General features: G+C 44.7%; 2 protein-coding genes across 4 annotated transcripts; one reads left to right on the forward strand and one right to left on the reverse strand.

The window, feature by feature from the left end:
* Positions 1 to 29,121: 29,121 nt before the first annotated feature.
* WT1 (WT1 transcription factor) lies at positions 29,122 to 79,362 on the reverse strand. Of its 3 annotated transcripts, none has more exons than XM_075927804.2 (9): positions 78,688 to 79,362; positions 72,910 to 73,032; positions 72,272 to 72,374; positions 61,843 to 61,920; positions 51,261 to 51,363; positions 49,947 to 50,097; positions 37,405 to 37,494; positions 35,869 to 35,952; positions 29,122 to 30,287 (listed from the first exon to the last, which is right to left on the reverse strand). In XM_075927804.2, exons 1-9 carry the CDS (start codon positions 79,076 to 79,078, stop codon positions 30,166 to 30,168), a joined length of 1,245 nt encoding a protein of 414 aa, XP_075783919.2. In that variant the 5' UTR covers positions 79,079 to 79,362; the 3' UTR covers positions 29,122 to 30,165. The 3 variants fall into 3 exon arrangements, with proteins under 3 accessions (XP_075783919.2, XP_075783918.2, XP_014431925.3); XM_075927803.2 differs by having other exon boundaries at positions 35,860 to 35,952; positions 78,688 to 79,361; XM_014576439.4 differs by lacking the exon at positions 61,843 to 61,920 and having other exon boundaries at positions 35,860 to 35,952; positions 78,688 to 79,359.
* A 12-nt stretch (positions 79,363 to 79,374) lies between these two features.
* LOC112546777 (uncharacterized) lies at positions 79,375 to 119,098 on the forward strand. The gene is made up of 4 exons (XM_075927807.2): positions 79,375 to 79,835; positions 81,962 to 81,990; positions 109,173 to 109,310; positions 116,844 to 119,098. Exons 1-4 carry the CDS (start codon positions 79,375 to 79,377, stop codon positions 116,873 to 116,875), a joined length of 660 nt encoding a protein of 219 aa, XP_075783922.2. The 3' UTR covers positions 116,876 to 119,098.
* The last annotated feature ends 18,521 nt before the right edge of the window (positions 119,099 to 137,619 follow it).

Below are 137,619 nucleotides of genomic sequence, written 5' to 3' on the forward strand. Positions count from 1 at the left end.
TAAATAGTTATTTTCTGCTTCCATGGATGATAAGTTTTAACAAGTAGGAATAAATGAACCATTTATCTGGATTACACACCAGTAAGCAACTCAAGTCATTTCTAATTCTGTTGCTTTTGGCAAATAGCTAGTGCTTCAGTGTTTACTGTAATAATCTGGTGGGAGCTCTAAGCCTCTTTTGAATCACGTTTACTATGCATAATTCAATAACTACAAACATACTGGAGTGAGTTTTTTGAATTCCATAGAAGGCTTATTAGCTACTTTGCCAACCTAGTCCACTTGCAACAGAGGAGAGTGAAGATCCCACTACAGGGTGTCCCTGCTACAAATTGCCCCAGTATATATCCGTTCCATACTACAGTCATTGATGCTTGTCGGAACTGATGCTAAATCCTCCCATTCCCCATAAATGAAAGTCAGCTGTGGAAAAAAATTCCCCGCTTTGCTTTATTTCACTATAAGTCCAAGTGTTTTGGAATGTTTCTTGGACTAATAGCGAGGACAGACCATACCCCAAACTTCTGCAACAGAAGTATTTAAATGCCACAAAGCTAGCTACACTTATTGAGGAAGGGTCAGATTATGGGATTATAAGCAGAGTTTTCTACACTAGAGAGAGCTTCTATAATACCCTGCCTCTTTACAACCCAGCAGTGATGGTAGAGACTCTTTTTGCTCCTTAAATCTGCAAAGACAGTAGCTGCTGCAAGTGGAAGAGTGACTCTGTAGGGCCATATCTTCACTCCCATCTTCACATGTGGGACTTCTTCCACGTCGTTGTTTTATGGTGAAAAACAGCATTATATGGCCTCTATGTGCAGGGTGCTTTTTTGTACATCCACACACATGCAATGATATGACTATGCTTGTACTTTACCCTTCTAGTATTTTTGTCAGAGGAAACTATTGGGGCATTAAGTTATTTATTTTCTCCTCTACTTTATTGGGTTATTTCCTGTTTTTCTTCCTGTTCCATCACTCTGTCTGATTAGGCAGACTGATTTTCTTCTTGCACTTTCCTCCCTTTCAGTTTGTTCTCCAGGACCTACTCTCCCGCTCTCTTGCTCTCTCTCTCTCTCTCAAATTTTCATGTTTTAAGTTAAAGCTTAAAAAGTAAAGCTGGTTAAAATGTTGCTATTTGGAGATTTTTTTCAGCTTATTTCAATATTTAAAACTTATGCAAAAATTTGGTGTAGTTTTTGCATATTTGTTATTTAGATAGAGTTTCTCCAGCACCTGCACTTCCCACTTCCTTACCTTGCTAGGCCCATTTTATCTCTCTTAGGACCCTATATGGGCTTTATTACCATTATATGTGAGTGCTTCACAATTTTAATCCTCATAACACCAATGTGAGTCAGGGAAGTCTTACTATAGATTGAACCTCTCCAGATTGAACCACTCTCTGGTCCAGCAGTATCTGTGGTCCACCATGATTTTAGTTAGCCGTATGTCCACTTATCATGGGGAGAGCTAAGTTTACCGCATCCCATAAAGTTTGTTTACAGCCACCAGTCCTGGTTCTCAGCGTCCTGTGATGTTATTTAGTTCTAATTTATCTCAAAGGCTACGTCTAGACTTCATGCCTTTTTCAAAAGAGGCTTTTTCAAAAGATACTTTCGAAAAAGCCTCTTTCAAGAAAGAGTGTCTAGATTGCATTACGCAGCTCGAAAAAAAAGGCACCCAGAACTGCTTCTGGCAGGGCATGGGGGCAGCCTTTACTTCCCAGTGCTGCTGCATGACCTTTGCAGAGACACGTGCTTAAAGGGATCCCCCTGGACAGCTGTTGCTCTGCTCCTGCTTCTGGCTTTCCTACCTCCTTAGGCTGTGTCTAGACTGCAGGTTTTTTTTTTAAGTAGCCTTTTTTTGAAAAAAACTTCACCTGCATCTAGAATACAGCCGCGTTCTTTCAAAATTAAATTGAAAGAACGCAGCTTTTCTTTCGATGGTGGTACTCCTCATTTCACGAGGAATAATGCCTTTTTTCAAAAGTGCTCTTTCGAAAAAAGGTGCTATATAATGCAAACTGTGCTTTTTCGAAAGAGAGCATCCAGACTGCCTGGGTGCTCTCTTTCGAAAAAGCAGCTTGCTTTTTCAAAAGTGCTGATTGTAGTCTAGATGCTCTTTTTCAAAAGTATCTTTCGAAAAAGCCTCTTTCGAAAGAGGCTTGCAGTCTAGACGTAGCCCTAGAGGGAAAGCAAAGCTGCTGCAGTGTTTGCTCTGGTTGCCCTGCTTTCTTGGACACCACGACAGTTTATTTTCTGGGGTTTTTTTTTTCCTTTTCACTGTCTTTTTGGCCATGGAGCCTGAGCTGCCCTGGGCAGATGATGGCTCCAAGCTGGCATACTGCAGCTTCGGCTGCATCTTCATGACTCTGTCATGAATCTCTTGCCCCATATGGACCCAGACCAGACCTATGAGATCTTTGTCCAGGATGCAGGAGCTCTGTCCTTGCCCCCCAACTTTTTTGGGAACAGGCAGATTTGGCTGGCTTCCTGACAACAATGCCTGTCTGGGTGGCTGTGCCTTTAAGAGGCTGTGGACAGGAACCATAGAGGTGCTCAGCATTTAAAGGATGGACTGTCCACCAGGGCTTCTTCCTGCAGGCCTTTTTTTTCCGAAAGAATAGGCTTCCCCAAGGCCACTTTTTTCGAAAAAACCCTGTAGTCTAGACACACCCTAAATGTCTTCAATAAGCCCAGTAAGCAGCGGAAGTGTTGGTAATGTGTCTGGATAATATTGACCTCCATGGTTTGGCAAAGGACAGGTCCCAAGGGTGCCAGATTAGAGCGGTTCAGCTTGTATACCAATTTTATATGTAAGCAGCGTCTGAATCAATGCTTCTTTTACAGCCAGCTGGAAAGGGAAAGAAATGCTGGGTTTGTTTATATAAATACAGTTTGCCTCTGCTTAGCTTAAATGTGTTAGGGTATGTCTACACTACAAAGTTAGTTCGAACTAACGGCCGTTAGTTCGAACTAACTTTCATAGGCGATACACTAGCGCTCCGTTAGTTCGAATTTAATTCGAACTAATGGAGCGCTTAGTTCGAACTAGGTAATCCTCATTCCACGAGGATTAAGCCTAGTTCGAATTTACTAGTTCGAATTAAGGGCTGTGAAGACCCTTAATTCGAACTAGTGGGAGGCTAGCCCTCCCCAGCTTGCCCTGGTGGCCACTCTGGCCAACACCAGGCAAACTCTACTGCCCCCCTCCCGGCCCCGGAGCCCTCGGGCTGGCTACACAGTTTGTGCCAGTTGCAAGGCTGCCAGCGCCCGTGCCAGCAGACCCTGCACCTGACACCCCATGAGCCAGCCACCCGATGCCACCCAGCCCTCCCCCTCTTCCCGGGACCAGCCTGGCGGCTCCCAGGAGCCTGCCCGGGGCCGCAAGAGGCGGGTGCCCGCGTGGTCTAGTGCAGAGATCGTGGACCTCATCGAGGTTTGGGGGGAAGCCTCCAATGTCCACGATCTCCGCACTAGCCACAGGAACACGGCTGTCTACGGCCGCATGGCTGCCAGCCTGGTCGCCAGGGGCCACCAGCGCAGCCACGAGCAGGTGCTCTGCAAAATCAACCGGCGGCAGTCCTACTCCCGGGCCTACCTTGTGCAAAAATGGCAGCTCGTTGAGTATGCAAATGAGGCATGGCGATATTCATCGCCGCCCCTCATTTGCGTATGTTCTTGCGCAAGACTGGGCAGTGTAACGTAGCCTCTCAGTTTAAAGAGTTGGCTTGTAAATATAGTTCACTCAGTTGGTTTCGACCTGCTAGATATTCAATGTTTTGCCCATTGTAACCAATTTGGCTGTTGTGAGGTCATAAACTGTGTTAACCCTAAAGGCAGGAATTGTGAAATATGATCACCAATGCTTGCAGTTATTGGGGGAATGCAGAAAAGTCAGAGTGTGTTTAACTCAGTTCAGAGGAGAGAGACTGTCAGTGTAAGGAACCCCGGATGGACACGGGTCCCCTGAGCTCTGTGAAGTTAACTGGGGAGAGCAGGACTCTGAATCATCAGGGTGCAGGCTCCAGCTGTGAGCTATAAGACTGGTTCAATATGTTTCTAATGATAGAACTAGAACAGATTCCATAAGGAGTCTTTTATTATTTTAAATGCACTCCGTGGATGCTGGAATCTCTTGTGGCGGGTCTGTGCTTTGGGCCAAGAGCTGAAATCACAAGGTTTGGCCCAGCGCCAAATCCACCACAAGCCAGCGGAAGATGCAATGAGCAGCCAGCAGCACAGCAACAGCAGAGCACAATGAGTAGCCAGCAAAGAGGCGACAGGGAGATGCAGTGAGTGTCTAGCAGAGCGGCAGCAGTGGGGCAAGATGAAAAGCCAGCAGGGCAGCGGCAGAGAGCAGTGAGCAGGTGGATGACAAATGACGAGCCGAGTGAGTGAGATGCCTCCTTACCTCCCCCACTCAGGATGGGAGGTGAACTTTGTGGATGCTCCTCTGAACTCTAGGTCTGCCCTGACCAAGGGCAGCAACTGTGAGTGGGGTGCAGAGAAGGGTTGAGCATGTGAAGGAGACATTTACATGGCTGGACTTAAGAACCTGAGAGGAAAAGGACACTGCCCAACCTAGTTGGGGTGGGACTGTTACACGTGCTTTTGATTATGAACTTGGTTTGTGGTGTTCTCCCAAATTAACACCATGTTACTTCCCTCCCCTTTTATTAGTGGTTTCTTTTCCACGCTCAGACTCTGTGTGTGCAAATGGGGAAGCATTGCCTCCCAGAGGCACCCAGGAGTGTGTGAATTTCCCAGGTTACTGGGTGGGGGCTTGAACCAGTTCTGTGTTGGATGGATGGAGAGGAACCTCTAGATATTGAACCCAGTCCTGGCTGCTGCTGGTGCTACTTAACAGAAGAGTTACACATAGACAGACAACACACGCAGAGCAACATACCCAAGATCACAATAAATCTTGGATAAAGCAGGGAATTGAACTTTAATCTCCTGTTTACTAGGCTAGCAGCCTAATTACAGGCTGGATCATCCTTACTTTCTCCATTAGTGCCAGTAAGCATAACCTATGTGAATAACATTCATTTTCAGCTCAATTGACACACACTTCTGCTTTGACCTCTAGCTTCCTCTCTTCTCATTATATTAAGGAAATGAACCAATTTTCTCCAACCAAAAGATGAGTTTTCCTACCTGTTCTCAATAAACCTTATTTCTCCAGTTTTAATGAAATACAGCACGTTTCAAGGCAATAGTCAGAGCAGTAGCATCCCTTTCGATTGAGACACATTGAACAATGTCAGCTGTATCTACTCCATCACTTCACGGGGAGAGACCAGGAAACTCAACTCATAAAGGAAAAGCCCCAAAGTGCTTGATCCTGGAGAGTCAGGCTAAGCACACACCATCTAAATCAACACAGCAAAAATCCCTAAATGTGGCATACTCTGACTATTGTTTTGAGTTCCCAAATGGCCTTCAAATGTACTGTTTTGGAACCCAGAAACTATTTTCTGTGATTAGTATCACTCATCAGCTATATTAATAAATGTAGCAAGAAAGTAGATATATTACATTATTGGGGTGTACTGAGTCTTCCTTGCTTTTTACAGAAAAATAATCCAAACATTTATGTTAAAAAAATCAGGTATTGATTGTCCTAACTCTCACAATCAAAACATAGCAAAATGATTTAATTCTAATACAGAAACCTGCAAGTACGTGAAACAGGCTTTCCAAAACATTATTGCTCCAAACCCCCAGATGAGAAAAATTAATATATTTTAAATAAATATTTAGTACTAATTATACTCTGTTCACCAAAACTAGAGAGTAAAACTCCTAACATTGCTTTTTTAAATCAGTTTACAAACATCTACATTTTAACAGTGTTATTCTAAGTAACTAAGCAAAAATGTAATACAGCTTGATAGGAAGAAATAGATTACAAAGACAAAATATGCTGATACTAAAAGCAATGAAAAAATATATTTTTCATGCCAAAAAAGAAAAGATCCTTGAAGTATGACCTGGATGTTTGAACACTTGAAGAACAAGGGTTCAGCATATATTTACTTTTTGGCACACTCTCCCCTCATTCCAATTTACTGCTCATGTGTTTGGACACAGACTTCAACTGTCTCTTGTATCCAAGGATAATGACCTAGCACTCCAGTGATTTAGGAAACCTCAACTTTGTGTAGCCACTCAATCAATGATGGGCTAATCCCTTAATGGCTATTCATGTCTTTCCACTGCCTCTCAAAGAATTCCGCAACACTCCAAATTGGGCTACGTGGAATTACGTGCCTGTCTTCCACCCTTGTTATCTTATCTGGTAGCTAATTCCCACAAATTATCATGCAGTTTCAAGTAAAAATTAAATTGCTGTTGAATCATAAATTTGTCACTCTTCAGACAGCTGCTAAATCAGTAAAATCTTGATCAAGTGGGGATTAGTCACTGGACTGAATAATTAAGACCTCTAAGTGCATTTGGCCTTTTGTCAAAGAAATGTTTATTGATAAAAAAATAGTTTATGTAGAGGTTTAAAGTGTTATTAATTCTTAAGAGGGGCATAATCCTTTATCTGGTATATTGTGACACATAGCACACTATCCCACTACAGTTTAGTTCAGCTCAGCTGACTGTTTTAAACAGAATCTCTTGAACCAATGTTTGCTTATTTATAAATTACCAGAGCATAAAGCGGAGATATCACTTGCTGAAATTGTTTGGTTCAGCTTTTAGTCTGTAAAGGGAAACCTGATTCTAGATGATCATTTAGATATATTTCTTAATGGAGTTATTGTACATATTGGGTGAAAGATTCTTGCACAAAGAAAATGAGTTTTATACAGTGAATATTCTCTCTCCCTATCCCTCATCCCGACCTATTTGAAAAATGTTAGGATGCGAGGTGCTAGTGAAACATTACAGTGATTTTTATATAACAGAAACATCTAAGGAAATAGACCCTTTTCTCCAAGTTAGCAATCTCTGCTCAAAAGCTTTGTTTGCTTAGGCTACGTCTAGACTGCAGGCTTCTTTCAGAAGAAGCTTTTCTGGAAGATATCTTCCGAAAAAACTTCTTCCGAAAGAAAGGCTGTGTCCAGACTCAGGGTTTTTTTCGGAAAAAGTAGCCTTTTTCCGAAAAAACTTCACCTGCTTCTAGACTGCAGCCGCGTTCTTTCGAAATTAAATCGAAAGAACGCGGCTTTTCTTTCTATGGTGGTAAACCTCATTTTACGAGGAAGAATGCCTTTTTTCGAAAGTGCTCTTTCGAAAAAAGGCGTTCTTGAATACAAACAGGGGTTTTCAAAAGAGAGCATCCAGACTGCCTTTCAAAAAAGCGGCTTGCTTTTTCGAAAGTTCTGCTTGCAGTCTAGACGCTCTTTTTCGAAAGAGGCTTTTTCAAAAGTATCTTTTGAAAAAGCCTCTTTCGAAAGAGGCTTGCAGTCTAGACATAGCCAAAGTGTCCACACTGGTCAAGTGGATCTAAAGAGTGACCTGTTTTTTCGAAAGATAGCATCCACACTGATTGGATGCTATCTCCCATAGAAGGCCACCAGGAGCGGCCCGAGGCAGGCTGCAGCAGCTGGCGCCCCAGGTGGAACATGCGATCGGCGCCCCCTCCTGCACAGCCGTCAATGGGTCGTCAATGGGGTGACATCATCATCTGGTGCCCCGTGACATCATCATTGGGTGCTGTTGATGGCTGAGTCAGCCTATAGCCACAGGCCACCCCTGAAGGCCACCTAGAACCACTTCAGGCAGGGCTTTAGGTCACCAGTTACTTCTGAGTGGTGGTGTCGGACCCCCGATCAGCTGTTTCTCTGCTTCTGCTGCATGCTACCTCTTCGAGGGAAAGCAAAGCTCTTGCAGTGCCTGCTGTGGCTGCCCAGCTTTTTTGTTCACCACAGCTTTTGTCTTTGTGCCATGGAGCTGGAGCTGCCCCTGGGCATGCAATGGCCCCACACGGCCATGCTGCAGTTTTTGCAGCACTTTGTGCCAACTGCCTTCCTGGTCCTGCATGAGCTCTACTCCAAGCTCCTTCTTGGGTCCCTCTCCCTTTGTGAGGAAGCAAGACCCTTGCAACTGCAACCCACAGTGAAGAGGTGTTTCTGGAGGCTGGCCACCAGTTCCGACTGGTGGGACCGGCTGATCATGGACCAGTGGAATGACCAGCAGTGACTCCAAAGTTTCCACATGCGGAAGGCCACCTTTTTGGAGCTGTGTGGAGAGGAAGGGGGAGGCCTTCCTCCTGGGATGGAGGACAGAGGCCAGCTGCAAGGGGAGACCCTTTGAGCAGCCGCCATCCGCCAGGCCCATCAGGCCAGGGTGCACATCCGGGAGTCCCTGAGGGAGAGTTTCTCTCAAGGACCCCAGTAACTTGCCCCAGGGCTTCCCCACTAGGGGCCTCTGGCTTTCTCCACTATTCCTTTCCCACCACAACCCCTTTGCCCCTTCCCTAACCTCAGAATAAACACCTCTGTTTGGATTTGAACACAACTAACTCTGTATCCGTCTTTTACAAAAAAAGAGGGGGAAGGGGAAGGGGGCTCATAATCTGGAGGGGGAGAGCAGCTCAAAGTGGCATGGGGGCAGCTGGATGTGCCACCTCGGGTGTGGGGAGGGGAGCTGCAGCAGGGTCAGGGATGGCAGGGGAGGGGGCATGGTCATCACTTGGGGAGGGGGAATGGGCATTGTTTGAGGAGGGAGCAGAGGCATCGCGTGGGAGACAGAGGGAAGGGGAATGGGTACAGTGGGGGGAAGGAGGGTGGTAGGCAGGAGCAGCGACAGCCGGGTGTGCCGTCATGTCTCACATGATTGCACACATGCTATCACACTGCTGCATGAGCTGGTCCCATGTGCGGTTCTGCCACTCTGCATCCTCCTGGAATGTCTGCTCCAGGTTCTGCTGTATGTCGCGCAGGATGCTGAAATGCTGCCACGTCAGGTCTTCATAGACACTGGTGCGCTTTCGGGTCCCCTGGGTTCTGGCGGCTGGCTGTGGTGGGGTGGCTCACCCCTCGGTCCCGACTGAGCCGGCTGTGGAGAATAAAGAGGGAGAGGCGATCAGTCATCCATGTAGACACTGTCCCTGAGGCCGTGCCCTCCTCTGTGAGCAGCGACCAACAGTCCTCACGCCAGAGGAGGGGGATGTGTGGCCTGCACAGCAGGCCCTGCCTCACAGGGGTCCCAATGTGCCCAGAGGACCGTTCTGCCCGCTCCCCCCGCCCTGACCCATGGACAAGCAGGCAAGGGAAGTGTCCAGCCACAGTGGAATCTCTCCATGGGGAGGGGGAGGGAAGCCAGGAGCAGCCTGGCCCTCCCTGGGGCCCGCACACACACCTGTACTTTGCAGCACTGCCTGTGGGAGCAGGTGGTGCCTCACACATGCAGGCATGCCCGTGTGCTGTGTGCAGCACTCCTTGGTGTGTCTGGGGTTGTGCCTACACCCATGTAGCTAGCCTGCTTCCAGTTGTGGCAGGTGGTGGGAGGGTGTCCCTTCCCGCCCGCTCCCCTTCCCCCCCCTCCCCCGCCCCGGGCCAGACGTGTGTGTGGCCTCTCTTGAGCCTGGGAGCAGGATACTGAGCATGCTCAGGGGCTGCCTTCTGAGTCCGTGTGATGCACACTAACTCTGCATGTGGTTTCACGTGCACAGACTGCAGCACAATGTCCAGTCTGAGCAGGCCAAGTGACGTTTGCACTCCTCCCTGGGTTGAGACAAGAGATGCAGGGTCTGGGGTGGGAATGAGGGATTTGTGTGTGGGAAGAGATGAGAGGTACAAGCTCTGGGAGGGAATTTGGGTGCAGGAGAAAGTAGAGAAGGGGATGCTGGCTCAGGGAGTGGGCCCTAGGCTAGAGAGTGTTGGGGTCCGGTGGAGGGTTGGGATGCTGAGGGGGCACAGGAGTTTGGGTTGGGTTGTATGAGGGGCTCAGGGCAATTCCCTCCAGTTCCACAAAGAGTAACAGTAGTTCGAATTAGAGAGCCTAATTCCAACTACCTACTCCGTGCCGCGTGTAGCCGCGGGCACGGAGTCCGCACTAACGGGGATTTAAAAATGGCGGCGCCTGGCAAGATGCAAATGAAGCCCGGGATATTTAAATCCCGGGCTTCATTTGCAACTTCAAATGACTACATTAGCCACCCTAGTTCGAACTAGGGTGGTAGTGTAGACATACCCTCTAAGTGCCACTACATGGGACAGTACAACACATAAGCACAGTGTCTGAATGTACAAAAGAATTTTAGTAAAAAGGGGAGCAGTGAGCTGGCGTTAATTTGGGAAAACACCACAAACAAGAGTCCATAAACAAAACCCAGGGCGGTGTCCTTTTTCTCTCAGGTTCTCAAGCCCAGCCACATAGACGTCCCCTTCACATGCCCAACCTTCTCTGCACCCCTCTCCCAGTCGCTGCCCTTGGTCAGGACACACCCAGAGTTCAGAGATGATCTGCAGAGTTCACCACCATCCTGAGTGGAGGGAGGTAAAGAAGCAGCTTACTCACTCCACTAGTCACTCACCATCCACCTGCTCACTGCTCTCTGCCACCAGCCTGCTGGCCATTTGTCTCATCTCTCTGCCACCAGCCTGCTGGCCGCTCATTATGCCTCTCCATCACTGCTCTGCTGGTCACAGCCTCTCTGCTGCTGCTCAGAGCATCTCTCTGCCTTCAGCCTTTGGCTCTCAGTCACCATCCACTGCTATCCACTCCTTGGCTGTGACTTGTGCCCATCAGTCTCAAATGATTTCAGCTCCCAGGGACTTCAACTCTTAGGAAGCAAGGTAGAAAAAACACAACTCCAACACAATTCATATAGGAAGAGAGGCGCCTACTAGTGTCTCTTTAGTTCTGGTCTTTGAACAGTATGGTGGGGGTGGGAGGAACAGGTCAAACTAGTGCAGGCAGGGGAAGCCATATAGCTACATTGACCATCCGTCCTGGATTTTCCAGGACAGTCCTGATTTTTAATCTCCTGTCCCGGTGTCCCCACTAAACACTGAAATGTCCCAAAAAGCCCCAAGACTTCAAATGCAGAGAGAAGTGGCTGCATGCTGCTGTTTCCCCTCCCCTCCCCTCCCTTGGTTGGGGGAATAGGAGTCAAGGACACTTCCTTGAGGTTTCCCCTGCTGGGAATGCAGCCAATAGGGGAAGTGGGAGGCAGTGCCTGTTGGGAGCATGCAAAAGTGATTTGTGGGAGGGGGAGGGAGATGCAGGGAACCAGCATGGGGCTCAGCTGGGCTGTAGCGCAGGCACCAGGAATTGGTGTAGGGCTCAGCTGGGCACAGGGAACTGATGCAGGGCTCAGCTGGGCTGCGGGGGAGAGAGAGGCACAAGGAACCGGCACACTGCTCAGATGGGCTGTGGGGGAGGCACAGGGAACAGATGCATGGCTCACCTGGGCTGCAGGGGGGGTCACCAAGAACCCCATAGTAGGGGGGGACAGCAGGTGGCCTGAAATGACCTCCCCTGGTCCAGAAAAATCTCTCATCCAGGACCAATCAGGTCCTGAGGGTGCCAGACCAGGGCGGTCCAACCTCTACCCCAAGTCCACTCCTGAACCCTCCCCCTTGGCCAGACACCCTCTCTCTTGCTCCTGCATCCACTGTTACTCCTGCACCCTCCCTTGCTCCTGTTCCCTCCCCGTGGCCAGACACCCTATTCCCAGCCTGCTTCTGCACCTTACCTCCCACCCAGACCTCACAAACTCTCACCCTTCTGCACCCACCTCCCTCCCCAGATCCTGCATCCCATCCATATCCCACTCATTGGCATCCCTGTCCCACACACTGAACCCTTCATTTTTGTCCCCACCCCAGAACCTAAGGGCATCTTTAAAATCCACCAGAAAAGTAAATCTGGTCTATGGGAAGCCCTGAACCTCAGTCCTCCGTGTTGCTTCCCCTCGCCCTGTGGAGCGCCAGAGGAGTGAGGTGTCTCAGTTGGAGGCCACCTAACTGGAGGTTGGGGGTTTTGGAGGATGTTTTTATTTCTCACTTGTGTGGTCCCCAACTGATTTTTGTGTGGAACAGTGGCCTTCAACCAAAAAAAGATTCTGCACCCTTGCCATAAACAAAGAAAACACTGAAACCTTTTGTATTGGATGTAAATTAATATTTTACTTTAATTAAAATGAAGCTTGATAAACTAACATGAGAAAGTTAAAATGCTTAATCTGTTTTAATAATGTAAATGAAACCATTCTCCCCAGCTGCAGCACTAGCAAAATGACTTGGGTATAATTATGTAACTAACAGTGAGTTTCCATTAGCAACTGGTTGTCTGTGGAAAGGTTTACATTGAGCCAGGGGTCCACAGGCCAAAAAGTTTGAGAACCACTGAAACAGAGGCACCCCCAGCCTCTCTCCCCAAGAGATGGCCCCAGACACCCTGCTGCTCTGCAAGCTCCCAAGTGAGATCAGGTCTGTTGCCACAGCGGTGAAATCACTGTGTCACTCTGGTGTGGATGATGGACAGACCCTCTGTGAGTCTTCCTCATGCAAGCAGTTGATGATTTAAACAGCATGTTAAAATGCCACATGAAAACACTTGGCGCGTCCACAGAGAGGCAGGATGTATCGTCTCTCTCCAGAGAGGGTTGTCATGACTTGTGTGTCTGGGTGAACAAGCTCTTTGTGAGCTCTAGGAAGAGCTGAAATGTTTTGACTTCCAGTTGCAAAGGGATTTTTTTTTCTGACTTTGGGCTGCACGTTGCCTAGACCTGAATGGAGTGAGCTGTGACAATGCATTTCTGAGTTATTCTGACATACAAAGCTAAACCTGTGCTAAACATCCCACATCCAGTAAGAGAAAGTGCTGCTGTCAGAAGAAGTCAATTCAAAGCCTCTCCAATTTTCTTCAAAGGTTGTCTCAACCAGGCAGTGGGGCTTTGACTGATTGGTCTCATATTTTTGAAGGGTGACTAAATGTTAATTGGATCTTCTTGGGGAATATCAACACATTGCTTTGGGCCCAATCCTAAATTAAAATGTAAATTGGATTAGGCCCTTTGTAAGCATGTTGGGAAGTGGTCTCATTTGGCAATTAGTATTAGGTGTTATTTACATAATATAGGCATTGCCATCATGGGATTGACATGTACATTTCTCAGTGGCTACGTCTACACTGGCATGATTTTCTGGAAATACTTTTAATGGAAAAGTTTTCCATTAAAAGCATTTTCGGAAAAGCACGTCTAGATTGGCAGGACGCTATTCCGCAAAAGCACTTTTTGCGGAAAAGCGTCCATGGCCAATCTAGACGCGCTCTTCCTCAAAAAAGCCCCGATCGCCATTTTCGCGATCGGGGCTTTTTTGCGGAAAATAAATATCTGCTGTCTACACTGGCCCTTTTGTGCAAAAGTTTTTCGGAAAAAAACTTTTGCCCGAACGGGAGCAGCATAGCATTTCCGCAAAAGCAGTGACAATCTTACATGAGATTGTCAGTGCTTTTCCGGAAATTCAAGTGGCCAGTGTAGACAGCTGGCAAGTTTTTCCAGAAAAGTGGCTGATTTTCCAAAAAAACTGGCCAGTCTAGACACAGCCAGTAGCTTTGCATCTAAAATAGCCCAGCTCCATTGATCTCCATGGGAAAAGGACCTTTCAGTCAGTGGTGGGGAGGGTTAGTGACATGGCCTTCTCCACCCTGTAATTGTCATGGTTAGTTCAATATTGTCATTCTGGCTGGCAGAAACGGAGGACACTTGATAGTTTGGCAGTAACTTCAAACAACGCAGTTGCAGTCCATCTCATTAGGGATGTAAATTCCCATTCATCCGTTAACCAGTTAATGTTGGGTTACACTGGGGCTGCTGCCGGCTCCCAACCTCTTCCAGAGCAGCCCCTGTCCACAGCAGGATGGACCCCCCATGGAGAGAGGTTACTCTGGGCACTGGCGCTATCTCTGCCTGTGAGGATTTCAAGTCTCGCACAGACAGGGTGTGCAGGTGGGGAGCTGCACCAGCCCCCTCTGATTACCAGTTAATTGGAGCTGGTAAGCATCATCTGTTAAGAGGACTAAGGAAGTTGTCCCATGAAATTGTGGGCTAGTTCTGGATGACTCCCAGGCCCTGAGTCAAATGGTGCTGCATCTACACTGCAAAGTAACAAGTCTCAGATCCTGGACCTCATCTTGAATTGAGGTTGGAATGCTAGTGCTGCAGTGTCATGGCACCCTAGGTCTGGGGCCTGGGTCAATGCAATTGCAGGATAGTTGCATGAGGGAGGGTCCTATTGGACCCAAACCCATCCCTATCTTAGAGAATGGTGACAAGAGTTCTTAGAGGGGTCATACATGACACCCTTTACCTCTGATCATGTGTCTATCCAAACCCCGGAAGTACTACGCATAGGGGTGGGGATTCCTGTGGCAGATGGTTGGGGCCTAAGGGGTCAGTGGCAGTGTTCCCTCTAAGCTGTGTGGCAGCACAGCTTCACAGGTGATTAAACAGCCTCACAGTCAGAGGCTCAGGGCTCCATACAAGGAGCTGACTGACTGGATCAGGCTGATTAATCACCTGTGAAGCTGTGCTGCCGTGCAGCTTAGAGGGAACACTGGTCAGGGAGTTAGGCTAATGTGTCCCAATTTTAAGTTCAGAAAATATGGTCACCATAGCTATGGTAGGAAACTTAGGGGGGCTGCAACTAACCCTAGCCCCCCTTAAATGGTGCCCTAGGAATGGGGTGAGGAATTGGCCTCTGTCTGTCCACAGCTGCAGCCCAGTGCTGATGATGGGGCAGGCCCAACCCTCTCTAGTCGCAGCCAGGGAGTGGGGCACAGAACTGACCCCTGTCTAACTGGGATGCTACTGTGGCAGAATGACTCCAGCCCCAATCCCAATCTGCCACAGAAGGGGCTGGCAGGGGCCTCAATCTCAAGGGGGTAGATAAAGTGGAATTGGCCCCTGTCTAGCCATGGCTGCAGCCACAGCCACAGCTCCAATCCTGAGGTAGGCCCTGCAGTCTGGCCTCCATCTGGCCATGGCCCCACTCTTGCTGCAGAGGCCCCGCCCCACCCTTGCTCCTGCTAAGGGGTAGGGCACAGAATCCGCCACAGTCCAGCCACGGTTGCAGTGACCCAGCTCCGGCACCAGCCCTGATGTAGGCCCCACTGTCTGTTCCCCATCTACTATGGGAGGGATTGGTGACAGCTCAGCGTGAGACCTGCTCCTGCACGGCGGAGGTAAGAAGGGAGATGGAATTGGCTGCAATGGCCCTGTCCAAGCCAGGTATGTTAACTCCTCCCTTCCCCGGACATTCTCCTCCCACACCTCAAATCCCCTGGATTTTGTCTCTGTGACAAAGGTTAAACGGACACAAGTCAGATATCAGAAATGGTTATACACAAAAACCTGCAAGAGTACATTTTAACCTACCTAGGCATTCATTAATAGATTTAAAAGTAGCCATTCTTCTACAAAGGAATTTTGGAAACCAACTACAGAGTCTTGTGGATAAGGGAGAAGCGGTGGACGTGGTATACCTAGACTTTAGTAAGGCATTTGATACGGTCTTGCACAATCTTCTTATCAATAAACTAGGAAAATACAACTTAGATGAGGCTACTATAAGGTGGGTGCATAACTGGCTGGATAACCGTTCTCAGGGTATGTCTACACTACAAAGTTAGTTCGAACTAACGGACGTTAGTTCGAACTAACTTTCCTATGCGCTACACTAGCGCTTCGCTAGTTCGAATTTGAATCGAACTAGCGGAGCGCTTAGTTCGAACTAGGTAAACCTCATTTTACGAGGACTAACGCCTAGTTCGAACTAGCTAGTTCGAACTAAGGGCTGTGTAGCCCTTTAGTTCGAACTAGTGGGAGGCTAGCCCTCCCCAGGTTTCCCTGGTGGCCACTCTGGCCAACACCAGGGAAACTCTATGCCCCCCTCCCGGCCCCGGACCCCTTAAAGGGGCACGGGCTGGCTACGGTGCCCGTGCCAGGTGCAAGCCTGCCAGCACCCAGCTAGCAGACCCTGCACCTGGCACGGCACAGAGCCACCCACCCGATGCCCCCCAGCCCACCCCCTCTTGCCGGGACCAGGCTGGCGGCTCCCGGGAGCTTGCCCTGGACCGCAAGAGGCGGGCACCTTCCTGGGCTAGTGCGGACATCGTGGACCTCGTCCACGATCTCCGCACTAGGCACAGGAAAGTGGCCGTCTAGGGCAGGAGAGCTGCCAGCCTGGCCACCCAGGACCAGGTGTGCATGAAAATCAAGGGGGTCCACTGAGACCCCCGACACTGAGCCCTGAGCTTACAATGGCCGTCCTGGGTCAGACCAAAGGTCCATCTAGCCCAGTAGCCTGTCTGCCCACAGCGGCCAACCCTAGGGACCCTGGAGGGGATGGACCGAAGACAATGACCAAGCCATTTGTCTCGTGCCATCCCTCTCCAGCCTTCCACAAACTTTGGGCAGGGACACCACTCCTACCCTCTGGCTAATAGGACTCCATGGACCCAACCTCCATGACTTGATCTCACTTCCCTTTAAACTCTGTTCTAGTTGTAGCCTTCACAGCCTCCTGCAGCAAGGAGTTCCACAGGTTAACTATTTGCTTTGTCAAGAAGAACAACTTTCTCTTACTAGTTTCAAGCCTGCTACCCATTCCTTTCCTTTGGTGTCCTGTAGTCCTTCTTTATGGGAACTCAGGAAGAACTTTTCTGAATGCACCCTCTCCACCCAACCCCTGCTTTTAGAGACCTCTATCCTGTCCCCCCTCCGTCTCCTCTTTTCTAAGCTGAACAGTCCCAGTCTCTGTAGCCTCTCTTCATCTGGGACCTGTTCCCAACCCCTGATCATGTTAGTTGTCTTCCCCTCTCCCAGCCTTTCTCTTCCCCTCTCCCACCTCCTTTTCCCAGTCTCCCCCAGTTTTTTTCAATAAAGACAGAGTCAATGTTGGAAGAAACGTTATCTTTATTTTGTACATCAATAAGAAAGGGGGCTAGGGAAGGGCAAGTGGAAGGAGGTGAGGGAGGAATGGGGTACGAGCCCCCGATGGGGAGGACTGGGCTGGCTCTGCGGGCTTCTGGGGGTGGAAGCTCTCCTGCAGCCCCCCAATTACTCCCTCTCCCCAGATGGCAGCCTGCGGCAAGTGCAGCCGGGCTGATGGCCGAGTGGTGTGATGTGCCCAGTGTGGGCACTCAGGGCACTCCAAGCCAGAACTTCTTTGCAAGCGGGGCACCCCTTAGAACTGTGTGTCCGGGGTGGGGGTCGGGACCCTTTAAGCGCAGCCCTCGGCTAGCCTGAGACAGTATCTCCATGCTCTAAGTCCTCCTTTTATGCCCTGCCGGCACTGCTTCCGGCCATCCTTAAGCCCTGTTCAGAGTCCACTCAATGTGGACTTACTAGTTCGAACTAGCAAAACGCTAGTTCGAACTAGTTTTTAGTTCTAGATGCGTTAGTTCGAACTAGCTTAGTTCGAATTAACTAATTCGAACTAAGTTAGTTCGAACTAGCGCTGTAGTGTAGACGTACCCTCCGAGAGTAGTTATTAACGGTTCACAATCCTGCTGGAAGGGCATAACAAGTGGGGTTCTGCAGGGATCTGTTGTGGGACCGGTTCTGTTCAATATCTTCATCAACAATTTAGATATTGGCATAGAGAATAAGCTTATTAAATTTGCAGAAGATATCAAGCTGGGAGGAGTTGCAACTGCTTTGGAGGACAGGGTCATAATTCCAAATGATCAGGACAAACTGAAGAAATGGTCTGAGGTAAACAGGATGAAGTTTAATAGGACAAATGCAAAGTTCTCCACTTCAGAAGGAACAATCCATTTCACATACACAGAATGGGAAGCAACTGTCTAGGAAGGAGTACTGCAGAAAGGGATTGAGGGGGTCATAGTGGACAACAAAGTAAATAAGAGTCAATAGTGTGACAGTGTTGCAAAAAAAGCAAACATAATTCTGGGATGCATTAACAAGAGTGTTGTGAGCAAGACACGATAACTCATTCTTTCACTCTACTCTGCACTGAGTAGGCCTCAATTGCAGTATTATGTCCAGTTCTGGGCACCACATTTCAAGAATTATGTGGAGAAACTGGAGAAGGTCCAGAGAAGAGCAACAATGATTAAAAGTTTAGAGAACAAGACCTATGAAGGAAGACTGAAAGAGTTGGACTTGTTTGGTTTGGAAAGGAGATGACTGAGAGGGGACATGATAGTGTTTTTCAGGTATCTAAAAGGGTGTCATAAGGAGGAGGGAGAAAAATTGTTCTTCTTGACCTCTGAGGATAGGATAAGAAGCAATAGGCTTAAACTGCAGCAAGGGTGGTATCAGTTTGGATAGACATCTATCAGGGATGATCTAGATGGTGCTTGGTCCTGCTGTGAGGACAGAAGACCGGACATGATGATCTCTCGAGGTCTCTTCCAATTCTAGTATTCTCTGACTCAATACCCAATGACATCAAAAACTAAGTATGGGACACTTACAGTCTACTGAATTAGCCTCATTAGCATCAGCACTATAATTGGCAGGGTTTTTTACCCTCTCCCTTCTTTTTCTGTTATAAATTGGGAGGCTCCCCTATTTTTCTACTCTCATCTGAAGAAGTGGGTTTTGCCCTCAACAGCTCATCATCACCATCAACATCATCAACAGCTCAGGTCAGCTCAGCTTCTCTCTCTCTCTTTTTCTCTCTCTCTCTATATATATATCATTGAGGGTATGTCTAGTTCGAACTAGCGGGGTAGTGTAGACATACCCATATATAGTAGCCCAATGTCTGTGACTCTGTAATGCCGAAATGCTGGCTGTTCCCTCTGGGCAGCGCTGTTGCCTCCCTGGCTGTTCCCTCTGGGTGGCGCTGTTGCCTGAATAACATTCTTCGCCTCTCGCCATGGCGCTCGGCTGACTTCTGCGCCGCATGCTCCCCCACAGCGGCAGGCTGAGTGACACAGAAGTCAGCCGAGTGCCACAGTGGGAGGGGAAGGGGGGCGGGGTGGTGAAATGCAGTGTGACAGCGGCTCCAGGCCCCGCCCCTGGCTGTGAATGTCGCCACCCTGTCCCCCTTTTCCTCCCGCAGTGGGGCTCGGCTGACTTCTGTGCCGCTCAGCCAGGCAGCCACGTGGTAGCAAGTGGCACAAGCGACCGTTTGGGCTCTGTGCTCCCCATGCAGCACAGGGAACGCCGTGCTCAAATGGCCATTTGGCCTCCACGCTCCCCCAAGTGAGAGGCAGGAGGGGGAGGAGAAGAAAAAGAGAGAGACAGAGAGAGAGGCAGGAGGTGGAGGAGAGCTGAGAGGGGGGGGAGGCAGTAGGAGGAGGAGGAGGAGAGAGAGAGACAGAGCAAAAGACCAGAGGCTCAGGAGAGAACACCGACCTGGAGGAGAGACCTGAAAATCCCATCTTATGACGGACTAATTGGCTAGTATACATATAGTTAGTCTGTAAGGCATTACAGGACTACTCATTTTTAAAAAAAAAATTGCATAGCATTTAACCTAAGAAAAGGAAGAGTAGCTCTTTAGCTTGTAAGCACTACCTATACTCAGAGCTGGATTAAGGCAAACTCTCGTCTCTGATGGGCAGCAGCAGAGGAGGAGAGAGAATCTCTTTCCTTGGAAAAGGTAAAAGCATGGATTCCAGGATCATGTGACCATGTTGCCTAACTCCAAAACTCCAGGTTCACATATCATGGGTCCATTTAATTAATCCAGTTGTACTAATAATTTCATTTTAACTTTCTTTTGTAATTGTTTTGGCCTTTTGGGCCCTCCCAGTCTTTCTTTCTTCTGACTACCCTTGTTTCTTTTCTATGAAAAGGTAAAACAATATAGTACAGCACAACTGTTGCCATCCCCTGTCCAAATGGAAGAACTGTGTGGGTGTGGCTATGGGAAGTTACTAATCAGACACACAGGTAGCTCACAATGGATTTCTTCACAAATCAGAATGAAAATGCCCTCATCCAGCCATTGCCTCTTGGTGCTCTCTATTCACATAACAACCAGGAGCATCAATTAAAAATTACTTAAAATGCTACATGAATTGGCCATGATAAATTCCTGCTTACCTTAACTACAACTGATTAATGAAAATTAAATTTTGTGCTAATGAGCCCAAGATATCCTGTGGCCATACAAATACCCAGGATTTTCACTAGAGTGCAAACATTTTCATTCTTACTATTAATGATTTCAGAAAGATTGGAATATTAAGGGCTCTTGTATCAAAAAAGAGGTTGTGAAAAAATGAAGTTATGTTAAAATTATATCTGAAGATATCCTTTTAAAAATCTACTGGGTTACTAATTAATTTTCCTGAATTTAGTGTGAGTAAGAGAAACAATATTTAACAAGGATAAAAATAATCAAGCCTCATCAAGATGGGTTTTCCAGAAAAAAAAGCCAGGAATGCAGCTAGCCATTTCCAGCAAATAGCCTAGTTAAACATGCCATGAAATTCCAATCAATTAAAAAAAAGTTGCTCGTTTCATGCTCATTCCAATTGGGAAAAAAAAAGACAATCTTAGGGTTTTTGTTGTTGTTGTTGTTGACTGAATTTTTATTCTGTTTAGTAGCAACCAAAGTCCTTAATGAGATTTATTCAAGCATATAGCAAAGGGAGTAGGGTCCTAAATGGAATGACTCATATTCTACAGACACAGTGTGAAACCACTTCCCTTTTCCCAGTAACTCACCCACAAAGTATTTTATTGTTTCTTTCCCTAAAGCTGGTACTGATCCACACCCTTTGGGTCAAATCCTGCAGTTCTCAGGCAAAATTCACATTGATCTTGGCTGCAGGGAAATAGGCCACTTTGCCCACCTCTCAGCAAAGGATTAACAGCATACGGCTGTAGCTAGTAAGGCCTGTAACTAAAACTGTATTATGTTTAAACTACAGTACATTTATTAACACACGATACCCCATCATAAATGGCTAAAATGACAGTTCTCAAAATAAATTTGCATGATTCATTTTGTAATACGTAGTCTTTGCTTTTACTGTTTGTAACTCACAAACTTCAATGAGTTGCAGTAATTCTCCCAATTACCATTAATACAAAGTTCCAGGAAGTAATATGTATTAATGTGTCATTTTCCAACTCCCATTAATTTTAATGTGAGATAGGCACTTAATTACCTTTGAGGATCCGGGCCTGTGTAGTCATTATATAGGTTGTAGGCCTTTATTAAATATAAATGATGCATCTACTGTTAATCATTTTTAAATTTGCAGCCATATCAACTTTGATTCTGAGTATGCCATATTTCAGTTACAATAATCATCACTGACATATTAAATGTTTCAAGCTTTATATTATGATTACAGAGTATTTCATTATTAGTATTAGTGATTTTGAGTTAGCCTAGGTTAATAGTAAAAGAACATAGGTATTGTCTGATGGATGGTTTATGTGTAGTAAGTATTGTGGTATCAGTACAGCTCCTAGTGGACACATGCTCAACACACACAGCCACTGCATCTGCAGATGGTACCTTGTTGGCAGTCTAAGTATGGAGGTTAACAACTGGTCTACTGTATCCTCCCCTAAAAACTGACTTTCCAGAACAAATGTTGAGGCACATAGGCAAAAGACTTCAGTGAAACTTACATTGCTACTACCTATTTCCTGCTAGTGCTATGGATAATTAGGGCTGGTGTCTTTAATGAGCACTAATTTAACTCAAATTTTTCCCATATGTTTAGATTGCAGAGTAAAACATCTTCCAGTAATTTATTCAGCTTTAGAAAACTGGAGATTTCAAAACACATAACTATTAGTCAGCAGTGGCTCAAGTGACAACCAAGAGGTTAACAAAACTCTAATCGTGCTACCATCAAGCATCAGAGAGTAGCAATGTACTGGATATGAATAGGTGATAAAAGCTGATAAGAAAGATGACAAAATTAAGAAATAAAGAATGCAGTTCTAAAGATTTATAGGTCAGCTAAAGCAGAACAAAATAAATGATAACAAACACTGATAAAAAGAAAAGGAACATCAGCGATATAAACACACAGGAAACTTCAATGCTTCTGTATAGTACTATGACACTGGTTTGTTTACATCAGTATTGACCTTTTGCTCCCAGAGAAGTTTATTAACTATCTTGGCCTTCTTTTGTGTTGCTTTACTCACCAAGAGAAAGTTGTACAGGGTTGATTCTGATGAATGGCTTTTTCAGAAAGTCAAGTTATCCTTGACTAAATGCAGATGGCCCAGTAAAAAATGAATACTGCCAGCAGACATTGTCTTTATCAGTTGTAAAAGTTCAACAGGGACTAGACTTCCTCATCTCTGGCCCGAGAAGCATAGCCTTCTGTTTCAGCACCATATCACATATTGTCCTAATGAATTCTTGTAACACACTGCAGCCCAGATAAATATGCTTATATTAATGTTTTTGGCAGTCTGGAGCATGGTACAGAATTGACATAAGTGTTTGGATTCTGCTTAAAGCAGACATCAGGAATGTATACAGCTTAGGAATATTAGACTGTTGTTAGGTTGTTTGTCCTGCTTGACGACCCTCAGTATCATAAAATGTAGTTCATGCTCCCTAAACTGTCTTCATATGGGGGAAGTCTACATCACACTTGTGCTGAACTCCCAGAACTCAATCACAAGAGGGGGAGAAATCAAATCCGTCACTGGGGGTTCCATCCATTCCAAGGACAGCACAAAAGAGTAGAGATATATTTTCAAAAAGGTGCACAGGCATTTAATATGTTCAATTCTATTTCAGTCCACGCAAATCATGATGCTAAGCCACTCTTGGGTGCTTTGAAATGGTCACATGGCCCCACACATCATATTATTCCTCTAAACAGCAGCAACACAAATCTTATCTCCTTCCATCTCAGAATAACTGAAGGATTGTGAGACATATTTAGAAAGTAAACTCTTTTTGTTATACATGCACACAGCATCAGCACAGTGGGGACCCAAATCCTTGCTTTTGGCCTGTAGACAACACCAAATATAAATACATAACCACAACATATTTAAAGTGTGGTCTGTATAACTACCATGTAAATTCCACTTATTAGAAATAAGCACACAAGCTCAGGCTTCTGAAAGACAGTTTGAAATGTGTTGTGCAATATCACATGGCTCTGATTCTTCCATTGTAAGCCCTGTGACTTAGTCAATTATTCCATATGTTAAGTGTTGGTTGAGTTTCCTTAGTATACACATTGTATTCCCAGTAATGTATAATGGTTACTAAAGAGAATAAGTCATCTGGGGAGAGCCATCCAGTAGCTAAAAGTTATACGTAAGTATAAATCTTTTAACCTTTTGCTTTTCTAAAATTAGTTCCTTATTAGGCTGAGTTACCTTTTTGATGGATTACAATCCTCCATTTGTACCCAATACGATATATTTTTAGCATACAGCCAGACCTATCATTTAATTTACAGACTTAAGTGATTTAAAAGAGATTTTTACAGGCAGAAATCCAGTGAATCTTGTGCAATTGTTATAGTACTAGTAATTGGCCAAGAAAATACGCAGCTTTTCCAGAGGGATTTGAAGCAGAGATTTTTAAGGAATAAAATGTAATGTCATGTTTATTTGAATGCTATATCTCAACACTGCATTCATATTGTGCAAACTGAAAATAAAAGTCAATAAGAAATAAAGTTCTATCTATCCCATTTTAGCTTTGGGTACTTCTATGGCTCCATTACAACAGTATCTATGTATTTTGACATATTTAATGTATGACAAAATACTCACAGTGGTTCCTTGAAGGTAGAAAAGTTCTTTTCAATTTTCTAGTCTAGCACATTAGGGGAAGGACAAGCAGATTTGTATTGGATTTATCTGCAAACTGTTACTGTAACACATTCTGTTTAGCCAGTGACACTAGTGACATTGTCTGTCTAGCACTGCTTTCGTGTGTTGTGTGGTATTGTGATTCCTACTGTGCAAAACTTCAGTTAATCAAATGTGAACAACATGTTTCAGATGGATAACAATGATGCTATGGAATGAAAAGATGTGGCAGCTACCAAGAACGAGAAAACTCTCTTTAAAGCTGCTTTTTTATTCAAGTATTTCAGTTCCTTTAAAAAGAAAAAAACACAAGTTCATGCTACAGGTGAAAAAGAAAAATTACCTTACCTCTCTTTGAGAGTCAGTGAAGTCCAGCAGGTGGTTCAGCTGTATGACTTTTCACTAGTCATTTAATCCTTTGTGCTTCATTTTCCTCACTGTAATCAGAGGGAGAATACCTACCTTTGCAAAGCCCTTTGAAAAATGCAGAGTAATAGTATATTTCTGAATATTCACCTTTGTTATTAAACAGTAATAATAGTATACTGCTGATATTTTGTAGCAACAGATGGATATCTATGAAGTGAAAATTTGAACTGCAAATGAAGAGATGAGAGAAGTCTTTGAGGTGGCAAGGGACTGGAAATCAAAAGAAACAAGATTTGAATCCAATTTTGGATGAGACCCTTCCACTGTAAATTTAGGCAAGTCATTTATGCACAGATTTTCCAGTAGGATATTGAGCATTTCTTAAAGTCTGGCCATTAAACTGCAAAAAAATAAAAATAACCTTTCTAATTTACAGTGCTTTGTCTGTCTTGTATATTTAGATTGTAAGCTCTTAAGGACAGGAACAGTCTCTTATTAGGCCTTTTTTTTTTTTTTTTTTTTTACAGTGCTTACCTTGTGAAGCTTATGAATGAGGCCCTGGTAGCAATTTGAGGTGAAACTGTAACAAATAATAAATATGTTCAAAATGAAATAGATGACATGTTAACATAGGTCCTGAGTACTCATGGTTATTTGAGATCCCCAGGCTTTTTTTTTTTTTTTTGGAGGAGGAGGAGGAGGAGGAGGAGGGAGTAAGTTACCATTTCTGTTTTGGGCAAATTCCAACATGGAAAACTACATTTTACCGTACTCAATTTTCTTATCCATATCAACTGAATGTGCGATTCTGGTGCAAAACCACTTCAGAGTGTTGTCACCCTTAACCCCAGAGGTAGATGAAATGATCTCTCCATTAACACCAGGCTCAACCATGCCCCCACTCATGTCATTGTTTCTAATGGGAGCAGGTTCAGACTCTGTTTACAGTGTGGTTTGGGACCCTTTGAGTTGCATGATGTTACGAAGATGATAAACTTACATAAAGATGTATTTCCTTGCACTTTGAAGCATTTAATGGTCTTGTTCATCGAGTTCTTTCTTGTCCTACAGACATTCTTAGTCTTTTAAGAAAAGTTGATAAAATACCTTTTCAGATTTAGCATATATCTGTTCCCCACATCATGCACTAGAAGCTAACAAAGCCTCAGCTGCATGGGTACAAGTTCTTCATCAAGTCTGTGCTTTCATGCTGACTTCTTGCAGTGAGTCTGTCGTAACCATTGCATTAACTAGCCTGCAAGCAGCAATAATGAGCAAGGCTGCTGATAGCATACAGATTCCTGTCTGTCAGACACCGCTTCCCCTCAAACCATTCTGGCATTTTACCTTCAGTCCTCACGTTTGTTAACATGTATGCGAGGCTCCTCAGGGGTCTGGTAGTCTTCTCAGCTACTTTACAGAACTCCTGCAACTCACAGTCACTCTCTGAATTATAGAGCCACTTGGCCCACGGAGCCTGTCCTCTGAGTTTATCTCAACTCTTCCCCCTCTTTTGTCACTATATCCTTCATTCCCCTCGCTCCCCATAAAAGTGTCTAGCTGTCTCTTAAACTCACTTTCCCATTTGCTTCTTTGACCTCACTTGGCAACTTATCCTTATATTTATTATTTGGGGTGGAATACTTCTGGCTGAATTCCTGCTTTTCCACTTCATTGTCTAATTTTTAGATGGTCTCATTGTGGTTGAGATTTTTCTCATGATTAAATAATATAATCATCACTGTTGTGACCAGTCCCATATTATCAAACTCCTTCCTAATTCTCTTTCACATCTTCTGTCTTGAAAAGTTATTTCTTTTATAAAGCTAAGGTCAAGCCAGTGGGTCTTGGCAAATGTATATGGTCATAGGACCAGATTCTCTGCCCCACTAGTGCCATGTTGCTCTGGATAAGCCATGCAATGTTGCCTTAAGACAGCAGGAGCTGACCAGTGGAGAATTCCCACTTTGCATGGACTCAACCCACAAGCTGCTGGTGGAGGCAGCTCCACCACATCCTCAGCCAGCTCCTCTCCACTTCCAACAAAGAGGAAGAAAGCGGCATGCTGGGGCATTACTCCCAATCCTCTACTGGCATCCGCCCTGAAATTTGTCCCTGTGCAGCCCTAATTTGTACCAGGCTCAGGCAGCCCCAAATCATGGAGCTGCAACCAGTTCCTTGGTGCCCCTTCTCCTTCCTGTCCACGTGCAGCTCGATTAACCTGGCAAAAGAGGATCTAATGTGTTTGAACTCGGGATGTTAAAATGTGTTTTATTAAGTAAACATGTAACTGCTGAAAAATTCAGTGGTTACAGGCTGCCCCCGACTTGCGACGTGATCGGTTATTGGGACAGCATTGCAAGTGAGGGGCATCATAACTTGATCCCGCATTTACGATGGGTGTCATGCACCGTCGTAAATGCAGGGCCGAGGATGTAAGTCGGGGGATTTCAGCTCATTCCGCCACTTACAGAAAAGGTCATAAGTGCGGGGGGGTCATAAATCGGGCCGTCGTAAAGCAGGGGCCTCCTGTACATGGGTGGGGTGGAGGAAGCATCTCCCCAGGATCTGGTGTGTATGGGCATCCAGCTTTTAAGCCAGGTCTCTGTGCATACTGAGAGCCTGAATGTAACCATGAAGGTTACCCGTTGAGCCCAGGCTCATCGGTTAACCATATACACGGTTACACTTTCTTATCCTTAGTCTGAACCAACCTAGATACCCTCTTTGACAAACTGCGCAGGACCACTCATATTGGTTCCTATTTGAAAGGCAATATGCTGAATAAAGTTGGCAAGATGGGTTTTAACCAGTGCCTATTCAGGAAGGTAAAAATGCTTTGTTCAAAGTACATACCTATATCTTCCAACCCCAGCTGTCTGTTTAAGGCTGATTGGTAGAGTAATGAAGTCTGTTTTGTTGGCACCCTGAAATAGATAGAGATGATTGTAGGGCCATCTAAAAATCACACACATTATAACTATGTGCATGTTTGGGCCAGGTACAAACTGATTCCTCAATGCTGTGCCATCTCAAATGGATATAACTATGACTATAGGCTACATTATCCAGAATAGTACTCTACGGTGCTAGAAAAATGAAAACTGCTCAATACCTCATCTTGATTTCCCATAGTACATAGCCTGAAGGAATAAGGCACTACCCAAAAGTACAATAGTGTGATTCAATACAGGACATTTTAAGTCACTTCTTGTCATGAAAAGGCACATTTAGCTGTATTCAGCTGTCTTAAAAAACAGTTTGTTTAAATGATCCCCTTGACCTCAGTAGATGCAGTAAAAATTGGAGAGATTATGCTGTTTACCCCTACTATATGTATGCATAATTCAACCAAGTAAATGGAATGGCAGTGAATTGCAAATGCATTTTATGTAAGTAGGCCAAAGTGGGCAAGGTAATATCTTTTAGTGGATCAACTTCTCTTGATGAGAAAGAAGCAAACTTGTCTTTCTCACCAACAGAAGTAGGTCCAGTGTAAGGTCCCTTTTTTTAATTGAAAAAGGGGCTAGAATCAAAACACAAAATGCAAAGATTCAGCTCTTCCTCTCAACCCAGCCTTCATTTTTCATTTCTGCAGTTGTGGATCCTTTTAACTATTATCTGCTTTCCAATTTACGACAGGAGGAAAGCTGTGGACACACTTACTTGCAGGACACTGAACGTCTGCACCATATTGTCCTGTAGTTTTAGCTATAGTTCATATATTTTTATGTTTGACTAATGTGAGCATAACTAGAGGTTAGAGTGTGGGGCGGGGAGATTTAATAGTTTAAACACATCTGGCAGGTTTTGGGTGCCGACTAAAAAACAACTTGTTTTGTAGTCAGATAATGCTACTGGGCAAATCAGAGAACATTCTTTCTAAAGCTGAGTGTTGCCAGAGGACAAGGCGGAGTTGTTTTATTTGTTTAAATACTGCATAGTTTTGCACACACCATTCATTGCAAATACTTGATGTTTGCCACAATTGTTATGGGTTTCTCCCAGAGATGTGGTCTTGTGGCAGCAAAAGATATAAACTGACTGATATAAATGAGTCACAGTACCTCAAAAGTAATTGACAATGATGCAATATCTATGTGAAAAAGAGAACCTGAAGAATTAAGTTTTCTTGATGCTGCTGCTGCTAAAAACTTAACCCATCATAGCTGGAGTACCATGGTATTTGCATGAGAGAGAGAGAAAAAATCCCTTGGAAAAAAAAGATGCATTAACTTTTTTTTTAAGGGAATAGGATAAAAGTATTTTGCAAGGTCAAAATCTGAGCCTGATGGCACCAAATCAGATTGTCATCCTGCATGATTATTATTTTGTAAATAAAAACCAAGTAACCATTATTCTTATCCTCGTTTTCACACTTCATGTTCTGGGAAAGACTGAGTGTTTTTTCAAGCTGCCCAACTGATTTAGTGCACCACATTTGTAATTTAAGTCTTACTTGGTATCTAGCCTATGACCTCCTAAGCTAAAAAGGTATCCGTGCTAACTACTACATTTGGCTTTATAGGAGACCATTTTTCTTTGTTTCAAAGATTTTTTCTTTTTTTGCTAAGCTGTGGTGTTTTCATTCATTGTGTTCGTCTAACCCACTAAAAGATAAACAATTGTAAGAAAAAAAAATTGAAGTAACTGTTTTATAACATGATATGAAACCTGATACGGTTTTCTGTTGCCAGTACAATTCCCCAGTGAGACGGATAAATTGTGGTCAAGACCTGGACAGGTTAACTAGTGGTCATCAATGCTGGTGGTACCTTTCCATACAAAAAATGGTAAGTATTGGACATGTCATGTGAAATCTAATACCAGCCATGAAAGAAGACAGCTGTTGGACTCTCGTATTTTTCTCTTTGAAGGGGCTTTAATTGAAAGCTTGGTGAAAAATGCAGGTTACATTCTTAGTGTTATCAATAATTTGTAACAGCAACAAGATCAGAACAGTGATGCATCTAATATTTATACACTTTCTAATTTTAGTTGTCTAAGAGCAATACATTATTTTATATATATATATATATATATATATACACACACACACACACACACACACACACACACACCATTTCAAGCAATTAATAGGAAATAATAAACCCTCTTCCCCAAACCCTGAAACAATATATTTCCTCACACTAATGTCTCTTTTCACATATACTTGACAAAGAGTCTCTTTAAGTTACTTATCTTAAGAGTAATCTGTTAATGGAGATCCTGGACCAGCCCCGTTTCAGTTCAGTTTTAAGTTTATACAACTTGCTAACCACATAACCAGTGTGGTTTACACTGTAAACAAATCCCAAATGTCTACAATGACTGGAATCTGTTGGGGGTAAAAAGGAGATCTGTACATCTGAGGATGAAATAAACTTAAACCAGTCCAAAAAAAGATTGAAACAGAGATAATACAATTTCTGGGGATCCATGCTGTAACGTTAAAAGCAAGTTAACTTAAATGAAAGATTCTAATTTTTTTGCACAAAATTCATCTAGTGTTAGCTGCTCTAGAAACTTTTTTTTTAAGTTGACTTGTGAAATTCACATCAGAGCTTACATTTTAAAAAATTGCCCTTACGGAGTACAAATACAAAGTTTACCAAAAATGTCTTGAGTATTTTTTTGAGTGTACGATTGTAATAGAATTTGGAAACCTGCACATATGCAGTAAGCACAAAGCTTTACCTTAGCAGAAGTACACACATAGTTTGACTATCAAGGTACAATAAATATGCACCTGTAAATGTTCAAGTAGAAATAATAATTGAAAGATTTTTAGAGCAAAAGAACATCAAAAGTAACTACAGCTCATAGCAATATTTTAATTGTAAGAATCTCCATAATTTCATAACAATGTCACAAAAACCCCACTTAACATTATTGAATGGGAATTTTCTTTAAAGTCCAATGGATGTCAAAACTGAACAAAATCCTACGGTTTAGTTAACCTGTCTCAACTGGGTAGAGTAGACAGATGTAGCATTCCTAAAGAGGTGGTCAAGGATGATTGAAAAGTTTGCAGCAGTTCATAATATCCCATTTTGTTTATTCATTTGTTTGAGTTGTCTAAAGGGCCAACTGAAGTTTAGTCATGTTCCTCTGGTGCATGTTGTGATGGCGGACTAGTTCATCGGATCTGGCAAATTTTTTTTGACAGCTGGGCCATCTACAGCTGAATGGCTTTTCACCTGTTAAAGAAAACACCCAATTATTTAATTGGCATAAAGATGGACTGAAACATTTACCATTTATTTTGGTTTTTTAGAACTCCTTTCAAAAAGGAAACTAACTATGGGTCCTTCTCTATAAAGGCACTGAATGCCCCTCATTCCCGTTCACTTCAGTGCTCAGTACTTTGCAAGCCTAGGCCCTAACTGACAGAATTTCTTACTCAACTCAAGTTTTAAAGAAGCCCTTTTAAGATTAATCTGAAGTTTTGTAACAGCACATTCCTGAAGGAAGTATTTAGGTCTGGCATGCCAATAGTTATTCTTTAAAGCTTAATCCAATGTCCATGGAAGTCAGTCATTTCCAATGATTTCAATAGGCTCTATTAAGACAGCAATGTTCAGTGAAAACCTATGGAGATGGTTAAGAAGAAGTCTATGGAGCTTAGCTGCAGGTTTGGTGAGCTGGTACAAAAAGTTCCTCACTGCTCTCCAAGTCAAGCAGACCTCACATGTCCCACTGAGAAGAAAAAATGGGAAATTATTGGAGGCCCACCATGTTCCATGTTTTCCTAGCACTCCCCTAGCAGATAAATAACCAAAAACCCACACACACACCCCAAACACCTTTTCTGCACTTTTATCAATTCTTCAGCTTACCACAGCATGCAAATGCAGTAGCAGGTCATATTTCTGACAGCGCAGGAATGCTGGAGGAATATCCTCAGCAGCTCCGAGCAGGGCACAGGTTAGAACAGAATCAGAAATTTTATTCTTCTTCTGGAGTTGTATCATTAGTCATATCAACCTGGATTTTTTATTTCTTTGTCTGTCTTTCTAAGTATGTACAGGTCTGTTTCCGGAGCCTGAATTCATCTGTGTTGGCTAGAGGTCAGCATTCTGCAGTTCAATACACTCTGGGGTTGGCATAAACTTCCCTAAATCATCCCTTCCCCCACCCTCTTCTGGGACTCACATTTGTGTGTAGATCATTCTGTTGATCATTTCAAAACTTCCGAATTTAAACAGAAGAGAAGTTTGGATTCTGGAGTAGTTTGTTTGTATAGATTTTTTGCAAAATGTCAAGCAGTGAAATAGATAGATAAATGGGTTTTGAAATCTGATTACTTTGTTTAACAGAAATACTGATCACAGAAAGATGTTGGATGGTTTAGAGCAGAGTTGAACTTATCAGAATTACTAATAAAATCATAGACTTATGTAAATGAGCATCAATCACTCCATCAGTTCTCAGCAGCACTGCCCAAATCATGCTCATTGATGTGAATTCAACATTATGGGCTAGATTGGGGTGGGCAATAATTTTTGATGGGGGCCCCCTCCAAGAATTTGGAAAATGGTCAAGGGCCGCACTCTTCCATGATATTAATGGAGGAGGTGAGGGGTCTGGGATGGAGGCTGGGTGCAGAAGGGAGCTTGGTGTAAGGGAGGGAGTTTGGGTGAAGGAGGCACTTGTGACCTAGGGCACTTGTCTGGGATGCAGGAGGTTGGACTGTGACCTAGATCAGGGAACTGGGGTACAGGGATTTGGGTTGTGCGCTCGGGCAGGAGTGGACTGTGATCTGCGACAGGGGATTGGAGTGCTGGATCTGGGAGGGGATATGGGTACAGGAAGGGGGCAGAGGATTTGGGTATGTGGAGCAGGGGACAGAGGCTTGGGGAAGAGAGGGGCTGGGGTGCCTGAGGCAGGCTTTGACCATGAGATTTACCAGCCAGTAGCCATTCCTGAATCAGCCTCCTTTCTTGCCCTGCCTTCACCCAGGCTGCAGACATGTGCTGCTGTTATTGAAACAGGCAGATCCCATTAGCTAGTTTCTGGCCAGAAACCAGCCAGTCTGATTGTGCTGGGAGGAGCAGCTCCTAAACTTTTCCTCCCTTATGGACTCACAGTTTTTAAAGAAAAACAGCCCCACAGCTGCATTCCTGAGTGGCATGCATGTGGGGCAAGGCAAGTGGAGAGCCTGTCTGGGGCTCTCTGCAGCGTCCGTGGGCTGGATCCGGTGGCTTGGCTAGAATGCAGCTTTGCCAAATCCCTGTAGATTGCAGCTGGGCTAGAATCCCTGTAGATTTGTCTCTGAGCATGTAATTGTGCTGCCTCAGAGACAAATCTGCTTCTCCTCTTGCTACAGTGAGTGCAGATTACTTCCCTTTCCATGCTAGTCAGCTGCACGATCCTGCACACTGGGGAGACAGTCAAAGCTCTGCACACTCCTGCCTATAAGCCTGCTTGGAAAATGAAGTAGCAGCTAGGTGTGGAAAAATAGGCAGCAAGGTGACACTTCCTGATTCCCCTCTGCAGATATTAGAGGCCGTGTCTTCACTGTTGAAACGGTTGTGTTTTTTAGACTCAGGCAGCTAAATCAATTTAGTTACCTTATTATACAGTCCCTGGCGAGACAAGGCACTACCTTGATGTAGATAGGGAATGCCAACTCCAAGTGGGGTACAATAGTACTGACCTCAGCTAGGTCCATGAAGGAAAAAATAAAAACTACCAATGTCTTAGCTGCGTTGATGTAGATCCCCAGGGAGACATTGTGAGTCATCTATCTTGTTATAAACCAGGGGGCTGCTGACCCACAGAGAAATCAGTTGGGGCCGCATACAAGTGAGAAGTGCAAAAAACTCCACCTCACTGATGTGGCCCTGACCAAAAAGCAGAAAGACACTCCCCCCACTCCCCTTGCAAACCAGAACCTAGAGGGGGACCCAGGCTAGATTGTGTGCTCTTGCCCCTCAGGGGTTGGGGGGACTGGACCACAAGCATGGGCTCCCCAATGCTGGGGGGAGCTCCAAGCCTTGAGGGCCAGATCCAGGTAAGCTGGGGGCTGCATCCAGCCCCCAAACCTTAGGTTCCCCACCTCTGTTGTAAACACACATCTTTTTTTGGCAATGAAGATAGGTCCAGCTCACAATGTGGCTATAAGGCGCTAGTCTTTGCTTGAGTTATGTGACTCCTCTCATACAGGGACAAAACAGAACTTGTGGCCTTGTCTTCATTAGGGGAAAAAGCGTTTTCTGAACTAACATTAGGAAAATTTCTAGGAAAACTACAAACTGCCTATTTTCACTATGTTAACAGGCTGAGGTAAAACCTACACTCGCCTTTAACTCAGTCCACCAATTTGTGTGAAAACTACATACTGCCTTGTCTTCATTAGGAATATATCTCACATTAAGACATGTTAACTATGAACACACCTTTTTGCCTAATACAGATGCATCCAATTGCTGGCCCAGCTCCCCCTGTGGGCATAAACCAGGGGTTAATGGCACTAAGATGTTTAATAATATGGAACTCTTGTTTGTTGGCAAGATATGCTGATTTTCACATAAGTCAGTAGATCAAATTGTTTGGCTGAGAATGGTGCTAATGGTACAACAGAAAATTCACAAAATTCTAAAAATGACTGTCCTCAAACATAAGGTTCTAATTAAAATACTATGCAAAGGGTCTTTTAAATTTCATCTTTACGTTTCCTTAAAAGTTCCTTAAATATTTTGGCAAGTATTTACTTCTGCTTTTGTGCATGTGCCTGTTTAGTGTTAGTGAAAGGTACTGTCTTTATACTCAGGAGAGCTTTAACAGTGATGCCAGCTCCCCAACGCCACCTTACATTAGGCCTCAGCCCTGACCTGGAAGAGCCATGAGTAGAGATTAGAGCAAGGGTCGGCAACCTAAGGCATGTGTGCCACTTATGGCATATGAGCTGATATTCAGTGGCACATGGGTGGGAGCTCAGCCCCACCCCGCCTCCCCAACGCAGCCGCTGTAGAGTGCTCCTTCTTCCCTGCAGCAGGATAGGCTGCAGTGGGAGGAGGCAGCGTTGGGGCTGAGGCTCTTCAGTGGCGCCTCAGCCGGGACCGGAGGTGCCACTGCTATGCCCACGCGGTCTGGGGCCAGCCTCGGAGTCTGGAGGAGCCGCTGCCATGGCCACACAGTCCAGGGCCGGCCCCAGACCACAGTGGCAGCAGGGCCTTGGAGTGGCACCAGATTGTGTCAACAGCAGCAGCAGGGCCTCCGGGGCCAGGCCCGGACCATGTGGGCCCCAGCAGCAGGGCCACCCTCTGGGGCTGCCAGGACTGCATGTCTGCGGCCCTTGCTGCAAGAGGGCATGAAGCCTGGTAAGGTCCCCACTCATGCCCCAAACCCCCTCCAATCCCCTCACTCCTCTTTCCTGCCCAAGACCCGGCACTCCCAGGTTGCTCTAACACCTCCCTTGTTCCTGCACCCTCTCTCCTGGTTGCACATTGCACCCTCCCTTGCTCCTGCTCCCTCCACCTGGCCAGTCATCCTACTCCCAGCCTGCTTCTGCACCTTACCTCCCACCCAGACCTCACAACTTGTCCCCCCCTTCTGCACCCACTTCCCTCCCAGATCCTGTACCCCATACCTACGCTACTTGCTGGCAGCTCTGTCTTGCACACTGCACCCCTCATTTTTGTCCCTACCCCAGAGCCTAAGGAGGTCCATAAAATCCACTAACTCCAGAACCCCAGAAAAGAAAATCTGGTTTATGGTAATCCCTGAACCTCAGTTCCCACCCTTCCCTTCACCCCATGAAGCTGGGGGACCAGAGGAGTGAGGTGTCTCAGTTGGGGCCACATCAGTGTCAGTTGGGGGTTTTTGGAGGAGTTTTTTTTACCTCTCACTTGTGCGGTCCCCAACTGATTTTTCTGTGGGTCAGTGACCCCTGACCAAAAAAGGTTTCCCACCCCTGCCATAAATAAAGAAAATATTGAAACCTCTTGTATTGGACGTAACATTTTACTTTATTTAAAATGAAGTTTAATAAACTAACATGAGAAAGTTAAAACACTTCATCTGTTTTATAATTTAAATTAAACTGCAGCTGGTTCAGAAAATAAGGTCACCATACCCAGCCTGCCCTTGCCTCCCCTCTTCCCTTCTTCCCCCCGGCACACAGATCCATGAATAAATTAAATCTCGGTATGCCACTTCTAAAAGGTTGCCGACCCCTACATTAAACAGTAAGATCTGCATCTTAATTTATTTATTAATGAAACTGCTGTAAGTTAAACTATTATTGACTTTTAAAAGTATCTCTGGCACTCAGATCTGTACTTAGAGGCGAATAAGTCAAATCCTGGCACTCCCCCTCTGAAAGTTGCAGACCTCTGGGTTAGAGGATCCTCTAATTCCTTGGCCCTTCTGCTGAGGCTGGCACTAACTGGCCTCTTTGTAGGCAATGATGGTGATGATCGTTTATGCACAGTGGATGCCGGTAGGCTGAGATCACTACAGCCATTTCACAAAAGCTGACAAAATACATTATTCCAAGCTGATATATCCTAAAAGCACAAAGTAACAAGGAGTAACATTTTCAAAAGCACCCAAATAACACAGGTGCCTAAGTCTTAATTTGAAAACTGATTTGGGCATCTAGGAGCCAAGACTCACTGATAATCTCTGGGAGTCAGGCTCCTAAAACACTTCAGCACTTTGGAAAATGTTAGCCAAGTTTCAAAGACACTCTCACAGTAAATCACAGTAAAATTAATTTAGCTTAAATAAATAATGAAATATAAATGTGAAGAAAAGTTTACGCACTTGTTTTACCTGTATGAGTCCTGGTATGAGTCTTCAGATGATCGGATCTGGAGAACTTTCTCTGACAGGTTTTACACTGGAAGGGTTTCACACCTAAACAGATAAAACAAGTCTATTCCCATATTCAAACACCTTGTGGGAAGGGTCAGGGAGATCAGTTATTTCTGAATTTTCAAAATACTGGAATTTTTTTTAATCGTTCCTGTAACTACTCCTCCCCAGCTACCCGCCTACATACTACATATCTCAAAGATCATTAATCAGACCGCTGCATAACTTAGCCTTTCGTAACACTATCTTTCTCCTAAAAACCAGTTAACACTCTCAGGTACAAAGTGTCCCCAGCTGCAGCCAGTGTAAACAAGCAGTAATCACAGGATACAAAATCTGAAAACCATGATCAAGAAAAGCTCTGTGAAGCTTATTCAATGTGTGGTTCCTGTGTTTTGGTGCGCCTGACATTCAACTTTAAGCTTTGTGTATTTGAATTTAATTTGGTAAAACCAGACTGAAATAAGAAAGCCAGCTGACAAGTTTTATAACACAATATATACTGTACATGGATTCTTAAGGATTTGTTCAACCCAGAAGACCTACCATGTGATTATCAAAAATATATATATTAGGAAAGAAAATAAGTGAAGCCTCATAAGTCTCAAAAATGCTCACTTTATGCCCCCAAAAGAACCACTGAGCATGCAAATTAAAGGTCTGCAAGACCCAAAGAAATTTTACATGAAACTCTTAGTTTTCATGTTTTAACCCAGAGATCTCCATAATTTCAGGTTTCATTATGGAAAGTCTCACACACAGCTGAAGTCCATCATAATTCTCCCACTACCTCTCAAGGGCCAAACTGTCTTCCTTAGGAAGAAACTGAACAAACTGACTTTGCATAAGGAACCTTGTAATATTACTCAATCCGGAGTCAGGCCATAGAGCCGCATGTTGTTGCTATTTTCTCCACCCTGTAGCCAAGGTGTACTATGTGTTTCCTGCACAGAGATTTTGGCCAGTATAGCCACATGCCTAAAGGAAGTGGGATTTAAGCACATGCATAAGTTCTTTGCAGGCTTGGGATCTGGATGAATGGCAGTGCTCTGTAAAAAAGTAGGGGGTGTAGTGTACACTCTCTCATTTGCTCTTCCTTTCTGTACAGAAAATGCATGATCGTTCCATTGCCTTTCAAGCCTCTCACATGGGTGAGTGCAGGTTTTTCCATTGCATATCAATGCACCCATGTATGAGTGTGTTAATTATTTTTAAATTATGGTAGTAGATGTTTTTATTTTGTTTAATAATTCCTTGTTCTAAAGATACTTTTTCCCACCCCTTTCATATCACTCCAGAGAGCAGAATGTTTTATTTTGGAGAGTTTTGATACAAGTTTACAGAATCCAAAAGCTCTATTATTGAGGCATACACTTGTGAGACTGAAATGCGAACAGAAAATCCCTGGAGTCCAACTAATGCTGAATCTTCTCAGAAATAGAAACTCGCCCACTAAGAAGAACATTAGAGAGGAGAGAACTATATTCGACAAACCTGTGTGTCGTCTTTGGTGTCGTTTGAGTTGGTCTGAACGAGAGAACCTTCGCTCACAGTCCTTAAAGTCACATTGGTACGGTTTCTCACCTTAAGAGGGCAAAGGTTTCATTAGAAAGGTATTGCTGAATTCAGAAGCACATCAGCTTCATGTTTTATAACTCTCTCCATATGTAAGATGTCCTGTACTAAAAGGCTAGGGCTTCTCACATATTTCAAGACACTTTGGAGTTGATGCACCAGATTCTCAGCTGATTTAAACTGAGATAGCTTACAGGCAAAGGAGCTCTGCTGGTATACTCCAGCTGTGGATCTAGCACAATTCATTTACCTTAATTATATCTGATCTTGAATCAGTTTATGCTAAAATGGGGTAAAGAAATTGATTAAAGTTACAAAAACTGAGCTCAAAGATGCATGAACAGTTACTCCAATATTTGCCATTATTCTAATATTTAACAATAAAAACAGCAATTTGTCTTTTTTCCCCCTGAAAACCATATTTCAACCCCTTCTACAATTTTCACAAGGAAATAATTTACACAGATGAAAGATTTAAAAAGTGGATTTGAAGATTAAAAAAAAAAAGTCAACCCAAACCATTATAACTGGTAATTTTTTTATCTGGGATAACTGTGGGAAAATATTAGCAACATTCAATCCTATAATAAAGCATGTTTCTCTTCCAAAATCCCAATTTCCTCACTTCCCTCAAGGACGATGAAAAGTAGTATTTCATACGCAAACACCTCCCTCACCCAAGTCTATGAAATCTTTGAGAACCTCATATGAAAATTATGAAAACGTTGCCTTTCTTTTTTGTACATGTCTACTCTGAACCCAAGAACTCAGACTGCCTGGGACAGAAGTGATATGCTAGCTTTAAAATTAAAACCACCACCACTGCCTCACATTCATACAGCACCTTTCCTTACACAGAGTTTTACAAAGCATTCATACACACATAATGAAAATGCAGCCATTTCAGGAGAGGAGAGGAAACAAATTGGTATACTGTGTACAGGCTGGACCTCGCTGGCCCGGTACCCTCGGGACCTGACTGGTCCCAAACGAGGGGATTTGCTGGACCAGAGACGGTCCCTCCCCTCGTGGCCGTGCTGCCACCGGGCTATGGCTCCAACCTGCCCCTGCTGCTGCCTCAGACCCCCGGGGCTCTCCATGGCCCCCGTGCTGCACAGGGGCAGAGCTCTGCAGCACCTGGCTCCATGGCTGGGGCTGGAATTCTGCAGATGGGGCATAGGGACAGAGCCAGAGCTTCACGGCCCAGGCCAGAGCACCCTGACTGCTGCTGGGGCTGGTGCTGGAGTTCCCCAGCCACTAGAGTGAGAACAAGGTCAAAGCTCCAAGGACAGGGCCAGATCTCCCTGGCTGCTGGGGGGATCGGAGCTCCCTGGCCAGGGCTGGAGATCCACGGCCAGGCCAGACTAGAGCTCCCCAGCTAATGGGGCCAAGGAGCTTTGCTGGTGCCAGAACTCCCTGCCGTGCCATCCTCCCACCACACACACACTCTCTGGGCTCCCAGCTGAGTCGCTGGTGCCCCTTATGGCTCCTGCCCCTGCCACCAGACCTCCCTCTTCCTGGGCTCTGTGGTCCAGGAACATCCATGGTCCATGCCGGACCATGGATATTGCCAGACCAAGGAGTCCCAGTAAAGGGAGGTACAACCTATAGTAGTACGGTGAGTTAAAATGTTGAACCTCAGAAGGACTAACCTAAGCTTACTGACACAGAATTTGTAAAGCCTGATTCTCATTTACTCTAAGGTCTCTTTACACCACTCTGGCATGCTAGAAGGGCACAAAAAAAATTATACATTATGCCCATTATAAGGCTTTACGGTACCAAAATTGAGCCCTTTAATCATAGGCATGCGCACAGGGTGTGCCGGGTGTGCCCAGGCACACCCTAATGTCTCGGGCCGGCTAGATGGGGATTTTTAATGGGGCACCATAGCCCCTCATTTTCAATTCCCCGCAACCAACTACGAGGCACTGTGGGGCAGACACAGCACATGCGCGGCGTCCTCAAAAGCCACGCAACAGGTGAGAGGGGAGACACCCGGGCATGGTGTGATGTCACGTCTGGGATTTTAAAACCGCGCTGCCCAGCTCCAGAGGCAGCTGGGGCCCGACTACACACGCCAGCCCGAGCCATTTTTGCAGCCCAGGCCCCCACCCCTCCCCAGCAGCACCCCCACAAGGCCCAGCAGCATTGCGTGGCGCCCCTGAGGCGCCCTGGGCTATGCCCTGGCCGGCCTGTAGTTTGGGCCGACTGACTCCAGCCCTGCAAGCTGGAAGGCAAAAGCCGAACATAAGGGAAGGGAAGGGAGGAGAGGGATGGGAAGGAAGGAAAAATAAGGGAGGGGAGGGATGGGGAAGGAAGGAAAAATAAGAGGAAGGAGTGGGAGAGAGAGGGGGCAGGTCAGGAGTAGAAAGGGGAAGGCACCAAGGGACAGGGTAGAGGAGACACAAATGCCAGGGGGCCAAGTGGAGACAATGAGGAAAAGGGCAGGAGGGGAGGTGTCAGTGGGAGGGGGACAGGGTGATGCTGGGAAGGGAGAGGGTAAAGGCATTGGAAGTTAGAGGGGGGAGAGGGAGGTTCTGGGAGAAGGCTTGAAAGAAGGGGTGGGCATGAGGAAGGCAGGGATGGAGCAAGTCATGTGTGAGGGCATAGGGGCATGAGGGGAGTGGGGACAGAGGGTGGTGAGGGGGTGGGCATCAGGGAAAAAGAGGGGAAAGGGGGCACGGACAGTGAGGGAAGGGGGAGGCACCAGGAGGGTGCAGTGGTAAGGGAAGGTGCAGATGTCAGGGGATTCTGGGGGTGAAGCAGAAGGGCAGAGACCTGCAGGGGAGATACCAGCACCAGAGGAGAGAGGCAGGGCAGGTGTGTAGAGGGAGGTGTTAGAAGAGGGGATGAGGAGGGGTAGTTCACATGATCAGAGTGGGGCTACTGGAGGAGTGGGCACAGGGGGGAGAGAAGGGCTGGTGGAGGGGGGCAGGTCTCAAGAAGGCTGAGGGCAGTGAGAAGGGCAGGAGTCAGGACAGCAGAGGAGGGTGAGGGGTTGGGGAGCAGCAGGCACCAGGGGAGCTGATGGAGCAAGGGGAGGAGACATGGCAGCAGAGGGAAAAGGTAGAGGTTTGAGATATGTATTAATAACTTGGGTGCCACAGTGGCACATCCAAACAAGTCCCATGAACTCAGTACTGGTGCACAACACAAAATTCATTCTGTTCATGGGAGGAAACTCTTAGAGGGAATACTTCCCCCAGCCTCTACACCCCCGAGTTAATGTCACACACTTTGGGTTAATGCAATTGCAGGATAGTTGCATGAGGGGGGTTTGGTGGGGGTCAAATTAATCCCTATTGTTAGGAGGATGGTGGGAAAAGTACGGGGCAGGGGGTGTCACATGACATCTTTTACTTCTGGTGATGTGTCCATCTTGCCCTGAGAATGTTACTTCCAGAGGTGTGGCCAATGGGGCTCAGGGGTGTGGCCAATGGGGGTCAAAGTGCATTTTAAAAAAGTTATTTGGGTGCACACCCTAATGAAATGTGCTGCGCACGCCTATGCCTTTAATTTATATGCAGAGCAGAAAGAACACTGGTTTTACACACAGTAAACTGCATGGAACATGTACACCTCACCCTTCCAAACCAGGAAAAAATAAAGATCCAAAATGAAGGAGTTAAAGAAAAAAGCAGTTTGAAGAGGGATGAATGTTTAAAAATGTATGAAATTTGCAAACATCTAAATGTCAAGATTCTGTCTTTGTGACAATTTATAATACTGACTAGAGAAATAGGTTTCTGTTAGCATTCAAATCCAGAATGAGTGCTGCACATTCTGAGGTGCAGAGGCTCAGATATTGTGTTCATGTTGTGTGTGATCTACAAAAAAGTGACCTGAACCCTTTTTTCTATTTTATTGCAACTACAGTATTAGGGAAATTAGAAACTGTCCATTATTTAAGGGGCATAGCAATTTCTAACTTGAAAATACTTCTTAGTAGCTTATGCTTACTCATTTGAAAAATAGCAATGTTACATGGCACCCCTCTCATTTTTGTTTTATGAAAATTATGATTTTGGCTTAAAACAAAAATGTGACATGTTGGGATGAATCATTCAGATCTCAGCAGCACTTCTGCAAACGTTGAGTAACTGTTTAGGTGAATGGAGATTTATAGTGGTGTAGCCAAGATCAAAATTTTCACTAGTCTTAAATAGCTGTATAAAATCATTATAACTTCCTGGGGCAGGTACTCAAAGAAGTTTATGGTCTCTTAAACCCAGGCATAAGCTAGTCTATATCTGTTCACTTGAATTTGTTTATGTAAATTATTACATTTGCTGCAAATGTTTAAAATGATCCCTTACACTTTTACCACAGGAACCTCCACAGAAATGCTGGCTTGTAGGAAACCACTTACTTTCATGAGATTCAGTCATTTGACAGATTTAAGAGACTGGCTGTCAGTGGAACTGAATTCAGTGACAGGATGATTGTCTCTTAAGTGCAATATAAATGCAGAAGATGTTTAATTAGACATTTGAATAGGATACTCTAACAGGCTTGAAGGCACCTACTTTAAAAGCAAAAGGAGCTTTATTTTTGTTTTATAAAATGATCTACTCACCTGAGGACTCTGGTGCCTTTTTCAGACTATAAACAACCTTCTTCTGGAGGCAAACTTGCTCACTTGCATTCAGATTCAGAAGCCCCCGCTCTTGGGCTTCAGTGTGGGCCTAATTACATGCCCACCAAAGTCAACAGACACACACACTGACTTCAGTAAGAATCATAACAAGTGCCCAGAAAACAGGACTGAGCTTTTGACACCAACCGTGCAGCAGATTCTCTAAACTGCTTAGCAAAAAGTTTGTGGTGCCTTCTTTCCCAGGGCTCAATGGAAACATCCCCATATAGCGATACCACCTCCAACTTTGAGGGACACTCAGACAATATATGGGGATCTTTACCTGTAGTATAATAACAAAAACAGAACAGAAAGAAGCTGAAAGGCAAACTGCACCTTCCCTTTGCCCTCAGCTTTCTTTGCTTGGTGTTTCGCTTTCATTTACATTTCACTATTAACAAAAGAATGTAAAGGCTAACCATAATGCAAGATAAACCATTAAACATTTGAGGGGATGGAAGGATGGTTCAATATGGAATCTTTTTTTTTTTATTAAAAACTCAAATTGCACTTTAACTTTAGGTTTAAAATGCTGCGGCAGACATAAAACTAATCTGAGCTGACCTGGTTCTGGGTTGTTGCTGTTTTAACTGGAATCTGAAATATATGTCAGTGTACTTATCCAAAATGGGCCAAGTTACACAAGTTGCACATGGAAGGCAATTTCTCTGAAGCCAATGCAGTTATTCCAGATTTACCCAAATATAAATGAGAGCAAAATTTGATCTTATTTTCCTACAAGTGCATAATATTAGCCATAACATTTTCATTTCAAGTGTACTTTTTGTGGAGGAGTTCTGGAATGGGGAGGTGGGCTAGTGCTAAGACAAACCATTGAGTAGTTTAAATTTTGCTTTCTGCTCAGAGACAGCAAGTTTTACACAGAAATAATCTGAGGTTCGTCTGTACCCTAATTATTCCTGGGGTGGTGCAATATCTGTAGTTAAAAGCCCTTTCTCCTTTCTTAATATAGTAATAGAGGTTGTGCTTCCCTAAACTGGGACTCCCTGGTCCGGCAGATCACAGATGCTCCTGGACCAGAGAGCCCTGGGGCAGAGGAACTGGCTCCATAGCAGGGAGGGGTTTAATTAAATGGGTTTTATACGGATTCTGTTAAATTGGTGCAAATCCCATATGTGGATGCAGTTCATACAATATCAGTGTAAAGGAATTTTACCATTATAAATTGTTTCAGTATATTTGTGGCCATTTTTTTGTTTTGTTTTGCAGGTAAGGCTTAAAGATAGAGATTGTGTATTTTCTTTGCACAAAAAAAACAGATCAGATTGGGGTGGGAGGTGGATTTGTGACTATTGATGATAAAAGAAAAACCTTCTGTGCTGCACATTAACCCATGAGAATGAAATCTTACAAGGTATGCCTTCAAGGGATATTAACAGAGGAAAGGGCACTGGCCTGGGACTAAGATGGGGATTAAATTCCCCACTGAACTACAGATCTCATGTGTGATCCTAGACAAGTCACTTAATCTACTCTCAGTTCCCCATCCGTGCAATAGGGATAATACTTCCAAGATCCCTGAAAGGCAGAGAAGATAAAATCCATTAATGAGTATAAGGTGCCTAGATACTGTGGTGAGGAAGGTCATGTAGGGTACGTGTACACTGCACAGCTATTTCAGGATACTAGAGGTATCCCGAAATAGCTACCCTGTGTCTGAACAAGCCATCCATTACAGTAAAACTCCAATAGTCTGGCATCCAATAGCCCGGCACTCCTGATAGTCCGGCATCAAAATGGCAAGAGCCTAGTGAGTGAGCTTCAGCAAAAAATGAGTCACAAGGTAACAGCAGCAGCAGCTGAACTGAGCAAAAAGGGTAAAAAAGGCTTAAAAACACTAAAATATTACAGTATACTGTATATAGTATGTACAATAAAAAGGGTTAAAAACACTTTATATACAGTATATAATGTATACAATATATATATATATATGAACAGTTTATAGTACCTCCTGATAGTCCGGCATATCAGATAATCCGGCACGACCTAGGTCCCATAGGTTCCGGATTATTGGAAGTCTACTGTATTTTGAAATATTTTTCAAAATAATGGGTGTGCTATTTAACCATCCCAGTAAACCTCATTGCACGAGGGATAAGGGATGACTCGAAATAGCGCGTTATTTCAAAATAACTGTGTAACTGCTGTGTAAATGCACCAAATTTCAAAATAAGCTGTTTTGAAATAGATTCAAAATACAATATGCAATTTGTGCTACACAAATTGCGTATCTTATTTCAAGTTTAGGGTGCTGTGTAGACACACCCATAAATAACTAGATAAAGAAAGGAGACACAGAAGGAAGTTGAAGAAGACACTCCATACAGAACGGGTTTTGGTCGCTGTATATAATCAAGATAGTCACTGTGAACCTGTACTTATCTATTACTATAAAAATTAAGTTGTAGCAAACCCATGGCTATATACTTTCACACACAAACTTGGACTGTCAGTACCAAAAGCTGTATATCCTAACACGTGAATTAAAATGGATTAACTCCATTAATTACAGGCTCTCAGCCTACTAAAGCTAGACAGAATCATCACCACACACACTTCCTCTGTATTAGTACAAAACTCTTAAAAAACAAAATAAACGTTTTGACAATTATTGCTTTCTCTCGTTTTAAACAAATGAAAGGTAGTTTTTAGATACAGATGGTCCAAAAAGTTATTTGCTGTATCAGATGGTCAGTACATTCATAGTTTTATTAGGAATAGGAATATCATCAGACAAAATCTGAAAAGAATGGTGATGTTTCTGCCATAGATCGAGTTCATAATGATATGAATGTTTGGGTGCATAGGTGCATATTGTATTATACACATACAAACAATTTTTATATCTGTATAATCAGTTTTCATAAACCAATCCTTGAAATCTACTCACCACATTATTTGGAATATTGTTTACTATTTATATTATTTTGCATTTCTTTAGGAGCCCATTAGTGGATAAGCAATCTTCAAAGGTACAAAATGTGCATGTATTTTTTTAAAACTTGTTGAAATATTAGTAAAAACTGATTAGAGATTCCAATTTTGTGTTTCAGAGCTCTGCTCGATTTCACAACATAGCAGTTGGTAACATTATCTGGGAAGAAAAAAGGGCATAAGTAGAGGAACTAATGATTCAGTCATCTATAAATATCTAGGAGGTGATAGGAAGAAAAACATCAAGGGCCAAACTTATTTTGTAACAATACTAACAGCTAGTTTCAGTTTACATATGAATATTTCATCCTGTTTCAAATCAAATGTCCATTATTGCAAAACCTACTCTACAGGTTGGACTTCCCTGGTCTGGCACCCTCAAAACTTGATCGGTCCTGAATGAGGGAATTTGACAGACCAGGAGAAGTTTCCTGCCACCGGCCTTCCACCAGCTCAACTTCTGGCCTTGGCTGACCCCCACCCTATCCCAGGCTCCCGGCAGTGTCACTGGACCCCCACTTCCCGGCCATGGGGGCAGTTCCTCTACCCTAGGCCTTTCTAGTCCGGGAACATCTGTGATCTTCCGGACCAGAGATTCATGGTTTAGGGAGGCACAACCTGTATTACTATATTAAGAAAGGTAGAAGGGCTTTTAATTACATGGCTGCATCTAGACTGGCATGATTTTGCAGAAATACTTTTAACGGAAAAGTTTTTCTGTTAAAAGTATTTCTGCAAAAGAGCATCTAGATTGGCACAGATGCTTTTGCGCAAAAAGTGATTTTATCTGTGCCCAGTATAGACACGCTTTTGCACAAAAAAACTCTGATGGCCGTTTTAGCCATCGGGCTTTCTTGAGCAAAAAATTAAGGTGCCTGTCTACACTGGCCCTCTTGCGCAAGTATTCTTGCACAAGAGGGCTTATCCCTGAGCGGGAGCATCAAAGTATTTGTGCAAGAAGCACTGAATTCTTACATTAGAACGTCAGTGCTCTTGTGCAAATTCAAGCAGCCAGTGTAGACAGCTGGCAAGTTTTTGCGCAAAAGCATTTGCTTTTGCACAAAATCTTGCCAGTCTAGATGCGCCCCATATGTGTATTCAGATGTCACATTACCCCAGGAATGTGGCTGTATCAGTTCTTACTTTTGCCAGTATATAATTCAATTGTATACTGGCAAAAGTAAGAACTGATACAGCCAAATGTAACCTCTGGCCCCTGGAAGCTCTTCAGCTTTCCTGTAGATATCCAGAGTACCGTCTACACAAAGGTGTATGTGTTTGTGGAAGAAGAGGAGGAATGCCCCGCTTTTTGTGAGTGCAGAATATCTTGCTAGACAGTCTTCTGCCTTGTCTTTCTAATTTGTCTGACTCCACACAATCCAATTGGCATATTTAGCATGGACTCCTATGTTTACAATGCTCAGGTGTTGCTTAGCTGCTCACATTAAGAAACAGTTTAAAAGGACTGTGGCTTTACTTTATCAGGTGGACCCTAGCTGGCAGCTCCATTACATTCAGACTAGCCTGATGAACGTCCCTTATAGATTTCTCTAAGATAATGCCTTGCACCTAATAAAAGCAAGTGGGGTGTGGAATGAAAGGAGTGGTAAACAAGCTGTCACTCAGTAAGCACTGCCACCAAGAAGAGAGCCCCTTCACAGCAATGATTTAGAAAGGGTAACGCCTCCATAAAAGAAAGACTGGCTCCCAAAGCTTTCCATATAATAGTTGCTCAGTCCTCACACTGGGAAACAGAGAAAAGACTTAAAGATACAAGAGAGAGCAGAAATGGGATCCTTCCACAAAGTTCCCATCTAAATATCAGATATCACTGAGTAAGGAGGTATTCACATCTGAGGGGTGGACCTGCCCTTTTATGATACGAAGAGAAGTTTGCAAAATGCACAAGCATATTTAAGTTTGAATTTAAAATATCTCAAGTTCAGAAATGTATCAGGGTCACATATGAAAGAGAGAAAGATTATTCTAGACAGAGGAAAAACCTCTCCGGATTTGTGAAGCATGGAAGGCAGTGAACTGCTTCATGAGCATAAAAGGGTATCACAAGGAGGAGGGAGACAAATTGTTCTCCTTGGCTCTGAGGATAGGACAAGAAGCAATGGGCTTAAACTGCAGCAAGGGAGGGTTAGGTTGGACATTAAGAAAAATGTCCTAACTGTCAGGGTGGTTAGATACTGGAATAATTTGCCTAGGGAGGTTGTGGAATCTCCATCTCTGGAGGTATTTAAGAGCAGGTTAGACAGACACCTGTCAGGGGTAGTCTAGAGGGTACTAGGTCCTGCAGTGAAGGCAGAGGACCAGACTTGATGACCTCTCAAGGTCCCTTCCAGTTCTAGTGTTCTATGATTCTATGATTCTAGTGTTCTATATATCTCCTCCCCTTGTCACCTCTATGACTGAGAGGAGTATGCGTATTTTGCCCTTCAAAGGCAGTCAGATAACTGCCTCTGGGGAGGATTGCCAGCTACATTTCTAGCATCAACAGCTTCCTGGAGCTTCTTTAACTCTAAAGGTTATAGATCAGGTAATAAATAGTGGGTGGTATAATGCAGGAGATCTCTTGCAGTTAAAGAAAAAAGATTCAGAAGTAACCTGAGGCATCCAGAAATAATATGGAGTAAATCAAGCATCAATATGTAATAAAGAGCTGAATAATAAACAATGTTAAGATTATGTAAAATCAAGATTTTGAGTAAACAAGTTTAGCGGTGAAGAAAATAGAAGTGATGATAAGAACAACTCAAAACCGTTTAGATATTTTCAAGAAAAATAGTGGCATAAGGAGCTATGAAGCTAAATTTTAACTGCAGTCTAAGGTATTGTGAACTTGTCTGAACAACACTGAAGATGTTCAGTTGAATATTCTGTGTGTTGTGCAGTCCTGTGCATTATGAAATTAAAAATACATCACACTGGCTGTCCCTAACATCTTTGCAATTGCTTTGTGCAATTAACATTACCACAGTCTTCAAAGTATCCCAAGAAGGATCTGGACTTCTAACACTCCAGTCATCTGAAGAAGTGGGTTGTGCCCATGAAAGCTCATGATACCATATACATGTGTTGTTAGTCTTTAAGATGCTGCTAGTCTATTTGTTGTTGGTTTTTTTTTTAAGTTTTTCCTGTTACAGACGAACTCGGTGACCCCTCTGAATATTATTTCAGAATGACATCAGTTATTCAGAAATAACACTGCTGTGGAGTCTTTCTGAATGGTTCAGGAGAAGGCTGGACATTGAAGAGCACGTGTTTTGGGGAAAATCAGGACTGGGAGGGGGATTTTGGGGTCATCTTACCAGGTATAATCAAGGATGAGACCACAGTGTGTGGTAGGAGTGTAACAGGCAAACTGCTGGAATTAGAATTGCTGCCTCAGAACTGCTTAATACACAGCCACTTGGTGTATGTGTACGTGCTGGCTGGGAGCATCAAGACAAAAGTGTCTCAAAATGTTCTGACAACGTCACAGGCAATGATACAAAGCCTTAGGGAGTGTCTAGACTACAGGGTTTTTTCAAAAAAAGGAGCCTTTTTTCAAAAAAACTTAGCCTGCGTCTAGACTGCAGCCGCGCTCTTTCGAAAGTAAATTGAAAGAATGCAGCAGTTTTTTCAATCGCGGTAAACCTCATTTTACGAGGAACATCTTTTTTCGAAAGTACTCTTTCAAAAAAATGGTGCTATTGAATGCAAACTGTGCTTTTTCAAAAGAGAGCATCTAGACTCTCTTTCGAAAAAACGGCTTGCTTTTTCGAAAAATCTGCTTGTAGTTTAGATGCTCTCTTTTGAAAGAGGCTTGTAGTCTAGACATAGCCTTACTGGCATGGACTGTACTTCAAGAAGATGTAGCAATTGGAAATGAGATGGATAACCACTCATGTTCCTGCATACCACCATTTGGGGAACCTTTGCCCTGGTACTACAGTAACACTGGTAAGATAGAATATGCAAGTTACATAATTAAACACTGATGTCTGTAACTTTTACCCACTGATTTGCAGAAATAGTCCAGATCACTTTAATCTAAACCACATGCAATATGAAACCAGGATAAAAAGGTGAAAATTAGTATATCTGAATATATATTATACATTTCCTCTGAGTTATAAATCAGTGAATGGATTCAGTTTACACTTTCTTCAGCATGCTGTTGGTCACTACTTCAGACCAAAATTTTGTTGTTTAGATACTCAAATTGACTTCATTTGGAATTGTGTATAAAAGAAATATGGTATCCAGCTCTCACCGTACAGAATACTGGCTTCAGCTCTATATAATACATGCAGTGGAGTCATAGTAAGGACTGAGATTTCTTTGGGCCTTGTCAGCCTCTGTGCACCACAAAACAAAACTGAAGGAGTAGACACTGACACACATGAAGGGACATTTTTCATGTGTCTTGTTAGCCAATCAGATAATAGTTAGAGATACTCCTGGCACTTGCTGACTATTCTATAATAGTAAACTTTGCAATTCCCCTCACAGAGTGTCCTCTGCATGCCTTCATTTGGGTGAAGACATTGCCCTTCTCAGAGAAGAGTTAGTGTTCCAGCCCCCATTTGGGCCCTATGATATCCCACAGTACTGGTGAGAAAGACAAACTGTGTCTGCCCCCAAGGCACCACTCATTTTTCTCCCTTCTGCAAATCCAGAGAGAATCTTCCCTCTAAGAGGTGCTGCCTAGATGCTAGTAGGCCATCCTCTACACACACACACACCATCATCATTATCATTCAAGTCCCTTCTACTAAGGGAGCAGTGGGTTGCATCTTCTGCCTAATTATGACCTTAAAAGCATCTCCTTTTATCTGACATCTTGCTTAGACAGGTCAATGCAGCCACTTACCAGTGTGCTTTCTGCTGTGCATCTGTAAATGGGACAACTTAAAGTATCGTTTGTTACAGCCGGGGTATGCACACATGAAGGGACGTTTTTCATTCGTCTCACTTGCTGATCGGACAATAGTTGGAGCTACTCCTGGCACTCGCCGAACATCCTACAAAGGCAGAAACACCAGTGAACACAGCTAATGCAAGTGCATAGAGACATGAGGCTGCTCCCATTGTAATCAATAGAAACACTCAAACACACTTTATCATGAGTAGGATACTCTAATGTAGGAAAATGATCATTTTTGTATTCTGTTAAAGTATAACAATGTTCCTTCACCTTTTCCATGTACAGCATTACAGTTATATGAAAGTAAGTTATATATCCCAAATTCCCTCTAATATTTATATCTAAGATTAAATGGACCAAGTTCTGAACTAATTTCCAATAACATAAATGTAGAGTAACCCCCATTAGCATCAATGTGCTAATTTCAGAGTTAGACCAGCTAACGGAGATTAGAACCTGACCCAGAGAAACTTTTTTAATTTCTAGCTTGTAAAATTAAGTTAAGTTAAGTTAAGTTAAGATCCAAAATGTCAATGAAATGTCTTACTACAACAGAAAAAAATTATTCTTATATGCTGCTGTGTGTTGACACCTTGTCTATACAATGGCACTGCCAGAGTGCTCCAACCAAGAGGGTAATAATTAAGTGTTAACTGCTCAGTTATGCCAAGGCATTTCAAATGTAACATACAGTATGGGACCCATCAGTATTAATGTTATAACCACTTATAAATGGGTGAGATTCAACCCTCCTGGATTTTATGGCACTTTCAGATATTCAACTGGCAGTTTAGCCATTATGATGTGATCGCTTAGTGTGCTTCTGTCTTCAGGGAATGATGTTCAAATTGTTACAATTTTATGAATGCACACATTCAAATCTTCAGGACACCTCATTGTTGCTCAGTCTACTATAATTACAGTAAAACTTATGGGATTAAAATTACTAAATACTCAAACTTTCAAGTGATATGAGAGGGCTCCATTTTTTGGCTGTTCTAAAGTTAGTGAAAAACGTAGCTCCAAAGATATGTCATAGAAGGAAAAATATATGATTTTTCATACTACAGCTTTTGCAGAAGTGATCTTATCTTTTTCTTCAGTGAAATCAGAAGCAACTTATTTCAGAAGTGTCTTAATGACCCAGGAACCGTATAGTTACCAACAGAATTATAAATACCAATAAAATAATCAGTAAGTACTATAACTGGAAAATTAGTAATTCTGCTTCCTCTATGTAGAATGTCCAGATATACTTACTTGTATTCCTCTAAAGACTCCATGGGTGTGTATTCTATATTGGGCCCCACAGCTATATAACATAGGCCCAGTATGGTTGTCATTCTCATATCCCGTTGCATGGCTGCAGATAAAGAGGGGAACAATGCATAGGGTTAAATATTTTTAGCACATAGCTCCAAGCAAGAGGCTTTGTTTTTAATATGATTATATATTTTTAGGTTTTGATTTGGTAGTCAGGTGATCCATTCTCATATGAAAATTACTGTAAAAAGGATTCCTCTTTCACTACATGGGTCAGATCATGATTATCACATTTCCTGCACAATGCATTGACTCAATAACATTAGTTGCATCTATTATTGCGCAATAAATACCATCCAGGAAAAAAGGAGTATTGTCATGGTTTAAAGTGTGATGCATGACCACAAAGATGTCAAGTTTATGTTCCTGTTTTTTTTTCCTTATGTGCATATGTGCAAGTTATTTATCAGCTAAATGCCGTGCTGGCTATTGCTAATATCTTTGGAATGAGCAAAATGCCTCAAGTTTCACATTAAGTACAGTGGATTTTGTCAGCACCTCATGACTCAGATATTACCAGATAATACTGAGAAAGTGATGACATTTATAAGAATAGCAGTCGTGTACTCATACATACAGATTACAAATCAGTGTTCTAACCATCTAACCCACATATCAGATTACAAGATGCACTGTAGTTTAACTCTTTGTAAAAATCAACATATGCTAACCACAAAGGGGATGATCCTCAGTTGGTGTAAATTATCAAGATTTTCCAGGCAGCAGCAAGGCAACATTTAATATAAATATTTTTTCACAACTCTTTCCCTACGTAAGGTGTAATTCAGTAAAATGTTTTGTTGTGCAGAAAGGTAGAAACACTGATGGATCTTTCCACTTGACCATCTCACAGTTATTAAAATGATGCATGTACACTGCAATTTTTAGTTCTGAATGAATAGTCATTTGTGTTAATAAATTAAGAGCAGCAGGTGTTTAAATTTCAGTATCCTGAACATTCAAAATCTCCAGGAGTGGAGTCCAGAGAGACACAATGAGGAACAGCACAGATAAATAAAAAATTGTAATCCTGAGGCAAGCCTAGAATAATTGTCACCACAATTACAGTCTATTGAAAAGGAAAGAAGGTCCCTTTGAAAGAAAGCAGTCTATATAAAGGTCCAGCCTTTCAAATTATTTACAAGAACAAACAATGGAATTGTGGGACATAAAAATCTAAAAGTATCATGAATTTGACCAAAAGGGGAGAGGTTTTTTTAGTACGTTATACGTGTAAAATGTATTGCATTCTTCTTTAGTAGTTGGTCCATGCAGACATTAGCAATCTACTTCTGCCACCTAACAGAAGGGGTATATTTACACAGCAGGGCTAAACTCAAAATAAACTACGCAATAAACTATAGCTTATTTCAAATGTGGGCATGTCTACACAGCACTCATTTTGAAATAGAGCACTCTTCCTCCGACTTCCCTTACTCCTCATACAATGAGGGTTACAGGAGTCAGAGTTAGAAGCCCATTATTTTGAATTTATTTCAATATAACAGACTTGATGTGTAGACATGCAATACGTTATTTCGGAATATAGCCACTCTCCAAGTTACAAACAAGTTACAGACCAACACTTGGTCCATAACTCAAAGTGTTCGTAACTTGGATTCCATAGTTACATGGAGACCGCGCTTACGCTGTTCGTAAGCGCGGATCGCTGTTCGTAACTTGGATCTGCATTTACAACTGCTTTGGTCATAAGTGTGGATGGTAGCAAGTTGATGTGGTGGTAACTCGGGGAGTTGCTGTAACGTCCGTTATTCTGAAATAACACTGCTATGTAGATATAATCAAGAATTCCTTTGGCTCACATGGACAAATCTAAGGGGTTCAAACACTGCTGATAGCACCCTCTTCTAATTGCACTAAACCCAAAGGAAAGCTTCCAGTACCCATGCAAAACCTCTTTCTTTGACTTTCTTTTTCTGGAGGCTTCTCGCCACAAAATTCCTAATTGGGTATTCCATTAACAGCCTTTTTTAGCCAACTGTTCAGGTTAGTGTTGTGCAACAATTACCTCCCTAGAAACCACAACTAGCTTTCTTGAAAGGAAGCCAGATTTTTACTTTAATTTTTTTTTTCCCAGGGCCAAATCTGCAAAGCTCAGGCATGACATCCTTGGCTGTGCAGGTCAGGTCAAAAGTGACACAGCAAGTGTTTCACTGCTCCACAAATTCTACCACGGGTGTGATTTTTCCTAGCTCTGAAAGGTTAGATTTTTTTCAAGAATACCAGCCCTGCTGGAAGCAAAGGGTTGAAAACTAGACCTCAGAAGAAAGTAGAAGTTTATTGTTTTTTTAAATTTCACAATGAAACAGGCTAAAAGAATAATTATATTCCATCTGTAGCACTGTGTATAAGTGTGGTGGGTAATTTTAGTAGCAGCTAGGGACAGTAAATGAATTCTGCCTTCACAATAAACATGGCATATAGCATTATCCCACAAACAAGATTCTGCTGGTTCTATTTCTACAAGTGTAACAGGCACAACTTACTAATTAGTAAGGATGGATGATCTGACCCTAGATGATTGTAATAATCTAACTTTGGGGGCACTTTCTGGAAGTCTATGGAACTATTGGTACAGTAGTAATAGATGGTCACAAATTGAGCCCATAGCTGCTGCGTTGAATCGAAATCTGACTCTGCATGGATAGGGACTGTCGTACAGCTTGTTGAAACTGATTGATTTCCCACGTCTGTCCTTCTCACTAGCTTCCTTTTGTTACAAGCAAACATAAGGCACACCAAGCTATGTTCTGCACTGTGAAAATTTTAATACACCCATAATATACATAGCATACACACTAGAATGTGGACGATTCCGTGGAAGAACTATTGTCTGGCAGCCCTCTACAGCTTCTCAGGCTTTCCAAAAACTACAGAATCATGACTTCTGGTTTCATTTCAAAAAGGAGATGGCAATTATAGGAAAGTCCAAGCTCCATGAGCAATATAAGTCAATAGTGAGCTCAATCATGCAGTACACTAAAATAATTACAAATACACATCTTTTGGCTGGAGATTTTTTTTTAAGTGAGAAATTCTTTGACTTTAAGCTCTTTGGAGCAGGGACTATATTTACCCGGATGAGCAGGCAATGCCTAGTACATTGTGACCTCTAAAGACAAGTAAAAATATTAATTCAGAATAAATAAATCATGTGTTCTACTTATTTACCAAGGGATCACCTGTCCCTTAATAGACAGACGGTTTAAAACAAATGAAAGGTATTTCTTCACACAATGTTCAGTCAACCTGTGGAACTCTTTGCCAGAGGATGCTGTGACAACCAGGACTTAAATAGGGCTCAAAAAAGAACAAAATAAATTCATGGAGAATAGGTCCATCAGTGCTTATTAGCCAGAATGGGAAGAAATGGTGTCCCAACCCTCGGTTTGTCAGAGGCTGGAAATGGGTGACAGGAGAGGGATCACTTGACAATTGCCAGTTCTGTTCATTCCCCCAGGACACCAGTGGAATTGGTCACTGTTGGAAGACAGGATACTGGGCTAGATGGACTTTTGGTCTGACACAGAATGGCTGGTCTTATGTTATGTTCCTACATTTCTGTAATCTATATTATTTTGCATCTGAGCTAAATGAAAAAATAGGATTAGGATTTAAAATAAAGCAGCTGTGATTGAAGCTAAGATGTTAATTGTAGAGTAGGAAACTGGAATCAAGAATTCTGTGCAAAAAATAAAATAAAAAGGAAAAATTTGTTTCCCCTGTGTAATGTCTAAAGTCATATTTATGACTGATAGGGGAAATGCTGAGAAGAGCCAAGACAGAACAAAGCCAGATGCAGTTAAACGCTGTTGTCAGAACAGTGCTATTTTAGTGATACAGGCAAAACCCTACAGGAGTTCCCGATTGAGTAAAAACAGCAGGATTTGACTCTTAAAAAGAGTCCCAATTCTGTGTCCATTGGTGAATACAGAATTCCCTTGGACTTCAGTTGGAGTTACAAAAATCTATCCAAAGGCAGAATTGGACTATAAACATTTAGAATCCATCAAGTTGGTTACTGAGATGGCCCCATACATATATTGCCTTTAGTTCTAGGCAGTCAGCTGCAGACCTGGAAAAAATGCATAAAATGTAGCTCCATGTTTCTGCAAAACAAAGAATGATACTTGCAACATAAAATGCTAAGCAAGTGCTATTATTGTGGAGCAGTTAGAAACATTTGCCTTTAGCATTAGGCCAGAAAATCCTTAACACCTAGAAAGTAGCTCTTTTACAATGATTAATCTCAGCACTGTACAGATTGTATAGAGATTAATAAATATGAAGGTTTTACAGATGAGAATGTGTGATGAAAAACAGAGCAGCTTTAGAGAGTTGTACCAATACAAGAGGTTCTAAAAAAAAACCTCATAAAAGATTACTTTCTAATCTGAATATTTTAAAAAACCCACAACCTGCAATTTCTCTCTCACACCAACCTTACTTTGTTACGCTAGCACTATCTGATTAATTTACAACTAGCCTCAACTTAAAACCGGAGAGTTGAGCTTGATGTTTTTTATTATTATTACTACATATGACTAAAAAAGGGAAGTTGTAGGGCACATTGAGAAGAGCGAGCAAATATCAGCATGAAACATGAATGCATGTTGACTCAGATTCAGATATGGAAGAACAAAAAAAATCAGAAGGAAACATTATACAAAACAGGCAAATTAAGGTGCAAATTACTAATGTTTCAATGCAAGAACTGGAATATTTTGGATGTAGAAACAGACAAAAATTAGGCAGAACAAAGGGTGTGGTCAGTCCATGTGATAACAGGACAGAAAAGAAATACAGCTAATTTCCTTTGCTAAAATATTTACCACCCGAACATTATGGGAAATGCATGCCATTGCTGAGGCAATAACGAGAAGTCTGAGGAATTACATAGATGATGTTTCTCCCCATTATTGGCAGTAATGTTAGTAAGCAGGAGGGAAGCATAAAGTTGCTGCTTTATCTGTATTCGCCAAGGCAAATGGACATTAGAGAGTTCATTTCACTGATTAGGGCCCAGTGTTCAATCATTATGGAGAAAGAAAATCTGAGCATCGAGTTTAGTACTGAACTAGTATTTGGAGACCTGGCTGAATTTGCAGCTCTGTTTGTGTACTTCCTTGGGCAGTTCACACCTCCTTGAAATCTATAGAAATACTGCCATTAGTTTAATAGGTCTAGGATATCACCCTCTGTGACTCAATTCCTTATCTGTAAACTGGAGATTGCCCTTCCCTTCTTCACAGAAGAGAGGATAAATTCATGATTTGGCACTCTGATAGGAGAGAAAGGGGAACAATACATAATACCATGAGCAACATCATTGTGTGCTCCCATTCATACCACATACCACATGTGAGACCTGCTAGGGACGTTTAAGATTTCCAGAACTTACTAGTGGTGTTTATAAAGCTATGATGAAGGTTCTCTTGTTAATCTATCAGAGAAAGCCTAGACTTTAAGGGTTTTGCATTAGAATGCAATTTTAATAGATCTTTGCAAATGACCTCTCTAGTGTGCTCTCCAGCAAGTCCAAGCAAGTGGCAATACATGCTAATGTGCATGGGAGCCCACTACTTACACAGCTCAAGAATAAAGAAAAAGACACAGAGCCAAACTCTGCCGGTTTACATACGTGACCACAGTGGCACTGTACGCACTCACTTCAGTTTCCAAATAGCAAACAGCAGAGCCATGCTATCTGTTTTGTGACAGGCCTTCTCACTTATAGCCTATTTAGTTAGTCACAACTTCAGGCTCCACAGCAGGGTTTAGGCTCCTACCTAGTATTGACAGGTCTGTGCAATACCAGGTGGGATTGCTGCTCTGTAGTCTTTATTCAGATCATAGCACCTGGTCTTGGGCCCTCTTGAATGGAACTTTGGAGGCTGCCAGGGACCAGAACAGACAGCTGAATAGGCAGCTATTCAATATTTCTTTTTATTCTCATTATGCCGTGTGTGGTTGTATAGGGTGTGCCTAGACTATATGGCTCCGTCGACGGAGCCATGTAGATGAGTTTACTAGACGTAGCAAAATGAAGTGGCAATTTAAATAATCACTGTTTCATTTACATCAAAATGACCGCCGCGCTGTGCCGATCTGCTGATTGTCGGCACTGCGCAGTAGTCTAGACGGGGATCAGCTGACTCCAGAATCCTTTGTCATCAGATCCTTTATGCCTCGTGAAATCAGCTGATTGGCACAGCGCGGCAGCCATTTTGATGTAAATGAAACGGCAATTATTTAAATTGCCGCTTCATTTTGCTATGTCTAGTAAACTCATCTATATGGCTCCGTTGACGGAGCCATGTAGTCTAGACACACCCATACTTATTTGTCTCACATTCTCCAAAACCTGCACTGGATAAAGAAATATGAATTTCTTCACGAGCTTTCCAAAGCTCTCATCTCCAAAGCACTGATTATTAAATAGACCCTAATGAAAATATCTTCACATCACCCCCTGGGAGGTGGTATTATTTTCCCTATTTTGCAGTTGTGAAACAAAAGGGTCAGATATTAAGGCCAAAATTATCAAAAGTCTCCACTAATTTTGAGAGTCCACCTTCAGACGTGTGGAAGGCCTGATTTTTCAGGGTACTTAGCATCTTTACAGCACTTTTTTCAAAGTAGTGCTCGTTGATTTTAATTGCAGTTTTGAGTTCTCAGCACCAATATAAATCAGGCCCCAGCAGTCTTAATTTGGGCACCAGAAAATGAGTCGCACACGATTAGTGAATAGTTAGAAAAGACAGAATCCTGTTTAGAGTGATATTTGATTGAGACCATCCTTTCTCCTCCTGCAACCCTTTGTTACATTCACTCCCAGCCTTCCAATCTTTGTAACAAATTAGGGTGGGAGGAAGGATGTTCTACAACAGTCTCATTCACTATACAATCCAGATCCACGTCCTGTCTATCCTGTGCACTGAACAAGATAGGAGTCCTATGGATAAAATAACATCACATAATCAAAGAAGATATCATAATGCATATGCACAAGCAGGGCCAAGTAAGGTTGTATTATGGGAAGTCCCAAGCAACCTTAACTATAGGCGTCATTGCCAACTTGCCTAGAGTACATGGGAGTGGTTTTATTTAAGTACATTAAATTTAAATTTAATATAAACCCAACAAACAGGCTACTGAATTACATTCTTGTAAAATGATACGGTTTATAGTCCCTAATCACTAACATAATTTTAGATTTCTCAATTTATTGAAAACTTGCAATAATATTTCTCTCTTCTTTCTAACACAGTGCATAAAAGAAAGTTCAGCTGAGTCATGATGAACTGTGTGTGTGGGAGGAGAGGGGAATATCTATATAAGGACTGTCATCTTTGGAAAGAAATGAAGTTTTCTGTTTCAACATAAAGATGCCAATATTCATAAAATACAATTTCAAGATTGAGAAAAGTATCTGAAATAGTAAACGCCTGGGAATCACTTATGAACAGTTCATATATTTTAGAGATGTAAATCTTAGGAAGAGTACCTTATGTTCATGGCAACAGAGTTTGGAGGTACTGTGTTTTGTAACTCTCAGCCAGAGAAGACAGATAACTATTTTGGCTCATATTACCAGTGATGAGGCCATGTCTAGCACTGATTTTCCACAGATTCTACAATCTTGGCCTATACCAAAATTTTCAGCTTCATTTTACCATAGATCAGTCATCTTGATTTCTCCTTTTTTCTTTTCAAGATTTCTAGGTCACAAACTTTATATTACTAACAGTCTGCACTTTTGGACAAGTAAAACCATTTATTTTGTTCAGTACTCCTTTAATATTTCTATTGTGTCCCTTTTTTCCCCCCACTGAGTTCCCTAAAGAATAACCTCTTCCTTGTTTTAATAACTTGGATCTCAGTCAAGGTTGATGTGTTTCTCCTTTTTGCAGGGTATTTTCTTCAGAAGAGACAAAACAGTGTCTAATATTCCAATGAAGGGGTTTTTTTAAGGGTGCAGTTTAAAGAGTAAATTACAAACAGTTAAGAAAAAGTAGGAAATAGCTTCAGGTACAGAGCTGGTTAGCTTGAATTGTATACAGTAGTTGGGCTTCAAGAGGAAGAAAAGGGGTTCCCATTCTCTCCAATAAAGGAGCTTCCTGACAGATTCCAGGTGTAGCGCTTCATACTCATGCTCATTTAACTGGTTTGCTCTGACAAGCATAGTTTACGACACTACTATATAGTGCCTCTAGACTCCAAGTACCATTCACAAATAAGGGTTAGAAGCAGATCAGCAGTATCTCATATTATTCTGAAATACTGGAGCCAGCCTGCAAATAATACTGGATCAAGTTAGTTTCCTATATAGTTTGGGAATCTCCCTTACACACTCAGAAAACGGCATAGAGCATCGTACATTTCAGAGCCAAGCAAACATTGGCTTTGTCTGGACTAGTACCTCAAGGAGATTCTTGAGAACATGTTAACTGGCATGTGACTAAATTCTAGGTTGGACCAGGCAAGTTATAGGTTAGCAGAAGCTAGCTACTTGAGTTGAAACCTAGGCTCTCCCCAAGCCTTCAGCTGGACCAGGTAGCACTTGCTAACATACAACTTGCCTTGTCCACACTGGAGTTTTAGAACGGGTTAGTTATACTGTGCTATAAAACACATTTTAAAAAATAAATGTCTGTACCCAGTCCAGATGAGCCCTTTGATGTGGGCCATTCCATTTCCTCTTAGTACATTCTCTTCCATAGGCCCAAAAATGCTGCCCCATTTTGGAAGATCAAGAGTGGTTAAATTTTACTGATAACCCTCCAAGAGGACTGGGGAGACATCTTTGGAATCTCAATACAGTTAGTGTCCTGACTACAGGAAGGGAGGGACAGAAGTCCTGGCTCTGTAAGCACTACATCCTGCTACACTAACAATGTCTTTGATCTGCAGTGCCTCTGAGGCGGGCTTCCTCTTGCAGAGGAGCAGGAAACTCATATTGGACAAGCAGCAAACAAGCTAGAGTCCATGCTCTGCAGTGGGAGGGTGACAGTGGTATGGAGAAAGGAAGCCAGAGAAGATGGAAAGGGCCAGGAAAGGCAGGGATAGAAGGTGTGAGGTCTGTAGAGGAAAAGATAACAAAAAGGAAGGGGAGAAGAGCTGGCATGAGGAGCAGAGTGAGCTAGAACTGGAGAAAAGGGAGGAAGGGATGGAGGGCAGGAGACACAGGACCTAACAGCACTAATTTAAGCCTGGAGCTCTTGTATTTGTTCAGGTTCTCATACTGTTCTAGGAGTGTGCAGACCCCTTAACACCCTGCAGTTTAGAGCGGGTCAGTCTAAGGCTGATGATGGCTGAAGTGGTGAGAGCAGACCAGGGCCTCATCATCCCAGCATTGATATGATCAGCCCTCCGCTCCCCCCCAGAATGCTGTATCCCAGATTTTTGTGTCTCTTTCCCCCTTCTGCTTTCTTGCTTAGGCCACCCCTGCACTGTGGCTCTCCAACAGCCCCCAGTGGTATTTCACTCACCCCAGTGGCCCGCACTGCCTTTGGCTATGAGGTAGGCCCAGCAGCCCACTGGTGAGCATTCTAAACGCCAACTCCAGGGCTGAATCCAACACAAGATCTGTTGGACAACCTCAAGTTACAAGTGACAGAGAGCACATTTCTGAATTTCATTCAGGGTCAACCTCCTTATTATAGAGTCATGAAGACAGCACCTCACAGCAAGGAGGACTGAACTAATTAGATGGCAGAATCTTCCCCAAAAAATTAAAAACTTTTATTAGCGGAAAATAACAGAACTGACAAGCCCCATCATTCAATTGCAGAGGTTTTTCCATGGTTTCCAATCCTTCATTCACCAGCTTATTTTATTAATGCTTTGGAGTAGAGATCTACCTTGTCTTCATACCCATTCATGAGCTACCTATCACATATTGGTGGTGGATATATATATAGAATAACATGGCTTCTTAGAACCATCTATATTATAATTAGACAGGTTTTCATGTTCATATTATCCCAAATTAAATTCAGGTATTACTAGTCTATTACTAAAAAACATCTTGCTCACACAAATTGAAATTGCTCATTCATATTGCATTTACCTGGCACCTAAATGGGATAAACTACAATGAAGACAGTTTGTTTAGACAGTAAAATGATCAAAAATCTGTAATGTATTTGCTATTCTTCGTGACAGATTGGGTTAAGACAAAAGACAAAAAAAGGACAATTTAACAAAATACTCCTTGCTCTTCCCCCTTTGACTAACCTTGGACTAAAAAGTCTTGAGAAAACTAGACCATAAAATTCTTATTAACTGTGAACTTACTAGTAGAATAAAACTTTTAATAGCTCAAAAGGGTTATTTAAAAAAAAAAAACCCGTTACATGACAAACAAATAAAGACCCATTTTTGACAGGTTAGCATTTTTCATGCCATTATCCTTATTTCATTCATAAAATAAAAAATAAAGTGAAGTTAACTACACTAATGCACAAAAAGATTACAAAATAACAAAACACCTTACCCCTTTAATGTAGATCCCAAGTTCATTTGATTCCATGTCATGCATTCAAGCTGTGAGGTCATTTGGTATAAATTGTCACTGTTATGAAAATATCTAGAATTAGAACTAAAAATGACTTGACTAAATTAAAGTAATACTTAAAAAAGCAATATTTTCATTTTTCTTTTTTAAAAGTGTTTTCGAAATACATATAGCAGTACCAGATGAGTGTATTTTATTTCACTGATTTTATCAGTGTGTATACCATTAATTTCTAAAGAAAAAAATGTTTGCGAGAAAAGGACATGGCGTTCGTTGTGATTTAACTTGTCAATTTCAAATGGCTGAGAAAAGTTACATAAGAAAGTTCTTAAAGAAGAAAATATAACTGCAGTTAAATTAACTGAAATAGTATATACAGATCTGTTGAGCAAAAAGCAGATTTTTTATAAAAAAAGAAAGCGAATTAATTTTAATAAAGATTGTAGAGGATCAGTGGTTAATGGACTGAAACACTTATCATGACCGATGATGAATGTTACTACATAAAGTGACTTGACAAGAAAAAAATGGAGTGGTTGAACCATAAATTAAGCTCCTAACTGAAATCCTAGTCTTTTTTTTTTTTTTTGGTTTTATGTGGGTTTTTTTTAACGCTATAATCTTAGAACAATGAACTCACCAGACACCAAAATTCTCAAAAACAGTTTGTCAGTTGCGTACTTTGTTTTTAAAGGAAACCCGTCAGTGTTGTTGTTGTTTTTGTTGTTTGTTTGTTTGTTTTTTAGATTAGCTGTGACCAAAAGAAATGGAGATTACAGATATACTGACAGAATCATGCTCAACACTTATCACAAATAACTGAACAATAAAAACGAACGGGTATGTGCTTCGAGGAGAGGGAAAACCGCTGCGAAATTGCAATACCAAAAGCAGTTCTGTCCCCAAGGGACGTCTCAGTAAGTTAGCCGCACGAGGGTTGTCTCACTATAGAGACAAGGCTGGTTTCCATCTGCACAGCCTGTTTGGGCTGCACAACCCTCCACGGAGAAAGCCCCGTAGGTTCGTTCTGAATCCGGAGTCTGCAAATTCAGGTTCTCCGATCTGCTGCAGAGAATCTTATTGAACAACGGTTCGAGTCCCTAGCCCTGTCCAGTCCGATTTAGGATCGCTGTAGGTGCCAATCAATGAACTGGCAATTCACAAGCAACGCAAGATTCCTGGCTGAGGGCTGCAGATAGGTTAGTTTAAGCTAAAAGGAGCCGTGGAAAGGAAACGCGTGGACCTCACGAGACTTTGGTAAGTGATTGTCAGTCATGTTGGTGTGAACAGGTTTGCCCAGGCAGGTAGAAGTGAGCTAGAAAAGTCAGCTTTTGCTGGGAAGCTTTTCCATGTAAAACCAAGTTACATTACTTCAATCTGAAAGTATGTGCAGTATCATTTGTCAGTATCGCTGGACACTGTTATTCATTACAATGTCTGAACGGCTATTATGCTACTACAATGTCCTGCATATCAGCTCAGAAATTGTGAGACTCTCCTGCAGTTTCCCCATTTGCAAGAGCCGTTCGTGCTGGTCTGTGCCACTTACGTTTTGCAATTCCACGAATTCTTCCTGTAATGCTGCTGTAATTAATTCCTTCAGGGCCTTGATTTTTATTAGAAGTGCCCGCCCGATGCATTTACAGCAGGAGATTTCCCCTTAACTTTCTTTCCCTTGACAGTTCATTTATAAGAGCCTCCCTCACACACACTTCCCCCCTCCCTGCTTTGCGTTTTCATCAAGCAATGCACTTTGTCATCTTGTCACTCGGCAGCAGCCACCGTGCCCCGCGCGGGCTTTGGTGACAGTGCACCGCCAAAGCGCGTAGGAAAGGGGACCACTGTCAGGGACAAGCTGAGGGTAGCCCTGGGCTCGCCGTGTTAGTGCCGCTCGAAACGTGGCTGGCTCCTGCTCTCCGCTCAGTCGGGGGCGGCCAGCTTTGGGCCCTACAAATGAGCCTTCCCCGGGCAATCCGGGACCATCTCCACTTAGCACCGCCCTGCGTTTCCGTTGGCCAAACCTGCAGCAAGTCCAGAGGCAAATTCAGCTCTCGTGAACCGGGGGGGCCAAAGGCTTTGGGCGTCCACGGGCAGACTGCCCCGGGCTTGCATGGGCCTTGGAGCAAGCCCCTACACCGGCCATCAAGACAGCGCCCCCAGAGGCCCGTGTGCGCCGGGGTAACAGAGCAAGAGGTGGCCCGCGCCGCTCCCAGAGAGGCGGCTTGCGCGGCGGCAGAGGCGTTCGGCACTTGTTCCAGGCTGGCTGGGGAGAGGAGGCGGCGACAGGGAGGAGGCGGGAGGCCAGGGGGCGGCACTCAGCGCCCTGGGAGACCGGAGCTGGAGCGAGGGGTGCAATGAGGGACGGGGGCAGTCCGGCCCTGCGCCCTCAGAACTGGGAAGCAAACACACCAGAGGCCCCCCGGGAACTAGAAGCGCTGCCAGCTCCGCTCCAGACGCCTGGCTCCCGGGCTGCGCCAGAGCCATCGCGCCCCCGGCCCAGGGCTCTCCCCGGGGCTGCACGTGGGTGAGGTGACGCTGAAGCGAGCCAGGGGAAGGGAAGAGCCCGGCCGGGGAGCGGCCCTATCTACCCCGCTGCCCTCGCCAGCGTCGTCTCGCGCTTCCCCAGCGAGCCCACCGAGGCAGGCACCGGCCGCTCTCCCCGCCGGCGCGCCAAGAACCTGCCCGCGCCCAGGGGCGCGCCGTGGGGTTGGCGCCTCTTCGGCAGGCACGCGCCCGCGGGGCGGCTCTTCTGTGAGGGCACCGCGCACGCTCCGTCCGAGTCTCCCTGAGACAGCCTCTTCCCCAGCGGGGGCTGCTTCCATTGCTTCCCCGGACCCCCCCTCGGCCTCCTCCGCCGAGCGCCCTTCCCACCCTCAAGATGCGTCAAAGTCCGCGCCAACTCGGCTCCAAAGCCCTGCCCCGGCTCTAGCCCTGACGCGAGGTGTTAATGCGCCTGCAGAAGAGCAGCCCCGCAGCAGACTGTGGCCCCCGGCCTAACAAACTGCGTTTTAGTCACCAGTACCCTGCTTCATCCTCACACGGAGAGCAGGAGTCGTGAGGCCCACCCTGTCCCTAAGCACTGTGGAAACCAGCTTTGCCACCCAGGGCTCCTGAGCGACCTCAGCTGATGGAAAAGAACCGCCTGGGGGGGGGGGGGGGAGGGTAGGAGAAGGGGGGTTGGCTGTGTAAGTGCAGGCTTGCCCAGGCTGAGGGGTAATAAGGGCTCAGGAAATCCACCAGAGGCCTTACCTGAAGGTGCATCTACACTGCACCATTATTTAGAGAAAACTAGTGTTATTTCAAAATAACAATGTGAGCAGCTACACAGCCATTCCATTATTTTGAAATAATGGACAGCTTATTCCGAAATGTGTAAACCTCATTCTACAAGGAGTAACATCGGTTTCAAAATAAGGCGTGTGTAGATGCTCCACTGCCTGACTAGGAGTAGTTTAAGTTATTCCTCCCCAGTGCCTCTGGGGGCTCTAAATCAAGATAGCACGTCTACATTAGGGAAGCCTGCCTCAGACTAATTTTGAGACTTCCCTGCAGTGTAGACATGCTATTTTGAAAAACTATTTGGCTGTGTCTAGACTGGCATGATTTTGCGCAAAAGCAACCGCTTTTGTGCAAAATCTTGCTGCCGATCTACACTGGCCGCGAGTATTTGCACAAGAACCCTGACTTTGTAATGTACAAAATCAGTGGTTCTTCCACAAATACTCTGACGCTCTCACTCAGGGATAATCCCTCTTGCGCAAGTGGGCCAGTGTAGACAGCCACGTTAATTTCTTGAGCAAGAAAGCTCGATGGCTAAAATGGCCATCGGAGCTTTCTTACACAAGAGAGCGTCAACACTGGCACGGATGCTTTTGTGCGTCTGGGCTGTCCGCTGCCCGCATGTTCCGCCGTTTTGCTCCCCGTCTCCCTGGTCTGCAGACCAGGGAGACGGGGAGCAAAGCAGGTAGGACTATAGATCCAACCAATGGTTCAGAGGTGATAGACATCGAGAGCTCAGTCCTGCACAAATTGAAGCTAGTCACTTGCCTCGGTTACTTCAATGGGACTCCAATAATAGTAATGATACACCCGCCCCTATAGCTGCCACATCCTGGCTGGAAATTTGTATGAGTTTGAGTTCCAAGGGAAACTCCCTCTCCCTCCCCCTTCTATGCTGCAAATAGAGCTCAGAGGTAAAAGTTGCTGCTGCTGGGGAGAGGCGCCAAATGCAAAGGCTCAGCGAGCTGGACTTTAAATACTGAGAACGCCGAGCTCCAAGGCTGATTATCCCAGGCTAGAAGCAAGTGGGAGGCAGAAAAGGGCGTGAACTTCTACAAAGAGTTGACTATGGTATAGCTAACAGAGGAAATCTAACCAGGTATCCCTACAGCAATTTAACTATACTGAAGTTTAAATATATTACTGTCAGGGTTACAGGATGGTCTCAAAGTCAATAGATATGTTTAAACATATTTTTAAATAGGATTCGAATTAGAACTAAATCTGGAGTCTCTGGGGATTTGGTTGCATTGATTCCTATTTGAATTGCTAGTTCCCCCAAATGAAAACACTAAAAATAACTTTTTCATTACAGAAATGTTTTTGAAATGAAATGGAAGGAGACTTTTCCACAACGGGGATTAATATAAGTTGGAGTGAAATAAAAGGAAGTCAACCCGGAGCGAAAGGGGAACTTAAAAGGAAACCAGTAGTAGATCATATAGAGTTTGTTTTGGCCTGTACTGCAGTATTACTGAGTTCTTGACCTCTGCACAGAAAGAGCTATAATCTTCACTGAAACTCCTCCACTCTTAAAGTCTTTGTAAGTGTGACTCACAGTAAATTTTCAACATTAAACATGTTTACTACATTAAACAGTGCGAGGTAGAAAAGTTCACCATTTTAATGGAATCACAAATGCTGGCCTTTTAGTGCACGCTTGCAATCCACATAGTTTTGCCATCAATAACTAGCCATCAACAACAGACTACACAATATTTCTTGGCAGATGTGGTGCTTGTTTTATAAGAGAGAACAAGTAGTTGCCAAAAAGTAGAGATTTCAGAGATACTGTTGCTTCCAGTATAAGAATTATGGGCTCTTGAATATTTATTTCAAGTTATCGCCTCTCTTACTGTCTCTTTTACCAGGGCAAAACAATGAAAAGGTCGTCAGTCTTAGACTTGCTTGCATATTTTCTCCTTACTTGCTTTCTTTATTATGGACAAATTGGTTGCTACCAGCTAGCTAGTCTTGCAAATCTCGTTAAGGGCAGCATATGGTGAATTACTGCAGCGTATGTAGAACTGTGGAAGTTCTAAACAGTATTGTTAACCTGTTAAAGGCATCATTCTGAAATTTACATTAAATTTGTTACAGGATCCAGACACTGATCAGAACTATAAGAAGCTTGAGTGACTGTTGATGACTGTGAAATGATGGTTGATGTCTCTCTGTCGTCAGAGGTCAAAACTATTTAAAACCCCATGGCAGCACATTTTTTTTTTTTTGTTACTAATACAAAATTTACAATTATCTTGTGAAACTCATTGCCACAACTAAGAATACCTTTGTAGTACTCTGAAAGAATTGGGCATTTGTAAGGATAGTGAGAACATGAAGAGTTACATTAGACAGGATACAGAAATAACCAGAAGGAACATAAACCCTTTTCTGAAACCATAAAGCCACCTCTAGACTGATTGAGAATAGAGGGAAGTCTTTCCTTACGAGCAGTTTATTGCATACACATCCTCTACACGGTTCCGTACCCCTTCCAGCTAAGCATTTAGGATTGGCTACTGTTGGAGACAGGATTGTGAACTAGAAGCATCCAGAATGACAGACAAGTCCTGTACCTCTAGTGCCACCAGTTGGCTGTTGCATTTGATTTCTCCTCCAGTACCTCCACTTTTAAATAGAATACTAGTATGTATATTCACACAGTGAAGGGTGTGTTAAGCAACCACTAAGCGGGTTGAGAAGAGAAAGGTTAACAGGGTTGGCCTGTCAACAGAGGAGGAGCATTTCTGGAGTGCTCATCCTTGGCAATCCTCTGTGGCCATCCCTTCAGCCAAAACAATGCCTTGTCTACACCTCAAAATGGCATGTTGTATTAATGCATGTCAACACCTCTGTGAAACAGTAACCGGGGTTCATTCTAGTGGCCACCTTAGGACTATCGAAGACCAAACAAGAATTTAGACAAGGATTGTTGACTTAAGCACCAAGTGGTGTTTAACTCTGTGTTAATACTTGTTCTAACCCAATACAATGTTCCAGTTTAGACATCCTTTATGTCAATTTCACATATACCTAGAGACACTTTGTAGAAGGTCTTTGTGTCTCTGGATTTTGGTACCTTTTTGCCACTCTAGCTCACCTATTGCAAAGCTCTTTCTCTTCTAACTACATCTGCCTGTGAAGATGCACATGAACATCTGAAAATATCCAGAGATTAATCAATTTAGGCATTTCCCCAAAAATGTGTGTGCCTGAAGCTAGGTCCCTAAATCCATGCTGTCAAAATTAAATTCCTTGCCTGATTTTCTGAGGGATTGAAGTCCATGGAAATTGATGGAATTTTAGACTCCTCCCCTGGGACTCAGGCACAAAATTCAGACGTGATACCAGGTCAGTAAGGAAGGGATGAGGACTGGACCATAATACTGACAGCAGGCTAAGCGAGATGCCACAGCACTACTCGTGGGTTTTAAGCTGTCCCAGTTGGTGTAAGATACAAATGGAGAAGGCCAAAAGAAGATGTGAGTTACACCAACATGGACACCCTTAGGTTTTGTCCAGCTTGTTTTGGTTATGCCTGGGGTGGAGTGAGGAGAGAGAAGAAAGGGGGTAGGCTTTCTGAATAGGAATGGAGACAATGGCGATCAAAGTAGGATCTGTGGTGGGCTACCAGCTGCCCTTACTGATGAAGTGAAGAATGAACAGGTACTGAAGGCCCATGAAAGCCTCTCTCAAAGAGCAACCCATAGAATGTCAACTCAGAAAACCCCAGGCCCAGAAATTAATTGAATATGTTTCTTGCATCCCTACCACTCCCTACTATCTCTGTTCTCCCTAGCTCCTCTACCATATTCCACCAAGGAACTAAGCAACTACCATGACAAATACTCTTGTGTCTGAGGGCAAGTTCTTCATACATTCCACTCCATATTTCCTACCCTCTCTGCTGCCTAGAGGAGAACTGGCTCTGCCTCCAAAGAGGGCATCCTCTTTCCTGCTCCTGGCACTCCAAGACAAAGAGATTGCACGGATCTGATACACTCACTGGGGTGAAATGGGGGAGCTCAGAGGATACTTACAACAACATCAACAAGTGAATTTTGGATTTATGATGATCATCACCGGGTCCGTATTGTAATCTTTCAGGCACAGCTCATTCTAGAACATGCATGAAAATCAAAATTGTATCTCAACTTTCAATCTAAGCTTCAAACAACTGGTTTCCAGGTATCATTTACCTTAAGTTACCCTAAGCGGTGAAAGAATAGTCTCTACATATTCCAATTTACAGCAGATAGTTGTTAAAGCCAATAACTATATTCAGATGGATTAGGTCAAACTGTGGTCTCATTAGGAGGTATGCCCATTACAAATTGTTGAGAGAAACCAGAGTACCAATGTGGGTAAACCTTCAGTTAGAGATATACATACATATGCCGCTAGAGCCAAAAGTGTTCAAAGGATTACTCCCTATCCCACTGAAGTCACTACAGTATCACAAACTTTCACTGACTCCAAGGGGAGCCAGATCAAGCCACAAGTCAGGGAGAAACTGACTTCATGCTACAATGTTGAACAGTAATAGTTGAGTTGAGTTTCAGCTACCGATCCAATTCCAAACCTGACCATAAGAGAGTTTTTAAGGTACTGGAGATGCAGTGTTTGTGCCCTATTCTATGCAAAATGGCACAGAAGCTTATGTAAGTAACTAATACACCGATACCGGTGGTAAGGTGGAAGCTAGAGAGACCTTCAGTTGGAGTTAGTTACAGAACAAGCAACAGTACTTTGCTTTCTTATCCAAGTGCTGGACTTGCATAATTGTAAAACTGAGTGCATCCTCCAAGCAGTAAGTAGTATCCCCCTGGATTGTGTTTGCTCACCTCCCATCGTGAGCAGTAATGCTGCAGCTATACTGGGGGGCTGCTTGTATCTGCTCTTCCAAGGATGCAGGTTTCTATGAGTCTGTATTACATTTTAGAACAGCATGGAGTGAGCCTCTGAAGACGAGAACGGCAATGGCTGCAGGGACATGGCACTTGTAAAAGGGACCTATCCTTGCTAAAGAACCAGGGGGTTCTTTGCTATGGGGGTCCTGGCAAGATTCCATTGTATGGAGCTGACCCGTGTTTTGCCCTCTGGACCAGCAACAGTCTGGTCAGGTGTGCATGTAACTTTATCGAGATTCATTCGAAATGGGACAGCGGGCGAGATCATTTCCCTGAGCTGCCTGAAATCCAAGTGTGAAATTCAAGGGCACACGAAACGTGAACGAACTGCAAAGATGACACTGTCAGTGCCTTGAGCTGCCTGCCAATTATGCACAGCCACAAAATTGTTTTTTTCCTTCAAGGGCTCTCTACAGATGATATTGATACATTTTCCTGAGGGAGGAACAAACTCTGTCAGTTTCAGTGGAGGCATTCTCCCCACCAATTATTCTATAGCTAATCTATCTGGATAGGCTTCTTTCCTTCCTTCATTACCTCCTCCTCGCCTTCCCTTGACGTCAAGTCACACTACTTGGAGAAGTGGCTCTTGGAAGTGACAGAATTGTGTTGTTCCATGCCCAGTGTTGATCAAAGATGATATAAACCAACCTATAAGAAGAGTCTGTTGCAACTTCCTTTGCAAAGACAAATTGCTTTGTGTGCTCAGGTTACTTAGCAACTCAGAGTTATGGGACTGGCTCCAAGTTCACAAAAAGTTGAAGAATAAATTCCAGGTAATTTCTTCTCACTCCGAAACACTCTGTAAAATGGAAGGAGACCCAACGGTCCCCAGGCTAAACTAAGAAAATGGGAAATGGCTGTTGAAAAGGGGTTCATTAGTACCCCCATTTTATACTGAAACAGAAAACAAGACTTCTATTCTGAAAGGAAGCAAAGCCGGTATTAACTTTCTGATTCTGCTTTTCAAATATATATTTAACCTATTGTTCATCACATTGAGAGTCACCAGAAGGGGTTTTCTTTACAACTCACAGTTCTCAGAATTACAGATATTTATTTTTACATTTATTATACATTGCTCCCATTCATAAATGACCTGTTGTTCTCACACCCATCCACATAGCCCTTTTAAAGGCAGGCTGGATCACAGCATGAAGGACTGCTCAGAGCTCATGGACATGAAATCATTGAAAGCCTCCCTCTAGCTTACATGGGATTTGGATCCAGCCCCTCCTCAATTCGGAGCAGTTAAAACTAGTCCCTCCTACAGTACGTGACGGGCTACTCTGTGGGCCAGAGGCTCCCAATTGTGGGATCAGGACCTGTAATGGTCAACTCCTATGAAAGGGGAAAGGGAATCGATAATGGTGTATTTAAAAGGATCAAACCCCAGGAAATGCAGCTTTGGGGAAGGAGCATCAACTTTAATTTAGTTCTGACCAGCTTCACACAGTTGGTAACCATCTACCACAGAAGCACATTGATGTAAATCTGGTTTTTTAGCTTTCTTGCAGTGTGGGTGTCAGAAAATTCACTCTGATCCCTCAATCACTCCCATGTGATCAATCCTTCCTCTGGGCCTAATCCTGTTCCCACGTAATCCCATGACAAACTCTATTTTGCTGGATTTTAGTGGGAACAGAATTAGGCCCTCAGTTAAAACTGTCATCGAGCAGTGAACAGAGCCCTTCATTTCAAAGAAGAAATCCCATAGCCTGGTACCTACAGCACATATACCAGCCTAGAAAATTCATTCACAGGTCTCATCTGGAAATTGCTAAACCATTGCTTTCGGAAAGTGTCTCTGTGTCAGACGATACAGTCCCCAAAGTATTGAAGCATATAGCAAGGAGACTTTAGCTCAGAACACTTCATTGTTGTTCCCCCTCTAGACAGACACAATTTGAGTACAGCAGGTAGGGTGGGGCAGACATGTTAAGTACATGCTGGAACCTCCCTAACAAAGGAAAACTTGTACACCTGACAACATGAAGCATATCCTTTACAATCAGTGACCAGACCAATAAAAAATGCATAGAAATGTAAGGTTGGGGTATAAAAAAGGAAAGAAAATCGATTCTCCTCGCACAAGGAGTCATTTGCCAAGGAACAAACACCAAACAAAAAGCCAAAATCACTTGCCAGGGTGCAACAATCAAGGTTAAATGCAATCAAAGAGAAAGCAAACAGCAAACGCTCCTGCGTGGGGGTACCTGTTATAGGGGGTCCTCAGGAGCAGGGCCTGGCTGCCTGTGCAGTTGTCTGTGGGCGTGTGACAGCCGTACACTGGAGGTGGCACCGAGTACTGTTGATCGCCTGTAGACAAACCACCGAGAGTTAACCACCGCCAGGCTCAGCCCTTTGGGAAAAAATATGGAAAGGGAGGGGGCAGCTCTACATGAAAAGTCAGGGAAAGTTCCAATGCGAGATACGTTGGCTGGCTCGCTTCACGTTTAAACAGCTGCCAATGTAGCTGGAATGCAAACACAAGGATGTTGGGCCTGCACAAAGCAACAGAGTCGTTCAAGCAGTTTACGCATGTACTCTGGCCAGATTTTGCCGCCTGTGTAAATCCGGAGCCATTCTGCTGTGAATCACTCTGGATTTACAGTGAGATCTTCACCAGCCATGTCGCATTTCTAATGCCACTAAATATGACGCTCCAAGTATCTCCCATCGACGTGGAGCCCACAGGCTCAGCTGAGCCACATCACTAACCCTGGATTAATAAACGGACCCCTCGCCTCAGGTGCCGAGACTCCAGCAGGATTTGTAACCACTGGGGCCATAGTGCAGAGCGGATCTCTCTGCGCCTTTTTCCATTTCTGCTACCCAGAGTCTCTCACGTTACCTAGCGAGGTTTGCTGACTGATGGGGTCCTCGTGTTTGAAGGAGTGGTTGGCAAACTGGGCTGCGTGGTGCGAGGGAGTGTGGCCATAGCTTGGAGGCCCATCAAACGCCACTGTGCTGTAACCTTCCAAAAAAACAACAGAGTCAGGAGTTAGTTGCCTGGCCTTGAACTTTCTCATGAAGCAGCTTCCTGCGAAGGGCCTCCAGGCAAGCGTCCTGCGCACTGCCAGTGACTCCCGCCAGCCCCGAGAGTCCGGGGGGTGGTTAATAAACTAGCACGCTTTGTATCGATGGCTCCTGTCCCAGTGCCAGTCTCCCCTTGGGGCGGATGGCTACCCTACTCCGGCCCTGCCCCTTCTGCAGGTCACATTGGAAATGGTTTCCATTTGCCCCCATACCAATTCCCTCTCCCACTGCAGCCACACAAGTGCCCTGTCAGAGGGCATGGAGGCCAGGGCCATACATGGACTGGCCGGCAGAGTCCCGTTAAAAGAAAGTGGAGATGGTCAGACCTGGGGATGCCCTGAAAGGGGGGACTAGGCCAAGGAGGGGGCAGTGCCCGGGTGTGCGGGATGCTGAGTGCATCTCCGGTTCAGGGGCAAAGCCAGTGAGTGCCCTAGGAAGACTGGAAAATCGGAAGTTTCATCCATGTTTCAGAGAGGACAGAGTGGGTTCAGTAATAAAAAGGATGTTTTCATTAATCCTTGCTCATATTAAAGAGGAAGATTCCCATCTGCTGCGTATACTCAGCTGCCATTTCCCGTTCTAAAAAGTTACCCTTTCATCTTTTTTTTTTTTAAGACCCGCTTTCCGAAGAGTCTGCAATAAAAAGGTGGAATGTTAAATGAAAAATAAACTCCTACTTTAAAGCGAAAATTGCTGGCCAAAATAATAAACACCCCATATTTGTCACCAAGCAGATTCAGATGGAAAGGGATCACCTCTGCTGACCCGAGGCCGACACCAAATCGTAAATCAGGCGCTTGGACACCCACTTTCATTAATTACTTGGACCCAGCTAAACAACTTCAGCTAAAAAGTAATTACAAAGTAATATTATCTTTGAGACTTCTCGGCTCATCAGCATTTACTCCCGGACTCAAAGATGTCAGCGCAGCTCTTTTGAGAGTAAATATGCACCTTAAATCTTTCTAGGTCCTCGAGCTCCGCTTCTTTATGAAGTTCCCATTTTCATCCAACCCACAGTAGTGTAGCTAATGCTGTAGGGGAACCGTTTCGACCAAACACACAGTTGGACGTTGGCTTTTACGAATCTCTTTTTCCCTATTATCGGGTGAATATTCCATCCCCCCCCCCCCCCCCCGAAGCTTTACTCGGGATTGGAACCCAATTGGGGTAGGCGCTGTACAAACGACCCCAGCCCCGACAGTGCTGTATTCACTCGAGAGTGTCCATGGAGGTCCCGTTGCCTTTATTTAAAAAGGCACGGGGAGACAGAGCAGTGGGAAGCAGAAGGTGGAGATTATAGGAAACACTGTGGCGCTGGAGTAGCACTAGTCCTAGGTCTCCATTTTATAATAAATCATCTGACTGTGGAGTTCCGTCACTGAGAAGAAAGGAGGAAGCTACAAAACAGCAAAGATCTGAATTATTCTACCCTCAACGTCGTTTGAAGCAGCCCTTTGGCCCGGGCTTCCATTAAACACCGAGCCTCATTTCCCCAAACCAACCTATCCTTCGTGGCCCACCCCCATCTGGGAGTTCAGTGTCTTTTCCTTGGCCCCTTTGGTAGCGATGACAGCACGGGTACCCCACGGGCTTCCATGTTACAGCTGTTTCTCGCCCTCTTATCTCCTTCATAGACTGAAGGAGAATATTTTTTTCTCCCCCCTTCACTCTCCTTGTTTCTCGTCAGCTTGCTAAAACACTAACACTTTCTTAGTTACTTTTGGCCTGCCGCAGACATTTGGTGACCTTCGAAACTCTACTCTGCGCAGAATGATGTTTTGGCCACATTTTCCGGTGTTGCCTGACCCAAAGCTTCAGGAATGTGATAAGAGAGCTGAGTTCTGAACCAGCCTCCTGATAGCAAGGTCTCTTTAATTAGGACCTTATCAGAGGCCGGGCTGATTAAAATGTGCTGAAAATAATTGAAAGTTGTACATCTGTCGGAGCATGCGATCGTCTGAAGGAATCCAATTGTTGGAGGACTCCAGCTGGAGGAAAGGACAGGGGAGCCAGAAGAGAAAATGGGCAGAGGTTTCAAAGCCTTATTTCCCCCCCCCCCCCCCCCCCCCCAACGCTTGGCGAAAAAGTGATTGCTGAGCCAAGGTAGCGTCTTTCCCACGGTCTAAAAAAGCCAAGTGCAACCTTGACTGATTCAAAGCAAGAACATTTTATTCAGCCCGAAGATTCTGTTTGCGATCTCACCAAATTCCTTTCGGCCCAAAGGACGCATTGTGTGCTGCAAAAATATTTGTGCGTGGCAGGGAAGAGGTTCCTACCCGTTAGGATTTACCACTGCCCTGCGCGCTATAACGGTACGTGCATCGAAATACGGCACGAACGTTTGGGTCTTGAAATCAAATATTCACTGCCTGGGCGCCCAGCCGGGGGATTCCTCCATTGGTTTAGCAAGCAGAGTCGATGTTCAGGAGGCCTAGTGAAAGCTGGGAAAGTTTAGCCAGGCAAAAGCCACAGAGGAAGCTTAGCCGATGCCACGCGTCCCCCGCAAGACCCAGGTTAATAAAGCCGTTCTGGGAGCTCTTTCAGTATTGGATCAGCCTGACCCTGGTCTTCTCCGTTCAGAGCAAAAGTAAGTGAGGGAAGCGCGACACCTTTGTAATTATCAACATATTAACACAACCGGTTGCGGGAAGCCAGGTCGAAATGCTCGGGGTAGCGCGCCCCTGCATTGGTCAGAAAGTGCTGTTTTTAGCGGATCCACTCACAGAGTGATAGGACCCGACTCACCTCACCTCTCGTTTAGACAACTTTGTCTTACAATAGACATAGCAATTTGCTCCCAGGGAGAACTGTATTCCCCCCCTGGAGATAAGCCACCAAGTTTGCCCTACAGTAATACAGCGCTCCAGCCAAAGCAATAGTGAATATTGTTCTTTGAGAGAATTAAACCAATCTCTCTCAAGCAAACAATTTCTTACGCTGGTTTTCATCAAAATGGTGAAATAAGTTTACTTTGGGTAAAAGAATCTAAGAATCGATTAGCGACACTCAATCTAACCAACTGCATTCGCCACCCATCCAAATGAGCTCACTTTTATTTTAATAATTAAAGTTACTTTAATGTCGTTCGAACTAAAATTTCCTTCCCCCCTGACACCTTTCTCCGTGATGATCTACAAATATTTGCAGTATACAGCTCTAAAATATAACTGAGAATGTGTAGTCTCAGCTCAGAAAGATACACAGGTAGCCTGTATCTGGTCCCGAATTATTAAAACGGAATTATTCTTATTTTGAGCAAAATGTAAGAAAAAAAAACTTTTGCTAGCTATACTGCCCTTGTCTATGTCTTAGAAGTGGCTCGCTTTCCCCAATTCTTTCAGTTTTGTTTGTTTGGTTATTTGTTTCCTGGAATACCCCAGGAACATTGCAGACATAATTTGAAACGTAAGCAAACATAGAATAACTTCTTTGGAGACCGTAGGTTGTGAGAAAAGGGCTTAACATTAAAAATCCAACATTAGCCGAGCCCAAACTACAAAAAAGCCAGAATAAAACAAACAAAAAACCCAGAGCGGGTATTTGGAAAGATGAATGCTCTTCAGTTTGCAAATCACGAAAGGTTAAGTTTCCCATAGCGTTATTGTACATAAGGTGAAGGAGAGTAGCGGTACTCCGGTACCCCCGGCTACTCCACTGCCCAGTATTCTGTGTTTTAAAAGCAATAAAAATAACAAAAACGCCCTTCGGCGCGCGCACACGCTCAGTTCTCAAATAAATCTGCCATCCCCCCCCCCCAGACACAGACAATTCCAATAGTTACTCGAGAGATCGCTTTTCAATAACAAGGCGTTTGAACTGCTTTGGGGATCAAGGACATGAACACAGCTCAGAGACACTTTACGTTTACTGCTCGAGACTCAACGAGCTTCGCATTTGGGTTTCGGGGCTGCTTTTCTAACGCAGTGGCTACAATAATTAGGTAGTAAATGATGAGGTTCAAACACTTCATCTTTCTGCACAGCCTTAACTCTGCCTCCCCAATGCCTATTCCACGCAATTCAAATACGAATGAAAGGCCCGTTTCTTTATCGGGGTGATGGGCCGCCAATCTGCATTACAACGAGGCACCTGAAAAGGTAAGCGGTTCGGCCCTGCCAATATTGCACTCCTTCTGCAGAAGAAACTCTCTTCTTGAAGCTGACAGGTGTGTGTGTGTGTGCACACGCACGCACACTTTGTGGGTGTACACACATACTCCTGAGCGTCTGTGTCCACGCAGCGGCAACAGCTCTAGTTGGTGCAGGGCAGACAGAACACCTTTGCTCAGGAGGGGTTCGTTGAGAAATCATGCAACCGGCCTGAAAGTCTCTTCCGTCTGACTAAAAACCCGATCCGGCCTTATTTAGTGTCTCTTAAAAGCTCTCATTAGCTCACGGGTGTCCCACCTATAATTCTATTTTCCCAGTGTTAGGTTTCCGGTGAGTTTTGAGATGCATTTAAGACAATTAATTAGTAGTTGGTTAGATGAAGTACCTCTAACAGAGGAAACTCTTAATCGAGGAGCCATTGCAAGCCTTCAGCTTCACCAGGACAGAATTGCGCATAGAATAAAAAAGACGCATTTATTTCCTCGAAAGGGGGGAAAGGCAGTACTTTATTACATGTTGCTTGGTATATCCTCCTTCCACGGCCACGTCTGCTGATATTTAAATTACAGCAGATTGAAGGAAAATGATTAGATTATAGCTATCTTTCTAGGCATATGGATTGCTGAATTTCTACTAAAAGATTCTTCTGGTAATTTAATGTTTGTAAATTAAATGGCTATTGAAAATAGGAAATACCACAGGGATTACTTTGTCGGAGATGACATTACAACACCACATTGAGAATATCTAAATTTTATCCCAATGTTTGCTTAGTTCGGAGGTTTATTTTTTAAATATCTGCCAATTATGGGAGATGCCACAGTTCGCTGATTACTGAAGAGGGGAAAGTGGGCGTGTTATTTCACAGTTTCTAAAAGTTAAACAAATAAAAGGGCTTCAGATTAAAAGCACATTCTAACCTAAGCGACTTATGTACGACGCATTAGCAGTTTAGGATACATCCCAACGTCATACCAGAGACATTAGAAATCAATTCTTTCGAGCACCTTGCCCGGCATTGGACTGTCGCACTTGAACACAAAGCTGTGCAAGCGGAAAGTTTCACGGGCTACGAGAGCGAACCACCCACCTGCGCTAAGTGGGAAGCTGAACTGGAACTCGGCTGAAGAGCGAGCAGACCAGCAAGGCCACTTCAGATAGTATTCGAAAGAGAGGCCGAGCGAATGGCTAGCCCGGTTTAAGCCGGGGTGCAATGGAAATTCCTGCAGAGCCCCGGCTGGCAGAACCGGTCCCATCAATGTTGGCCCAAAGGGACACACCAAGCCCCGGCGGAAGCCTGAGGGGAAGGTGTCTGGTAGTGGTGGTCTATTGAATTGCAGGAGGAGGCGGCCCGCGAGGTTCGGGGTTACCTGACCCAGCTGCTGCCCGGCGGGCTGTGTTTACGCGCCTGTGAGGCTGGCAGCCCTACGCGGGAGAGTCCCATTCGCCATCCCCCGCCCGGTGCCCCCGCCCGGTCTTACCCTGGTTGCGGATGGCTTGCTGGCTCTCCAGGCAGTTGGGCAAGTAGGGGCCGTTGGGGAACATGCGAGACTGGCTGGAGGGCGCCTGGCTGGGCGCGGGGGCGCCGAAGGGCCCGTAGCGGCAGGCGCCGGCGGTGCCGGTGAACTGGCCGGAGAAGTGGACGGTGAAGGCGCTCAGGCATTGCTCCTCGTGCGGGTCCGCGCCGTTCCAGCTGGGCTCCTGCTTGATGAAGGAGTGCGGGGCCAGCGAGCCGTAGGACGCGCCCGGGGGGAAGTCCAGGACGGGCGCCCACTGCGCGGCGCTGCTGACGGGCATGCTGCAGTTGCTGTTGCCCGGCAGGGAGGATACGGAGGGGAGCAGGGCGTTGATATCCCGCACGTCGGACCCCATCTGGTCGCAAACTTTCCTCCTGCCGGCCAGCCAGTCCCCCCCGGGGCCGCACTTATTCCAGGCCACCTGCCCCCTGCCCGCCACGCCGGAGCCCGGCTCCGGCTGCAGGAACCAGCCTGCCGAGCTCAGCCCCTTGGGCGAAGCTTGCTCCGGAACACAAGCGCCCGGGTCCAGCCCCGCGGGAGCCGGCAGCAGCGCCAGGGCAAGGCTGTTCTCCAGGGTCGCCGCTTACTCCGACAGCAGCGGGAGAGAGGGCTGGGAAGAGCCGCGGGACTCGCCTCCAGCACCTTACTCGGATGCTGCCCGCTCGCCCTCCACCTCCCCAAGCTCAAATAGCGGGGCTTGCCCGGGAGGAGGAGTCAGGGGCTCTGATGCTCCATTCACACAAGCCCAGCCTGCTGCGCCAAGCCAGAGCCCGGGAGGGGGGGCTGGCGGGGCGCGCTCTCCCCTGCGCTTTCCTTCCACCCCGTGGTGCAAACGCAGCTACATTGAACCCGGACCGCCCTCGGGCTTGGGGAGCGAGAGTCGGCGGCAAGCGGCGGGTGAGCGGGCGCCAGGTGGCCCGTCAGTGCGCGCGTGTGGCTCACCGGGGGCCGGGCTGGGACGAGCCGCAGGCGCGAAGCAAGGACATGTCCAGAAAGGCAGAGGCATGTGTCCTGTCACCGCAAGTCTCTCGTGGCCAAAGGCCCCAGCGGAACGAAACGCCCCTGCGGAGGGGAAGCGGCCACTGCGCGCAAGGCCGGCGGACTTGGCTCCAGTAAGTGCGCTGCCCGGCAGGGGACCACCTAATGGGCCTGCTTTTGGGGGGGCCGCCTAGCGGAGGGGGGGGGGTCGGAGTGAATTGTCCATGCACTGGGGAGATGGCTCCCCGCACGTCGCAGCGGGACACTCTCTCGGGGCTCGGTGGGGAGTTAGCGTGCGCGGATGGCGGTGGGAAACTCTCTCGAAGCCCCAGCTGAAGCGGAGCGGAGCTATGAACGCGAAACGCTCGCAGGGCGGGGTGCGCAGGAAGGGACTGGAACTGGCTGGCCAGGGCTCAGAGGCCTGCGAGAGTCAGTCTCTTTAAACGGATGATCCGAATCCTGCGAAGCAAACCGGCGTTTTCATGAAACAGCCCCCCCGGGAAGGGTCCGGCCAGGCAGCCCGCCTCCGAGCCGTGCCCAATTCCTAACGCGGACCGTCTAATCGTCTTCTGTTTCCCAAGGAGTCACCTGGCGCACCCCTCCCCGCCCTGGACAAGTCCTTCCCCCACACGGGGCTAGCGTAGGGCCGGGGTTCCCAGGATCCCCAGCAAAGCAGGGCTTGCGGGTGGCTTCGAGGCGCGATGCCAGAGCGGCCCTTAGCGAGCCTGCCCCTTCTCCGGGCAGACCCCCAGTTGACATTGTCCCACGACTCGCAGGGCGGTGGCCCACTGTAGCGCACGCTTTAGGGCGCTAACGAGCAGCTGAGGCTAGCACCTGCCCTAGCTAGATGTCCAGTCCCCGCCCCCCTTAGTTCCAGCTCCGCGCTCTGCCTCTAGCTCGCCCGGTCCCGCTTGGCAATGAGATGTGCTGAGTGGAATCCTAACTGCGGGGCTATGAACAATTAGGGCCTGATCCACAGGCCGCTCCAATGATCGGGGAACATTACCATTGACTTGAATGGGCTTTGGATCAAGTCTTTACCGCGGAGGGAGGTCATTAGAAAGCATGGGCTGCAAACACCCGCTGACTCTCCCCCGTGTGAAATTTCTTTCCAATTCCCCTCCTCTCGAGATGGACAAGCGGCAGTTTCTCCCATGGAAATGGATTTTGTTTGCGGCCAACAGACATTTGCAGCAGGGAAAGAGACCGATACAAACCCACCTTCCGTCTCCCAGCAGTCTGTAGCGTTGGTTTTCTCTGCCCTGATCAGCCAATAAAGGGATGGTAGTTTGTTCGGATTTGAAAGCACGGATTCTCTTTCCAAACACGAAATAGGGACTCCTGTAAGGCTGCCTCCTGCTTTCAAAGTAAATCATCTGCTTCATATAAACTGGGTTCTGATAGTCCCTCGAAGGCATATTTTGATATTGCATGTATATTCCACGAGAAGTGAAACCCATCCAAACCACGCCTTCGGTGTACTTTGCATCCCCTCCCTCCGCATAATTCAATCTGCATATAACATAAACATCTCTATGGTACATTTAGAATATTAAACAAAATGCAGCAGTCTCACTCGAACACCCACCCTACACGCTTTTGCTTCGGGAACTTACAAATAAAAAAAAAACCCTCCTTACAATCTCAACGAACTGCAATTAGCATTTATCTGTAAAAACGAATTTGTAGTTTACATAGCAACTTTCTCTTTAATCCTTCACCTCCCCACAGCATCAGAAGTGATCACTAAGAGTTATGAGTTCAGATGGTATGTTTTAAACTAATCCAATGTGATGCAAATAATTGTAGTTAAGGATCAGGGTCTGAATTTGTTTTCTCCCTTAACTACAACATTTAGTCGCGTTAATTATTTAAGTGGTTAAACTACATGATTTTCGAAATAACTTTAAACAAATGTATTCAAAATCAGTAAATTGGTCTTACTACTTCGAAAAGGAAACAGATATTAAAGCAGAGGCAATCAGCGAAATGTTGCTGTTGTAATAATCAAAGATCGCCTTAGGTGTGAAGGTTTATTTTTAAGTGAGGATTAAACTAAAAAGGACGGTTTGGTATTAGCCCCAGAAAATTGCTTATGCAATTAGAACTCTTTCTTTCAAGGGAATCGAGGTGGTTCAAGCTTCGATTGCACTGATTGGTTTGGGGTTTTTTCTTATTTCTGTCCCCTTTTCTATTTCCGAATGTGGTACAAATTAACGAGTACTGAAAAAACTATAACCATGTCTTTTTGTTCCTATAGCTGGAGTAGCGGTTTTGAGCCATTGAAAGGTAAATATTCCTCTGGCTACAGTCCTTACTGCATTGGCTTGTTTTAAGATGTTTATAAGGGCTTTATAATTTAACTAACTTCCAATGCTAGATATTACAAAACATAGGTGGGAATGAACATTTTGAGCTGTTAATATCTAGTATTTTATTTTCTTCGACAATTGTCTGTTTAGGGATCTGAGCACAAGCGCCGTCTTCCGAAAAGGGGATTATCTTGTTCTTTAGTAAGTAGTTTGCGTTGTTGAAGTTTCAGGACGTTTTAGGGAACTGGAAAAGTAATTTCCTCATTAGGCAGGACTGCAGTATTCAGACAGCCGGGAAGACTCAGAAAGCATTTCCAAATCTTCCCTTGTATCAGGTGGATAGGATCAAATGAACAACAAACTTTACATTCAAACAAGGAGCAAATAAATTCCAGCACCTTGCTTCTGTCTTTATACCCAATGCACCCGCTCCAGCTAAGAACAGACACTGAGCGTAGGGAAACAAGTCAACGTGTACCCTCCAAAATAAGTTTAATTAGTTAAACCATGTCTTATTACAGATCAATGGGGAGAGAGGAGCGGAAATGTCCCTTGCTGTGACTGGCACAGGTTACACACAGTCCCTAAGAGAGTGTCACCTGCCCTCAGCTGCAATGCTAAGTAGACACGGGCTGGCTATAGGCTAGGGAAGCATACACCTTCCCGAATCTATCAAGCCATCGCTTTTAAACAGTTTTTGTAAAGAGCCAGATTCAGGGGCATGTATCAGGAAACGCTCCCATAGGGCGAAGGCACAAATATACCAATTTGGAAACTTCTATTTTTGTCTCTACTACCGGGCTAAGCAAGGACGCCAATAAAAGACTGTGTGGGGAAAAAATCAATTTGCTCGCCAACTAGCCTCCCTTGCCAATGATCAAGGGAAAATATCAGCGAGGACATCACAGAGAGCCCCTGGTAACTCGCCATCCCCACCGTTTGCAGCTATTTCCTCACATTCAATAGTGCCCCAGGTTAAAAATACCTCTGCTAGAGCTGCCGGTTATTGTTGCAGTTGTTTTCACACAAGAGCTAAATGTCAAGGGCGGGAGTGTGTCCGATAACTCAGGAAGGGGGTAGCACATGCATCCACATCGGCTGAGCGGAGAGCCCCCTTCTTTCCAGAGTGAAAGCGATTGCAAGGAAACTGTGGTGTGTGTGTGTGTGTGTGTGTGTGTGTGTGTGTTTTGAAGGAAACGAGTCTTTCCCAAGTGCGTTTTCAGATCTCAGGCGCAAAGCTCCCTGTGAGAAGAGGGCCAGGCACCTTCCCTGCTCCAAAAAGAGCCTTGAAATATAGGTTTGTTTACAGCCGCCCCATTTTTAAACATTCGGAGGCCTGAGTCTAACCTCACACCAGTGTGAATCAGGAGTCACTCCTCTGCCGCCGCAGAATTACCCAACTTAGAATAGTTCAGAACCTTGTCCCTGGGCCTCACACAGCAGAGGACAGGCCAGACCGGGTCAGCCCTGCGGTCATGGAGTCCAGTAGCCCGTCTCGCGGACAGTGGCTATGAGCAGCTGCTTCGGCGGAAGGTGTGAAAGCCCCTGGAGCCAGATGAGCGATCATTTCAGTGCCCCATTCCCACCAGGCCTCACGCAGCCCTCCCGTGCTTAGAAATGGGTTCAACCCCGGACGCAGGTTTAATCTCCCTTCCAACTTTTCCATAACGAATTGCGAAAGTGCTTTCAGACTGTGCAGATGTGTTTATTATTCCAGCCCTCGGGAGCAGAGCGCCCCGGCAAAATGGGTTTGGGGATCTAACTATCCACGCTGCTGCAGCGTTTCCTCTCTGTGGGCTTTCCCCCTCTGATTTTTCTTCCTTCCATCCTACCAATTCCTGGATGAGCATTCTTATTACGCTTTACTAAGCACCATAAATGATCCGCTCCTGGCTCGGCGGGTGGGGGAGAATGACTTAAACAGAGATAAATTTCCAGCAATCCCGATCTTTGTTCACGCTGTTCAGTGCAAACAGAGGGATCTGTCTCCTTTCACTCAGGGAGCTGATCAGGGTTTGATTATTTAAGTGCCAAGAGCAGCAGAAACAAAGCTGCGAACCATCTCCCGGAGTGCAGGGCGCAGAGAGCAAAGGGGCTGAGAGAGGCCGAGAATTAATCACAGCGGGCCCGATCCTGCATTCCTCACGAGCAGGAGAGTCGCGCCGAAGTCACGTTGATTTATTTGGAGTTCAAAAGAGGTAGCGGAGGTAGCAAGAAAAGAGCGGCGCTTGCTATTTGCAAGTATAGCGGTGACCGGGATCGGAGGCACGAGGAATGCAGGATCGGGCCCTCGGTCTCAAGGGAGAGGGTCCGACAGTTACTGGGCCAAGAGGAGGATTCAGACAAATGTGGGACGGGGACACAGATTTCAAATTCGGAGCATCTGCGTTTGGAGACGAGCCTTCTCTGGACCATGTTGCGTCCCTGCGAGGAAATAATCTGCTGCGCATTAGGGACCACAGGGCCCCGGCGAGCAGAGAGTTATTTTCCTGGACCAATGTCACTGAGAGCGGCTGGGAATCAGGGTCGTTTCCCTTCCCTGGGAGCCCCTGGACCAGAGCCTACCGCCCCTTTTCACGCAGGGCGCTGCTTAAAACCAATGGCCTGCTCTGGCCCCACAGCGGCTGCATTCCGTTCTAGTTCTGTCCACACAGGCAGTGAGTTCCCCACGTGCTCCCCTTTGCGCGTGCGGGCAGCCGGTTTATTTCAGAGAGCGGGCACCAGTTCTGCCCTGGCAATAGGGTCAGAACTTGGTCCAATCGCCACAAAAGGCACCGCCCTAGGACGCACCCTGAAGCCGAATTGGAGGGTGAAGGAGAGTTGCTCTCTTGGGATCCGAAGAGCGAGGTTTTCAGTCCGGCGCAGAGGAGAGAACAGCTGGCGATTCCTGAGAGGCGAAATCAGAGGCCGCCGGGCCGGTGGTCTGGTGGACGAAACTCCCTGGCCATCGCACTGACACGAAGCTTTAGGTTCACGCTCCGAGCAGCCGCTAGGAAGGGGCGCTGGAGAGCGAGAAGAGGGAAGAGGGCAGGAAACAACTGTGTAAAGGAATGCTGGATGAAACGAAGCGCCAGTACATATGATATGTATATATTATTGTGAGATCAAAAGGAGCGTGCTCTGAGGGACAGGGATTCCCTCTCCCCCCAAACGCCTTATTTAAACTTTGGCATGCTGTCATCAGAGGAGAAGGAAAGTATGGTGAGGCTCTGTTAGCTCATCGGCATTAGGGAATTAGAAGCACTTTCAAGCAGTCCCTACCCCGCTTCCTCTGTAACCTTACAAGCAATGTACAACTGTAAAAACAGACAAGGAACTAGCTATCTGTCAAGAGCCGAGTACTCCTTAGTGAAGGAACTTAACCAAGTAATAAATAGTGCCGGTGACCTCCCTGTGGCCCCAAAGCAGGACCAGAGCGTGTGTTATTAGATCCCAGAGCAGGCAGGCAATTGGGCTGCTGAGCCTTTGCAGTCTCAAGATGCAGGCCGATGACAAATGAAACGGCACCAATCACCCTTCCCGCCGCGTTCAAGGGGCCATGCCGGTGCGCTGCGCTGCACTCCTCTGTCAGCGGTGCGCGCCTAGGGGATCCAACGGTACAGGACTCGTCCCTCACCCATGGCGGGGGCAGAGGACGCGAAGCTACTGCCAGGTACAGCCTGGATACTTCGGAGGAGCGGGATGGAGATTTTCAGCAGCCTGCAGGGGATTTCCTCAAACCTTCTCTGCAAGTTGCTTTGAAAATCCCAAACCCGCGCACTCCCCGCGCTCGGGTCCTATAACGGCGGGTGCTGGGCTTTCGAGGGTCCCTAGTGTAAAATGCGTGACTCGAGCACACAACTAACTCTTTGCTGCGGCTTGTTGGCCAAGGAAACACGCTCTGATTCACTGCGTACGTGGAGCAGCAGGGAACCACTTTGCGCACGGAGGTTGCAGGACCTGCGGCCCCTGCGCTCCGAGGTGCCCGAGAGGGTGTGCGCTCTAGATATTTGTGAACGGGAATTCCTTTCCTCGCCACAGACACGCTCTGGCTTTAAGCCTCGGCCGAAGCCCAGGGCTGCAAACTGCTACGTACCCTCCTTTGCATGGCGAAAATCAATTGGCTGTTGCATCAGCATCTCCCTCAGGTTAGGTGGCTGGATTCTTCTGCATGTGTGTTTGCGCGGCTCCGGGCTGGGTTCGCAGCTGAGAGCCGCGCGCCCTGGTAGGGCACAGCTCTGGAGTGTAGGGAAGGTGGCGTTCACCGCTATCAACAACTGACCAGTTTGCTGCAGCTCTGTTTCTTCCCTCACTGACTACAGTGTCATTGCTGGGCAGCGCTACAGTAAATATGCCTCAGCAAAGTGTTCCCATGTTCCGTGGACGCCCAAACAAGACAGATCTGGGGAGTTTACTCTATTATTTTACCGTAAATCTTTGAAACTCTGGAACTAATTATGCAGAGGATATGTCTCAATTTGTTCTGCATTAATGCCACATTGGGGCTGGAGTCAGGGCCACAGCCAGAGCAGATACTCGAGCACATGAAATTGATGAACTGAGACTTGCGGCTAGTCCCGAACACGCCATCTGGAATTCCAGTCTGAGGTTACAATTAGAACTTCTGACCCCAGATTCAACTTTGTGGAGAAGGGAAAAAAATGACTGACTCTGCACCTGTAGGAAACACAGTGTTCAAGGCTCCTGCGTTTGAAAAAAAAGCGTTTCTCAGTGTTTGATAATACTTCATATTCATACACATACTTTCACACAGTCTGTGTTTATTTCCATGTCTTACATTCCCCCCTCCTTATTTTCTTGTTTACTGGCTTTAATTGTATCACCACTGACAGATGATTTAGCCACTAAATAGGTTCTTAAGTGTTCTTTTACTTTGAAAGTTTGGAAGAGGTAGTCCTGTTAGTCTGTAACTGAAAAAAAAAACCTTAAAAAACAACAAATAGTGCACTGCAGGACTATTCGTTGTTTTCTAAGTTTTTTTTCTGTTTACTTTGGTGAGGCACCTGATAAAAGCTACAGTAATGACCTACCTCTGTGCTTAGATTCTTGGTAGGAAAAACAATTAGTGTCTGTGCCTTTAATAGTGTCATAAATAAGTGGGTGGCTGCCATTTCATTTTCTGTAGTAACTCTTCTCTATTATTTAGTCTCACCTTGCCTCCCTCCTGGATGGAAATGGACTAAAATGAAGTACTAGGTAGTACAGGGGTTCTGTTAAAATTTATTAGCAGTCTGCTAAGACAAAACTGCATGTAAATCATGGAGCTGTATAAGGTCATAAAATATCCTTGTGCAGCAAGCCTTAGCCAAGATTCTGGTGAATAAAAGTTCATATAGAGCTAGGTATCAGTAACATCTTTCAGATATGGAATATATGACATTTTAAAAGTCTCAAATGTACAGGGAAATATACTTAGAGCAGCTAAAACAATTACACTGAAATTGTATTGGTATTTGACATTTTAGTACATGTTTATTTTCTTTTCCTTCAGGTAACATGTTACATTTGAGTCTTACTGATATTTGAAATTAGTAAATAATCTATTACATAGAGAAAGGATCATCTAAAAGTCACTGAATGAATCAGAAATGACTACTCTTAAATATACTAATTGGGAGCCAAGGAATTAATCTGATCTATAGTTTGATATAAAACAGCTTTAAACAGATCCACTTTTAAATATAATAATGGAGATGAAAAAGTAGCAAGTTGCCCCTGTCCCCCCATAAAATTTATGAGAACTCTGAGCCATCTGGCATTTTGTCTGTGAATCCAGATACACATCTGGAATGCAATGGAAGGATTTACACATTCAAAAGAGGTGGGAAAGGTCCAGCTAAAATAAGCACATTATGCCAAGTCACTAAAACAGAGCTCAGAATACTTATGAAAACTTTGATGAGTAAGTGAAGCCTGTTTGTGACTGGCACTGACACAGAAGATAACCCAATGTCTCACTAAGCTTAGTAAAATAAGGAGACAGTGTTGCCTTAGGGGTGAATTTTTCTATACGCATTTCTCCAATGGATTAAGTGCAAGCATGTTTTCCTATTACATATGACTTCTTGTTTATTTCTGAGAATTTATTTTAACAATGTCCTAATTTCTAGTTTAGTCTTGAGCACTCCTTTGTACTATAATTTAGTGCAAAGATACATGACAGGCCAGATTCTCAACTGGTGTGAACCGGTGCAACTCCATTGGAGTTCTGTCAATTTATTCCATCAGAGAATCTGGTCTGCTGCTCTGAAATCTACTTCTAAACCATGGGTACAGAGAAAGTGATGTCAAGTGAGTGGCTGCATCCTTTGGCCTCAGCAATGCACTTAAGCAACTACCTAACTTTAAGCACTAATAGTCCCATTAAAGTCACATGCTTAATACCTTGTTTAACTGGGATCTTGGTTCCATTTGTTGGGGGAGGAGGGGGAGAATCAGTCTATTTGTCCCACTACAAAACATTGACACCAGAACCAGAGAATATGAAAGCTGCATCAGTGGGTTCAATAGTTAAAAGAGGGACCATGAATAGAACAAAGAGTTTTAGTTCTAGTGCCTCTATTTACTCATATACCCAATGGAACTAGTGATAGTTACCTGTTTCACAAGGGTGTTGGGAAAAAAAGTGCTATATGCATGCATACTGTTGTATTTTTGTAGGGGATCAAAACTCTTTACTATGGCATTTCTTATCTGATATGTCTGTGTCTGACAAGCAGCACTATGAACATTTTTTGGAATAGGTAATATATACAAACATTAAGGATTGCACTGTTCCATCATTCTGTTTAAAAATGAGGGATAGAAGTATCTTGTCCTATCTCAAAGGGTATGTCCACACTAGCCCCCTAGTTCGAACTAGGGAGGCTAATGTAGGCATTCTAAGTTGCAAATGAAGCCCGGGATTTAAATATCCCGGGCTTCATTTGCATCTTCTCGGGCACTGCCATTTTTAAATCCTCCTTAGTCCGAACTCCGTGCCCGCGGCTACACACGGCATGGAGTAGGTAGTTCGAATTAGGATCTCTAATTCAACAACCGGTACACTTCATTCCACAAGGAGTAACGGTAGTTCGAATTAGAGATCCTAATTCTAACTACCTACTCCGTGCCGCGTGTAGCCGCGGGCACGGAGTTCGGACTAAGGGGGATTTAAAAATGGCAGCGCCCGGGAAGGTGCAAATGAAGCCCAGGATATTTAAATCCCGGGCTTCATTTGCAACTTCGAATGCCTACATTAGCCTCCCTCGTTCGAACTAGGGGGTAGTGTAGACATACCCAAATATACAGTAATTAAACTTGGTGGGGACAGCAGTGGTTAGTGGCATGGTTTGATATTCTTGCTGATGCAAAAGATCCACAACAAAAATCATGGCCCAGTGCTATGGCCTAAATAAAGGCTGTGGGAGACTTAAAATGTGGAAGAATCACTAGAATCCCACTGCAGGGTGGGAGCTCATGCTGCTAACGCATGCAAGATGTCAAAGCTGTATGTGATTTGTTTGGTCCCTAGTGGATTTGCATCTAGTGGCCAACACATGCATTCTGACAAGGCAAGAGTGTAGAAAGTGCCAGGGCATACTACATGACCAGCCAGAAACAGTCTTCACTGCTTCTTTACAGCCTGGGTAAAGGACTCCATGCCTTCAGGCCCCAGGGACACAATCATTTTATGACAGAAGTCAAGGGAATATATCCTTTTATTCAATCAAGGCTGATCATGTTTAGAATTCAAATGCTCTGTCTGCTGCTTAGACTACTTCATGCAATGTTTCTATGCAAGCAAATGCATATAAATCTTCCCTACACACACAAACACACACACACTCTGCTCTGTATAAACAGAGTAAGTGTTCTTGGTGGATCAAGTATGTGGAAATGAAGCACATGTAGTGAGGGCCAATACCATAATCATTTATGTCTGGTTCTTGAAAAATAAATCGCTGGCAGAAATTAGTAATAAAAAGAGACATGTCCCAGCCCTTTATTCTGTGTCATTCCCCATTCCAAAAAATCCCACCTAAAATTTGCTTCCTTCCTTATCCTCCTCCATTTAATCCAACTCTTCCTTCAAGAGTGCACTGTTGTATATACCATTCAATTAATTTGCTGAGAAGGTGGACAGCTCATTGTAATTCCCCTTAACTCCAGCTCCTCACTCCCACCTGTTCACAAGTCTTTAACTGTCAGTGTTCTGAGCAGGTCTTAACGGTGGGTTCTGAAATAGTGCTCCATGCAGTCTGTCCTACTACCTGTCTATTCTGGTATTTATATGGCCCCACTACAGCAGTATTGCAGCACCCATGTTTTCCTTGTTTACACTTGCAAATGAACTGGGCTCAGTAGCACCCACTTTTTTGTTGTTTAGATACACTTTGAGGCTGAGGAGAATTGAAAATGAAGTTAAGGGGGAGGAGGGAGAGTCTAAGGGCCAAATTTATCTCTAATGTGTAAGCTAGTAGAGTTCAATGACTTGCAGATCAGAAGTAAGACTACCTTGGTGATGCCTTAACTAATCTCTCTTCAAAATATTAAACACTGGTGGAAAAGAAACAGAAAAAGCAAGGGACAAAGAGACCCTGTCAGTTTGTAATTTATGCTTTCTAGAGAAACAATGAAAGGAACAACCAAATAAGTGCAACTCCTTTCTTTAGATTACAACACAATTGATTAATAGTTCTATGAATAGATTTGCAAGTAGCATTATCATGCTAATCAAGATATAAAAAAGTTTATGAGCAATTGCATAGAAAAAACAAGATAAAGCCAATGGAAATCTGATACTGGTCAATAGTGCATTTATTCAAAATGTATTACTGACTTCCAAGACTCCATAAATTCTTTGTAAAAGAAACTTCCATTGTGATCACTGTTCCAGATCTAAGTGATTTATTTTTTCCCCTTTAGTAGAAATTAGATATATCTCAGAAAGTCCAAGTTGTATGTCTATAGATATAGATTTAATCATGCCCTCATGAGATAATAGATATTAAATTCAAATATGAAGATAATGCAAGAAAAGTATCTTTAAGAAATTGATATTTTGATTTATTAATGGATTAACTCACATTTTTAGTAACTTGTTTCCACATTCAGAGGATCCACATTTCCATACTGTTTGCTCTTGGGAACAGAGCAGATGTTGGATTCTGTACAGTTTCAAAAAGATTTCTTAGTAGTTATTTATCTCATTGCCTCACTCTAAGCAGCATAATTCTTTGCCTTCTTTATGCGCAATTATGGGCCATTAATTCTATTTGTTTTGATTATCTGCTGCATATTATTTGTTGTATGTGCTTGCATTACAAACAAGCAGCATATTTTATATAAAAAGTATACTCAGAAAAGATATATTGAAATACCTGGCTGTCAGACCATTTTCTATCTCCAGGAATTTTTCCCCCTAGACCAAACATAGTAATTTGTAAAGACATCCTCTTTTTGACCTTTATACAGTTATTGCCTTCAGTGATTCATAATGCCTACAAACACTTCTTCAGTATTCTTGACACTTACTGCAACATTCTCTATGAGCAATTTCCATACAAATCTGGTAAAGATTAGGGTCCAAAGTTTCAAAGCTGCACGTACAAAAATGCAAGTGAAATTGTGCACCTAATTTGCACATTCAAATAAGCATGCAAATAAAATAATTATACATACATGTACAATTGAGTCTAGCTTGCCAGATGCACATGAAACATCCTGATTTATATGCCTGGTCTGATCCCGAGTCCATTAAAGTCAATGACAGAGCTCCCATTGATTTCAGTAACACAGGAACACGCTCTTGTAATCTGCACATGCACATTTGAAAATGTAAGCCTAGAAGAGCAAGCTTGTATCTGTCAGCAGCAACACAATATTAACGGAGAAGTATCGTCCATTCAGAATATCATCCATTCTAAAAGAGTAATTAATTACATTTCCCAAATCACAGGGCTTCTCTTGGAAGACTGTTTCATAATCTTAACAGATCTCATTGTCTGGAAGCTTTTCCTCATTCTTTTTCTTTGCTGGTCATTTAAGCTATTTTTCATCATACCCTCTTGTAAGAACTTAGATAGTTCATCTTTCATGCTTAGATGTTTCACATATTCACAGGCTGATTTGTTCCTCCACCACAACCATTCCTTTCCCAAGATATATATATTTAGTTCTTTTAATCTTTCCTAATAATAATCCCTCTCTTTCTCCTACGAACTCCATCCACCAACATTTTCTGGTGAGGAAAAGCTCAGAACCAAACTAAATATTCTGGGTATAATGACTTTTGGATATCCCGAAATGAAAGATTTTTCAGTCTGGATTTTATAATCATCTTGCTTAACTAAGCAGGAGTCTAAATGAATGCAAGATTGTTGTATCAGCATAATAAGCTTTGGGTAGGATCACTAGATACTTTTTTAGTGGATTTCTGGATAGTACTTTTGCCAAACAATGTCCTAACAATATTAGTTCCATTGTACTTGTTATAAATTAACACAACAAAATGCATATTATTTATAGTGATTGTTATGCTCAGAATACTTTACAAACATTATCTAACAGCTATAAGACATATTATTCCAATTTTGTAAATAAGGAGTCCTAGGCAAATACAAGTTATTTGCCCAAGTCCCACAAAAGGAAAAATGTTTGAGTTGGGAAGTTTGAGTTCAGGAATTTCAGTCAACCAGTCTTATGCTTAAGTGTGACATAGTGACACTTAAAATGATGATCCAAGCAAAACAGTGTCTAATGAAAATCAGTGGAAACTGCTTTTAATATAGGAATTGTGTGATGCATTTTCGTGAATGAAATAAGAGCATTCTACAAACTAGACCTTATTACACAATTAAATCTCACTTACAAAACTTACAATTTTATAAGCTCAGAAACCTACAGACTTCAAATATACATAACTTAATTAGTTAAATGGCAGATACTGAAAATATTATTTTGGTCCTTCAATACTTGACAGAACCATGTACCTAAAGTTGAGTCCAAATCCAATTGGAAAATATGCTTGCGCAGAAAGCACACCATATATTTTAGTAAGCACAACTATTTTTCTCCAAGACATGCATCCCTCTTGTGAAATTTGACATCGCGGACAGATTCTGAAGATGATGTTTTGGAAAGAGGACAGAACTGAAACAAATCTAGGCAATCATATCTATATCATGTCACTGAGCAAGACAGGTCAGAGACTGGATCTTTCATTTGTAAGAGACAGGATAGGAAATGTCACTGGAATTCCAAAAGAACAGAACTGTTCCAGGAAAAGAAAACACAACAAATGTTCGTGAAATATACTTCAATGCAAAATACAAAACGTTCAGAGGTGAGGTAGGTGCACATACACAGTAAAACAAACTAACCTCAAATACACCTCTACAATCTCTAGCGATAGGGCTGGCCCCAGCAGTTGTGCCTCATGTTGTAGGTCTGAGTCTGATAGGTACAAGAGCATAGTCTATTTGGGATTGATAAACATTCACCACCCTTTGGACATCTGATAAGATGACATGGTACCCTTGTCACTGTGTGAGCCAGAATGGACAGGTTCCCCAAATTCATCTTTCCAAATGGAATGAGAATCATAGTTGGTTTTCAGGTTGAGGAAACGGCATGCACCTCTACTTCAAACCCCCAATTCTGGGTCTCCATACAGCAGCAGTACCACATCATCCATGTTCTGAATCATGTCCATTTAGGAATATTATGTTAAATTTGAATCTTACAGAATTGTCTTTTCTTAAAAGATACACACTCTTTTTCTGCTTTGATTTATCTACTTTTGCCCATAGTTTGCTTTCTTTATAGAAGAGAAAAACATGTTTTGTCGCTTAAAATCACAGATTCTTTTTGGCCCATCCTTCTCTTTTAGAGGAAGTACATGAGACTGCAGCATTTTGTATTTCCCTTTTAATACTCTTATTTCAAGTGGACCTAAAGAATGCAAGTGTTAGGGCCTTATGACCAGTTACAAAACTCCATGTACCATGTAAGCTACACTGGAAGTATGTTCCAAAAGACTCTGCTTGTGTTTATAAGGTCTTTTGAGGTGAGAGTTGCACAGTGGAAAAACAACAGAAATTTAACAAAAGCCACACTAAAAAATGTGGAAACAAAACAAAAAAAAGTAACTCTCCCTCAGGAACCAAAAGGCATTTCATGCATGTCCAGTGAGACATTAAAAATAATTACATGGAAAAGTAATAGCTCCCTTGGTTGTTTTAATGTATTTTTGTCTACAACCAAGAAAACTGCTGTCTTGGCTTTGCTTGAAAGGTCTCTCAAACAAAAGCCCTTCAAATGACCCTCGGATTATTAAACAGCAGTAACAATGAACATGGATCTCAGTTTAAAACATTTGTCCAACCAAAATGACTGATAGTTTGGATCTTGGAAATAGATTGCCTTCAGTAAAACTGGAAAGGTACAGGATTATTTTTCCTCAATAGGAGTCTCTTCCTTGACAACAAAAATGCATAAGAAAAATGTTGATTGTTCTCTTGTCTAAAGGGAATTTAGGTAGAGTTACATTTTTATTTCCTCTCTCACTGTATCTTTGTTTCTGGTTGTAACAGACCTGGGTCCAATTCCAAAGGTTGGATTTGGATCCTAATTTAAACTTCTCCAATATTCACATAGAGGGCAGTTCAGATCAGGAAGGTTGTTTTCAGCTTCATCTCCCATATGATTGCCTCAGAAAGTATATAAAGGTTATTAATAGTATGGAAGAGATTGGAGGTGGACTAAAAAAAGACAAATAAAACCAAAACCAACTAAACACAAAGTTTCGAAACATGAAGCCAAAACCACAAAAGGATGTCTCAAAATAGTGCTTTATTTCAAAATTTGGGGCGGTGTAGCCTATTTCAAAATAAAATCGAAATAAGATACACAATTTGCATAGCACAAATTGCATATTTTAGTTCAATTTTAGAGTGCAGTCTTGACGTACCCTAGGTGTTGAGAGGTTCAGTAATATAGACTCATGTCGATGCTGTAACAGAAGATATATTCACTGTGGGAGGGGGAGGGATAGTTATGCCCAATAAAAAAAACTTTTTGTTTAAAGGACTTTATCGTTGAAATTCTCTTTATAATACTAACTACAGAAACTGATTTTAAAAACACATCGGATGTGTTTTCTTTTTATGAAATTTCAGTCTGTACACTTCCATTGGAGGCTAGAGTGATAGGTGCTAAAAAACACAAATGTGTTCCTGAGCAGTGGACAAAATTTTTAATAGCTGCCCATGGACACATTCTCTGCTGTCAGTCAAATATGCTTCTCTGACTAGCAAAAGCCATATGGTGCCAGCCAACGCGGCCTTGTCTATAGTAGGAATAATGGGACCACTGGTTTCACATCACTGGTAGAAATGATGGAGGCTGCAGTATAAACAGAACACAGGTGTTTTTAAATTACTCCTGAATAGGGTTAGATGATACAGTAGTAAAATTAGCTGTATGTTCTCTCTCTATGGCTGCCACGACTGATAGCCCAAGCAAAGCTGAGCCAGAGGTAAAAAATGCTTACAAGTTTTCCCAGTGTAGAGGTATTCTGTATGTGCCACAAACTCAAAGACCTATGAGATTCTTGGAAATTATTTCTCCAAGACACCTTTTCCATGGTCACTTAGCACAGTCTCTCCTTTGTAATATTTCTGAGAATAAATCTAAAATTATTTCAGATATTTGTAACAGTGAAAATAAAGTCACTACTTGTTTCTTTACTAAAGCCCCTCTGGTTTTGAACCTAAAACACCACTTTGCCACACATAAACAAAGGTGGGGTCTTTGAATGGTACTGAATTAGCATCTTTGCAGGCCAAATAATTTAATTTGTATTCAGAGCTCACTGTTGCAGTGTGGGTAGCAGCGATATAAGCTGCGTTGCCATTTTGCCCAACCTTTGACTTGGAGGCATTGGCCTTAGGGAGAAAAGTGGGTTCATTCTTTATAACATGCCAAGGCTGACCATTAGTGTTAAGTTAAAACATTTATGTGACCTTGGATTACACTACCAACTCAGAGTATGTCTAAACTACAACACTATTTTGAAATAACTAGCGCTATTCCAAAATAACTTAGTCCATACTTACATAGCATGAGTTATTGAAATACTGTCAAAATATATTCAAGATGGAAGACTTCAACTCCTGTAACCCTCATTGTATAATTGTGGCGGGGTAGCCCCGCCACTCCCGGGAGCGGCCGCAGCACGGGGGCGTCCCGAGCTAGGAGGGACGCCATCAGGGCCCAGACGCCAGGGCGCCGGGGAGGACAGGCACCCGCTCGGGACCGCGCCGAGGGTGACGTCAGCGGCGCGCCTCGGGGGCGGGGCGCTAAATGATGACGGGGGGCGAGACGTCATCTTCCTGCGCCCGGCGGGAGATTTAAAGATGGACGCTGAGTCCGCAGGGGGGGGAGTCGGAGGAAGGACGGAGCAGCTCCGGAGGAGACGGAGCAGAGCGGGTACTGGCGGCCCTGGGTGCGGTTCAACCCAGGGGGCCAGGACTAGGGGGAGGACGCTGGCCGGGGGGAGAGAAGCGGCCCAGGGCGGGGCCGCGGAACCCGTGAGCAGGGGCGTTTAGGGTTCACAGACCCCCCCCGTTGTGAGTGAGGACAAGTGTCCTGACTCTAGGGCCTTGGGTCGGGGTCCAGAGCGAGGGCGGGCCCGGACCCCCTTTCCCCCTCCTTTGTCGGCGAGATAGGCCATTGCGTGGCCGGTGCTTTGAGCAGCGGGAAGGATGAGTCACAATTGTGGTTCTATTGGGGACAAGAGGGATGCGCCGGAGGCGAGGTGGTTAGAAAGGGGGGGGCCCCCCCTTTCCGTCCACGGGGCGTCCTACACGTGGTGGAGAATGCGGGTAGAGGAGACCCCGAAATAGGGGTCTAGAGGGAAGGCAGGAATCGTTAATGCAGCCTTGGTTCACAAGGAAGATGGAACCCAATCGGATTATAGAATGGTGGACGGAGACCCAGAAGGTGCAGCAGCAGCAGCAGATGCAGGCCTTGCAGCAGCTCTTGACCCAGATCCAAAGGAGGCAGGACCAGGCGGCGAGGGAGTCACGGGGCGCACCCGCCGGGGTCGTGACCGGGACGCCGGGAACGGGCGATGAGAGTGGGGCACAGCTGCCCATACGCCTGACCAAGCTGGGACCGGACGATGACCCGGAGGCCTTTTTGGTTACCTTTGAGCGGGCGGCCACCGAAGCCAGATGACCCCAGGAACATTGGGCGACCCTCCTCGCACCATATTTGTCAGGACCCGCCCAGCTGGCCTACCGAGGGATGTCGGCACGGGACGCGTTATGTTATTATAAGGTGAAAGAGGCGGTCCTCGACCAGCTAGGGGTCACCCCAGAGACACACCGGCAGAGGTTCCGCGAAGCCCGGTATGACCCACAAGAGCGACCACGGGCCGTGGCGCAGCGGGTGAAGGAAGCAGGCATGCGGTGGCTTGAACCCGAGAACAAGACGGGGACCCTGGTAGCCGACATAGTCATTCTGGAGCAATATATTCGTATCCTCCCCACTGAAGGGCAGCTGTGGGTACGCCGTCACCTACCGGAGACCCTGGACGAGGCCGTGACCCTGATGGAGCACTTCCTAGCCGCAGAATGGGTGGAAGGAAAGCCCTCCGGCGGCCAACAGCGGGAGGCCAGAAAGAGTGAGCCGACCACACCGAAACTCGCCGTGCCCCTACGTAGTGGCGAGGGGCGGAGAGGGCTCTTAGGACCCCTCCCAGAGAGGAGGTTGGCACCCCGGTGGAGCCGGCCCCCAACCGAAGCCAGGGTGGACCGAGCAACCAATACCGGACCAGGGATCTCCCCACAGGAGGAGTCACCCAAGGTGGTTTGCTACCAATGTGGACAGGAGGGACAGTTCAAACGGGATTGCATGATGATGGATTGCACCTTCGGCCAGAGAGGAGGCGGCGGCTCCGCCAGGGGGACAGCAAACACCGCACAGGTAACAAGAAAATTATGGGTCAATGGGAACCCCGTGGAGGCTATATTAGACTCAGGGTGTGGGCAGACCATTGTCAGGAGGGACGTGATATACCCGAGGCAAGCGAAGGGCCCCACCGTAGCTCTATGGTGCGTCCATGGGGACGTCCACCACTACCCCACGACGAGGGTGCGGATCAGGGATGGAGAGCTAGAAGAGGAATGCGTATTGGCGGTGGGCCCCAAGTTGGCATACCCACTTCTGGTGGGGCGGGACTGGCCAGGGTTAAGGAGACTCTTAAGCCAGTGGGGTAAGGTAAAACCCACTGGGAGGGACGGGGATTCCGAACAGGGGACGCTGGTAGCCCAGGGGGAAGAGGAACGGGAAGAGCCGGGCCCCCCACCGAGAGCCGAAGGAACCCCGGCATTCACACGCCTAGAAGTGGAAGAGGCAGTTTTCCTTACACAGCAGCGGGAAGACCCCACCCTGCAGACCGCCTGGACCCAGATTAGGACGACGGAGGGACCCCACAAGGAGGACCATCAAGCCACTCCGGAGGACCCCGGTTCGAGGTAAAGGGGGACCGCCTGTACCAGGTGGCCCAGGGAGACCTTCCTGGGGAGGAATGGTGGCAGCTCCTAGTCCCGCAGCCATACCGCTGGAAGGTCCTGGAACTAGCCCACGAACATCCGTGGTCTGGGCATTTAGGGACGGAAAAGACTCAGCAGAGGGTGTTACAGCGGTTTTACTGGCCAGGGGTGTACCAAGTGATTAAAAACTTCTGCACCTCTTGTCCACAGTGCCAGAAGACGTCCACCAGTCGGGCACCCCCGGCCCCGTTGGTCCCCCTTCCTGTGGTCGGGACCCCATTTGAACGGGTCGCGCTGGACCTGGTAGGGCCCCTGGATAAATCCGGGCGGGGGCATAGCTACATCCTAGTTATTGTGGACTATGCCACGCGCTGGCCCGAGGCGATCCCCTTGAAGAAAGCCACGGCTCTGATAATAGCGGAGGCACTGGTGAAACTATTCTCATGGGTCGGGTTACCCAAAGAATTATTAACAGATCAAGGGACGAACCTAACGTCTAAAGTAATGACGGATCTGTGCAAGGTGTTGCAGATCAGAAAGATTCGGACATCAGTGTACCACCCTCAGACGGACGGATTAGTGGAACGTTTTAATCGCACCCTAAAGGGGATGTTGCGGAAGTTTGCACAGGACGACCCTCGCGAGTGGGACAAGCTACTCCCAGCCTTGATGTTTGTGGTGCGGGAAGTTCCCCAGGCATCCCTAGGATACTCCCCGTTTGAGTTACTATACGGACGGCGGCCCCGAGGCATCCTAAACCTGGTACGAGAAGGGTGGGAAGACACCACCTCTACCGCTCTAGGGACTGCCCAATACGTGAGTAAGCTGAAGAAAACCCTGCACGAGTTGGCGGGGTGGGCGCAGGGGAACCTGGGAAGAGCACAGGACAGGCAGAAGGAGAGTTATGATAGGAAGGCCCAGGTGCGGGAATTCGAGCCAGGTGACCAAGTCCTCCTGTTACTGCCCAGCGGGGACTCTAAACTGCTAGCCCACTGGCAAGGCCCCTTCCGGGTATTAAGGAAGGTGGGGCCCGTAGACTACGAGGTACGGGTGAATAGGAACAGGGGGGAAACGCAAATCTATCATGTGAACCTACTAAAGAAATGGAACCTCCGGGAGGCCCTCTAAGTCGACCCCTGGCCAACAGACATCGAGTTTGGCCCATGGGGGGAGTCCGAGGTCAAGGTAGACGGGATAAAAGTCGGTGAGGAACTCTCCCGCCCACAGCAGGACCAGTTACATCGCCTGCTGGAAGGGTTTAGGGAGGTGTTGACGAGTCGACCCGGGCAGACCATCCTGGTGCAACACGAGATTGAGACGGAACCCGGCAAAGTGGTGCGGGATAACATGCGCCCGCTTCCCCGGAAGCTGTGAGGCACCGTAAAGGAGGAGCTCCAAGCTATGTTGGGGTGGGGAGTGATACAAGAGTCTCATAGTGAATGGCGGAGCCCTATTGTCCTGGTACCCAAGCCCGATGGGTCGACAAGGTTCTGCATAGACTTTAGAAAGGTGAACGCCATCTCCCGCTTCGACGCATATCCCATGCCACGAATAGACGAATTGCTGGGCCACCTCGGAAGAGCCACCTATCTGTCAACCCTCGACCTGACAAAGGGCTACTGGCAAATCCCGTTGTCAGCCGAAGCACAAGCAACGATGGCATTCGCCACTCCCTTTGGGTTGTACCAGTTTAGGAATATGCAGTTCGGACTGCACGGGGCCGCAGCTACATTTCAGAGACTCATGAACCGTATTTTGAGAGACCATCAGGACTATGCGGCCGCATACATTGACGATATCATAATATTCAGCGAATCCTGGGAAAAGCACCTAGAACATCTGACGGAGATACTGGAAGCCCTAAGACAGGCAGGCCTAACGGCCAACCCAAAAAAATGCCAATTTGGGAAAACAGAAATTTCATACTTGGGGTATACGGTGGGGAGAGGGAAACTTAGACCCATGGTAGATAAAGTACAGGCCGTCCGAGAATACCCCACCCCCACCACAAAAAGGAAGGTAAGACAATTCCTCGGCTTGGCAGGGTACTACAGGAGGTTCATAGCTAATTTTGCATCGTTAGCAGCCCCCCTCACAGACCTCACCCGGAAAGGACAACCCGAAAAGGTAAAGTGGACGCCAGCCTGTGAGGCAGCCTTCCAGGAGCTGAAAAAGCGGTTGGTATGCGAGCCGGTGCTGGCGCAGCCAGACTTTGACAAACCTTTTATCTTACAGACCGATGCGTCAGAGGCCGGACTAGGGGCCGTATTGACACAGGAGGAGGGGGGTGATGGGCACCCTGTCTTATATCTGAGCCGCAAACTTTTTCCCCGGGAGAAGGGGTACGCGACGATAGAGAAGGAGGCCCTGGCACTAAAATGGGCAATTGACTCATTACGATATTTTCTTTTAGGGGGGAAATTTACCGTGGTGACGGACCACGCTCCCCTCCAGTGGATGCAGAATATGAAAGAGACAAATCCTCGGATATTGAGATGGTATCTCAGCCTACAACCCTACCAATTTCAGGTGACACATCGGGCAGGAATCGCGAATGGGAATGCGGACTGCTTGTCCCGAATAACCAAGACGGTGAGAGAGACCCAGACTTGAGGGGGAAGGTTTGTGGCGGGGTAGCCCCGCCACTCCCGGGAGCGGCTGCAGCACGGGGGCGTCCCGAGCTAGGAGGGATGCCATCAGGGCCCGGACACCAGGGCGCCGGGGAGGACAGGCACCCACTCGGGACTGCGCCCAGGGTGACGTCAGCGGCGCGCCTCGGGGGCGGGGCGCTGAATGATGACGGGGGGCGAGACGTCATCTTCCTGCGCCCAGCGGGAGATTTAAAGATGGACACTGAGTCCGCGGGAGGGGGGGGGGGGAGTCGGAGGAAGGACGGAGCAGCTCCGGAGGAGATGGAGCAGAGCGGATACTGGCGGCCCTGGGTGCGGTTCAACCCAAGGGGCCAGGACTAGGGGGAGGACGCTGGCCGGGGGGAGAGAAGCGGCCCAGGGCGGGGCCGCAGAACCCGTGAGCAGGGGCGTTTAGGGTTCACAGACCCCCCCCCCCCCGTTGTGAGTGAGGACAAGTGTCCTGACTCTAGGGCCCTGGGTCGGGGTCCAGAGCGAGGGCGGGCCCGGACCCCCTTTCCCCCCCCTTCGTCGGCGAGATAGGCCATTGCGTGGCCGGTGCTTTGAGCAGCGGGAAGGACGAGTCACAATTGTGGTTCTATTGGGGACAAGAGGGACGCGCTGGAGGCGAGGCGGTTAGAAAGGGGGGCCCCCCCTTTCCGTCCACGGGGCGTCCTACAATAATGAATAAGGGAAGTCAGAGGAAGAGTGCTCTATTTCAAACTAAGTGCTGTGTAGACACTCCCAATTTCGAAATAAGCTATTTCGAAATAAGATATGCAATTGACGTTAAGCCCTGCAGTGTAGATACACTTTCGGTTTACAAAAACAGCATAATAGCCATCAGATGATACTACCACCTCAGTTGGATTTGAATCAGCAATACAGTAATAATGAATACTATATCCCCATCCCACCAATGTACACATTTCCTCACTCTGCCATATTTTAACACATTCATAATTCCCTTTAATGAACATGTATTTCTGTTCTTTTTAAAAATTAGAAAATACAACTGTGGGTCCTGATCTTGTAAAGCATATAGTTTACTGTATAAAATGATGTTTTCAATATGAAAGTGACATAAAAAGAAGACAATAAAATAGGTAACATTCTGGATATATTATTATTGATTATTATTCTTAGTAATGTTGCTTTGTTGTCAGTTTTTTGAAGAAAATGTGAAATTGGCTTATAAAAATCGAAGTCTTGTTGTTTTTAAAAACTTTTAAAATCTGGCACGAGAGACCATGGAACTATAGAGTTCCACACAAAACCTTTTATGAGTGTTATGGTTCAATTCATGTTAGCTGCATTGATTTTGCAATCTGCATCACTCTTCTTGTTATACACCGAAGCAAGTAAGTCTGATGTTCATCAACTGCAGAACTTAATTTTTACTCATGTGTTTTCAGTAGTAGAGTAGTAATGACCCCACTGGTCAAAAAAATACCTTACGTTGTGTCCGAAAATACCAACATCATAAAATCACCTTTAGAAGCTGGGTAGATTTCAGTGTTTTTGTTGTAATGATACAAGGGATCAGAAAAAGAAGACGTTCACTGTGAAGCAAACACTGGACATCATCAATGAAGTATCCAGATTTAAGGATCTAGCTTTCCCTTGTGAATGCAATTCCTATTAATTTCAAAGGTTATATGTATGCACACAAAGAGGGCAGAGTTTCATTATTAAATATGTGTATTGCAAAATCTCCCAAGTAAGGATCAGAATTTCATTGTATCAGGCACACTACAAATTCATTGACCAAATGGGAACAATACCTTTTATATATTAAATGCTGTCCTTAGGCTTAGTGGTTTCAGTGGTTCTATTTTTGACATTCCTATATACTACTGTAAGAAAGAAGAGATTCAGGCATTTTGGAGATATTATTACCCATAAAACACCCCCAACACACACACACACAGGCTCATTGAAATGTCTTAATATCCACAACATAAGGGCATATTTTGGTAATTTCTGTATAAGTTTTGATTTTGTAATTATTTAAAGTGGCTTAAAATTTGAATACTGAGCACTAGGTGAAGGTAAGCTATATCTTGACTAATTTCAAGACCTTCTAAAAATACTTTTATCAATGCAACAAGAGGCTGGATTGAATTTGCCTATGGCAACTGTAATGAAATGACAAATTTCGTCACTACCTACCTTGGAAAGATGTAAAATATTTCCATGGGAAGCTGTCCTTAACATGGTTGGTTGACCAATTAAACTATGTTTATTTATGAAAAGTCATACGGCTTCTTCTAAGCAAGCAATAGTAAATGTCTATACATCAGAAGTATGAAGACTGGAGTCTTCCTGACATTTGATATGAAATAGCTAGAGACTTTCCTATGAAAAAAAGACACAAATCAGGAAGATCTGGTTCTACTACTTTCCTTGAAAAACACACTTCTTTTGAAATTGCCTTAGTAGGAAAGCATCCTCAAAGAGAGGCGTACACAGTATTAACATCATAGAATCCCACATAACTGTGATATTTTGATCTTTGTCTGGCTACTTTGTCTCCACCTCCATGAGTCTGCCTACCAGACCTGTGCAGAGCTCTTGCAGAAAAAGTAAATATGGGATGTCTGGAATATGCATGGCATGGCATCAAACTCAGTTCAAGGGGGAGGAAACCCCATAGGACTAGCACAAAAGAAGATTAGTGGCATTGGCTACAATAAGCTTTGCTTGTTAAATCTGCATGGAAATAAAAACCATTAGTTTAAAAAAAAAGATATATAGGTGCTTCAAACTGTCACAAAAGCACTAAGAGCTTTGGGTGTTGTGGCAGACCAAAGGCAGCAGGCTGCAGTAGTTTGATGGAGGGCAGGTATAGGGGCAGCTAGGTGAGCAGGTTCTTGTTCCCTGAATAGGCTGCCCGAGACTGCTGCCCACCAATTAAGACAGGCGGGCACTTAGGACTCATCAAGAGCCAGCCTGCAGCAGCAGGTTAATGGGTCACCTGCAGCCAGGTAGGGCCTGCTGATCCATTATAAAAGGTTTCCCTTCAGAAAGGAGGAGGGAGGAGGAAGTGGCGGTGGCAAGGTCAAGGGCAAGGGCAAGCAGGAAAGGTTTTCTTGCCCTTGGATGCCAGAAAGAAGGTACTGTGGGAGTGGTTGGAGAGGTGACCCAGAGAGAGGCTGCTATTCCATGGGAATGAGGGCAAGAGTCCCACTAGTGGCTGCTACCTAGGGCCCTGGGCTAGAACCCAGGTGAGACTGGGGTCCCCCAACCCTCCCCACATTTGGTGGGCTGCTACCAGGGAAAAGGGGATTTTTTGGACCTTGGAAGGGTTTTCCCTTCCAACCTAGTGACTGGTCTATGATGAAAATGGCTCATTAAACAGGGAACCCTCATCTCCAAGAGAAACAAAAGGCTGTGGGAGGGTCACCATGAGCCTCTGAGATGTCTTAAAAATCTGCTAGGAAGTATAGGACCCAAGGGGCACCACCAGAGACCTGCCACTGTATATAAGCAACGGACTGGTGCATAGACATAGGGAGGTGACATTATTTTTTTATACTGAGTTAATTAGAGCATCACTGGAATTCTGAGCCCACTTCTGGACTCCACATTTCAGGAATAATGGATGATTCAAGTCCTGGAAAGTCTGCATTACAACAAGAGATTAAGGAAACTTTAGTTCATCCAAAAAGAAAGGTTGAGGTGACTCAACTATAATATATATGTAAAGATTTCTGATTGTACAGCGGGGTGAGCAATAATTTTTGCAGCGGTGCCACTTCATGAATGTTAATAGTGGTCATGGGCTACATAAAGCCCTTTCCCCGCAAAGGGTAAGGCCTCATGCGGAAGAGGTGGGGCCTTGGGCAGAAGGGCGGTTCCCTTTAGGTGCTGCATGTCCCTGGTAGGGGGAGGAGACTTCACATGCTTCCCTGCCCTAAGGCCAATCGGGACTTAGTAGCGGAGGTGGGCATGAAGTCATTTGCTGTTCAAAACAGCTGGCAGCTTCCTCTAGGCCAGGGGGTCCCAACCTGGGGTATGCGTACCCCCAGGGGGTACGAGAAGCTTGTCAAGGGGGTACGTGGGGGTACATGGGGAATATTTGGTAAATAATTAGATTATCCTAATTGAAATATTCCAAAAGTAGTAGTGTTAGTGAAAAAAGTTGTGGATTCTAGAGTCTAGAATTTATTTCCTTTCATGTTGAATAGGGGGTACGGGAAAGTTTACTAAAAGCCAAGGGGATATGGGGACCGAAAAAGGTTGGGAACCCCTGCTCTAGGCGCTGTGCACCCCCTAGTGGGAGTAGGGAGCTGTCAGCCGCCAGCTGCTCTGAATATTGAATGACTTTTTGCTCACTGCCCCACCCCCAGGTCTCGATTTGCCTGGGGGAGGGGGTGCAGCAGGGCCATTGCAGGATGGATCAAATGGCTTGGTAGGCTGAATCTAGTGTGTGGACCATATCTTGCCCACCCTTATTGTAAAGGGGTTTTACATTTATTAAATAAAGGTATTACAAGATATAATGACTAGAAGCTGAAGGCGGACACATTCAGACCAAATACATTTTTAACAGTGAGGGTAGTTAGCCATTACATTGATTTATTTAGAGGTGTGATGAAGTCTCTATCAATTGCAGCCTTCAACATCAAGATTTGATGTCTTCCTAATGTAAGCAGGGTCTGAACGAGCTCTCCCCCTCCCCACCTAGCTGTCAGAGAGTTCATTTAGATCCTTCTTACATCCTCTCCCCTCCCTCAGCTGAGACGGTCATCCTGGCAAATAACACTTCTATGTTATACCAACTGCATGCATTGTCCTCAAAAGGACTGAGGAAAACCACTCTATGAGTAACGCTAAAATAACAGAAATTATAGGATTAATGCAGGAGTAACTTTTGGTGAAAACAGTTGCTGTGTGACATAGGAGGGCACATTACCTTCTGGCTTTAAAATTTACCTGTCAAGTACAAATTTCCCATATTAGCATGAGTTTCCCCCATTTTGACCTAGTATACTGTGTATCAATTCTTAAGTAAGGTGGTGGAATGGGGAGGCACATGGAAGGTCAGGTTACCATCAGCATGTGTGTCTAAGAAAAGTGGGCAGAGTTATCAGGGATGCTCAGTTTGGATAAACTTCAACTTTTCAGTCCTTAGTGGAGAAGAAGTCTGGATTTAGAGGGGGTGGTCACCACCTTGTTTGTTGATGTCTCAGGTCTGGTTTCCAGCCTCATGAAGTGTGTACAAGGAAGTGGTTTGGATAAAATTTCAGCTTTGACCCATCCTCAAACTCTGAATTGAAGGAGAAAAGTATGTGTGCTCTCCACACTCAGCTAAGAAGAAAGTTCAATAAATATTACTCTCCAGTAAATTTTTACATCTTCAGAGCTACATTTGCATCCTTCCAAAGGGTTTTATTTTCTGTTTCTTTTCATCTGCACCATTGTCTCCTATAAACCAATTCTTTACTCTCCCTGGGAATAGTAGAATGTGTGACTAGGACAGAGTTTACTAAATGCTGAATTAGCGGGGATTGATTTAACTGTGTAGGCATTTACTTGTTCTTAGAAAATCTTGTGTGTGAACTTTGAAGTAGTTGTTTGATGCCATTTTTTTTCAGAGCAGGATGTAAAATGATTCTCTCTAATTTCCTACAAAGAGCCCCAATAAAAAGCTGTCCTGTGACACACACATGAAAAGGGTAGAATAAAGGCCCAGTTGACAGAAACCACTCCAGACTGACATATTTGTGAGCTACGTATCATTTCCCTGACCAGCCTAAAATTAGATCATAAAAGTTAATTTTTTTGGTTTTTGTACACAGATTACCAATGGCCTGTCATACTTCATAGTACTAAGATATTAAAAATTCAGTACCATCACACTCATGGAATTCTTTCCATGTAGTAATATTTGTGAAATTCACTCAATTTCATTGCGGCTGTGTATGTACAAGCTTCATTCCTGAGAGCTGTACATGTTGACTCTCAATAAAAAGAAATTCATATAATTAAACAACTTCAGTTATGTTCCCAGAAAAGTGGAGAGCCAATAGCCACAAAACTTTCCACGGAGGACAAAAGCAGTAGATAAGGACATTATTTGATTTCAGTGTTTAAAAGGTCAATGTTTGCTGTTTTACTTAGAATTGTTAGTTCCTAACCCTAATAATGCCTTTAGGAAATGGTAAAAACCCTTCTAAGTCCTATTGTGTTCTATCTATTTTTGTTTAAATGAAGCAGTTCAGCTCCTCCAAACAATATCCTTTACTTCCTAGATTGGGAGAGGTTGAGATTACTGAGCAGACAACAAGTTTATCACCTGCGGGAAGAAGCATTTACAACTGCACTTCAGAGACCGGCCTGCTAACAGAATCGAACTGATGGATTCTGGGTCCAGTCTTCCTTGACTGGAAGAACTTGAAATCATTATGGTGCTTTTGTGAGAGAAGAGAATGGGCAGGGTTTGAGTATGCAGCTATATTATCTGAAAGCCAGATTAAGTGCAGGGTGAAGTGACACTGGTTGCAGTATTTGGGAAAGGCAGCAAAGTGAAAGGGTCGGAGAGCAGCAGCTAAGAGGAGGTGGGAGAGCAGCTGTGAAGAGCAGCCAGCTCACCGATATGCAGAGACATCTACATGTGGTGGCCTTGGGGAGAAGCTGCAGCTGTGCTCCAGCTGTGTACAGCAGAGGAGTGATACAAATAGCTAGCAATAACAGTGACAAGTGAAGATACAGGCTTTAGGGGGAGGAAAGGGACAGGAGGTGGGGACCTAAAGAGAACTGGCTCTGTGACAAGAATGGGCTGCAGAACCTTTTATTTCTGAGCTACTCCCATTAGTGTTGCAATAAACAAGAAGGGTTAAAAATTCAGGATCGGAGTGTGTAGAAATAAAGGAAAACTGAGGATCTGTAGGTGCTTGCTGGGTTGAGGCTCCCTGAATGAGAGTTTTGCTCTTCCTCAGCATGTTGGTTCTTCTGACTAGAATAGCCCTTCAGAACTAGCACCAATATTCTTCTAGGGTTTGCACAGGTGAGAGGGCCACCACTATTTTCTTCTGTCTCAGGCCAATATAGCATCCTTTTCCTTCCTTTGATTTTCTCCTCTATAGTCAAGGGCTCTAAAAGGATTAGTCAAATTCTACAGACAATGAACAATTAGTGTTCATATCATGGTCTTAGAAAAAATGTCTTAACTTCCCATACTTTCCAAACAGAAACAGATCCAACAAAGTCACAGAATTCAAGTATATCTATATAAATCAAATAATCTCCTGTCTTGGCAGGAAAGGTACAGATGCCCACCTCACTAACAATTATTTTCTAATTCATCAGGCTTTAGTATTGCATCCAATTAAAAAGAAAGGGAAGGCATGCAGTTAGATAGTCCATGAATTTGGAAGCTTTCCCTATTAGCTACCACAAGGTTTTAAAATTAAAAAGGCCTGTGTTTTCTTTAACTGTGAGATCATTTAGGACATGCAGAATTTTTGCTAAGTTTTAATTCTGAAGATTCTACAATAATAAAGTTTCCTTCCTTCCCTAGGGAGGTGTAATCTAGAACAACATTTGGAGCCAGAAACTTCCAATCTTTAATTGTAGCCCTTACATAAGGGGCCCAGATCCTCAGAGGTATTTAAGTGCCTAAATATCCTTGATATAAGTTTAAGGCTCTGGCCTTAAGTCCCTGTGCAGTCTCAGACAAGTCGCTTATGTTCTCTGCCTCAGTTTCCCCATCTGTACAATCATGAATTGTGAGACTTAAGTGCTTTCAAAATGACAATTGCTGTACAAGCACTCAGCGTTATGAAGACCTATTGTCGTCTGCCGCAAGTTGGATCTAATTTCCAAATTTGGGCTCACTTGAAATTCTGTGAAAAATGTTAGGCTTTTTTTTTTTTTTTTTAAAGGTTTATGCTTTTTATTTAATTTGAAAATGAAGAGAAACTGTCGTGGTTTTTCTAGTATTAAAAACAATTTTATTTTGCCCCGCAATTTTCATTGTGGTACAGAATGCACTGAACACATAGGTCCACTGAAGAAGATGCCGGTGGAGGGAGGCCTGGAGTTTCCTCAGTTGGACACAGGACAGTTGAGGCTTTTGACTCTGAGCAGGCATAGGAGACAAATGGGGTTTGGAGCACTCATGGGTGAGTTGAAACTTCTGGCAATAAAACAGTGATACACTTAATCTCTCAGACCTCTTTCCAGACAGGGCTGAAGTGAATGCATGGGGTTCAGGGAAATTGGGTTCCAATTCCAGCTATACCACTGATTAGTTGTGTGACTGTGGGGAAGTCACTTCTCTAGGCCTCAATCCCTCTCCTGCTTAAGGTGATCTGATTTTAAGTCAAAGTCTGGGACAATGAAACATTTGTATAGCTGTGAAACAGACTAAAGGAAAACATGCTGCCACCAACTTCTCACTCCACAGTCACAAATGCATGTTTCTCAGAATGGGTGTATTTTCCCCCTCTCCCCCAGTAATTTTGTGTCTAAAGGTATTTATCACAAAACATTGAACAAGTGTCTAACCCTAACTTTCACTTTGGGCAAAAGAACAGCTTTTATGTACCAGATTTTTTTTTCTCAGCTTCAAACACTGAATGAGTCTTCCACCAGATTGTTCCTAAGTTCTTAGGGACAGGACCATCTTTTTGTTCATTGCTTGTGTCCTGCCACACCATGGGGTTTTGGGCTGTGACTTGGGATCCCAAGACCTAGTGCAATCTTAGTAAGAGCAAATCTTGTAATAGATGTTGCACACTTTGCAGTCGATAAAGGGTTTTGATAGAAGGAATTAAGACGCAGTATACGAGCGGGCGGTGCTCCCGCGTCGCTAGCTCACCAGCCCCCCACTCCAGGGGCAGGCAGCCCCCGCTCTGCCCCCTGCCGCTGGGGAGGGCCAGGTCGAGGCGTGTCAGCCTGGCCCTCCCCGGCTTTCCCCCCTCCGGCAGGGAGGAGGAAGGGGGTGCGGCGCCCGGCCCTCTCCCTCCGGCCGCGAGTGGGGAGACCACACGGCTACAGCCTCCGCCCCCGCCAACGAGGGGCAAGGCCAGATGGCTCCCATGTGGCCCCTCCCCCTGGGCCACCAGTGACGCAGCACAGGTCCTGCGTCCCGCCACCTGAGCCCCCACGAGGCTCTGCAGCCCCTCCCTCCCGAGCCCCGAGAGGGCACGCGGCGCCCGCGCGCACCCCTCCCCGGACAGCGGAGTTGCCGCGCGGTCCAGTTTGAACCCCGGCAGCCGCCAATCCACGTGGCGGTTGCCGGAGTGACGCTAAGGGGCCGGCGGCGTGTGGGGGCGGGGGTAAGCGCCGGCCTGTGCAGGGCGGAGCCGATAGGGGAGCATGGCGGGAGGGGACGAAGCAGGGCAGCCGCGCGGCTCTCCCCGGGGCAGGTCGCAGCTCCCAAGGAGCACGGGGAGGCCGCGCAGCTGAGGGCGGGGCTCTGTCTCCCGCCGGAAACGCCTTTTCAGAGTGCGGTGAGGTAGGACACCTGTGCCTGCAGAGCAGTCCTAGGGCACCAGGAAACCCTGCGAGGAGAACCAAGCCTGGCCCCGTACAAATGAGCCTGGGGCAGCCCAATCAATCAGCCCAGCAGAAGCATCTGTCCTATCCCTGGACGCCGCCTTCTTGTGGGAATGGCGGGGGAGTGGGGAGCTCCATAGTAATTTGATCTATGCCATCAAATACCAGCAGTGCCCCACTACTATATATATATATATATAGGACAAACTGGACGGTCTGTGCGGGAAAGAATCAATGGACACAAATTGGATATACATAAAGGGAACACACAGAAGCCTGTTGGTGAACATTTCTGCTTGCCTAGCCACAGTTTAACAGACCTGCAGGTGGCTGTCTTGTCACAGGCCAGCTCCACAAGCCAGATACATAGGGAAGGACTGGAATCACAGTTCATCCACAAATTCAATTCCCATGCTAATGGACTCAATCGTGATATGGGCTGGCTAGGACACTACCTACTTAATAACCACTGAAGGTGCTAACAGTGCTCTGAGTGGTATCCTTCCTGTCTTAGCAATCTATCTATTGACTGATTTTTATCTGCTTAGGTTTAAGTACCCATTCTCCAGACACTTAATGATGCTCTGTCACACACACCCCTTCCTTTTTTCTTTTTCTCCCTCCTCCCCTTCCCCTCTTCTATTTATTTCGAGTTTTCATATCTCCTATTCATAACTCCAGTCATCTGAAGGAGTGGGCTGTGCCTATGAAAGCTCATGATACCATCTACATGTTTTGTTAGTCCATAAATGCTACCAAACCATTTGTTGTTTTTTTCCAATAAAATGGGACATGTGACTGCTTCACATCTTCTTTTGTCAATTGCTTGACAAATATATGGCTGGAAAAACTCTCTAGTTAGAGTAGTTGTTTCATGCTACTTTCACTAGTTTACACTTGCTTCAGGTTGTAAAAAATTTCTTCACAATTCTCTGCCATTGAGACATGCTTTTCAGACAATGGAAGTTTATATTCTGAAGCACAATTCTGCAGCAAAGACCAGGCACAAAGCTTGGAATTTTGCAGTAAACTCCACACCTTGGCATCAGTGTATACGAGCACCTGAGTGTTATCATGGATTCCATACATCTGTTTCAGTCCATATAATTATTTTATTCCCTCTTCAAGAACTGACTCATTTCTTACCACAAGTCATATTTATTATTTCCACAACTACCCGCTCCAGCACCACCACTGGGGAGTCCAGGTTGCTGTATAGTTAACAAACAGTAGTGGAAATATAAAACATTGTATAAGCCAAATGAAATCCTAAGAAACAGAATAAAGTACAATTATGAAGAGAAGGGAATGGAACCATCTTTAATGGACACAACACTTAAAACATCCCAGAGAAGTGATTTTTGTACTGGACAGAGATGGTCTAAGTTGAATGTCTGTAGGAAGGAAGTTCCCTATTTAAAAAAAACAACACAGCAAATGCTCTGTCATCCACTGGCCTAGGAGCTGATGGGAATACTTTACCTTTCAAAAAAGCAGGTTCTGGTTCTGAGTGAAAGAAAGTGTATTTACTAGACTTCTCCTTTTCAGGTACTAAAGCATTAGAAAGCTTATTAAACCCACTCCAAAATGCTCCTTACCTGCCAAATACAGGTGTAGATGAACTGATGATGTTCATCTAGGTACAAATTAGTCACAACAGCTGTAAGCACAATGCAAGCAAATCAATGTTTGTGGTACCACTGACTCGGTTAAATACCTTCTTCCTCTACTCCAAAGACCTGGCCTCCCTTTTTCATGTAGCTGTGTCATAGGAGAGATAAAGTGAAAATTTGTAGCCTTTCAGCAGAACATCAACCAATGAGTGGAACCAAAATAAGCTTATCAAATAAAATGGGACTGATTATCCATAGAGTCAAACCAAAGAATCTTTGATGGCAGCAGCAGGTTTCCAAAAGGAAAACCAATCTAAAATACTTTTAAATGGATAGGAAAAAGATAAATGGGTTTTGCTGGTGGTCATTACTAGTAACTGAATGATTAGTTACAAATGTTAAGAGCTGTTGACTTGGTCTGAATCCTTAATTCCTCAAAATGATCATCATTATCTGCCAAGTAATGACATCAGTTAGAAGCTATAAATTATTGCTCAGTAAAACATCCCAGGCCTGCAAATTCCCTAAAGTGTTGCAGCTTTCAGTGATCATGAATGGGAAAGTGAAATGGGGAAGCAGATTATTATAGACTCAGGGCCATCCAATCTGCAGGGATGACTAGCTCTTATGTGAGAATGCCAATCTCTGTGTTTACAGACAGTTAAAAGGAGTACAAAGCTGACTAATAACACTCTTGATTACATGTGTGTGCTCTGTACATGCAGATGGTTAAGAACTGGATGATCTGCTTCCAAGCAGAATGATTTCAGTCAAATCTTAGACCAAGATTTTCTAAAGTGACTAGTATTATGGGTGCCTAACCTTAAGTACTTTAAAAGGGCCTGATTTTCATAGGTCCTAATTATCCAATCAATGAAAATCAATAGCATTTCAGGAAGTGAAAACCTAGGCAGCCCAGAATGAGACATTCAAGCTACTAACATTCATGTGTATGGAGTATTTTAATTTGGAGAATAAACAACCCCCCACTCACCTGCAAAGACAGCAGGGAAATAAAACAACTTTGAAAATATCTAGTTAAAAAGAAAATTTAACAGCCACTAAACAAACTTGTGAGATTTATTGCTCTGATCCCTACACCTCCCACAGTGGTGTGCTTATCTTTGGGTGCTAGCTCTCCTCCTGCAGTGGCACTCCAACCACTAGGAAACCACTATGGCCGGTTGAAAATTCTGCCAGAACTGTTTTTCTACAGAAAATTGGATTTTTGACTAAGTGGAATATTTTACAAAAAAAGTGTCTCTGCCATAATTTTTTTCATCAAAAAACTGAACAGGGATAAGCTTCCCAGACAGGCTTCATCTCCCATGTTGCACCTCCTCCCTTTACCAAAATGAGAGGCTGTGGTGCATCAAGAAGTGGGATGTAGTCCATTTTGGGAGCCCCACCTATAGAAGGGATTGGGATCATGAGGTGCTGTAGTGTCATTTTAGAATTGAAGTATTTCAGGTTTTGGCCAAAATATTTTTATTTTCAGTTAACTGCCTAACACTTAAAACTTTCCCTGGAGGAAAAAAAGATTCCGATATTCTCTAGCTACCACTGCTTTCCTTCTCAGCACAGACACATCCTTCAACAGCTGACAGGGAAAATGTATAGCTAAAATGTAGGTTAGCTATATGAAATGAGAGTTGACTTAAGCCTCTTAATTCAGCTTTTTTAAACCATCAAGTTTAAAAGAAGAGGAGAAACATGAGAAAGAAAACAGATTAATGGGGCAGAACAGGGAAAAAATAAATAATTATAAAGAGCCTTTTCTTTCTGTGCAGAAAGTTGGTTGATTTTTCAGCAGCAGTTTGTGATCCAGCAAACACTTTTAACTCACTTTCTTCTAAAAAAGCTAAACTGGACTCCTGTTATTCCAAAATAAAAATGCATTAAGAGGGAGTTAAGGCTGAGGATACATCACAGTATATTAGCATAAAACAAATTACAGGAATGTTGGAATTCTCCAAAAAACAAACATTACAAACCTAGGTTATTCAGAATTAAGATTAAACTTAAAAGCAATCCAAATGTTAAGGATGCATTAATTGTGCATTTTGATATCTCAACAACCTTACATCTGCCTTGGAGAGATACCATGAAATAATCATTCAATTATGGTTAGTGCATAATAGACCTGATAGTTCCAGATTAGATTAAACTGATTTTAAAGACACAATCTATTTTTTCTTTCATTTTTCTTCTTGATGGATTTACAGGGATGATAGTAACCTCCAACAGCAGAAAGTAAATATTTTCTCTGAGGGTAGCTTGCCTTTAATACCATTGGGAATCACAGGAGGCAGTGGTCATTTTGAGAGAAGGGCCCTACCATCTTTTGTGGGGGAAACCTCTGGCCTCTGTTTTGAGAGCAACTGGAAATTGCCAGTGCAGCATTTCCTCCAGCATATTTAAGCATTTGGGGTGTTTTTCTACTGAAAGCTTACTAAGGACTTGAATTCCAGATGTTGTCCTTAACAAGGAGTTACAACTGACATTAAGTCCTTTTGCTTCTGGTCCTCCTTGCTGTCACTGTGCTTGTGGCAGAAAGGGGGCAAACATTCCACTTCAAAGAGACATCTCTGGTACTAAGGTAGACTTTTGTCCAGCATCTTTGATGCTAATGGTAGATGTGGCTTTTGCCCCATTGTCCTGGTATGTAGAGCGTCAGCAAAGTAGTTACATTTTGGTGCAAGTCTTTCTTTTTCAAACAATCGTAAATTAAAAGTAGAGTTTTCACCTTTGAATTTCCTGGCTTTTCTTTTAATGTTGATTTTCATTGAAAGGTCTCAATGTTAAGTGTAATGCAGTAGCTTATATTAATTAAAACAGGGATGCCAGTTATCATTTATTTTTCTTTGGCTTATAAGGCATGCTAAAGGACAAAGCTACAGGCAGTCCCCGGGTTACATACAAGATAGGGACTATAGGTTTGTTCTTAAGTTGAATTTGTATGTAAGTCGGAACTGGCTCCAGATTCAGCTGCTGCTGAAACTGATCAGCTGCTGACTACAGGAAGCCCTAGGCAGAGTTGCTCTGCCCCAGGCTTCCTGGAATCAGCCGCTGATCAGTTTCAACAGCGGCTGAATCTGGACTCCTGGGACAGAACAGCTGGGGCATTGCCGGGTAGGTCCCCGCAGGACCAATCCGGCAGCACCCCAGCTGCTCTACCCCAGGCGTCCCGCAACAAAAGCCTGGTCTGCTGGGGGGGGCGCACTAGTTGTGCCCCCTCCCGCCCCAGCAGACCAGGGAGACTCGAGCAAAGCCGCGGAGGCGCAGGGGTCCCGCCGCCTCTACGGCTTTGCTCTTGTCTCCCTGCTGTGCTGGGGGAGTCCCCCCCAGCACAGCAGGGAGACCCGAGCAAAGTCGCAGAGGCGGCGGGACCCCGCTGCCCGTGCGGCTTTGCTCCTTTGCCCCGGAGGCGGGGTCCCCCGCCTCTGCGGCTTTGCTCCGGGGCAAAGGAGCAAAGCCGCACGGGCAGCGGGGTCCCGCAACCTGTGCGGCTTTGCTCGGGTCTCCCTGCTGTGCTGGGGGGGACTCCCCCCCAGCACAGCAGGGAGACAGGAGCAAAGCCGCAGAGGCGGGGGACCCCGCCGCCTGTGCGGCTTTGCTCCGGGGCAAAGGAGCAAAGCCACACGGGCAGCGGAGTCCCGCTGCCTGTGCGGCTTTGCTCGGGTCTCCCTGCTGTGCTGGGGAGTCCCCCCCAGCACACGAGGGAGACCCGGAGCAGCTTTTCTCGCCCCAGAGGATGCGGTGGCAGGACCGCTGCGCTCTGGGCGGTCCCGCTGCCCACGAGCTCCGGGGCGAGAAAAGCCCCGTTCGTAAGTGCGGATCCGACGTAAGTCAGATCCGCGTAAGTCGGGGACTGCCTGTATATCCAGACCCTAAAGTGAAGTAGCCTGGAAAATTCCTTGGTGAAACAAGTCTTCCCTCCAGATCACAGAATAGCAGAACTGCTGCTATAATTTGTTATCTAAATAAATAGACTCATGCTAAATAAATGAACAATTGTTCACAAACTTTTCCTAGTCTGCTAGCAGTTCAAGGTCAAGCCTTAGGATGAAATCTTACTTCCATTGTAGTCAATGGGAATTTGTCATTGGCCTCCATGGGGTCAGGATTTCAGCCAGAGGCAGGGGCAAGCCCAGCAACTGAGGGCAATGATCTGTGGATCCACATAGTCATGAATGCACAAGCTTTGTGCCCTTACAGCCCTGTTTCAATCTCTTGTGCATGCTAGTGCATGAGTGTTGGAGGGGAACTATTTGTATGACATGGCCAAATCCTGTCTACCATGTCTGTGCAGTGGACCCATACTGGTTCAGCTGCATCTTAGAGTCCCTGCACCTTGTCTAGAAAAACACGAGATTTGTCTGGAAGTACATAATATGAAAGACAATTAGAAATATACAACTGCCAATATAATATGGTCTCTCTCTTTTTTGAATAAATGATAAAAATAGCAAAGAAACAACACTTCTTTCTATGACAGACTGGCATTTTTCCAGCAAACTTAAGTACTTTTTCTACTTTCAGGGCAAAAACGATGGGATGTGGTCCAAGATTAGTCATACAAACCTGAGAAATATGGAATAAGAGGCTGGGCTGAAGCAGCCAAAGTGGTACCACCAGCTGCAAGCCCATTAATTAATGCTCTGCGGTATGTAGCAGGAAGAATGACCCTGATACTTGCTGAATACAAGGAGATAACTTTTACAGAGCAGCTATGCTTTTCTTAAAGAGGTATATTTATCCAAGAAGAACTTTGCACATTTCCCCCCATCTCACAAGGCAGTAAATTAGTTCTAATTGCAGAGATATGTAATAAAAGCTGCACCCAGCCTTCTGCAGCAGTTAAAGGTTTATTTTATGGTTTTAGGTTTTCTTTGAGTGTCTAACTAAAAGAAGGAATTAAGAAAAAGAACTAGAGAAAAATGTAGGTTTTATGGATCTATAAAATCATGATGCTTTAGATAAATGTATCTTCCCGTGCAACTTACACAATATAACTTAACACTGAAGTTCCGTGGCTGGCAGTATGATGCACTGTATACACTATATTACATATCTCTTTTTCCATTTGCAGTTCTCTTTACTTAGACATAATGTACATTGTTATCTCCTCAATAAGGAAAATGTGTATTTACCCATAGCTGAAGACTATGTACTCTACTACTAGGTTTATTAATCAATGTGAAAAATAATAATCAATAGCAGATCCAGGGCCAAATTCTGTGTATACATTTAACTGTTTTCAATATGTATTTTTTATAAAGACAATAAAAGTTAGATCATAATGTACTTTTCATCTGCTCACACAACTCCCTGTGAAGATCTCTATCTTACATTCTGGGTGCTTACAAAAGCTCCATCTCTATCAATAGCCCAGATACATTTTTGCCCAATGTTTCCTCTTCAAAGGTTTTCATGCTCACCACCTGTGAACTGAGTTTCTTGAATATATGTTATCTAAAGTTTTTTTTAATATGATTATTAATATTTGCAACCACTAAATTAACCAGTTATGACTGAACATTCATACCACAGTTGAGTCCTACAGAAGAAAACAAGGTAGACTACATACTAAGGCAACAGTTTCTCTGTTGCCCTATCCTTCCGAACCACCTGAATAAAAGCAAAACAAAGGGGCCAAAAGTAGCAACAGGAAATCCCACCTAAACCCCAATCCAGCAAAGCACTTAAGATGTGCGAGTAGTTCTATTGACTTCAAAGACTCTTCACATGATTAAAGTTAACAACACAATCAGGTGTTTGCTAGATCTGGACCCAGTATACCCTGAGGTAGATATATCTATACCAATATTCTGTGGTCTAGAATGAGCATTAGGCAAATGAGCAAACCAAAAGGGGAGAGTATGCCTATACTGCTTGCCCTAAGTAGCAACTCTTTGATACTAGGAAATGTTAAGTGGGAAAAATCAAGAATACAAATATATATTTAGCACAGCTCAGCAGTTTAATTATGGTTAAAGAAAGAACAGTGAACATGTGGGCAGCTTTCAAGCCTACCAGTCCAAAAGAAGGCAATACCAGCTTAAGCCAGTTCTTCAAATATAATGAAAAAAGTTCAGTCAATCAGTTCAAGATCATTCAGGAGAAAAAATTATCTTAGAAGACTTTGGACGGGTGAGTTTTGCTACAAATGCAGCTGTGTGATCTAACAAGCTGCAAAAAAGCAGTACTGGAATGGGCATTCTCAATCTTTTGGTGGCAAACTTCAGCCTACAGTGGGCTCTGTCAGATTGTACCTTGTTCCCTTTTCAGGACATCTTCAGGTTCCATAGAAGTCAATTATTACAGGCTTTTGTATCATTTTGTTTTTACTAGAAGGCAGATGTTGGAAATATTATTATAAAGCTGTATTTATTTAAGTCTTGCTTTTCTTTACACTGATTTATTTTCCCCTTCTTCTATGGTCATTATTATGTGGCTCTCAGCTTCTTGAATCTTCATATTAAGATTTTGTTTCTAGAATTCAAAGAGTTTGGACTTTCCAAAATATTTATGGATGAACTCTGATTCCACTGAAGTCAACGGGAGCAGAGGTAAACCAATACAATGCTTTGAAACACTCACCCTATGTTTATTCCGAAGAAAAAGCCATACTAATAAACAGCTTATCAAACAAATACGACAAGCTTGCTGACACGAGGTAGCCCTATGCAAGCAATTGCTGTCCATTAGATGCATTATGTGATCAATTTTAACATTTATTTTAGAAAATGGTTATTATGAAAATCCCAAACCCACTAGGTTGTCCACTGGTATGCCCATCCAGATTCAGGAAGTACCCACTTTTTCCAGCACCATTTACGTGTATAAACAGATGGCTCCAGTTACATATATGGCATTACTCGTTATAATCTCAGTTTACAAACATTTGGACCAATTGCCTCTTTCCTGCAAGAGTAGATGGTGGCTTCTTGTTCCCTTTAGAGTGTTCATTTAAGGCAGAGCCCTACAACTGACTGAACTTGTTGGAGAAAAGATTGGTTTTCATCCTTCAAGCCTGCAGAGTTCTGCGGGTTGGATCCAATTCCCAGTAAAGTCTGTGGAAGGGCTCCTGTTCATGGGGAACTGGACCGGGCCTTTGGAGAGTTTCAAAAATAAAAAGCAATGTGAAGAATAATAGGATATAAAAATAAAATGTATTGCCTTCCAAATTGTCCTATTCTTTTTTTTTTTTTTTTTAAATCTCTTGGTAGTAGTTGTGTCTTCTACATGTTTTAGCACCAGAAAAACATATAAACCATTTTTATTGCACAGAGCAGGAATTTATCTGTGTGTTTCAGCTTAAATCTGCAAGAATCCTCTTATATTTTAGAACTGAAGTGAGAAAACAACATTAAATTCAGTTTTATCCTGTGCACAGCAATTATTCTAACTGTCAGCACATGACATTTTTACTTCCACAGTTAAAGAGTGAATAGTCAGATGACGTTCCACAAGAAATAGTGTAAGTTCATATAAATTAAATCACGTCTCCTATAATATCTATTGCCTGTCATTTGAGAATGCAAATACTTTAAGACCATTTAATGCTATTGGTCACAAGCAACAGCAAACTACTAAGCAGAACTAAGAAGGACACAAATAACATTATTAAAACAATAAAATCCATTATCTCCTTTGCAAATGATTATCCAAATGTAATGACCCTGATAGGTTTTTCTAAACTCTGCAGATGCAGAGTAAAATCCACAACCTATTGGAGTCGATGGGAATTTAGTCCTTGATGCCAGTGGAGCAGAATTTCATCTTTAGTATCTAACTTTTAACTAGCATTTACAGTGAAGTCTTTGGGACAAGGATTGGGCCCTAATTAACTCCTTTTAAATAACAATTCAGATGTGTATTCTGTATGGTTGATTTCGCATACAGAACTAGAGTATAACGCTGTCAAGGGCATTGTACCTGGTGCAAGACACTAACTTTCCTTTGCTGCCACCAGCAATGCTAAATACTAATGAATATTTGTCCAGTTCTAATCTTTTTTTATGATAAATGGAAGCATATTTCAAGAATGCTGTACTTTAGATAACAAATTGTAACATTTGTTTAATCCTGACAGATCTGTGTCTGATTTTCCTTAAAACAAAATGCAAAGATAAGATCTGAAACCAACTCTAAAGTATACTGTAAAACATTTTACTATATACTGAGAGCCAGATGCTGCTTTGTTACACTGGTGTAAATCCTGAGTAACTTTGAGTTCAGTGATGTTACTATATTCAGAATTTACATTATAAAGAGAATTAGTTCTATATTTATTATATATAATTATTATTGTTTAATTAGCACTGCTAGTTGCAAAAATTGTATGTGTATATAAACATGAAAATAATTTAATAAAAGATTTTGTATGAAAAAAATCTAATGTCTAATGTGTGATCCACAAAACCAGGATTAATAGTTAACACTCTTCAATTATAGAATCCATTTTATGTAGAAAGAGATAATATATAAACAAAGTGCTTTATCTGGGGTTTGACTAGGAGCTCTGAGATTGTAGTGTGCTTTAAGATAACATTCCAAACCTATCCTTTTAAGTTTCCAGCCAAGAATTTGTTTTTATAATTTCTTTACTGTTGGCAAAAAAAAAAAAAAAAAAAAAAAAAAAAGAAACTTTACTCCAGTCGGTGAACCTCTCACTCACAGTTGCTACCTCTCCCACTTTTTTAACTGAAAATGATACAAACATTTTGAAAGTCAAAACCTGCAAGGAATTGGCTCTAACTATTCTTTGTCACCGTTGCTTTCTTTGAGTCTCCTTTATTGTACTGAGCATGAGATGTTAGAAGATGGTCTATTAAAATAGGAATAACAACACTAGTTAACCTAAAAATATATCTTGATCCTGCAAGTTCTCTCACACATCCCAGAGAAAGCTGGCCTTTATTTATAAACTGTTCTAAACAACTGTGACAACCGTACTTCAATGGGACTACTCACATTATTAATGCGTCCTCCTGTAAAAGTTTACAGGCAACACAGCACTAACCAACACCTGGAAGTTCATTTCGATACCAGTAGGGTATGAATGTAAACACATTTGCTATTCTGTGTATGGAATGTCCCCTTGAGTAGCTGCTAGGAGGTTGGGAGGGGTGGGGAATCCAGGCCCATCCACTCCTCTGGGTTCTGGCCCAGGGACTCTGTAAATAGGAGTTAGCTGCTAAGTGTGAATCCTTACTGTTCCACTGCTGCTCACTCCCTGGTCCATTTCCCTGAGGACCTGCTCCATCCTTGCCTTCTTTCAGGGCTTTATCTCAAAATGCCCACAGCACCCTATCCAAGGTTCTGCAATTCTCCCTATCCACCATGTCTGGTCTTCAGCTACCAGCCCTGAGTTTCAGCTGGGTCTGCAATCAACCCTATACACTGGCCTGTCCAAGGTACTGCTATTTTCCCAGTCAGTCACTGCATTTGTCTGACTTAAGCTCCCAAAAGGAACTGACAGGCCTTCTTCCAGCAGCTTTTTTATACTGGTTTGCTGGGCCCTGATTGGCTGCAGCAGAAGCAGCCACTCTAGCTTGCCTGGAGGACTTCTCCTCTGCTCTCTTTCCTGGAGTGGGATGTGGCAAGGCCACACTCCAGGGCTTTGAAGCACACCAGGGCTTTGAAGCACACCAATAGTAGTGATGTAGGACACTGGCTTGATGCTAGACTTGGGTCCGTTCCAGGCTTTAGGAGGCAAATGACTTTTGCAGTACAACCTATCTTTGGTAGCCTGCCTTCACTGATGACCCTGGTGAAGAATTGCATAAGCTAAAGCCAAGCATAGAGGCTGTGACAGGGCACCAAGACCCTGCACTAAGCCCCAGGGGGTGTGCGCCTTAGTAGAGGGGCCAAGGAACACCTACTGGCCTTGCACCGGCTGCTCCCAAGCCGCGGATCAGCTGGGTAGCGCCGCGGATCAGCTGAGTAGAGCCGCGGATCAGCTGGGAGAGCGCCGTGGCGCAGCCGGAGCTGCGCCGTGGCAGGCGCTGAGAGGGAGAGGGGCGACTCAGCTGGCCGGACAGCGCAGAGGGCAGGACGTATGTCAGCATCCCGGCGTGGCGGGAGCTTCAAAACCCGCTGGGCAGCAGAGGGACGGGGGGAGGCAGGTTAGGAGGGCGGACCTGCCAAGGGAGGTGGTACGCGCCCGGGACTGTCTCCCCGGTGAGACCGGACGCTGCTGGGAGGGGGCATAGAAAGGAGAAAGGAAGTAGCCCAGGGCAGAGCGGTGATTTAGCCCGTGGGCTGGCGCGTTTAGGGGCGCAACCCCATCAACCGGACCAAGACTGTCAAGCAGTCCAAGTCCTTAGGGCCCTGGGCTGGGGCCCATGAGTGAGGGCGGGCCCGGGCCCCCTTTCTCCTCCTCCCTGTGGGGAGGCTGAGCGACGTGAGTGTATAGCGGAGAGGGGCTAAGTAGCCCGACTTTTAGAGGTCCGGACATCCCAAGACTGGACTGAGGGTGGGTCGGACCAGGGACACCGGACCCACACTCCTCTACCCCCCTTTTTTCTGGATAAAAGGGGGGTGGGGCGGTTACAGAGGCCAAGAGTTTTCAAGAATTCTGAAGATATTGCTCCAGTTGAAGTGAGTAGTAAAAATCCCAGGGTGACAGTCTATGCTGTGATAGGTAGTGGGGAAAATAGAGTGGTTTTAACCCACCTTTATACTACTGGAATCTGGTCTTCTTTGGGATCCAAAGAGGTATCTGGCGTAATTTAGACAGCCCACCCCAAGGCTGTCCTTCCACTCCCAGAATACTTCCTATGCTGTGGCTTGCCCATGATCATCCACAGAACCATCCAGGGTAGTTTTACACAGTTCCCACTGTACCCCTATCAGACACAGGGCTTTCTCATTTAAAACAAGTAGAACAGCATACTGAAGTTTGGGGGACAGAGCTCCCTCCACCAGTGACTTGAATGGGATCAAACTTAAGCCAATGTTGAACATTTATAAAAATCCCATCCTAAAATAACTATAAATTATGACATGCCTATTTATGAATTGTAAAAGAGAAAAAAAAAAAGCTGTCCTTGATTCATTCTCCCTTCTCTTTGCTGAGAGCTGCACTGGGCAGCTTACTTTGGAAAATCTCCCATTGATTTCAGTAAATAACCATAGAAAGGACTAGGCCACATTTTCATAGAGAAGTTTTCTGCTGTTATTTGGCTGGTTTTGAGCAAGCATAATATTCACAAAATTGAAACTATTTTATGAAAGCTCTAAAGATTGCATGGAAATTTAATGTAAAATGTGCAACATGATTCTGAATTGAAAAATATGCAGTAAATTTTCAAAATTGTATTAGTTTTGAATTTTTGAGGAGGTCACTGAGATTGGCTGTGTAATTCACATGGTATTTGTTCCGCTTTAGGGCCCTGATTGATGGGTTCTACTTTCTGAGCTGTTGACAGTGAGCAGGAACGGTTTTAATTAATTTCCCAGAAGGAATCAGTGTATTTTGTGTGCTATCTTTGGACCAGCCAGAAAAATAAAATAATCTATCTGCACAGCAGGTACAATCCTTTGTTAATCACCCCCAAAAGACCATCTAGGAATTGAGTTTGGGACTAGTAGCCTTGAAGACAATTAAAGAGAGAACAGTTCATGATCCAAAATTGCCCTAGAAGGGTACCCACAATTTCTTCCCCACAAGAAAACACCACCAGGTATAAAGGCTATGGGGCAGAGCCTGCTACAAGGGCTATTAAGTGGAATATATTGTTTGAGGACAGAAAGCTGCACAGCTTAATGGAGTCCTCTGCAGGTCCAGTTAATTCACGTAAGCATTCAAATTCTGAACCTTTGGAGATTCTTCTATTGCTAATTTCATAGTTATGAAGAAGCTGGTGCTAAACATGAGCTTATGCATAGTTTGGCTATGTAAGAGGTGGGGCATGCATGTTTTATATTTTATTAATTTTCTGTCCTATGGCCAGATTATGATCTCTAATCCCACCTCATTGAATTTAGTGGCATTACTCTGCTTAAAGTAGTACAACTAAGATCAGAATTTTGCCAACACTGTACAGATAACAGGAACTGGGTTATCAGATTATTATTTTTATTATCTATACATTTCTGGGTGTGCATGGTGCTTGATAGATAAATAATGACAGATCCCTAGGGGACCTTACAATCTACATTAGAATTTGCACAGCAAAGGAAGTGACACTAACAAAGGGATTTGGTAAGGCAGTGGTTTTCAAAGTACGGGTCACAACCCAGTCCTGGGTTGTGGAAATTCAGGCACTGGGTCACTTTGCTGTAGCGTGACAAGCTGACCAGCGGGGGTGCTAAAGCCAGCTTCCTGCCTGTTCTGACACTGTTCCCTGGAAGCAGGCCTGGCTCTTAGGTGGAGGCGAGTAGCCAATTCTCACAAGACACAAAAGCAAAAGAAACCAAAAAAGGAAGCCAGTCCTATTTCAAAACAGGCCCAGAATGAGTTCCGTCCATTTTTGCTTGGTGATGCCCGGTGACAAACCCCTCAAACAAGGTCAATTCCCTTTTTGGTTGGCATTGCCCACTCCAGATAAATACGCCCCAAACAAGACATTCTTCGAAAGGGATGTTTTTTTAAAAAAAATCCAGACACGGAGCAGTAAGCAGACAAAAAACCCCACCCAACCCAATGCCCCTAAACCCACCAAACCAACAAACTCCCATCAGAGCACCCACCAGGCCAACACTACATGGTAGACAGGCAAACACCATCTACTTCCCAGTCTCCCATGCACCCTCCAAACCAGCAAGCAACCTCCAACCACACACTCCCTTCCACGCCTATCGCCCTCCTTATTTGTAGCTCCTCATGGTGGTAGGCAGGAATGACTCATAGCATCCAGGAGAACTCCCAGGTGTCCGAGTTTGAATCTCTGCTCTGTGTGAGTCTGACTGTGACTGAGACATGGGAAAAAGCAGCATGGAATCTGACTCCCAACCCTGCGTTTGGTTCCCTGAAGCCTTTCTCTCATTATCCTATAGTTTCCTGTCAATCAGGCTGACCTGGAGCCTTAGCCTCTCCCCACTGGCCCTGGGGACTAGGCAATCACACTCTCTGGTGGGGAAATTCAAACAAAGCAGCCTCCACTCATGAAGCCCAAAAAAGCAACAACTCCAGCAAGCCAAGAAAGTGGCCAATGGGAGTGTGGAGCCAGAGTCTGAGGTGGAGCTGGATCTGATGCTAGCCACTTCCAGGGTACAGTACAGTCTGCTGTGCCAGGACACGCAGGAAACCTGCCTTACTTTCCCACTGCATCATTAACCAGGAGCTACTGGCAGTCAGCCTATACTCCAACAATCCCCAGGCCCAACCATGAGCTCCCCAAACCCAGAAACCCCTCCTGCATCCCACATCTCATCCCCCCATCTTATAGCTTGCACACCCAGACAGTGTCTGCACCCCCCTGTATTGCTTCTTCTACCCAGCCCCCAGCCTGGAACCCTCAGCACCCAAAACCCCTCAACTCTAGCCCCAGCTGAGTCCACACCCCCAGGCAACGCCTTCATCCCCCGCATGCCCAAAGCCCTCATCCCTGTGGCCTCACCCTGGGGCATGCACTCTAGTAAAAAGATATAATTACATTAGGTCATGGGCAATAACAATTTTATTCAACTGGGTCGTGAGAAAAAAAGTTTGAAAACCCTGTGGTAAGGACAAGATAGTATAGGAGGAAGCGCATTACAACAGTGACCACACATGAGAGGTGGTTAATATTATGAACACACCTTGTTAGGTCCTCTTGATTAAAAAAAAGTCCAAAAATCCAAAAGGTTAACATGTTAGGGTTTGTGAAAGTTGTTCAGCATGAAAGCTGAGGGTGTGTGTTTGTGTGTGTGTGAACAGTGTGCAATACTGACAAAAAGGAGTCTGGAGGAGGATGTGAAGGGCAACAGTGTGGCGTTGTGGTTCATATGATGAGGGGAAATATTTCAGGCCCAGAGGAAGTCATGGGATGGGACAAACAGCTGCTCACAGGAGAAGGAAATGAGCACTGTGTCAAGGAAAGATGTGCTGATAACATAGGTTAGAAGAAGGGGAAAGTATTAGAGACATAAGATAAAGGAAGGAGCTGATTTAAATAGAGCCTTGAAAATGTAGAGAAAATGTTTGACTGTGGTATGGAAGTAAATCAGGAGCTATCCAGCAAAGCACTCAAGCAAATGCTTAAAGTTAAGTGCATGGGCAATCTTACTGGTTTCCATGAGATGACTTACGTGCTTAAAGATAAGCATATAATAAGTGCATTCTGCCATAGTATCCCAATGCAAAGACTCAAACACGGGACTGCCAATGCTCTGAGCACACTAATAAGAAACAGAAATGACTTATAGGAATGGTGACCATATTTTCTGAACCAAAAATACGGACACATTAGCCACACTCCCTGGCTCAATAGCCATGCCCAGCTGCAACTGGAAGTCCGACCTCTGGGGTAGTACTTCCCAGGTCAAGATGGACACATGCCCGGAATTAAAGCATGCTATGTGACCCCTCTAAGAACTCCTCCCACTGTCCTCTACCAATAGGGATGGGTTTGGGCACCATAGGAGCCCCCCATGCAACTATCCTGCAATTGCATTAACCCAGGCCCCAGACCTAGGGTCCCATGACACTGCAGCACTAGGGTTCTAACCTCGATTCAAGATGAGATCCAGCATCCGAGACCTGTTACTTTGTGGTGTAGATGCAGCCAGGGCCAGTCCGAGCCCTTTTGGCACCCTGGGCCTGGGCGCACAGTGCTTTCCCCAGGAGCAGGGCGCATGTGCGAGCCGGTCACGGCTGTTGGTGTGCAGCCCGGGGCCTGCTCCTGGAGCGCACAGCGCATGTGCTTCCCAGCTTGGCCTGGCCAGCACTGCTGGCGCACGCGCCGGGCCATGCAGGGCCCTGCAGCCGTAGGGGGAAGGGCGCTGCTGGCTGGCACTGCGGGCCAGCGCTGCGGGAGCCAGGCACGCCTCTTACTGGATGCTGCGCGCCCCTTACAGCTGCCATCAGGCGCCCTTCATCGGTTGGCCCCTGGGCAGCTGCCCAGCTCGCCCATGCCTCCGTCTGGCCCTGCATGGAGCCCCATTTGACTCAGGACCTAGGAATCGTCCAGAACTATCCTACAATTTCATGGGACAACTTCCTTAGTCCTCTTAACAGATTATGCTTATCAGCTCCAATTAACTGGTAATCAGAGGAGCCTGGAGCAGCTCCCCCTCTGCTGCAGGTAGGGTGCTGCTCCAGCCCCAAAGAGGGCCACCTGTAAACATGGCAGCAGCCCCTGTTTGTGGGGGCCCAAGAGTCCTGCAGGGAGGGACAGCACCAGTGTCCAGAACAGCCTCTCTCCGTGGGGAGTCCATCCTGCCGTAGACAGTGGCTTATCCAAGGGGGCTGGAAGCTGGCGGCAGCCCTAGTGTGACCCAACATTAACTGGTTAAATGATGAATGGGAATTTACATCCCTAAAGAGATGGACTGCAACTGCGTTGTTTGAGTTGCAAAACTATCAAGTGTCCTCTGTTTCTACAAGCCAGAACGACAATACTGAACTAACCATGACAACTACAGGGTGGAGAAGGCCATGCCACTAACCCTCCCCATCACTGTTTGAAAGGTCCATTTCCCATGAAGCTCAATGGAGCTGGGCTATTTTGTATGTAAAGCTACTGAGAAATGTACATGTCAATCCCATGATGGCAATGCCTTTATTATGTAAACAACACCTAATACTAATTGCCAAATGAGACCACTTCCCAACCTGCTTAAAAAGGGCCTGATCCAATTTACATTTTAAGCTAGGATTGGGCCCAAAGCAATGTGTTGACATTCCCCAAGAAGATCCAATTAACATTTAGTCACCCTTCAAAAATATAAGGGACAAATCAGTCAAAGCCCCACTGCCTGGTAGAGGTGACCTTTGAAGAAAACTGGAGAGACTTTGAATTGACTTCTTCTAACAGTAGTGCTTTCTCTCACTGGACTTGGGGTCTTTAGCACAGGTTTCAGTTTGTGTGTCGGAATAACTCAGAAATGCGTTGTCACAGCTAATAACTCCATTCAGGTCTAGGCAATATGCAGCCCAAAGACAGAAAAACAAGTCCCTTGAAACTGGAAGTCAAAACATCTCTCCTCTTCACAGAGCCACACACAAGTCTTGACAACCTTCTCTGAAAAGGGATGATACATCCTGCCTCCCTGTGGACGGGCCAAGTGTTTTCACCTGGAATCTTAACATGCTGTTTAAATCCTCAACTGCTTGGATGAGGAAGACTCAGAAAGAGTTTGTCTATCATCTCCACCGGTGTGACACGGTGATTTCACCTCTGTGGTGACAGACCAGATCTCCCTTTGGGCTCTTGTGGAGCAGCAGGTAGCCCAGGGCAGTCTTTCAGAGGCACCCCTTTCTATTCCTCCATTTCAGTGGTTCTCAAACTTTTTGGCCCAGGGTTCTCAAACTTTTTGGCCCTGGCTCCATGTAAACCTTTCCACAGACCACCAATAGTGAGTGCTAATGGAAACTCACTATTAATTACATAATTATGCCTGACCCATTTGGCTAGTGCTGCAGCTGGGGAGATGGGGGAGCGCTTCTTCCCTGGGAGGCGAATCGCACAGCGAGGCTTGGGGCTTCCTCCCCCCGCACTGCGGGAAGCTGGCGCTGGTGTTCTTCTAACTGCATGTGGGAGGCGGGGGAGGCTGCAGCACTAGCACGGACTCCCCACTGTGGGGGCAAGGAGAGAAGCTGAGCTCAATCCACAGACCACATGGAAGGCAGCTGCAGAGCCCCCTCCTGCTGACTTGCGTGTGCACCCTTCGCACCCCCCTGCGCCCCTGCATCCGAGCCTGCAGGAAGAAGGAGAAAAACCGGCCAGCAGGAAAAAGGAGCTGAAGGGGAGCGGTGGGGTCAGAGCCCTTTGAGTCACATCCCCTGGCTGCAGCGCCCTGGGCCTACGCCCGGATTGCCCGGCCCTGAGGCTGGCCCAAGTGAAGATGTGACACATTGCTTCCGCACTGGACCCTTACATCAACATCAAGGTCTGAATATCTGGCTTTATAGATTGATGTGCACAAACATGTAGCCTATAGATGACAGACCAGTTGTTCAGTTTGACAAGGAGCTAATATTCTGATTTCAGTATAGAATCCTAGAATCCTAGGGCTTCAAGAGAGACCTCAGGAGGTCATCGAGTCCAGTCCTCTGCCCACAGGGGATGAATAATGGGAACCTTGGGCTAAGGGGATTACTCTAAAATTAGGCTTTATTCATGACGATTAGGCCTCAACTGGAATATTGTGTTAAGTTCTGGGTGCTACATTTCATGAAAAACATGGACAAGCTGGAGAAAGTCCAGAGAAGAGCAACAAAATGATTAAAGGTCTAGAAAACATGACCTATGAGGAAACATTGAAAAACTTGGGTTTATTTAGTCTGGAGAAGAGATGCCTGAGAGGGGACATGATAACAATTTTCAAATACATAAATGGTTGTTACAAGGAGAAGGGAAAAAAATTTTTCTTAACCTCTGAGGATAGGACAAGAAGCAAAGTGTTAGGGTACATCTACACTGCACTCTAAAATTGAAGTAAGATACACAATTTGCACTACACAAATTGCGTATCTTATTTTGATTTTATTTCAAAATCGGCTATTTCGAAATTTGGCATGTCTACACGGTGCCAAATTTCGAAATAAAGTGCTATTTCAAGCTATCCCTTATTCCTCCTGCAACGAGGTTTACAGGGATTGTGAAATAGCACATCCTTTATTTTGAAAAACATTTTGAAATAACGGGAATGTTTATTGAACACAGGGCAGCTATTTTGGGATACCTCTGGTATCCCAAAATAGTCTTGCAGTGCAGACTTACACTCAAATTGCAGTAAGGGCAGCTTAGATGGACATTAGGTTAAGCACTGGAACAAATTGCCTAGGCAGGGACGTTATGAAATCTCAATCATCGAAGATTTTTAAGAGCAGTTTAGACAAACACTTGTCAGGGATGGTCTTGATAATATTTAGTCCTGCCTTGAGTTCAGGGCCTGCAATAGATGATCTCTTGAGGTCCTTTCCATTCCTACAATTCTGTGACTATAGGAAAAGGGAACTAATTAGCCCTAATAACTATAATCTCCAAGGTAACAGAGAAGAGTCTGAGAATGAAATATTTTGCTTCTGGAACAAGTAGTTGGCAAAACCAAGGTCAGACAAACAACTTGCTGGGAAAATATATAGATTTCACACTGAATTCTTTTTCCTGTTTTTTGACCAGCACCTGCTGAAAACTTACTGTGCTAGTGCTCAGAACAGAAGTGTTTGGTCTACAGATCAGAACGTGCAAGGCAAAGACACAGCATTGTGTAAGACCAATAAAAATATTTCTAGGCTACTGAATCCTTCATATTTTTACAATTATTTAGAAAAGGAGAATCTTTTTACTCGTTTATCACCCAAAAAAGCATCTTCTAACAGTACTGATGTAATGGTGGGCAAACACAGCAACAAAATATATTGTCAAATTAATCAAAGGAAATTTCTGCTGCACTTGTTTTTAGACTCAAGAAAATTCAGTTTAACTCCATCAGCATCTTCATTTTCCCAATTTCCTATACCATTGTTGCTGCTGCTCCTCCTGCTGCTTAAAGGTCAGTGTTGCTGCCCTCTGAGATTGATGCCTTTGATGTTTATTATTATTATTACCACGGATGGTCCAGAGATAGAGCAGCATAACGAGGATGCTGATTTCTTTGTGCCCCTAGTGGCCTGATTTGCAAAGGACTAAGACAATAACCATACTGTTCTGGTTTTCATTTGAAAATCTGATGTTTCAAGCCTGTTGGTTATGAAGATAACCTTGGAAGTGTGTAAACTGATACACTGTTTTCTTGTTGAGTCTAGAGTCAGAAAGACTGAAACAACAGTATCAAACCAGGTGTGATCTGAGGTGGGAACTATAAAGACAAATTAATAACAGTTAGCACAATAAATGGGTACCATAATAACAGTTACTATAATAAATAGGTTGAGGTGTGGGGGGGCTCGGGGAAGGAGACAGGGGGCGTAGAGTTAAGGCAAGGGGTTGGGAGGTGCAGAAGTCAGGGCAAGGAATGGGGGGCTCACGCCTGGGGCAGCTCCCTATCTGCACTCCACAGAACACAAAAACCTCGAATAGTGCTCAATATCACCCCTTCTTTATAGGTAATTTATAAATAAAGACGCAGTATAAATCTCAATCTAAACCTCCTCCTTCAGATTGGCTGCTTCTGGTGTTCATATATATATCGATATCAGTAGAAGATTACCCGGAATTGCTCGAGTCCTTCACAGCGGAAGGCTGAGAGTGCGGGGGGTGCAGGAGTCAGGGCAGGGGTTTGGGAATGAGGGTGCTCAGGGCAAGAGGCTGGAGGTGTGAGGGTGCAGGAGTCAGGGATAGGGGGTAAGGAGGGTCTCAGGGCAGGGGTAGGGTACAGGAGTCAGGGGAGGGGTTTGGGAGGTATGGGGGCTCAGGGCAGGGTGGGGGGTTCAGGAGTCAGGGCAGGGGATTGGGTGCTGCTAAGGTCAGAAATGTGGGGGGTACAGGAGTCTGAGAAGGGTGTGTGGAGAGCTCAGGGCAGGGAGTGCAAGGGTCATGGCAGGGGCAGCTGGCAGCTGGCAGCTGCTCGCCAGGGCTGGGCCAAGGTGATGGGAGCTGTGCTGATTGGTCAACCGCTGCTCCCCAGGGCTGGGGCTCTTGCTGTCCCTCCCCAACCCATTCTGGAGTCATTCTGGAGTATAACTGTCCCAGCTAGCAGAGACCCTTTCCATTTTATGAGAAACAATCACGTTCCCAGGAGCGGCTTTAGGCCGGCTGCGGCAGCTGGCGCCCCAGGCGGAGTGCATGATCGGTGCCCCCGCCTTCAGGGCCATCAATGGACTGACATCATCATCGGTCGCCCCGTGCAGTGGCGCCCTAGGCGGCGGCTGAGTCCGCCTATAGCCACGGGCCACCCCTGCACATTCCATACACATCCCATTGTCCTGGCCCGACCAAACCCGGACCTTGATTTAAGTTAGGAGAAGAGGAAGCTGCCTACCGAATTTGGTGGTCCTAGCTCTTACTACTTAGGAGGTGTTCTTGTACAAACAAACTCACAGATGGACACACAGACAGACAGACTCTCTCAAATATATAGTAGATGAAATTAATGAACCACAACCAGTCTGCAGAACTTCAGTGGTCTTTGGAAGGGTTAAAAGCTTGTTAATAATGTGGCAGGAGAGCCCTCTCACCCCATTACACGCTCACATACGGGAGGAGATATCTAGGTATAATCCAAAACCTGGACACACAAATGTGTAGAATTCTTTGAATGATCTCAGTAACGTTTCCTTTTTGAATTATGTCAGCAGATAAAATATGAGTATCAAGGACACAGGAAGAAAAGAAACATGAATTTAAAAAGTCTTTATAGGATTTACTAATTTTGCTCTGGTTGTTCTTTTAAATCATCCATGATTTCCCCTTTTTATTTCAGATTGTGAGGCCAAATAAGCCTTGTGGAAAATAAATGAAGAAGGAAGAAAGTGGAAGGAGGGGACCAGTTGCTAACCCCATAGGAGAGTCAGGCAGGAAGGGAGAGGTCTTGTTCACCTAGCCCCCAGGCTCTTGTAGCTCTGTTCTCCTGCCTCCCTGTCAATTACCCATTGACACCTCTTGTCAGGAGGTTAACAGCACAGCATTGGTCTGGGTGACAAGCTACTTTGCATATTTAAAGAGACAGGACCAGACCCAGTTTGCAGCGGATGGGGAGGTGGGGTGGTGTCACAGCCTTGAATTCACCCCTGCAGCACGATCAGCATAGACCCCAGCCCAGAAAAGCAAAGTCACAATAGGATGCAATTTGCCCACTGCCTGCTCTGCTGCACCTGTTCACATAGGGGGCTCGCAGCTGCCCAGGTCTGGCCCATGGGGAGCTCCCAGCAGGGTGGCATGTGTGGGCATTCCCTGTCTGTGCCTTGGGGGTATTTCATGCACATGGGCGCTGCCTTTTCAAAAGGGCATCCCATTACCTGTGGGGATTTCAGGAACCCGTCCCTTCCCGGGGAAAAAGCGATCATGCCCTCCTAAGGATTGCAAGGCATTGTACAAGGGGGAGAGCTGTCATGACCACCCACTGTAAAGAGGGAAACTGAGGCACCCAGCAGCTAACAGCCTCATTTTTCAGATGCTCCCAATGAAAGTGCTTCAGTCTGCCTACCAGGCCCACAGGGATCCGCTAAAGACCATGGCAACAAGACAGTCCCTGAGTTAGGGGTAGGCCCAGGAGTCCCAACTCCTACTCCGTTCCTCTAACCACTAGACTCACACTGCCTAACAGAGGGGTTAAGGGTCCCACTCACTCCCCAGAAAGGGAAATGCAATCAAAGGCCGTGGGTTTGCTTTGCCAGCATAGGTGACGTTAGTCAATCTTGCCCCACCCAATGCAGCCCATCCGCCTGGCTGCTAGTTCCAGCACCATGTTTTTATGTCAAATTGTCAGAAGCTGAACATAAGAATGGCCATACTGAGTCAGACCAAAGGTCCATCTCACCAGGATCCTCTCTGATGACAGTGGCCAATGCCAGATGCCCCAGAGGGAGGAAACACAACAGGTAATCATCACGTAATCCGTCTCTTCTCATCCATTTCCAGACAAACAGAAGCTAGGCACACCATTCCTCCCCATCCTGGCTAATAGCCATTGATGGTCCTAACCTCCATGAATCTATCCAGCTCTTTATTTAAACCCAGTTAAAGTCCTAGTCTTCACCACATCCTTTGGCAAGGAGTTCCACAAGTTGACTATCCACTGTGTGAAGAAAAACTTCCTTTTGTGTGTTTTAAACCAGCTGCCTATTTATTTCATTTGGTGATCCCTAGTTCTAATATTGTGGGAATAAGTAAATTACTTTCCCTTATTCACTTTTTCCACACTAGTCATGATTTTATAGACCTCTATCATATCCCTTCTTAGTCTCCTCTTTTCTAAAATGAAATGTCCAAGTCTTTTTAATCTCTTTTCATATGGGACCTGTTCCAAACGACTAATCATTTTTGTTGCCCTTTTCTGAACCTTTTTCAATGCCGGTATATATATTTTTGAGATGAGGTGATCACATCTGTATGCAGTATTCAAGATGTGGGCATACGATAGATTTATGTAGAGGCAATAAAATATTCTCTGTCTTATTCTCTATCCTTTTTTTAATGATTCCTAACATTCTGTTTGCTTTTTTGACAGCTGCTGCACACTGAGTGGATGTTTTCAGAGAACTATCCACAATGACTCCAAGATCTCTCTCAAGTAGTTGTAGCCAAATTAGTCCCCGTCATATTGTATGTATAGTTGGGATTATTTTTTCCAATGTGCATTACTTTACATTTATCAACATTAAGTTTCATTTGCCATTTTGTTGCCCAGTCACTTCGTTTGGTGGGATCTTTTTGAAGCTTTTCACAGTCTGCTTTGGTCTTAACTATCTTGAGCAGTTTGGGATCATCTGCAAATTTTATCGCCTCACTGTTTACCCCTTTCTCCAGATCATTTATAAATAAGTTGAATAGGATGGGTGCCAGTATAGACCTTTGGGGTACCCCACTAGTTACCTTTTTCCATTCTGAAAACTGACCATTTATTCCTACCCTGACTTTTAACCATTTATCAATCCATGAGAGAACCGTCCCTCTCATCCCATCACAACTTATTTACTTAAGGGTCTTTGATGAGGGACCTTGTCAAAGGCTTTCTGGAAATCTAAGTTCACTATATCCACTGGATCCCCTTTGTCCACATGTTTGTTGACCCCTTCAAAGAACTCTAGGGCTGTGTCTACACTGGGCCACTTATTCCGGAAAATCAGCCGCTTTTCTGGAATAAGCTGCGAGCTGTCTACACTGGCCCTTGAATTTCCGGAAAAGCAACGACGCTCTACTGTACAAAATCAGCCGCTATTCCGGAAAAACTATTCTGCTCCCACTTGGGCATAAGTCCTTATTCCGGAACACTGTTCCGGAAAAGGGCCAGTGTAGACAGCCCAGTAGTCTTTTCCGGAAAAAAGCCCCGATTGTGAAAATGGCGATCGGGGCTCTTTTCCGGAAAAGCGTGTCTACATTGGCCACAGACGCTTTTCCGGAAAAAGGGCTTTTCTGGAAAAGCAGCCTGCCAATGTAGACACTCCTTTTCCGGAAAAACTGAAAACGGAATAGTATTCCGTTTTAATCATTTCCGGAAATTCATGCCAGTGTAGACACAGCCTAGCAGATTAGTAAGACAAGATTTCCCTTTATAGAAACCATGTTGACTTTCCCCCAACAAATTATGTTCATCCATGTGTCTGACAATTTTATTCTTTACTATAGTTTCAACTAATTTGCCCGGTACTGACGTTAGACTTTCCAGTCTGTAATTGGCAGGATCACCTCTAGAGCCCTTTTTAAATATTGGTGTCACATTAGCTATCTCCCAATAATTAGCTACAGAAGCTGATTTAAAGGATAAGTTACAAACCACAGTGAATAGTTCTGCAATTTCCCATTTGAGTTCTTTCAGAACTCTTGGGTGAATGCCGTCTGGTCCCAGTCACTTGTTACTGTTAAGTTTATCAAGCTGGACAACAGCATTTGTGTCCCTGAAGCCTCCATCTCTCCCTTGGGGTAGAAGGGCTACCTCCAGCAGGGACATTAATGCTCTGTTTTTACCTGGGCATTCTGGGGCTGCAGCTCTCCATGGGTAATGCTGAAACAGGATGGAACCATGTCCTTCACTCCCTACCCTTAGGGATATCTGTGGGTAGAGCAGGGAGGAGGAGGCGCTAGGATAGTGAGGCCGTATTCCTATCCCTGACTGTGGAATGGAGTGTAGTAGAGCAAGGGGGGCAGGAAGCAGGAGTCCTGGGTCTTAATCCTAAGTCTGGCAGGGAAATGGGGTCTGAAGGTCACAACAGAAACATTTGGATTCACAAAAATCTCTTTCCAGCTCTGCCACTGACTTCCTTGGTGGCCTTGGACAAGTCCCGCAGCCCCAGTGGCTCAGCTGTTCAAGCTCCAAGATGAGGACAATGGTCCTACCCTGCATCCCAACACCTGAACTAGCTCAATGCTGCCTTAGAAACTGGCCTGAACTAAAAGTCGACCTTGTAAGAGCTCTCAGCCTGGCAGAAGCTCATTTCTGGCCACTGTGTGGGCTGCTTTCTCCCCAAGACATCAGGCTGAGACCACTGGGCGGCCAGAGATCCTGGGTTCCCCCCACCAAAGAGGTGAGAGGTGGGAGCCAATTAAACCTCACATGCTTCCAAGAGGCGGGCTTTGCCTGTTGATAGTGTGGCATTCTAGCAAGCAACTCCCACCTATGTAACGAGTGCCTTGGGTCTCTGCCAAGCTGCTGGGAAACCAGCAATGACACAAATACAATGTGTGCTTCAACACCCTCTTGCCTTGCAGGGAGTCAAAGCCAGTTGCAGCACTACTTGGGCAGAATCAAGCTCCACAATTTGCCTTTTTAGATTGCACTAGTGTTTGTGTGAATGGGGTTAGAGGAACCCCCCTGAGACCCATATGCGGGGGGGGGGGGAGAGTATGAACACACCTCTCATGGTCCCCCAAGTAAGAGTGCTGTATCTGGCTGAGAGAAGACTGGGGTTGATCACCCACCCCCCCACGACCACCACCAACTTCCACCTAGGGGCAGGGCGGAGAATCAGCTACAGCCTTCCTCAGGCTGTTCGGAGCATCGGGGGAGGAGGTTTGGGCAATGTGCCGCACCTGATTTCCCCTGAGCACACTTACTTGCAGGGCCACGGAGGGGTGTGTTCGCACCCTTGCGGTCCACATTTACAAAAACGGCACAAACCCACACAAAACTTCCTGCATACAGGCCTGTTTAATAACACTTTTTCCACAGCCATAGGTTGCTGCTTCTAATATTCAACTCGTATTTTTAAAATTGCTAATGCTTCAGAGTTTTAATTTTGTGTTGTGCTTTTTTTTAATATAAAAAGTAATAACAGTATTAAAGTATCTGTTATTTTAGTTAAAAGGTTTTCTTGAATCCAACTTCACATATTTTAGACAGGAATATTATAAAAGTTATATGCAACTCATCAAAACATTCATGGTTTAAATGGATATATATCATTTATTCTATATGGGTATGTCTACATTACAGTGTTATTTCAAAATAGCTTATTAAGAAATAGTTATTTCGAAATAACACATCTACACACAAAATGCATTTTGAAATAGCATTTTGCTATTTCGAAATAGTGCGTCCACACTGAGTGGATGCTGAATCGCAT

This window comes from Pelodiscus sinensis, chromosome 5 (assembly GCF_052426305.1).
Source record: "Pelodiscus sinensis isolate ZL-2025 chromosome 5, ASM5242630v1, whole genome shotgun sequence".
In the NCBI taxonomy this organism is placed as follows: Eukaryota; Metazoa; Chordata; order Testudines; family Trionychidae; genus Pelodiscus; species Pelodiscus sinensis.

Excerpts from the sequence above, each read along its gene's own strand:
- LOC112546777 (XM_075927807.2), top strand. The coding sequence starts at position 79,375 with ATGCTGCCCGCTCGCCCTCCACCTCCCCAAGCTCAAATAGCGGGGCTT. Across the intron at positions 81,991-109,172 it reads CGGTTTTGAGCCATTGAAAG|AATGCACTGAACACATAGGT; the intron begins GTAAATATTCCT and ends ATTGTGGTACAG. Across the intron at positions 109,311-116,843 it reads GGGGTTTGGAGCACTCATGG|GGCAAAAACGATGGGATGTG; the intron begins GTGAGTTGAAAC and ends TTCTACTTTCAG.
- WT1 (XM_075927803.2), bottom strand. The coding sequence starts at position 79,078 with ATGGGGTCCGACGTGCGGGATATCAACGCCCTGCTCCCCTCCGTATCC. Across the intron at positions 72,375-72,909 it reads CAGTCAGCAAACCTCGCTAG|GCGATCAACAGTACTCGGTG; the intron begins GTAACGTGAGAG and ends GTTTGTCTACAG. Across the intron at positions 50,098-51,260 it reads GAGTCTTTAGAGGAATACAA|GATGTTCGGCGAGTGCCAGG; the intron begins GTAAGTATATCT and ends CTGCCTTTGTAG.